This window comes from Streptopelia decaocto (genome assembly GCF_964273445.1).
Source record: "Streptopelia decaocto genome assembly, chromosome: 6".
In the NCBI taxonomy this organism is placed as follows: Eukaryota; Metazoa; Chordata; class Aves; order Columbiformes; family Columbidae; genus Streptopelia; species Streptopelia decaocto.
In genome coordinates this window covers 32,818,663-32,962,841 of record NC_138660.1, presented here as the reverse complement: position 1 = coordinate 32,962,841, position 144,179 = coordinate 32,818,663, and the positions used below count along the sequence as shown (strand labels likewise).

The following is a 144,179-nucleotide window of genomic DNA, read 5'->3' as shown; positions in this document are numbered from 1 at the left end:
CAACGTAACAATTACCTACATAAATACCTCTACAGCCAAACTGCAATTCATAACCCACGTGCCGTCAGATATTAAAACCCAGGCCTGCGAGTCCCTGCCCTGTGGTGCTGCCAATCTGCAGAAAAATAAGGGGATGAGAAAAATAAAGAGATGAGAAAAATGAAGAGGAGCGATGGGAAGCTGGATGTCGGCTCAGGAACCTCTGAGTGGAAACCAGAGCTGGTAGTCTGCAGGGATCCCAGTTTTTTATCTACTATCTGTTTCTTTAGATTTTATTCCTATTCTAGAAAAACTGTGAAGAAGTGTATCTGGAGTCAAATGAAACATTTTATTTTGCTAAAACAGAAAGATTTAATCTCTGTCTCAACATTACAATCATTTCCATTTCAAAAGCAGGCTGTGATTTTGAAATGAAAATTCAGACCATCCCATCCCCAAAGGCTGAAGTGGGATGTTTTGACAGACCTTTCCTATTTTTTACCTCTAGGGCCCTTTTGCCTGAGATCAATATACTCCTGCAGCAAGCTCTCCATTTGACAAGCAGCAGTTTTTCACCAGCTAAACATCCCCTTAAATCTTCATCAGTCGGGGGGTGAGCCGCAGAGAAGCTGCAGAGGTACAGCCTCCTTCTTGAGGTCCCGCTGCCCTTGGATACAGTTTACTCCAACCTTACTGCTTATTTCTCTAAGATGTTGTCTGGCAATCCACACACGTGCCTCTCATTAGCATTTAATGCATAGCGAGAGGAGATTATACCTCTTTCTCCCATCCAAAATAATCCTCTAATGTTTGAAAATAAATTGCAGTAATATGTACCAGCAGGTGTTACCTCTTCAATGTTGTCTTGTTTGTAGCCAGTCACAAGAAAACATTCTCATAACATCAGAGGTAAGCAGATGGCACTTATTAATTCACATAGCAAATAAATTCTAATATGTACATTGAAAAGCCAGTTCTGTGGGAGGCAGCTTTACCTGGCTCACAGAGTACATCACAGCCCAAACTCCTCACTTGAGATTAGAAACAGTGCTGTAAGAGCACTGTCCTACCAGCTTCATTCTTGCTGGGGAAAAAAAAAAAAAAAGAAATTATTATCCTAGCCCTAAAATAGGTCTCTTTTCGAATTACTATTTTTTCTAATTACCTCTTTGGGTGCAAACTGTGTAGCAGAAAAGCTGGTGAGATGGGTATATAGAGCAGGACACCGTGGCACAGAGCTGGGGGCTCAGAGCATTATTCCCCATGGAGTGTTTTTCTGGAAGAGCTCTCAGAAAGTGAGGGGAATTGGAAAACCAAGCCAGGATGCTGTGCTTTTTTTCTGCTAGAAGAGATGCTGTGCATTAAATGCACACCTCCTGTACACCCAGGTGATTTCCAGGTGCACCAAACCTGCTGTTGCCATGACCTCAGCATCCCTGAGACTGAAGTTAGAGATTTCATCCTTGGCAGTACTACTCACCCTCTACAAGATATATATATATCACTATAGCTCTATGCACACATATATACATGCATGTAGCTGCACACAGACAGATATCTTAGGCTCCCTCAAGCTTCCTAAGGTGATAAAGTGCAGCATGGTCCTGTCTCCTTCCACCTCCCTCCTCTGATTTCCCATGGCAGATTCGTGCTCCAGGAGCAACATGCCATTTTTGTATAGCGGCAGTAAAGGAGTTACACCAGAGGAACAAACGCATTTTCCACCCCCTTGGAGGCCCATTTCCACAGGTGTCAATCAGTGCCCCAGGAACCAAACTGGAGAAAATTACACCCAAAGTTATTAGAGGCAGCAAGACTCCAGGCAGCATGAACACAGCATATGTCCAAAAATAAACAGATTGCATGAAACTTTTCTAACATGCTGTGGGGCCATCAGTGCCAAAATCGCTGTTCCTGAGATGCGAAGCTGACTGTGAGGAAAGGAACGTGTGGTGGGAAGGAGCTGCTGGTGCTGTTTGTTCCGCCTCTTGCTGTGGAGCGGCATCTGCATCTGCAGCTCTGCTGGTGGCTCTGCCGAAGCACGTGCTGGCCCACCACGCTGCAAGCAGAGATGCATGGGCAGGCAGAGACTGAAGCTCTTGCAAAGCATCAAGGTATTTTCTTGGCCAGGCCACCCGCTCTAGTAATGACTGGGGCTGGATGGAGAATTATCAATGCAGATGGACTTAGACTAAAATAGTTCCATCCTAGCTCCCCTTCTCACCTGCCCCCCCCACCTCTATCTTCTGCAAAGCAACGCAGTTGAAAATTGTCAACTAGCTTTCTGAAAGAGGTACAAATAAATTGGCAGCAAAGGGAACTCAAGGTCATTAAGGAAATCAAAGAGGTGTAACTTTTGGTGAAAGTTGTCTCAGAGGTCCAGAGCTGGGGGAGCAGCAGCCAAGACTTCTTGGTATGGCCACAATGACTGCAGAACTCAGCCCAACTATGAAGACTGTGGCAAGGGAGAAGGACAGCCCAAAGACTGTGTGTCCAACACACAACCTGCCAGGAGCACCCAGCCTGTCTGGCAATCTCTCTCTGTGGTGCCTAGTGTAGGCATTCAACCCAAAATCCAGCTCCCACTCATCCTGTCTGAAGCCCTTGCCACTCAGGTCCATATCTGGCTTCAGCCTGCAGAGATGTGGGATCTAGTCCTCCACTAGACATCCCATGCTGCAGGTTGGCTTGCTGTCTTCTTGGCAGAACATCACAGCAGGACCCTGCCAGCCTGCGGACACTCATCACTGGAGGTGAACACCTCATACACCCCACTCCACCCCACTCCTGGACGCCCTTGACAACTCATGGGGCAGACATGGGCTCAGGGCTCTGCCATGTGGTCCACGTAGAAGTCCTGCCATAGGAAAGGAGAGTGTGCTGCAGGAAGGGCCCCTGGGGAGCTGTGAGCTGAACCCAGCAGGGAACAGCACAAGAAAATAGACACCTCTGTTCCAAAAATAGCTGGTGCTGTGGATGCTTTCCAAGGAGGAACCCAAATCTGGAGAGTACACAAGGCAGGCAGCAGCATGTTGGATGCCAGAGGAGCCGGACAGGCACATTTCAGAAAGCCAAACGAGCGCACTGACAGATCAGTAATGTAGCAGCCAGAGGCCTGAACGAGCAGGTGGTGAAACTGCACGTCTTGCTGAAAGACACATTGGGCTTGGAAACTGGTCGTGCAAGGCTGGCAGGGCAGCCTGCAGGCTGCCAGGGAGCCTGCCCGGTGCCCCGCTCCGTTGGAGAGCCCCAAACATGCTCCTTTCCCCCAGGGCAGGACAGACCAGCCAAGCACTGCAAGCCTGGTCCTGCCATGACCACCCTGGTGTGCTCCACTCCTCTCCCCACCATGCTTTGATGAGTTCCTGCAGACCTTCCAAAAGGGAGGGATGTGCAATGGTCCTGCTCCTGTGGCTGAACCTCTTATCGATTTCCCAGGCACTGGGCCAGGAGCAGTGTCAGATGGCAGGGTGGCCTCATACCTGGCAGGGCGTGGAGAGCTGCTGGAGCTGCTGCTTATCTTCCATGGGCTCAAGGACTGAAAATGCACAGGTCCTGTGTTTGAAACGGCATATTTCTCTTGATGCTGCAGAGCAATGCCAGGACTGGGACTGCAGCATGCCCTTAGCTTTTGGAGCAATCATTTCTTGCATCCCACGACACCAGGCTCAGTGGGAGGATGAAGGATTGATAGACCAGAAGTGCTCTACCTATATCCAGCTGCCTTACACTGCCACCGCGCTTTGAGAGGCTGCCTCTCCCCCTCCCAATAATGGCTCCCGTTCTTTCCATCTCCACCACATGGTGCTCACTGGGTGTTTGGCCACAACCTCCAGCTGTGACCCTGGGGACTTCCCAACAGTCATCCTGCTGAGTGCTGGTGCTGCCCAGCCAAAGCCAGGTAGGTCAGCATGGTGAAAGTATTGCTTCTGGCTTGTGTCGTCAGTGTCACCTGTGTTCAACAACTACAGTGAGCTCCAAGGAAAGCAAACAAACAAAACAAAACAACAACAAAAGGAAAACAAAACAAAACCCACAAAAACAAACAGCAAAAAAACATCAGGAGGCTGTGCTAAAAAGTACAAAAGGAAAACTTGAAAGATTCAGAAGTAAGATTTGGGTTCACGTGGATTTTGCTAGTGCCTTCTGCTGTTTCAGTCTGCATGGGTCCCAGCTGCATGGTCTGTCCTGCAAGCAGAGGAACAGAAGTGCTCTCACTTCCTCCTTTCTTTCAGAAAACAAAACAAAACAAAAACAAAAGCAAACAGCAACACCAACACCCCCACAGAACAACTGATGGAGGTGGCTCAACAAATATTGCCGCGTTTGGGGTGAACACGCAGTTTTCTGCAGCACAACATGCACAATGCATTCTGCCACAACACAGTTCAAGTGGGATCGTCTCCAGTGTTGATGCTGCTGGGTTGCTGTCAGAGAGACTGTGCAGATCTAGTTTCATTCTGAGTTCACAGGACAGATGCAGCCTCCTGCTGATGCAGATGCTCTGGTTTTTGTTGTTTTATTTTGTTTTGTTTTTTTACTGAAGCCATTCTCCAACAGATATTGTTAAAGCCTGTTCAAAATCCAGGTGCAAAATTGAAGTACTTGGGCATCGTGGCATAACATAATCCCTGCATGATTTTAAATCTGCATGCCATCAGATCTGAGCAAGGCAAACCCAAGACCTGGTGTGGCACCTGCCTGCTGTCCTCTGCCTGTCCCCCTCTCTGCTGCAGCCACCCTGGTGCCCATGGCAAGGGCAGGATCTGCAGGACCTGAGCAATGGGAGAACACCACACACCCCTGCAGAGTCTGCACTCAGGGGAAATTCACTCCAGCTGCCAGCCCTGGGTGATAAAACAATCTCCCTTCATCTCTTATTGCCGCTTGCTCCACCCCTTCATTCTTTTTACTTTTTTTCGGGTTGCACCCAAAAGCCTGCGCTCCCCAGGGTTTTTATCCTGCTCTGCATTCTCCCCGATTACACTGCGTCACATTGACGTCAGGGAGGCAGCGAGGGACACGCTCATGGGGCTTCTTTCATAACCTGCCAGCCCTGGGGGCACTCATTAATTGTTGGGGCTGCGTGATATGCAGGTAACGGCACCGGAGACTGATTGCAAGCTGTCCCGAGGGAACCCACACTCGTTTTTCCACACAGCCTCCCTGCCAGACCAGGAACAGAGCAAACAGGCTGAGAAGCGAGGCTGGAAAAGGGCAGATACCTGTCTTGGCTGGCGAGGCTTGGGGTGTGTGCACAAGGCAGTTCACAGCAGTGATTTCTTCATGCACTGCTGAGCTGGCAGCACCCATGCAGGGGAATCAATTCTAGAAAGCGAAAAAAAGATTGTTTAAAATTCAAGTTGTTGTGAACTTTGGAGCTGGGCATGGCCATTTTTGCAGGGTTGGGGGGTTTTTTTTGGTGTTGTCTTGATCAAGTGAGGTCACAGGAGATGACAGGTTCTGCAGCTCTGGTCAACAGATCACATTGTGGTCTGGGTTTCATTTGGATGGACTCAGGCAGAAATTCCCCACAAGAGGTTACAATCTGCTAGGAAGGGACGTGCGTAAAGCCAGAGGGAGGGGACGGGGCTCTCCATCCATTGTGGTAGGGCAGATCCCCACTCCCAGGCTCAGCAGGGCTGCTCCAGGTTCTGCACAGGACCCTCTGCATCCATCCTGTGACAAAAAGATCACGAGTCTGGCCACAAGCCTCCGACTTAGGCAGTAATTCTTATTTATCCACCCTGGTCTGCCAGCCCAGCACTCCGCTGTGGGTGTAAGCACCGAGCATCAGCCCTGTCAGGAGCACATCAGAGTTATCCCACGCTCTTGAGCTGGACACAGTCACATCGCAGTGAGGGGAAATGAGGCTTCAATTTTTCCATTTCCCTTTTGCTCAAGCATCTTCTGGAAAAAAAAAAAAAAAAAATCAATAAAAAAATCTTTAAGAGTTTCCCAGCCCTGCCTCCTCCTCCTTCATGCCTGCTCCTTGCTGGAAAACAAGGATTACCTCAGCTGCTGGATTCCTCTTGCTCAAGAAACGTTGTCTGCAATAACGGCTGGCATGGCTACATCTGAAATGCTGGCCCAGCCTGGGTTTCAAAGAGCCCAGGTTTTGGGAAGAGGGCATAAAATTAGGCTTAATCTTGGGCCACAACCCTAATTTTCAGACTTTGATCTCTCCTTCCTGCATAATGAAAATCCATTTCTTGTCTTTGGGGAGTCTATTGTAGGCAGAAGAGAGCAGCATGTTTTGCACATGGAGAAGAATTACTACGAGTTGCTTTTAAAAACAATTTTTATTGATGCGCTCCCGGTCTCCTGTTTGCTGGTGGGTAATTAAGTCAATTAACAAGCATCTGTTTATTTATTTCCCTCATTTATAGATGTAAGCAGTTCGGGTAGCAGTTTGTAACAAGGGCCTGCTGTAGCTTGCCTGCCGATACATGAATATTCAGGCAATCGCTTGCGTCTATCTCCGGGGACCTGCCTCCTCCGCCTTGGGGAACAAGCTCCATGGTGGGCAGTGAAGGGGAGACTGTGCCAGCATGGGGCTGGGATCCTGCCCTAGGATTTTCCCTGGGTGTAGGCACCCATAAAATAAATTCCCTCCTGATGTGCATTTTTGCAAAGCCCCTCAGACACTCCTGAAGCCCTGCTGGGATTTGATCCTGCAGATCAAGGCTTCAGCATCTTTTGAAAAAACAGGCTTTGGGTACCATGCTTGCAGGGAAACCTGCGGAGGTTGGAAACCAGCACTCACCTCCCCTCTGCTGTCATGGGGGAGTGATCTAGGGTTCTGCCTGTGGAAGGATGGCCTGATTTAACACATTACCCCAGCCATGGCACCCCTGTCCTCCCCAAACCTATGCACTTTGCTCATCCCTGATGGCCAGGAGAGTAAGCACCACCAGGGAAGCAGCAGCTCCCTGAGGATTCGACATCCCTAGGTTCATGTGGGACATTCAGCTGCATCTCTGTCAAGCCCACCAGCCCTCCTGGGCAGCTGGCTGGTCCTGACCTGGTGGAGGCTTCTCCCCAGAGCGCTTTCTGGTCACCAGAGCACCCCAGACTCTGCTCTCCCCAGCTCCCTCGCAAAACAAGCTCCGTGTGCCCAGAGCCAAAGGCAAGCGACATTCCCGTGTGGAAGAAATAACTTCTAGTGATGTCTTCAAAGAGTTATTTAATCACAGGGAGCACAATTAAGGAGGCCTAGGAGCAAGAGAAAAGGGATTAGCAGTATCTGGGAAGAGCATTCATCATGGCGAGCAGTTTGCAGGGGCACATATGCTGCTGACTCCTCTCTTCCAGATGCACCGGTTTTATTGCCATGTCAGCAGGACGAATGTTTACTCCCTTTTAAAGCCGTCAGGCAACTCAAATACCGAAACCGCGTAACGCTAAACATGCTTGTTTTCTAGAAGAGGGGAGGAAATGATGCTTAGAGAAAAGCGAATTGCCAGAGCAGATTAGACTGACCTCGCATCTTCTGCTCCTGACATGAGACACCATCAACAGCTCCAGAAGAGGCTGCAAGAAAGCCTGTGGCCAGCAGCTGTGGGGCTATCTACCCCTTCCACACATATGCCTGGGAGAAGGGAGGGCAAGAGTCCTAAAGACCCTTTCAGAACTCCTTGGGTTTGGTAATTTGTTTAAATGAACAATTAGAGCTCAGTTTCCTGTGTAACATCATCTAGGTGTTCCTGCTCCGGCAGGGGGATTGGACTGGATGATCTTCCGAGGTCTCTTCCAATCCCAAACATTCTGTGATTCTGTGAATTTAGCACTATCTCATTGGAGCATCCACTGGATGGCTGGACTTTCCCCCCTCCTGCTCTTCAAACAAAATGACAGAGTTTTGGCATCTTACAGTAAAAATAATCAGGGCTGTCAGTGCCAGACCAGGCATGTGATCAGGGACGGAGGCGTTGCATGTCGAGAAAATACAGGTGATGGAGGGTACATATGGGCATATAACTTCCAGGGTGCGGGGAGCATCACGGCACTGCAGGGCCAATGCTAGAGATGTGTATCTTGCTATTTGGCCAAAGTTCTTCGGGATGGCTGGGACCACACCTGCTGTGTGGTGCCAATGAACTGCTGCTACTGTTTGAAGGGCGGGCTGTTTTCTGCACCACCTACGGGAAGCACATGCAAGGAAGGGATGCAAATGGAAACAGAAGGTAAAAAACTCATGCAGAAGCAGCAGTGTGGCTGAATGCAGATAGCCAGAGCACCATTGTGGTTCCCAGGCCTTGATTTGGTGGATTTAGGGTGTCAGAGTACTAGCACAAACACACGGAGAACCTTCTCTCATGAGCAACATAGAGAGAGGGTCCCCAAAGAGGCAGAACACTCACTAACACTCATTTCAGAGCTCACAGAAATTTGCTATCCATTTTGAGACAACTCCACTAAAAAATTCAAACCAATCCATTCTCTATTTCAATGCAAAACAAGATGAGAAACAGCCAAGCAGAGCACCAGAAATGTTGATCTATGCATGCAGGCTGGTGCGGAGAAGGACTCAGACCTTCTTGCTGCTCAGCCGTCCTTCAGAACAAACCAGCCCCTGTCATCAAGCCATGGCACTGGCCAAGGCTTTGACGCATCAACCTGCAAACCCCTGGCTCGAGCAGCAGCATCTCTCCTTGCTCAGCTGCTCACGGTCTCTGCTCCTGCCCAGGGGGAACCTGCAGCCACCCATCATCACTCCAATCTCTTGCTGTCCCCGGACCGTGTTTGTTGGACTCCTCCGAGAACGCAGAAGAGGAGCATGGCAGTGCCAGGCTCACCTGGGCAGTGATTCACACCCACCCTGCTCCAACATGAGATCGAGAAAAAGCCTCCGATCTTATTTACAGCAGAAGCGGGAGGTATAATAATAATAATTCGACAAAAGTTTGCCGTAATGGATAGTGCACTGGCTGCAGCCCAAAGCTGCTTAATAGACCTGCTTCCCATGTGACAATTGAGTGAAAGCACCACAGAAATTCACACCAAATGGCTCTGGTTGATAACTAAAATATCAAAGAGATGGGACTTTGGGTGGCAGCCCCCTCACCACACAGCGGTTTTGGGGTCTGCCCGGAGGATGCGGGTGGTCCCATTGTGGGCAGTCCCTGCCAGCTCCCGTTTTATGGCTGGCCACACTCTGCCGGAGTGGCTGGTTTGCTGGCTGGTGGGAGCAGATGGTCTCTTTAAAATACAACCAAGGCTGCCAAGGCCTGCTGCTTTTATTAGCTGCCTCGGTGCGCGCAGGCTGCAAAGTGGCACCCATCCATCTCCTCCAGCACCCAGCCCTGCTGGTGTCCTCCTTCCCCCCTGCACCATGGACGCTGATGGGATCACCACTGACAGAAGAAAGCCTGCTGTTGAGTTTTGCTTCATTTTTCAGCAGGGGGAGAATAAAAAGTTTTCGTTTCTGTCTTAAATTAGCAGGGTGAGATCAGAGGCTGTAGCAATATTGCACAGCCTGGGCTCACCTGCTAATGAGAGCAAATCAAAGACTGTCGGGGAGTCCTGCCTTCCCCGTCTCCCTTTTTCCAGCATGGAGGTCTGGGGAGGTGGATCTGGGCTTTACACATGCCCCACAACCATGCTGGATGAAGGTTGCACTGATCATGTCGCATGGAGGTCCCACCAACCATGCTGGATGGAGACCCCACCAGCCAGCTGGAGCTGGGACACAGCATGACCTCCCAGCCAGTATCAGGCTCCCCAGGGTGCCTGGGACACAAGGGGAAAGTGACAGCAAAGTTGGCCCTCAGCACAGGGAATGCTGGGTTCAGCTTCTGCCCCTTGTTGGGACTGTCACTGTGGACCCACCGCCAAACATTGCCAGTTGCCAGCTGACACCACGTTTGGGGTGCGGGAACAGTTTTTGGTAGCAAAGCAAGATTAAGGTATTCTGCCCCCATGGACTGCATGGTTTTAAAAGTTAAGAATAAACTGCTCCTTGCCAGATTTGGGTATCTGGCCTATTCCAGTGTTTCATTCTGTATGTTCATTTTTTTGGGGGGGAGGTGTTGGTAAGGAGTGAACTGCAGTTCTAGGGGAAGTGTAAACCTATGGGACACAGGGGAGGAGGGAAATTTCTTCTACCTGCTTTGCCCCCAGAGAAACCACACTTATAATTGTGTAATTCTTTTTTAAAGTCTCTGGAAGGCACACATGAAGACTGTGTATTATTTTCCTGGGCAAATGCAATGATGTGCCTTCCCTCATGGAAACTATTTCTATTCTGCACCTTTCCTTAATCCCACACAATTTGAGAGAGGACTGATTTATAGATTTTTGGAGGCCCTTTTTTTCCTGCTACTGCCAGAAATGAAACAGATCGTGTATTAGTTTAGATCCCACACTAGATGAGGATGAGATTTTTTGGCTGCAGACTGCCTGGGTGTAGGGACAGGCTAGAAAGCAGCGCATTTGCTGAGCACTTCCCATCTACCTCATGGACCAGGCATGTAGGGACAATGATGGGAGAGGCTTTTAAACAGCTGCCCTGCTCCTGGGCTTCAAAGGACCTGAAAAATGCACCATACATGTGAGATCAGCTTTTTGGTAGTCAAGGTGAACTTCCTTGAAGGCAGCTTGGCACCAGGCAGCAGAGAAACCACACTCAGCATCTGTCCCGCCTGGGACACCTGGGATCAGTGGGGTTATCAGCAACAGATGCTGAAACCTTATAAAGAAGAGACTTTGGTGTCAGGGAAGCTGGAAATCTCCCCAGGCCCTAGGAGAGAAGAGAGGAGGGGTCTGTTTCCTCACTGCATGCATCCAAACAAGAGCCTTTAACAACGGTCTCCTTCGTGAGAGCTGAGCTACACATCTGTGCCACCACTTTGTGTGGCTTTTGGATCAGAGGACACAGTGAGCGGCATCGGAGGGCTCACAAAGGATTAAAAGAACTATTATTCCCCACCTTTCTCTTTACACATCACAAGGCAGAAGGAAGATACGGAGGAGGCGTATAATGACCACAGAAAGGGACACGATGCAAATTCCAGGAAAAAGAAAGGAAATATTTGAAGTGAAATGAGTTAAATAATTGGTGCACAGGAGGATGAAAGACAAAGCAGAGCAAGCAAAGAGGTTACATTGCAGGGGTGGTAGTTTCAGTCTTTATAATGCAGCCCAAGTAGGGTCCTTCACACAGTTGTTATTATTACCATTAATAATTACCTCTGCCTAATGCTTTCCTCTTCCAAGCCCTTCACAAGCAGATGGAGCCAACAAAGATGCAAAGAGCACTAGGGGTAGAATCCAGCAAAACTGAGCCCTCTGGAAACAGAGAGAGGGAGAGACACCCTGTCACCACATCCACGCCACACCTGCCTCCTTGAAGAGGCAGACCTGCATCATGGCATTCATTTGGGAAAAAAAAAGACAACCAAACAAAAAAGCCCACAACAAACAAACACCCAGCCAAACAACGAAACAACCGTTCTTTTGGTTTGAACATGGAAAGCTTTTTCTGCAGGGAAGGAGATGCAGTTATTCACGTAAGACGCTGTTTAGCTAAACTTCCTGACAGGCTGTCCTTGGGGTACCATCTACCTTTTACCAATTTTCTTGTTGTTTTTTGTGTCCAATGCACCCTGGGTTTATCATCCATTTTGGCACAGCTTCCTCCAGCGTTCCCCGTGACGAATAGCTCAGGAGTTGAAACCCCCCCTGTGGCCATTTCTACGGGACATCTTGTCCTTCCCAGAGTGTAAAACTCTCCAGGACTCACACGTGTTTGTGGCCCCTGCCCTGTGATGGTGTAACAGCCCCACACAGGAGGATTTCACTGACAAAGGGACTGTTCTGGGCTCCTGTTCAACAGGGAGATGAAATAATCGTAATGGCATCATTTCATTTGGCCTTTCTTTTGCTCCAGCTGTTCCTGCTTCTCCCCCAGAGATGCAGCTGCCTTTGAGAATTGCTGAATTGGAGGAGGAGAGGCTTTGGCATCTGTCACTCCAGTGCCCCCTGCACTTTCTGAGGTGGCAGGGCTGTTTTCCTGAGGAAACCTGTAACTCGAGCGAGACAAGCGCTGGCTGTCTTGTGTGGTCACGTCTGGATTTCAGGGCAGGCTTTCCTGTTTGGACAAACGCAAGGCTCAGGGCGAAATTCAAGAAGGTGAAAATCCGCATGCTACACATCCAAGAATATATCAAAGGGAACAAAGCTCCAGCAGCAATTTCCACACAACCCTGGACACGGCCACAGGCTTACCAGAAGATCCTCACCTTCACCTCATCTGTTCTAGCCTCCCATTTCTTGCAAGAGGGGCAGGGACCCTGTGGCTGCCAGGGGTGTAGCCCAGCCTGCAGGCGAGGGGCTGGGGAGATCACAGCAACAGGACAAAACACCGTTTTCCCAAATTTCCTCCTAGAAGTGACTGAACTAAGGCTTTGCTGAGGCCAAAACTGGGGGGAAATAAATAAAATCTAAATATGCTTGAGGCACCAGCAGAAGTGATTACTCCGTGCATGCTTGGGTTTTTAGGCTAGGTTAAAAGCAAACAGGAGTACAAGCCTGCGGCAAACTCAGCCTTCTGATACCTCACCCCCTGCCACAGCTTCGGTTCAGACACAAGTGCTACTCAAGCAGCTCACGTTCCTGTGGGGTGGGTAGAATCCTTGGCTGCTTTATAGTTTGTGGGCAAACCTGATCGAAACTCATCCCTCATCCTGCTCTTCAGGGAGGTCTCCTCCATGGGCGTTTGCACAAATTGGGAAGGGGAATGAAGCCAGTGACAAACAGGGGTCCCAAAGCAGCCAAGAGACTCTTGGTCTCACTCCCAGGCTGTGAGACTTACCTCTCCGAATCTCCTCCTTTGAAAGCTTCTTGCTCTTACTAAGGACTAACTGGAACTCCTGTAGTTCAAGTGAGGAACTTAAACTAAGCTCACCTGAGGCCATTACAGGCTACAGACACCTGCCAGTGCCAGAAATAGGTGAAAATGCTCTTGCTTACCAGCAGTAAGTCAGGAGGTACCACCTGGTGGCCACCTGGTCTCCCACTCTCAGCCAGAGTCAGCAGACACAGAGCCATGGGAGAAATCAGTATGGGGCAGGCCTGGGGAAGAAATGATGTGCAGGGCATGTTTGTGGGAGGCAGGTAGGCTGGGGATCATTTTGAGAAACAGAATCAGAGACTAAGCCATTTTCTCCTTTCTGTGCCTTTATCCTGCAGACTTGCTCCCCATTTTATCAGTGTGCAGAAACTTTCACACAGAAGCAATGGACTTTCCCTTAAATAAATGCTACCATTGAGACTCCCCTCTCAGAATTTCCCCAAATGGCACAAAAATATGCTACTGCTGGAGAGGCTGCTGAAGCTGGCCTGGCAAATACACCAAGTACTGATACAGTGCTGGGCTTGGAAAGGAGAGAGCAGAACTGTCTGCTTCCAGGAGGAAAACAAACAAACAAAAATTCATCTGACATTCATGTGTTCCCCAGGAAAAAAACAAACTGATGTGGAAAACACCCAAAGCACACACAGCCAGAATAGCCCACTCACCCCTCTTCCCTGGTAGGGAATCACAGACATCCTCCTGGCAGCTGCAACCTCTCACTAGAGCTTCAGACATGATGTCCACATGGACCACAGACCCAACAGTCCAAGGATGAGAAATGCAATAAATAACTCCTTCCTATATAAAAAGGCATTTGAGAAACTAAACATACAAAGGCTTGCAAGTGGTTCTGATAAAAGGCAGCAAACAGATCCCTGGACTCAAGAAGAATGTGGGGTACTTATATTTGAGAGGCATAGCTGAGAGCCCTGCCAATCTTCTGAACAGGTGAAAAGCACTTCATCCTTCACAGCAATCCTCATCACTGCTGGGGAAACTCCACTGCCTTTAAGAGCATCCTCACTTGGAAAAGCACAGCTTCCTCAATATTTGCTACCACGGGCGATGGTCTGCAGCTGAAACACACCACTGTCAGGGCCCTTCCTCACCCAAAATGCTGCAAAGGGCTGAAGATGGACCAACAAACACAGAGCAAAAGGAAAAAACACCCAGGACTGCTGCCTGCTCCATGCTGCCTGGAGCGGGGTGACACAATGGGGAGATTACAATAAGCCCATAAATCAGTGAGGGGAAAGCAGGGAGCATAAACACCAACGTGATCACTGAATACACAGGGAAGTGGACTTATAAGCAGAGGCAGAAGTTTTAATAAATATGCATTCCTGGGGAAACTCTGCCTCTGGCACCAGCAGAAGGTTTTTCTGCTGAGAGGGTGACTGGTGCCCCATGGGCAGGAGCAGCGGGGCACGTGCACCCACCAAGGGGACAGGATGGAGCCTGCGACCCTCACCCTGTCCCTGCAGCCCTGCCTAGCGGTGGGTACAGCTGAGACAGGACACTGGCTGCTGTGGGCAGCCCCACAGGATTAGCTGCTGGCCCGCAGCACAATATCTAACCCTGCAAGAAGTGTTGTGATGAGGAAGCAGCTCCAGGACTAGTCACAAGCCAAGGGCACCCCCTACACAGAGCCTATAAAACTGCAATGGGAAGATGCACTTTTATATGAAGTCCTGGGGCACTGACCTTGAGGAGAAGGGTGGTGAAAGGCCACAAAGCAGCTTTGTGCTCAGCCATTGGGTGGTCTTTGGTCTGACTGCCAGACAAGGCCACTCCAAAGTGCACCCTGAGGGACCTGACTTTCGCTTGAAGTCCTTCAGTTCCGACTGCTGGGTACAGGGGTTCACCAGAGCTGCCCAGCTTCACTGGAGGCTTGCCACCACCTTTAAAGATGTGCACATTCAGGGCTACAACTAAGCAGAGCCAGAATGGGGAGTGGGAATATCAAACGTACCATGTCCTGCCAGCTACGGCTGCTCAGGCAGGGAGGCTGCAAGGTGAGTATCGCAGCTGGGGGAGCCTGAAGATGCAGAGGCCACGCTTAGGGTGCATGTGCAATCACCTCTTTTTGTAACTGTGCTCGCTCTGCTGTCCTCCCTTCACCTCATGCTGAATTAAAACAAAAGCAGCATGTAAAATGATTGCCTCAAATCTCCGACCCAGCTGCAAGCTACATTTTCTGGGCCAGAAACATCTGACAACATATTCCCTGAAGGATGCAAAGAAGTCTCCAAATTCGATGTGGCAGCCTTTCCTTTTGTCCTTCCTTCATTACAGGCAGCACTTCCTTGGGAATGACCCCCACATTTATGCCCTCAGCTAAAGGAAGATGGTCTATCACATGTGGAAACAGGCTCCAGCTCTGCAGAGGGATCAGGATGGACTCCAGCAGGCAGTCGGTAGCATAGCCGGCATCTGACTCCATCCTACTGCCTCCTAAATCCCTGACTCCTCAAAATCCCCCACCCATCCAAATCCCCTTGCAGGGTTGGTTGAAGAACCAGACCACACACAGGGTTAAGCTCCTGGAGGGTGCAGGGAGGAGGCAGCAGGGCAAACCCAAGACCCCGTGGCCACAGAAGCAGCTCAGCAGTGTGTGAGAGGAGATCCCTTCCCCTGCAGTGTTCTGCTTGCATAAGCAATGTTTATGCTATTAAATTCAGAAAAGCAATAATATCCCCAGCAATAGATGCTGCTCATGATAGCTCAGGGAACAGATAAGAACCCCAGAGATATGTTATTCCTGTTCAAAGTCTTGGTCACAGTGACCTCCATGGACATTTTAAAATCAAGCTGGTTTAACTCTGGTTCTTTATTTGTTTGTTGTTGTGGCTGCTTTTTAAAGAAACTTTCAAAGACCCTAAACTCTGCTGTGTATCTTCTGTTCACTAAGTTTCCTTTTGCATTTAATGAGGCAAAGACCAGTTAATTAAAAACAAGATATCCATCTCCCAGCTGACATATTGCCCTTGGCCCAAGTGATAGTGCTCCCCACCCTGTGCACAGAGCTATTGCTGCAGTCACCCGGGCACAACGCAAACCGAAATGGAAACGCAAAGCAGAGGCTGTGCTGACAGAAACTCCTAAGCACCCCCCCGAGCTCATGGAATCTGGAAGCTCTCACCGAAACAGGAAAGCAAAGCGCCAACTGCAAAATGAACCCGGCAGAATGAGAACTCCCCACTTCTCCCTCCTCCCAGATGAAAAACAGCCCTTTGAGGGGATGTGTTTGCACCATATACCATCCAGTAAAGAAGTGACAGAGGCAAAGCGGAGCAGGAGTGAAACCCTTCACTGCTGCTTCCCCCCAGATCTAACAGATAAATTAAAAAGAAACAAACAAACAAAACCAGCAGAATCAGTTTATAACCCATCAAACACCGAAGCCTGGGCATGTTGCTGTTTGGGGTGCAGCATGGTTCTGTAGCACTCTCATGCTGCACCCCTGGACCAGCACTTCTTCCAGTGAGTTCTCCACCACCCAACAGGAGATGCAGCTCCCGACCCACACCCTGCAACACGGGCCTCTTCTTCAAGCTCTATAAGCATGGGTAGGAGGTAAAACTTGCTTTTCCCAAAACAGGCTCATTCCTTCCTTCCCGCAGGGATGCTCTCATGGCAATACCTATTTGCTACCCCCATATCTTTTCCTAGATGGGACAAGTCCTAGAGAGCACAGCCAAGACCAGCCTCTCTCCTGGAAGGATCAGAGACCAGAATGGGCAAAAGGTGGGCAGATTGGGCAGCCAGCAAGCAAGCATCCCAGCTGGCAAGAGAGAGGGGCTGGGTGGTCTCAAGGAGCCCATAGACCCCCCTGCAAAGCTTCACGTCCCTGTCCCCCCACCATTTCTAATGCAGAAGGGCTGTTTCTGCAGCAGCAGATATGCACGGCTTCGTTCAAAACCTCTTTGTGTAATTACAGATCCACGGTTTCTTCTGGGCTCCCACTTATTTAATCATCCTTTCTCATTTGCATTTAATACCCTGAGCTCTGTCAGAGGGCAAAAACACAGCCTTTACATCCAGAAGGACAAGAGTTCCCTGCAACAGCTGCTATATTTAACAAAAAATACACTGGGTTGTCATGGCAACCCTGGTTTCTAAAAATAGAAATGCCATATACAGCACAGTTGAGCACAGGCAGCGCTAACGGAAGCTGCTTTAATAGAGACCTGGGAAATGGAAGTAAACTTTCATTCTTCATGGGAACTGGTATCAAGCAAATCATGCAAAAATCACAGAACGCTTCACTAATTAAAGCCTTGATCCAGTGCAAAGGATCTCCATTTCTCTCGGCTCAAATACTGCTCCATGCTCTCTAGTGCCTCGGCTCAAAAGCGTGCTCCAGAGAGGATGGGGGGGCTGAAGCAAACTGGACCGGCTGAGCAGCGATGGAGCTGGCACACCAGCGCTGCATGTGGTGGCTTTTCCTCCTGGCACTGATACGCAAAGGCCCAGCGTGGCCAAACCACCATGGCTCCGGCGTCAGGGCAGGTTCCAGCTGCCCAGGAGGTTGGGGAGGTTGTCAGGTCACCCTCAGCCAGCAGATCTGTTCAGGTAAGGCTGAGTTTTGGTAACCTCAGTGCTCACAGCTGGTGCTCAGAGGAGCATCTGGCCCTGCCTTGCTTGCTTTAAATAACCTACAGAGCGGGTATCAGAGCCATGCCCAAGATACACAGATTTCCAAACAGCCTTTTCCCCCTCCACTGACACAACCAGGTCTCTGGGCATTAAATCAGGCTCCCTCAGGGGAGCCTTCTCCTTTCCCACTGAAATACAGACCCCACCCCGCCCAGCACAGCATTGTTAGCAAAACATGCAATGAGCACCCTACAGCATGAGCCAGCTGAGCATCTCCTGAAATCTGATTAGCAAGGCTGAGTAGTCACAGCCTGCTTACGAACAGCAGTTGCTTCCCATTGCAGTCTAAGTCTCCAGTCATCTCACTAATTCTCCTTGACATTTCTTGCTCCGAGTGGAAGGCACGCGTTGCCAGACTGCAAGCCCCCAGTGTTGTTTCCAAGCCCTGCTTCCCCGGATGGGAGGATCAGCTGCACGCTCGCTGTCGAGTCCCCTGTTTTAGCTCTCCCTGTGTAGCGCTGGCTTCTAGGAATCGTTGAGTGTTGCAGTTGAGTGCTGCATGCTTTCTGGATGATGCACAGCTCTGCTTGACTTCTGCACCATTCTTTAAAGGAAGGCATCGGATAGAGAGGAAGGGCTCTTGAAGACGAAAATACTTCACATTGTTGTAGCGGCGTGTGCGAGTGTTCATTTTTTTTCCCCCTTAAGGAAAACAGATTGCCAGACCTGATGCGAACCTAAGTCAATCCAGTGCAATATTTTCCATATTTCATGGCTGATACCAGCAGCCTTGGAGGAAACCAAGAAATCCTGAGTTGTGCATTTGTGGGATTAGCTGCAGTGGTTTGCAACACTTCCCCAGCACTTAATGTGCACTCTGCCTCAGTTTTCTGCTACTCTTGTGTTTCCTCAGTTCTTCCCATTGACTGTAATATTTGGAGTTTTCTCAGTACCTTTCAAAGCAGGACCTTGAAAAGGACACATTTAGGCATCTGTATAGAAAAAGGGGGCTTAAAGTACCTTGTGATCTCCAAGGACAAGTTTGCCTGTCCACGGATCAGAGGACTCCTGTGTTCTGAAACAAATACATAATTTTACTGTAGGTTGAAATGGCATTGAAGATGATGTCCTGTGGTTTAAAACCTGGGTTATTCTATAGCCCAAACCCTGAGCTGCTAGCTGAAATAATTCCGGGCAGCTCATGGTGCCTAGTGAGCCATGCATCTATCAATCTCATACTTTCACAAGTGTAAATATGGCTGTTGTTTCTGCAAGTGTAGCTTGCCATGCAGGGTTTAAGTGACTGGACCACATCACATGGACACATGAAACCTGAAGCTGAACCCCTGGGACAGCTAACCCTTGCTAAGACACAGTAGGACAATCCTAATGGGCCTCAGACCTTTTGAGCCTACCCTTCAGTCCTTGTGGTTGAAGATAATTGCTTCCCCTGAGAAAATGCAGTGTGATTAAACATTCATCAGGAGCATCACTTGCTCCGTTGGACAGCTTGCCAACGCCATGCCAAGCCCACAGCCTCTCTCTGTGGGCTTGCACACCAATTCATCATGCAGAACTAAACTCCTTCTCTCTGCACACTTAAGCACCAGACCTTGCCAAACATGTGAATCCACATTCCTTGCTGGGCATGCAGGGAGACCGAGGGGGTGAATATCAGCAAGGAGCGCAGGTTCTCTTGACTCATTGCATCTCCCACCCATGGTGGACACACTAACATTGCCTCTCTTTTGGCTTGTGGCGAGGGAACACCTCTCCCCTCCATCAGCTGTGCCTTTGTGTTTGCTAAATACACCAGCATGACACAACCAATGCATCAGCACGTTCTGTTACCCAGAACTAGACAAGATGAAAATGTTTATGTGGGTCATTAAACTGATAAGTGTCCAGAGCATGTTACTATGCAATAAATATGACTCTTTGCATAGGTACTCACCAAGTGGGGGCTTCAGTCACGTCCAGCTGGCAGAGGGTGGCCCTGGCTAGAGGGTGCTGCTGCCAAAAAGAGCACAAGAGCATCGGCATGGCCTTGGTGGGGGCCTTGCTCAAGGTCTTCAGGTTTTGTTTGCTTCATCCAGTTTCATCCTGACACAGTTCCTGGCCAATCCCAACTCGCCATGAGCTCACTGCAGAGAGCATATAAATAATGGATGTTTCTTTTAATCCCTCCACCACCTGTGTCGCCCCCATTACAATTTCTGCTCAGGATCTTTCTGTGGCGTCCCCGGATCTCTGGAAGCAGAATGCACTTGTCTTCATGTATTTTCTCTCAGTTTTGGCCCACGTTTACACCCAGCCCTGCATCCTTCTTCCCTGCAGTGACCAGTATTCAGAGGGGTGATGGTGTTTCTTAGCTTACAGCTACTGAAAACCACATGCCGATGGCTGCACCAGCATCACAGCAGCGCCTCCTTGCTATTGACAACAGCAGTAAACTTGTGGCACCTACAGTGCAAGAGTAAATCTGTGCTTTTGTAATGTGTGAAAGAACCTTAATGATGAATATTCTCCAAAACTGGCAAAATTGGAAAGGGCACAGATGAGATTTAAACTAAATGCCTGAGTGATGGCAGCTGGTCCAGCTCCTCGAGCTGGGCACAGCTGCTCAGCACTGAGATGGACCAAGTGGATGAAGTAGAGGATGCTTGCTGCTGGGAGCTGGTGCTTTTAGAGCAGGGCAGGGAGTTAAGTGCACAGATCCTGTTATTGCTAATGGTGTTTGTGTTTAGAGCTCCCCAGGTGTTGCTTTAGAAACTGCCATGTCCAGGCTGTTAACCCAGTCTCACCTGCTGTTTAGTTTTAGGTACTTAGATGCAAAATTGCATTCTGTTTGGATGTGCAGGGCATGTCCTGAAGTGCTTGCTGCAAGAGCCGCAATTTGCCTCCCACACTCTTGCCTTTCAGCTGCTCAAAACAAAAAGGAGGTTGAGCTACAGCATCTCAGGAAGGGTGGACAAGCAGGCAATAGCCCAGCCTACTCTCCTCACCCAAATCCCACTGATGTTATAAGAAAGGGGAAGCAGTGGCAGTGCTGAGAGGCCCGATGGGCGGAAATGAGAGCCCCTAAAGGGACTTCAGCTTGGCTCCAAACCCTTCATCCCTGCTCCAGTGACCTCCTCCAGCAGGTCACCTAAACAACTGGTCACAGCGAGTTGTCAGCACTGGGTACACATAGCACCCCAAGGACAGCAGCAGCAGAAGTACGATGGACAAAGCTTAGTTGCTTAAGGTCCTTCAGTGACCCACCTCATCAGTGGCCAGTGCACAGATGAACCATGCCTCCATGCTGGAAATAGAGGAAATTTCTTGTGCTGACTTCTGTTAAAGAAAAGAATCCCAGTCCCTGGTTCCCATTGCTGGACACTGCAGCATCACCTTCTGGGACCTTTCTCTCCTGGTTTCTTTCTCAAAAGAGATTAACTGGAGATAATGAAAGATTTCATGAGGACATCCTTCCCTCCCCAAGAAGACTTCTGTCACTTAGGGAGGCCAGACCACATGTATATGTAACAGCAACCTTCTGGACACTGCAGGTACAGACTCACCCAAGTGATGCTCACAGTCAGGTACGTGCTCTCTCACAGAAACACAGCTTCTGACGATACTGTCCCAGCCTCAACCTGCTGACATCAACCACAGGTATGCAGTAACAATCCTGCACAAGCCCATAAGGCTTCATCTACACAGACGGATAAAGCTGGACTCTGTGGCAGTTGTGCTCTGAGAGTCAAATACAAGAGAGGTCATAAGAAGTGCCCAAAATTTACAGGGATGAGGCAGAATAAGCACAATAACCTGCTTAATTTTGATGTGAATCCGGCCAGATTCACCTCATATGCTTACCTAGGACATTTAGAAGAAACTCTTTTGGAAGCACACTCCCAGCCTCAAAGAGACCGAGGAGACACATCCCAGCAGGGCCAGAGCACCAGCATATCCAGGCAATACCTCCAAACAGGAGGTTGACACAGCTCGCCACAGAAAGCTGCATCCCAGCATGTCCACGCATCACGAATCCTCACCTTCCTCATGATCTTGTGCCACTGAGCTGGCTCTGGTTTGTGCGCTGTCCTTGCAGAGCTCGGCCAGAGGCAAAGCTTTACTGCCCTCCTGGGGATCTGTGCAGCGTGGGTGTCAAAGGAGGAGAGCAACTGTAAATCAGAGCCATTTCCCATTTCTTTGGGCCTCCCCCATTCTCTTCCTTTTGGCTCTAAGTTTAGAGAAACTTTTGCTCTGGTTTACAGAAACAGCTCTACAAAGCCTCTGTAGGAAACACAGGGATGGTCACAGGCAACATAGTCTATGTTCTTGTAACACATCCAGCCTGCTCTGTACTTGCCAACATACCCTGTGTGATAAATGTGCCCTCTTCTGGCAGGCAAAAAGTGAGAAAAATCACAGCAGGACTTGTGCCTTGTTAGGAGTCCACAAGTGTGTCAAACTCATTTTCACCAAGGGACCATATCAGCCTCCTGGTTGCCTTCAAAGGGCCAAATATAATTTTAGGACCGTATAAATGTAGGAGTAGTTACATTAGGCCCTTTAAAGGCAACCTTGGTGAAAATGAGTTTGACACCCCTGCTCTAAAATAAAAGCAGACATTTGCTACACCTTGTCTCAATCTGTGTCATGTGCATTTGTATTTCTAAGATGCTTTTTCTTCAAAACACATTAATACTTCCTAAGTCAGAAGCAAGCAAGAGACACCACTCACTATGCTGGGGGCTTCCTAAGCATCTCAGTGCACAAGTCCAGTGTGTAAGTAGCGTGAGAGAATTTCATGCGCTGCAGGAGATCAATAAACCCTTGAAACAACAACCAGCTACAGCAAATCCCCTCCAGAGCAGCCAGCAAACAGATCACAGCTCACCCCATGAAAGGGGCACATGTTATGCAGGAGATGAACAGCAACCATGCACTGGTTTTAGCTGTGTTTTCATTAGAAAGAAATTAAAAGGGACAGTTTTCTAGTCTATTCAGGTTGAAAACTCTATGACCAGACCGGTCAACGGAGTAGAGCCCAACAAACACACCCCCAGCCTTCTCTTGGCCAAAACTAGGTATAACTATCATGAATTTTGCCTTGGGTTTCATTTCTTTGCTTTAAGTTCATCTGGGTCTGTCTCCAGGAGTCAGGAATTAAGTAGCATAGCTCTTCCAAAGTAAATTGCTCTACAATTGCTTTTCCATAACAAGACTGTTGTTTTCTTAGGGCAAACCACTTTTATTCTTCAGGAAAGTGTCAGCAGGAGGAAGAGCCAGAGAAAACCTGGCTATGCTGCTATTCCGGAGCTATTATCATCAGGTAAAAAAACAGTGAGGAAATCTCTGCAGTGTTTGTGACCAGGCCAAGCTGGCAAGCAGGAATGACCCGCTCTTTAATTTTAGTTGAGGATGTCAGAGCCGGGGCTCCCTATAAATACCCGTGGCTTGGGCTGGGAGTGTGGGGAGAACGCTGTCTCCAAAATGAAAGGGCAGAGAAAACATGGAGCTGCTCCAGCGAGGGAGAAACATCTATAATTAATGTAGTGGGAAAATTACACGTTTATATAGCCCCCCCAAACACAATAGCAGACATCCATTTCCTGCAGGGCTGTGGACACTTGCCAGCCTGCAAATAAATCACAAAAACACAAAGCCAACAAGGAGGAAAAGAAAGGCGAATTATCACATAGGATGCAGCAGCCTTTTGTACCAGGAAAATAATCAGTGTCTCCACCAGACATCTATTGTTTATCAATAATATCCTCTAACAATCCTGCCATTTGAGTCTCAACTGGGAAGTGATGTTCAAACTGAATGATGAAGGTCTCCTTGGATTTCGCAAGCTCCAAATGCACAGCGAAGTGGTAACTTGGGAGATGTACTGACATGCTCCAGAAGCATTTGTAGGACCAAAACCAAAAAAACACAGCAAACCTGATATTAAATAGACCTTTGCATGGATAAAAAAATGGAATAAAACCCAAACTCCCCACTGTGCTCCAGGCAGAGGGTGCCTGGTGTGCAGGGAGGGAGGCACTCAATGGTCTGGCAGCACCTCCAGAGGAACCATGGCCAGTGATGCTGGAAATGAAAACCAAGGGAATAAACACTTTTAGTGAGAACTAGCAGTCCTACTCCCTCCCTTCATCTTTCCCCATAGAGGTTTAATGACACAAGCTCCAACTTCACAGCACATTCAAGTCAATGAGAGCCTCTCCATTGACTTTCAACTGCCTTGGCTCAAGCACTGTGATCCTGACACCAGTTTTATGAGTTCCCCTGTGGCTTATGAAGTTGGGTTTTATCAGCAACAGTAGACTGGATGAGAAGGCCTATTAGTGAGTTTCAGAAGGGCAGTTCCTGTTTTCTTCTTAGCCTGGGGCTGTGTTGAATGAATTATGAGCATTTGCCATGATTTCCAGAATATATTTAGGCTACAGCAACACTGGTGTGTGAGCTCTCAAGTGTTTTGTTTATTTTTTTTTTCTTGCTTTTGTGCAAGATCCATGAGAGTGTCCCCAAAATGTTTTACCAAAGCAAGCTTTAAATTAAGTTCTTCAGGTGGCACCCACACTTCTCCTCTGCTGCTCACACAGATGGTTCTGCAGCACCTCTTTACACACTAGGGGAGCACTCAAATGTGATGTCTTGGGCTGAGGTTGGTTTATCTGACTGAGCACCTTATCTCAATGCATTGCCACCAGACCTCCAAAAGGACCAAAGGTCACCCATGATCTGGAACAGCTAAGATGCTCTCCCAATCCAGGCTCACCAAACCCAAGTCTTCACACTACCTGCACTTATCCTCCCATCCCTGGGAGGCAGGGGGGAAACACAGCTGACACTTAGCAATGTCAGGGGATCAAGTAAAATGCTTCACGACATCTCAGGCACTTAGTCTTCTACTTTCTTTCCTTGGATTGCTAAAAAAAGCCCCAAACACGTATATATTGACACACACTCAAAAGTGAAACACTTGTTTAGGAGAAAATAATGTTTCTCTTGCGATTATTGGCTGCCATTCAGGAGGTAGGGAGAACAGCAGCCATTAATGTCTGCCTGTTCCTCAGCAATTTGTGCTTTTGTGTTTTGAACGGCATACGTAATTCTGATAAAGGTATTAGTATATTTCTTGGACTGAATAATAAATTATTAAATGCAAAGCCCTCTATTTACATACTTTAATGCTAAGAACTTAAATGCAAAACACTAAAGACATTCAAACACTCAAGGTCCCCATAGCAGCTCTCTCCACACTGCACAAATTAAGCACCCAAACTGATTTGGCTGTATTTATGGGGTGCACATTTCAAGTACATGGGCAGGGCCTAGGGCAGGAATGGACGGTTCCTGTCTGTTTCTCTGCACTTTGCTCAAAGCTGTCTCAAACCCATCCTGCAGTGGCTCCTGCAGCAATATCCTCTGAACTGGGCACATAGCGAGCTCCCTCTTGAGCTCATTATGACTAAGTGGCACACAGGAACAGATAAGCACATTTGGGATAAACACATCTGGAAGCGGCTTGCCAGCTACAAAGAAATGCTTATTAACACACTTCTCGGGGTAAAAATGGAGCAAAACTAAAATATGGCAAGCACAGTTTAGAGCTTTCATGTGGGGAGGAGGGGAAGCCATCCTCAAACCAGAGCACTCAAAGCAGCTTTGACTTTTTACAAACAGCAGACTTTTTGTGTGTGTGTCTGTGTGTGTGTGTTTCCCTTTTCTTTTAACCAATACTACTCCTATTCTGGCTTTGGCTTGTTGAAAACCATCATTTCTGAACTAGAACTGAGATTTCCACAGCACCAAGCCCTCCCTTGCTCTTTCCCCTGCAATCAAGGTGGTTTCAGGGGGCTTGGCAGGACACGGCTCACTGCAGGCTACATCAACACTTGAGACCACCTATGTTATCTTTCAGAAAAGGTCCTGACTGCTGCCCAACTCAGCTCACACAGCAGATGTGCTGGGCCACAGCTGGAGGCGAGTGAGCCAACGTTGTGTCTTCTAGAGACAGTGTTCCTGCTTCTCAGCAGCCCTCGGCATCCACCCTACAATGAGAAGACCAGCAAAGGCACCCAGAGCCTCCTTTCTGCCCACAAACATGGCTTGGTCACCCCTAGTTGTGCATCTCCAACACCCCACACATGTCCCAGGTGGAACACGGCTGGGGAACCCACACCACCCCAGGGACAGGGTGGTCTTGGGGGGGCTTCAAATGTCTGCAAGGATTTCACCCCTCCTGCCCAGGCTGAGCCTGTGGAGCTCCAGCTTGGAAATCTGCAGCCTGGCATGCACACCTACAGAGTCAGACACAAAAAAAAAAGCATCTTTTAATCTTTTTCCCTTCACTTCTATAAACAGGAAGAGAAAAAGAACTACAAAAAAATTGGTTTAGGCTAATCCTAAAATGAAAGTTCATTTTCTTTAACTAGATTTCAAAAGCAAAGTCTCTGTTTGACCTGAAATGTTTAATTTGACCTAAAATCTTTTGCTTTGCTTTTGGTTTCTTGGATACTTTAAGGAAATGTGCCAATTTAAAAACCAAACAATAGTTTAACTTCTGGGAAATGAATGTGTCACCTTATGTAGTGAGAAGACCAGACCTGGGAGCTGAAGGGCTGTGCCACAGAGCAAGATGGGACACCTGCCTTTGGCTGGATCCCCCAACTTAAACCTCAGCTCAGGCTGTTTACTCAGTCTTTGACAAGAGAGCAGGTTTCTTAGTTTTAAGATCTGCCAGGGTAGAAACAATCATTTCCCATCATACCAAGTGCCCTTCAGTTGTAAAACAACTCCTTTTAACCTAATTTAAGAACAACAATACCAGCTGCACTCTGTCTTCCTTTGTTTTCCCAGTTTGTCCACTTGGAAATCAATTATGGCCTCATAAAAATGCATAAGGCTACTACTAACCTTTAATTGATACAGTTAAAAAATAGGTATGGGGTACGTAAGGAAAGTAGCTACTCTGCACGGGGCACTGAGTACTTTATAAACCTGAATAACTCTACCACACCATGCAAATATCTTTGCTTTTGCCACTACACAAAGCCAGGATCATATCACCAGAAAGCAAGACATACAAGGAGATGCATTCAAACCAGGGACACTTCACACTGCCATCCAGAAAACAACCCAACCTCTTATTTTTACATCCAACTAAGCACCCCGCTGAGGTGCTTTGTCCTCTGTCACACGGCATCCCAGCTGCCAAGACCGAAAACAGGGGAGTTAAAGATGTAAAAAGGAGGTCTGGAACCTCTAGCAGCTCAAAATGCAAAGCACAAGTGCAGGCAAGACTCATACTCACATGTTTCACCTGCTTGTGGGGCATTCCAAAGGCCCCTGGGTACCACCCAGCCATCTGCAAGCGGAGGCTGCGCATCCCCTGCAATGTCCTTTGAGCAACATACCAGTTCCATGCAAGCACATTAAAAAAGAAGCTTTTCACTCAGGGGATCTGCTACCTCATAAAACCTCACTCGCATCCACTCAGCCTGACCAAAAACATGTTTCTAGCTAGAGGTTCAGCCCAGTTAGGAGACCAAGTAGGATGCATCGTTTCACACCCCTCTGTGGGCTTTCCCGGGCTGGCAGTGCAAACTTGCTATGTGAGATGATTTTCTCTTGCTAACTGCTCCGAAACTCCCAGAAAGCACCGGCATCACCCTGTCATCACCAGCTCTAACTGTGCCCTTGTCCATGGTGGTGCACAGAAATAAAAATTGCTGATTTTCTTTTCCTTCCACACTTAGCTTTTCTTCAGTCCAGTCCCTTTGACCTCCAGGGACTTCTCTCCAAGGAGAAACTGCTTTTTGATTTTCATCAAGATATTAGACAGCAGGGAGCTGCAGGACACAAGGACAAGAAGAGAGCAGGCTACTTTTTCCATGTGTTTGGCGAGTAAACAGAGTGAAACACAAACAAGAGCTGGGACAGAACTAAGTCCTTTGCAGATATATATCAAATTGATTTAACTTGAAAGAAAAGCACTTAGGACAAATTAAAAGAGTCACAACATTGTGCTGTTTTCTAGATAAAAAGTCTTTGGTGATTTTAAGCTGTTCTTCCAGCAGTTTCTGTACCATTGCTGCCCACTTTGAATTTTCAACCCGTTCAGAAGGTAACCCAAGTCCCAGGATGGATTTGCAAGGCTGGCACCAGGCTCGTCTTCTCCTTTGAGCACATCATGAAGGAGTAAGCGACCTTGTGTCTTGTTGTGCTGCTGAGGAGGGCATTTTCAGATGACAGCCCTGTTAGGAAACCGCATTCCATGATGGGCAGAAGGTGAGCTAGCAAAAACCATTTGGAAATCAGGGGACTGCACAGCTCATTTAAAAAGAGCACTCACACGTCTGGGTTTGAGGCAGGTGACAATAAGAAGCAGTCATAAATGAACGTCGGTCTGCATTCACAGAAAATGTCTCATCTCGGCCATGTTCCAGGCACATTGCCAACAGGGATGCATTAGTTACCATTGTAAAAACTGCTCCATTTCACACACACAAAAAATTAAATATTCCCTTGGCCAAATGGAAAGAGTAGGTGATGCCTGGGTAGGAAATGGATGCAAGTGTCCCAGCCTGGACAACTGAAAGTGCCTCCAGCTTTCTAGATGTGAATAGGTCGTTTTCCATCTCTTGCTGCACCATTAAGTGATTGCCTGTGCTCTGCTGGGCTGTGGTTCCTACCAGGCACTCAGAGACGTAACATTTAGCAGCAGAAGCAATTATAATACAGCAGTGCTCTCTAGGAGAACGGAACCATGCAATCACAACAGTCCCGACCCACAGAGTAGAGGCAAGACTATTTTTTCGGGCTTGATTAACAGCAAATGGCACCTAACTCACACCGATCTTGCTGGCATCACCACCATCACCCACAGAGCAGAGACCCTCTCTGATAAAACTGCTGGGCAGTAATGGCATTTCTTAAGGGACAAGGCTAGTGGTAGGGATGTGGGACATTCCTGATGTGGGTGCATTTATCAGACACTGGGACACATAAGCATAAATGCTCTCTTCACTTGGTGCTTGCAGAAGTAAAAGCAAATGATTGCTGATGGCAAGATTCAAGGAGACACAGATGTAAATAAGAAAAGACTCCCACAATATCCTAGAGGACAAGGGCTTGACTTTAGCAGCTGCTGCTTGATCTGGAACAGCCTGGTGTCCACCAGCACTTATGATTTCACTTGCTAGAGGAGGCTTCCTGGAGAAGCCTGTGTGTTATCGTATCTACTTCATCTCCCACACTACATTTTCCTTTCAGCCCCTTCCAGCATCCCAGACATCAGCTCATCATTTTCTCACCATTAATTGACCACCATTATTACTAAGAAATAGCTGTATGACTGTATATATCCAGCTGTAGCTCCAGCTGACATGAGGAGTTTTAAACTGTTCTTAAACCCAAGCATAATAAAGGGCTTATAGCCCACCATACATCTACTTTCTTTTATTCTTCTGAAGACTGAAATTTCCATTCATTTGAGACTTCTCTAATTAGCCTTAATAAAAAATAGAACTTATTTATCCCCTTTAGGAGCTTGCTCATGTATTTTGCAGGCCTCCTGGTTGTAGCCTGTGCTCAGTGATAATGACTCAACACGAAGCTTCAGCATGTTATGAGAGCAGACTTTGGTCACTGGAATTTTTAGCCTGTGTCTGACACATGGCTTTTGGGGGCAGAGGATTTGTTTTGTCTGAGACCATCGCCCTAAATACTTCCTACTCCTCTCAGTTTTCCCAGACATTAAGTGATCCCGGAGGGCATTTCACATTCCCTCCAACTTAACTGCAGTAGAGTCTGAAACTTGCATTGCCTCTTCCAGCACCTAATAGAGTCTCATGAGAATAACAGCTTTTTGTGTGCGGTTACTTTCTGTATCTGAAGGATACTCCTGAACTTTAGCCTGACTTTTGCTTTTGGCTTCTCTCCTTAGGTCTTTGATCCAAGAAACCCTCTCAACATGTTCCACTTGCTCAGCTGGGGAATTCAGCACTGCAGTATCTTGCATTGCAGATTATTTTTAGGGATGATCAAATCAAGACAGATAAAATAAGAAACAAGCAGAATCTTTGCTAGAGCTGACTGCAGAATGCTGTGGCTTACCAGTGCTTGGTCTCAGGGCCAGAGTGGAACTCCTGATCCAAGAAAGAGGAAAACATATTCCTGGTGGACCTGATTCAGAGTGGGACCTTGAACTCAGCAGCCTGCGGGTCAAATTGGTCTCTTCCTGGTATCTTGCTTTGAGTACTTTCATGCTACGAGACACAATACTACCTACTGGAACACCAAGCTTTGACATGAGCAAGCCTCCTGTCATAAGCTTTCCATAAGCTTTCTTGGACAGCAAGAGTACACCTTCATGTCCAAGCAGCTGAACAGGCCAAGGATGCATCAACAGACTTTGAATGGCTCAGTTGTGCACCCAGTGAGCAGCACAGGTAGTTTTAAGACAAAAAGGAGAGATCACCACAGGTCAACACAGTTGTCTGCACGCCAAAATACCCAAATCAAATCCAAATTTTATTTCAAAGTCAAGGAAACATCATCCTTAGCTGTGAAGGACATCCTAAAAAATGGTGGCCAGCAAGACTGGTGACATGCTGCCAAATTTCACTTAAGCCCTTTAATAAATAATTATAAGATCTTTAATAAAGTCAGCTGGGCCATCTAACCACAGCACTCATCATCTAGCACTTTATTGGAAGGAAAAGAATAGCAGAAAACAGTGAGACATACCTCTCTCTGTCATGTGCCAAGACTTAAGAAAACTGTTTTGGGGGAAATTCCAGAGCACAGTGCAAAAACTGATTTTTTTTTTTTCACTGATGCGAGGAAACAGGATTTGCTCTTAACCAGTCAGTATTGCCTGGAGGGGAAAAAAAACCAACCAAACAAAAAAATAAATAGCATTGAAGGACAAAGCAGCTAGTCTAAACTAGTCCCTTAAAGGTATTTATTTTTCAGAGGAGAATTTTCCTGGGTTTGGGTTTTTTTTTTGGTTGACTATTGCCAACAGTATTTTAGCTTATGCTGTGCCTGCTGACCTACCACATTTAGCCTACTCACATTAATTAAACTTTAATTAAGTTTATTAGATGTCCATCAAATATCAAAAGTAAGTCAAAGGCTTTGCAAAGTGTTGGCTAAGGTTTTAGCATGACTAGGCAGTTTTGGTTTACATAATTTCATTTATAGATTTATATAAAAGGTATTTTAAAAGTGTAGGTCAGTTCTAACCTACTTATCATAACCTTTCCTAACGCCACTGATCTACAGTTTCATTTAGGACCAGTGTTATGAGGAGTGGCACTTCTCGGTTTGCTGTTACTCTTGGTGTAACGTAGACCTCAAGAGAGTCACTTGTGCTTTAGAATGCTCCCATGAGTTCCTCAGGTACATCAGGTTTCTCCTTCTAGGCTACAAGTCATGTCTTGTTGCATTTCTACTTCTTTAAAAAATTAGGGAAGGACTCTTCTTCAATTCCACCACGCCAGAGCAGAGTGAAGTCTCTGCTTTGTGCATAAGCACTTGTTTTCCAGTCGACGTTACACTTTGCTCTGACAACTCAAGCCAAGTTTCCTGACATGTCAGTCATTTTCCCATTTCCTCTCCTCTCTGCCTCATGTCCTGGGGAATGTGCTGCCACAAGTTTCTGAACTGAAGGAGACAGCATCAGAAGTTCCACGAGACACCTGGAACAAGTGTGTTGTGCTACACCTCACAAGTCACTGACGAATTAACTAATTAACTGAAAGATGCCATTAAAAAAAATCCTGGTTCCATCCTCAGTTAGTAGCATTTCTTTGCTTTAATTTGTGTAAGATTAGCTGGGAAAGTGAAAGTAAGCTGCGTGCACATACCTCAAAGATGCACAGTCTGTTGGTTAGCATCCGTAATTGTCCTTTTATACAGTTCGCTCCCTTTCCACCTTCAACAAAAATTGGTCAGCCTTTTATCCTGGGAAAGCCACTGATTTTAGAGCTGCTGCTCTAAAACTGCTTGGACAAAACTCCCAGGAGAGGCAGCCCAGTGCACGGGGGGAACACTGACCGAGCCCAGCACAGCCCATCTCCCCATCCCAGTTCCTCACAGCATCCTCAGAGCAGGGCACAGGGCACTGGCACAGCATCTGCCCCCCCAAGAAGGTTTTCAGCCCAAGGTCCTTGTTCTAGAAATCTTTTCCCTTCTCCCTGTTTGACTGCTCATTGTTAAAGCCAACCGGATTATTAGATGGGGCTGTTCAGGTTGGTGACTCCCTCTGGAGAAACGTTGTGACCACAGTGGACATCCCACAGGGGACACCGGCAGTGGCTGCTGGCTCAGGCATTGCTTTGGTGCTGTGTCTTTCTCTGTGAGACTGCAGATGGGGCTCCCAGGCAACCACAGAGCCAAATAAACCAAAATGCTCCAAAAACAGCCAAAGGGCAGGACCAGGCAAAACTCTGTCCCGTCACCCTGCCATCAATTAGTGAATCACTTGTCCTATTGTCAAAGCACACTGACCTTTGCCAGTAGATACGGAAAAACTTCCCCACCATAAAAATTATGCCTCGAATACGGCCAAAAATCATAAATATTTTGAAATAGAAGGAAATAGCTTTTAAAACAAGACACATTTTGATTTTGGATAAAGTTTTCCAGACATGCTATGATAAGCACAGCATAAGAAATCACAGAAATACTTTTCTGCATAAAAATGCGGGGGACAAAAAAAGCCTTTTTTTTAAAAAAAAAAACAAAACAAACAACAACCAAACAAAGAAACAAGCACCAACTTTAAAAAGGAAGTTTTGGAAAAATAATATTTTGGCAACAAACCTTTCAGCTTAGTGCTTGGCAGCCACCATATATTTAACTTTGAAAAATAAAAATTTGTTCAGAGCTTTAGATTTTGCTTTTTTTTCCTTTTTTAAATGAAAGAAAGTGCACATTGGCACTGTAAGTGAGCAGGGTGTGACAAAAATAAACACCACCGGTGCATTTTCGGGAACTTCTGGGTAAAAAGATACATAAATCTGAGGTGATGTGTAAATTCTCAGGGGGACCACCCATAGCAGGATGGGTTCATTTCCCCCTTAGTGACAGATACCTCCCATCTTGCATCAGAGGACGTTCGAACGGGTGTTAGAGACCCACAAAAGCAACATCTCATTGTTTTCCTCTTCCCTGAATGGCCACTTGGCTCGGCAGCAGCTCCTTCACCTCCTCCATCACCTTCCCCATGCCACAGTGCTGGTCCCAGTGCACGTTTCTCCTGAAACACTCCACAGCTCCTTGGAACGCCGCTGCCTTTGCAGCAGAGATGAATGAGTCAGGGTCTCTTTTGACTGCTCGCAGCTGGATGATTTGACAGAGAGAGAGAGAGACTCCAACTTTAAAAGCAAAAGTACAGCTTTGCAAACAAAACTGAGATGAGATTTATCACCAAGCAGGAACAGGGGAGGTGTTGTTCCAAACAATAATCATCTATTTATTTTATTTTTCGGTCTATCGGAAGAAAAATGCTCATGGTGAACATTCTGTGCACAAACATGATTGTCTAATGAGACGCTCTGTACGTCAGCTAAGCCAAGCAATGGAAACTCTGTGCAGGAACAAATGGGTGCATGTGTCTCCTCCAGCAGAAATAAAGATCTGGGAAACCAGGCACCCCTTGCACATATCATGGAGTCAGTCCTCCTGGTATTCTTTTTGGTCTGCAATGTATTGAACAGAATAACAATCTCTTTGGGCCTTTAAAAACACAATTCATAAAGCTATAATCTGTCCTGAGTATTAGATAAATCCACTCCTAGAATCAAGAAGGGGTCTCCAAATGGCCTGCTGCTAAACCTCAGATGTCATCTCATGGGAACATCCAACTCAGAAGTATCAGCTCACCACAAGCATCCCAGTCGGGTAGGACCCAAGTCACGGAGGTCTGGTTTTAGCCCTGGATGAGCCCCAGGCAGAAGGAACAAGCAAGCAGTGCAAATCAGAGGTGTACCAAGTTCATGCAGACTGATTTCCCCTGGTATGCTTTCTCCTGGTGGATCCACCGGGGAAGTCTATGCTGCAGGTCCCTATGGAGTGAGAGGGGAAATCTTGATCTCTTCCTGAGGTAAGCGCTCCCCCCTTGCTCGTTCTGTTCGTGCTGACATGGATTCGCAGCCTTTTGTGGAATTTACACTATAAATACATATGCTGGTTTCCAAAATAGCCTCGAAGGGTTAAACTGTAAACAGTGCTGCTCCCTGATTTTTCCTGCATCTATTTTAGTAGCTCTGCAGAACCTGCAGCAAGCCCCGTTTTCTGGGATTCTCTCTCCTAGAAACTCCTTGCTCTCAACACACGGAATGGCTTCGGTTCCAAACCCATTTGCTCGATGGCATGGGAAAAAGCAGAGAGGTAACTAGAGAACAGAACGTTTGGCAAATGTGCATTGAACTTCTCACAACAAACCCATTAGTTCATGCAGCCCATCTCTATGGCAACCAAACAGCACAAAAACAAGACATTAACACCTAAATTTATTAGCGTGCAAGTGCTTAGCTATTATCATTCCAGGGGTATATTCCCCTCCTCAGCCCCCCATCTCGTTTTGGTTCATAATGAATACAACTCAATTCTAGTTCAAATGCCAATGTAAACATAGACGCGCAATTTACAGACAGCAGAGCTGAAGCTTTCGTATTTTTAATCGCAGCTTGGAAAACAAAAAGAAAAACAAAACAGGAAAAGAGGCTGTGTGTAATGACTTACCCAATTTCCATTTTATTTTGCAAGATTGCTAAAGATTTACAAGTCATGGGGAGAAGATACTACACATCCTACCCTATGAAGATCTTAATTAGATAGAGAAATTGGGAGTATATACTGCTTCTCCCAACACAATTTCAAAGCACCTTCCCCTTTATACTACACGGACACTACAAGCAGTTGAGAAAAATGTAACACCATCTCCACTGTGCCTCAAGGCTTCAGGTCATGTCACAGGCACTGGGGTGTGTTACTATTTGGGTGTGTTGACTCCAGAAATAAGCAAAGGGAGGATTAAGATGCTGGGAAGCAGAGACTCTGCACAGCATCATGGGTTTTGGCATCCAAGCTAATGAATTCAGACATTTTTGAAGATCTAAGTGTGCCTGAGGGTCCGGAGTGAATTTCAGTGGCCTCAAGAGCAAAGATCATGCTAGGACAGCTTGTAGAAGACAACAAGGTGTTAGGTCTTCATCTTTGCAAGTCAAAGTAAAGCAGAAAAACGAAGGATATGTCTCAGCCCAAGGCACATTTGAAGCTGTGTTGGCCATTCACGGTGCTAACAACACTCTTTGCATTTAACTGTTTGCTAAGCTTTCCTTTTTGCTTCAGGATTTAAAATAACTTTCATTAGGAATAAGGACCTGCGTCTCTTGGGGTGGATAGTCTTAAAGAGTCACTGGTTGCTGTCAGACATAGGAAATGGGACCGGACAGACCGGCAGCCTAATCCTGTCCAGAGATCTCCATGTAGTCCAGATGTAAGACAGGCCTCATTGCCGGGACAGAACTGCCCTCCCAACAGCAGCAGTGCAGATAAGCTAGATACAGAAAAGCCTTCAGTGGCATATGGCAGTGAGCCCTGCCTGAGGATCAAACAGACTTTATAAATAAGTGGTTACCATTTCTGGAATCAGAGCAAAGCCTATATGTGGTTAGCGATAACACTCAAACACAAATGGATCTCATAAGTTGGTAAGCACTGCAGGCGATGGATCAGGCTCATCAGTGCTCCAAGTACGCTAATAAAGATTGATAATCTAGCGTTAAACTCTCCATCACTGCACAGGGGAGAGTAGAGAGAATAACAGCTCTGAAGGCCACCAGAACCATTCTGACATCAAGTAACAATTGCCCCAAACTCCAGCATAATACCTCAAGGTTGGTGTGTTGCAGGGAGTACCTAATGAACCACTTGGCTCCACACACCAGACTCAAGAGGTCCAGAAATCCTTTTCTAGATCATTTGGCATTTTCCCCCTTCCATCATGCACTGCTATTTCCAAGTAAAAGGCACCTTGTCTTGGGACTAATTCAGATTAAATCACTGTAGGGTTAATTCAGATGTAATCATTAAGCATTCTGTGTCTTTGCATGACAACAGCAAAGAAAATTCAGGCTAAACATTCAGAAAAAAAGTCTTTAGTGGGAAGGGCAACAACGCGTTGGGAGATGATGCCTTGGAAGAGCATGGAGTCTCCACAAAGACCTGTCAGGAATTACTAATGCAAAAATTGGTCCTGCCCAGGGACAAAAGGAGGAACCAGATGTCTGCCCAGGACACCAAAGACAGTCACTGCATCAATGGTGTTGAGTGCAGCGTGTTCACCTCTTGTGCAGTGCTACAACCACAGGTGACAAGTTCCACGAAAAGTAAGATTTGCCACTGTCACCAGCGTCATTTGCCACAGTATGGACTGGATTAGAAATGCTAGATCAGCCTGATCAAAGCCAGAGCAGTCAGGCCATGGATTTTCACAAGGTTTTTCAGCTCTTTAAGCGCAGGTGCTAGTGTGAAAAGGGACCGACTTCCCCCCAGAGGACCAAGTGCAGGCCCTATAACTCAACACTGCTTCTCAGCACTGACAGCAAATGGATTAAAGGGATGGGTTAAAAAAAAAAAAAGCATCAAACCAATCTTCTCCTCCAGCTTCCCTCAGGTGGTGTCAATAGAGCATTTCTGAACTTACATCCGTGGAACCAAGAGCCAGATTTAGCCCACCACTGTAGAGAAGGTCTAATGCCAAATTGCTTGTCACCTAATTTCAGACATGTGATCAGAAAATGTTTAACATAAGGGTTGCAATATATTAACCACACTCCCATTAGCAGTGGAACAATCCATTACTAATATCCCTCCATCCTCAGGCAGCACCTCCTCCTGAAAGCACACTGCCAAGATTTAAGCTGACCAGGGCCCCAATTTCCAGGCCCTTCAGGCAGGTTACAAGAAAGCAAATTAACAGGTTGAAACCCTGACAATCTGCTTCTGAAATAAGGTCACTGAGGATCCTGCAAGTCCCTAACTAGCTGGCTTGCTATCAGCTGAAAGACATTTCAAGAACATTAGCATTGGTGCCAAAAATATCTAGGCTCGTCCCTGCGGCAAAACAGCAGCAGGAGAAGGAGGCTGAGGATAAAATGTCAGTGCCTGAATAGGCAGAGCGAAGGGTGGACCTGAGTTGTTGAGATCTTGTTTATTGGGGTAACTCCATTGCCAGGCAGAATGAAACAGCCACCAGCTGGGAGGGGATGCGCTTCAACCACAGAGCACGGGCACACGCACCCTTGGGAACTCCCCATAGACCTGCAAGAACAGGTCAAAAAGGTCCAACGAGAGACGTGCAAAGTGGTTTTCCTGCTTTAGAAAGGAAAACGTTACCAGTCACACTCACCCCAAACCACTCTAGTGAGTCTCTTGCTTTCTACTAGCCAGAGCTAGTAGAAATGTTGCCACCACAATATTTCATCAGACCTCTGACAATACATCTAAGCACACAGCAGCAAAACTGGCTTGAAATAAACTTTCAGCATGTCCAGTCCCCTACAAAAGATGCAATTCCACCAAAACCTAACACTTGGCAACATCACGTCTACCTCACCAATGTTTTTTCTCTACAGGAAAAAAAGACTTTTCCCATCTCTAGTCTCTCATTTCAGTCTTTCAGAAGGAAAGACTTTCTTTTTCTCCAGTGTACTAACTGCTATATAACAAAATTAATACCCTCAAGCTTCAGTATAAACCCAGCCTAAGAAAAGCTTCAAGTTGATCTGGCGTAAGACATCTCATTTAAAAAAAAGAAAAAAAATAGTGAAAGAAGGTTTTTATTTGTTTTCTAAATTAAGTATCCTGAAACTTCCATGCCGAGTCTTGGTGCTTTTTCCCCCCAGAGTCCATCACCGGGGCGAGGCAGGCGCTCTGCTCCTGGTCCATGTGAACACAGACCAGCTCTGACTGCTCTCTTCCAACACAACAACATTTCTGACTCGAAAATTCAAGTCACCATGCCGCTGTCCTGAAGGAGAAAGGCACACTGGAATATATGCAGATCCTGGGTACTAGCTTCTGGTGATTAATACCCTCACTCCACATATTCATGCACATAGATGCAGATTGTGCAATAGCTTTGAAAAATCATCCAGGCCCTCCGGAGACAGTGCCATCTTGAATCCATTAGTTGTGTTATGAATAAATCAGTGAACAAAAGCCAATTTTATTTTTTTTTTTGACTATGTGGCAAAGACAGATGAGAGAGATACGTAACAGTAGAGAGGTGGAGCAAATGACACCGACATCCTGAGTGTGCCCTGTGATGCCGATTAGTCTTGGGGGAGCTACGCATGACCAAGAGGTGCCCAAGTCCAGACCTGGAGGCTGCCGCTGCCCGAGTGTGTTTATTTTAGTTCTGCATGCATGCATGCGTGTTCCCAGCAGGACGGGATGTAAACGGGCCCAGCCATCCCTGCCCAGCCCTCCATCCTCGGGCATCTGCCAAAACTGTTCTGCTCGCACTAGCACGAGGTCACATTTCTTGGCAGAGAGAGCTCAGCTCCTTCTCCCCTCTCCCTTCCCCCATGCTCCTGGTAAAATATGAAAACAGCCTGCCACCTGCCATTTGCCTGGCCTGTTTCTCTCTGTCTGCCAAAAATTAGCAACATGCCCCAAAATATAATTGGAAACACTGCACTGCACTGCAGGGGTCCCACTTCTGTTGCATAGAAGAGGCTTGAAAAAAAGCCAATTTAATTTCTAGATTCCCCAGGCTGCATATAGCTGCTAAGTGGGGAGGTAAAAAAAGTCACTTTTATCAGGCCAGTTCCTATTAGTAGATTCAGATCTTTTAACAAGCCATGCCGTAGGAATCAGTGAGCTGTCATTGCAAGCAGATTTAGGGCATTGTTTCTTGAAGTTAGAATTGTGTGGGAGGTCAAAAGTTAGAGGCCAACATTCCCAAACTTCAAGCCGAGGGCCCGGGTGCGCACAGCAGAGCTGGGGATGGCAGAGGATTTGGGAAGGCTGACATTAACCCCGGGAAGCAAACTGCCCCATTCCCCCTCCTTCCCAGCAGATCTTACACAAGTCCCCAGCACATCCGTGCAGGAGGCATCTGGAGATGAGTCCAGGGCTCTGTCGTGGCTTCGCTGCTATTGCAGCAGCCATGGCTTCAGCTCCTATTCCATCTCCTTATTGAAATAGCTTTGGGAAGTGCAGTCTGGCCAAGGGTGGGCTCCCATGTCTCCTGTGCTCAGGGCAGCTCTGCATGCAGAATATACTGACCACCGAAGCTCCCAGGTCTACAGACCATGGGCTGGCACTGCAAAGCTAGCAGCTATCTCTCTTTTGCAGAAGATGGTCGGAACAGAAGATCAAGAAAATACAGAGCACCTCATTCATGCCATGCTTTGGCAGAGAGCTCGGCCAGCAGGTTTCTGAAGCTGAAAAGCAACATTTCACCCCAAAGAGCTGTTTATGTTGTCAGGGCTGACTTGTCAGGCTTATGGAAGCACCGTGCCAGGTTGGCTTATTATGTTCCTCCCTCAAAATACACTGGGTCTGCTCCTTTCTTACAGGGTGTCTGCATCCACCGTGTAACAGAGCTGTGCTAAAAAACAGGTCTTGAGGAGACCAGCACACACAGACACAGGAAACTCTGCTGTTCTCTCAGCAATGAAAAGCCCTGCTGAAGGGTTTCAGCTCTCAATGAGGGACAACAGTTGAGAATATACAGCTAGGCAGTCAGCACGTCACCCACCTCCAGGAATTACCATAGGCCACCACAGTGTTTGCCCAACACAGAGAAGCAATCAGCACTTCCACTTTTTGCAGGACTAATTGAGATAATTCTCATAAATGAATTGCCAGCCCATCTTCAGCCTCACAGAGCACTAGCAACCACTGTGCGCACTGTGTGCTATAAAATTAATACTCACTGCCTTCCATCCCAAGCAGCAATAATACCTCCTTCTTGACAAATACCTCCAGCAGAACCAAGTGAAAAACCTCCTTGCCAGCCACCCTACAAAGAGCTGGAGCCCTACGTACTTCACCTGGACCCCTTAAATCCTGTTTTCTCCTTGACCTTATACCAAAGCTGTTTAGCACAATCTCTGAGGGTGTTATGGTCTGAAGAAGAACAATCTTGCCATTTTCTCTTAAGGAGAAGAGTGCCTAAACCTGAATCACAGCACTACTGCATAAATCACCCAAATCCCCTCTGGCCAGGTTCCTCAGAGAAGATGCACAGGGATGCCCAGATCAGACATCCTGTGAGCACTCGCATGTAACTAAGAGCCTTGCTGTGCAGCACACAAGGCAATAGGAAAATTGGATGTCCCTGGAGATAGAACTAGGACTTGGATACCTAAATCACTTTATAGATCTGATGTGTAGAACTGTGGGCTGCCTTAATTTCAGTCTCAGAAGGGAAGGGCAAGAGGGAGCCCTGAAGAAACCCCAAGATTCCTTCTCATCAGGCTGCTTTCTGAATGGACTTCAATAGATCAGGAAGTGAAAAATATGGTTGAATCTAACTACTTATAAATTCTTCAATATCAGAATTTTTTCTATAGCAAGAGTGCTATGAAATAATAGGATGACCCCATGTTTAAAAAAAAAAGTCATTGCAAAATCCACAGCTGCTCCACATTTGCAATAAACTGTTTAAAAAAAAAATAAACCAATATGTTTGCTCCAAGAAATATGCATTAGGCACTGGCAGCTTGCTTCCCTCATTCCTCTATCCCCAAGTACTTAAGCTGAAAGGAGGGGAAAACCTTGAAGTAATATATGCATGAAAAAGCCTCGAGAACAATAGCTACTCTCCAGTTGAATCCAAAGCTGTTATTAAACTTGAGGTTACCGTGCTAGCAGAGCGCAGCTTGAGCAGAAAACTCTGTATTCACCACCACCAGGCCCTGACAATGCAAGTGAGTCAGATTTCCACCTACAAATTCCTGGAAGTTCAGACCCTAAAGAGCAACATGCCAATATCTCGTATGAGCAGGCTCAACTGGATAGCATTATGGAAACCTCCCCTGCTAGAGTGAAATACCGACAGACTAATCCTCAGACCAGAATGGGCAGGCTCTTACTTGGAGCCAAATATCAACACTGTGTTTTTGAACTTTTCTAGCCGTCTTCAGAACAAGGTGCAGTCAATGTGAAGCAGCTAGAGTGTGTATGTTGTACAAACCCTGCCCAAACCCTCAACTCTAGATGAGGAAAAAGGTTGGGTCAAAAAACCAAGCATCCAGAAGCTGGCCAACGGTCTCTTTAGCCCATAATAATAATCGCTCCAAAACTATTCCACATTGTAGCAACAGCATACATCCCACCTGAATGTACCATCCAAAGCTGTTTCACTGAACCTCTCACCCAGTAAAGGGGAACACACCTCATCCTGCATGGGCTGGAAGGAGACAGATGGTTTGGTATTTCACTGGCAGCCCAGAAAGCAACAGACTCCTCCAATGAGCTATGAGAAAATGCAACATGGTGGGAAAAATAAACATCAAAAGCATCCAGGTGCATCACTGACCACAGGAAAAGTGATGCTAATGCAGGTACACAGGAAACTTTCAATTCAGCTGCTCTGTGTTCTCAAGGTTGCGCTCAGAATTGTGTTTGTACTGGTACAGTCTTCACTGCCAAACTGAGAAATGCATGCTTGGTATCTGCAAGTAATCTGTTTATAATGGGCAAGTGGAAGTATTTTAAATGTATAATAAGAATAAAACCATCCATCAACATTCCTGCACAATGACAAAGGGGAGGTCTCCCCTCCTCCCACTCCATGGGTGCTCTCAGAGCAAGAGATGCAGCCAGCTGTTTGGAAACAGGCTGTTGACAACACTGCAGAGTAAGATATAGGGTATTATGAGTCAATTAAAAATGTATTGAGAGAGAGTGAGCAGGAGGTACTGATCTTCTGTGCCCAGCTCTTTCACCCTTCTTGCAGGACAAGTAAACTGAAACTTTCAGATCTTCCATGGGGAGACCAGAAACAAAAAATCCAAACAAATGAGAAGACTTGGTACTTCAAAAACCACTTATTTTTGCCAGCTGTGCTCCAACACCCCACTCACATCACGTACTTGCACATGATACACTTCACTGTTAAATACACCCAGGAAAATAGGACCAGCACAGAAAAACTAATTGCAATCTGTATTCATTGTAAAGAGGTCATGAGAGACCTGAACTGTCTGAAGCCAAGGTATGGATAATAAAAATCAGCTACCAGGACCAGGCTGTAATTCACCTATAAGCTCTGATAGAGCTTAAACATGAAAGTTGAAGGTGCTACTCAGGTTGAATTAAAAAAAACCAAACATATATATAAAATATATATATATAAAGGGGGAAATGCAACATCTGAAGAGAGCTTCAGGAGAAATCCTCGGTGCTACAAGTAATTTATGCCAAGCCAGACAGAAGGAATAGCAAAAGTGCAGAGTGGAAGATGTTGGGAGAAGTGCAACACATTGTGCTATATTGTAAAAAAACTTTTGACAAGGTACCTCAAAAGCTTTTAAATTAACTAAATTAAGATCCTCACAAAAGGGAGAAGATGGTAGAAAACAAAGCGTGAAACTAATGTTTTTTTTTTTCAATAGGGATCAAGTACTACCAGGATGCTGTTCTTCAACATGCACAGGAAAAGTCTGAAGAAGGTACGAACAGAAAGGGCTCAAAGAACTAAAATGTATAGGACAGTCACAACCAAAAAAAATCATGAAAGGATACAAAAGCCAGTCATTATTCTGTACCATCCGAGGCCTAAGGGACCTGTATCAGCAGGATCGGGCAATGGGTTTGATACTGCAAAAGGAAACATCTTTTCCTCTCAGCATGCAGTTAAACAGCAGAACTCATTGCCACATGACTTTGTGGGAGTCAAGAATATAAAATGACTGAAAAAGAATCAGATTCCGTTGAAGAAAATAGACCCAACAATGCCTAAAAAACACTGGGATCTGATGGAAACTTCCAGGCCTGGACATTCCCCAAAATCCTGATGCTGGAATCTGAGCTGGGAGCTCAGGGATGCAGCAGCCTTAGGTATGTCTCTGCTCCTAGTACATTGAGCTTCAGATGCTGGCTTGAGTGACCTTGATATGGCTACACAGGGCAGTTACGTATCAGATTGATTATCTCTGCAGCAAAAAAGTCTTTCTCTTCAGTTTGTTCCCCCTTTTGAAACCATTTCTAAATGTGTCTTTATTATTAAGAGATACTGGGAGAAGCTCAAGATAAGCCAGTAAGATTCACCAAGGCCACCCTTCCTAGGGTATACTTATTAACAATGTGGAAAGGATATCAGTCTCCCTGTCAAGACCATAAGCAGCAGGGATTTGGTTTAGTCTCAGCTAAAAAGCCCAAAGGTTCTTCCCTGCTAGACTGTGGAAACAGCAGCTGGATGCTATCGCCCTCCTGTCCAGTCACCATTGCAGAGAAGAAGAGCTGTGAGTAGCAGCAGTAGCAGGACAGGATCAAGTATTATTGATTTAGGTGCTTTATGATTCAGAGTCCAGACAAGCATGCACTAGGTTTGCATGCAATCCACTTGTTACCATTGCTCTTGCTGTACACCAGCTGCTCTCACTCCTCCTTTATGTCCAGCTGAGCTCTAAAGTCAGAAGAAGACTCTGTATGTCTTCCCTGACCACTGTGCAGCACCTAGTAGAGCAAAGTCCTACCCAGAAGGACCTTCGGCTTGCAATTAGTCATATTTATTCAGGAGACACTAGAGCAGATCGATATTTCTACTGATGGAGAAGATGATGTGGAGAGGTTCAGAGCTGACTTTAGGTACCTCAGAGAGCAGTCCCCTTTGCCTACCCAGGCAGGCAGGAGCTCCAGGCACCTGTGCCTTGTCACCCCAGCCCCAGCTCGAAGGCTAAAATCCTGGGAGCTCTCCTTGCAGTAGGAGAAAGCAGAGCAATCTTTTCATCCAGCGTGTCAAGAAAGCTGTTTCGCAGGAAGCTCTGCCAGGCTTTCTACAATATTTCCTACAGCCAGGCCCATCCCCTTGCTTTTCCCACCAAGGAACATTTTGTTCGAAGACAGCTAGTGACCCATTTACATTTGCCTATAAAATGATATTGGGTTATTTCTCCCCCCCCTTTCCCACCCCTTGGCTGCCTCTGGTTTGCAGAGCTTGTCAGGGCTAATTGCATTGGCTTTTTCATTGAGGGAGTTTTTCCTCTTTGCATGTGTTTTCTGTTCTGAGCATAGCACAGTTTCAACAGGTTTTTGATGCTGTTGTTGTTGTTGTTCTTAACAAGAGCTGCTGTTATGAAATGCATCCTCATGGCCCTGCCAAGGTCCCGGCCAACTGAGAACCAGCTCTATTTGACGCAGAAGCAAATTGAGACCATTTGGTACTTGGGGCACTGGACATCTTATTCAATCTGCAAGGGAGCTGGGAACAGGGCTGAGTTTCTCCTCCCTCCCCTTCCCTTTCAATATACTCATTTGTTCCTGCAGAAACAGTCTGTTTCTTTTCCAGTCTTCCCTTTTCCTTAATTTTATCCATATGCAGTCCAAGATGGACATGGAAAATTACCTGCCCACTACTCTCAGCAGATGCCTGCCATCAGATAGGTCAACAAACTAGTCTTGGGGACGCAAGCTGTCCTTTGCACCCTTTTGCCAGGGGCAAAGCTACTCAGATGGCAGCAAAAGCAGAGCAGCCTGGGGCCAAGTCTCCGAGCCAACACAGGGTAGAGACCCGCAGCTGATCATGGAGCCAAACTCTGTGGGAGAGCACCTTCTCTTCCAGCACACTGGGGGATTTGAGGTCTAGGGGAGGAGACTGCAGATCCCCTACCAAGCGAGACCTTCTCCCCCACGGAGAGAGAGTGCCTCAGCCTTGAGGGGGCCCGCATCAAGATCACAGCTGTTGTGTGTGCAGTCTGGGCTATAGCTTCTCTTCCCCACTCTTTTCCCCTATGTAGCAGCTCATTTATCAGGGAAACACGCCAGCAAGCCGAGGTGGTGGGAGAGCTGCACCACAGCTGTGCTCCCAGCTGCCCACTGCTCGGATGGGACTTACCACACGCCATCCCAACACCAGCTTGGCTGGACGGAGGCTACATGGGACCATCCACTCTTGCATCCAGCACACGCCAGGCAGACAAGCCCAGAGATCTTTCACTCAGGTCAATGTTTCCTTCCTGCAAAAGATAAAAGGGATGTCCTAAGTGAAGAACAGTACCCGCTCAAGTGCAGTGAGAGGTAGACAACCACACACACCACCCCACAAGCTGCAGAAGGTGACAGGTCAGGCAAGGTAGCTTCCTTCCTACCCTGGCACAAGAGATGGAAGCAAAGCCTCCCCTCCATGGCCTGCCCAAGAGAACCATTTCAGGGCATTGGCTGCCCCAGAAGAGATGCTGTTCCCTGTCAGATTCTCCTGCAGCCAGCTGGGACCACAAGGACTTTGTCCAGGCTTCAGAGGCGTGGAGCACTGGGCTGCTCCATGAGGCTTGGACACCACAGACTGACTGTGGAGAGCCCTTGAACCCCATTAAGTGTCCAGGCGCTATTTTAACTAATGGAGATGACCTGTTTTACCACACACCCAGCCCTGCCAATCCCAAGAAAGGAAAATCAAAATATTTCAACAGGGAGTTGAACTATTTAATCCAAGCCTTTGACTCAGCAGATTGTCAAGCTGAAGAGCCCACGTTCATGCCCATGGAAACTGTGGGGATCAGACACAAAGCATGTCTCGGCAGCACCGCCATCACCCTGCTCTGGGAAGTCCCTCAACTTATAGTAGAGAGCAGTAATTATATTTTAAAACCTCCATTTCTAATAAAACCCACTTGCACGCATTCAGAAGACCTGAATACGGCTTGCAGTTCTTCGCAAGCCCTTAGATTATTTTCAACAACTACAAAATTGTTGGATAATTGCAATAAATTGCATGCGGGGGTTGTTTTGGTTTGGGATTTACTTTGACAGTCTCACAATTAATTATTTTTTTTAAATCGTGATGGTGGCAGCCACAACGAGGACTTGTGGGGCTATGGCTGACTTGCCACTCTGGGGACAGCGGCAGCGGGGTTGAGGTTACCTCACATGGCTGTGTGAGGGTGAGGTGACCCCACCACAGCCCCTCATCCCCCCACACTGAGCCCATGGCAACAGCCCATAAAGCGCCTTCCTCCTGTTGCTTTGCTAAATAATCCTTTAAATACTCTCTGTATCTTTTACCTGCAATAAATCAACGAGCGTTCACCGTAAAATGGAGATTCTGTGGTGTGGAGGGGATAATCACATCGCCCCTCATGCCACCTTGGCTTGCCTGGAGAAGATGCGAGCATAAAGGCTGGGGTGTAAATTGTTTTCACACACATTAATGCAACTATTTTTGCCAGGGAGACTGGGAAAATAAGGAAGTACATGTATGTTGTTCCCCACCCTTTTTTAACTTAAAGAAAAACTCTTGCCCCCTCTCTCCTCAAAACACATAGAGGTAGAAGGGTGCAGGCTCGTCCCATGTCTCAGCCAGCCTGACCTAAAAGACCTAAACCCCAGATCAGATCCTGTCTGCAAAAATATTCCATGGCTAGGACCCGATATTCTCCTTCTGACATTTTAAATGAGGCCTTCCTCCCAAAAAACATGGCAAATTCCTTCTGCAAACTCTAGTCCTAATCCAGTCTCTGTGACCCTCTTCAAAACCACCTATGAGTTTCATCAGGCTGCAGAAACTATGTCCCAAAGGAAAACAAACATCTCTGAGCTCCGGGTCCATTCGCTACCGACCCATACAAACATAACCACAGAAAAAATGTACAACCCATTGCTCCTCTCCTCACAGCAGCCCAGATCTAAAACATTCATTGTGTATCAGCAAAGGCTGTCCCACCAAAAAGAAAATAAACATGAGATTCCTCCAGAATAGAGCCTATGAATGTCCCGACTGGTTTATCTGTTACTGACTCCCTGTTGGGAAAGAGAAAACTGACTGTCTTTTAATGCAAGACGTTTTCTGGAGCACTGGTTGAATTTACTTCATGTATCCAAAACCCATTTAAAAAACTCCAGCAGAAAATCAGGGGAACCAAACAGAGGTATTTTTGGTTTGAGAAACAAAAACAAGAAATCCAAGTCAGCTTATTTGAAGACTGACAGTAAAAGCTTATATGTTTTGAGAGTTTGACAGGGGACGTGAAAAGAGTAGATGAAATTGTGGAAGAGAAAATTTAAGAGAGAAACCAATGACAAGTGTATCATTGCACACTGAGCACTGATAAATTACAATCATTGGAGACAGAATCACACCACCCTTCCTCTTCTGACTTGGGCTTGGCAAGGGGCATGGGTGACTGTACCACCAACCTACGCTGTATCTGGCTCAAATCCAAGGGACAATTTCAGTTCTTGTGTGATGGTGTTGCGTAAGGTGGTCAACACAAACCTCACCCCTTGGGTTTGCTGCTGGGGATGAATCTTTCCTCTTCCTTGCACTTGAAGCGCCTCAAAGGAACAGGCACAGGATGTAGCAAGTGAGTCAGAGCAGCCTGTGCTCCTGCAAGCTGCTGGGCTCCAGGAGACTTTCCTTTTCAGACTGGGTCTGAACCTGCCTGTCCCTGCCTCCTGCCGTGGATGGGACCAGGTCTCCCTGGACCAGTTTCTTAAGGGACATCAACTTGTGCAGCTGCCCTGCTCTCCTGCAGCTGGGAACCCAGCCCAGCTCATTTCAGTGGAAATCTCATTAAGGAGGAGGTAGAGTTAAGTGACAAAGAAATCAAGCTTATCAAGGTCCGACTAGGGATAGTCAGAGGAAATACAGCCAGAGTACATGTCAGTATTGTTAATGCCTTTTTTGTCTTTATCTTAGGGTTTATTTTGGCAGCTGAAAAGTGTGTTAAAAAAACAGAACAAAACAAAAAACCACACACACCCCACACAAACACATCCTTGTTGTATAGATTGCATAGGCCATTGGAGAGAGCCAAAGCTACTAGAATAAGGCAGCACAGGGATGCTCTCACAGCAGAGCTGAATCCTCACCTGGCCGAAGTCCACCTGGCTCCAGCTAATCTAACAGTGCTACGCCGCTTTACACCAACTAGGCATCCGGCCCCAATTCATCGTTTGTTCTGTTCATTGCTTGTTTTTCTGACATCTCCTTTGGGCCTCTCATGCTTAATCTGCAAAATGGTGGCTTTTTAGATGCCGCAGTCCTATGTGACTATTGTTATACTCAGCCGTGTTCTATAGTGGTTCAGCAAGTCATGATGGGCTCTTCAGGAGCCAAGTCATCCTCCTGCTGTTGGTATGGTTTTCTGAGCTATGATATCCCCAAGACTCAGAAGGGATCAGGCAGTTCAAACAGTCCTGAAAGCAAGCTTGGAAGTGAGAGCTCTCTGCTTGCCAATGACCACATGAGTTTACCCCTCTCCCAGCCCTTCTTCCACAAAAAGCATTGCTTAGGAGCGCTAAAACCCTGAACCGAGCAGGCCTGTCTGCTCGCTCCTGGCCAATGGATGTCAGTGACTTATTGATTAATCAATGATGTATTTGAGTAGCTAGCCAAATCTCAACCTTGCATACATCTCTTGCATGCTAGAGAAAGATTGCTCTGGATGCATGGAGTCCTCCCCAGTGCCCACAGCAGACTGGAGTCCATGAGCCGTCAGTGGTGGTGTCCTAGAGACAGTATCCTCACACAAGGTCTGTCCCTGCTGGAGAAGTCAAGATGGTGGCTATGGTATGGATGGGAAGCATGTGCTACAGATGCCACCCTGTCCCAGACCGGTCTGTTAGAAAGCTTGGTTTCTAGCTATTTTCATCCAGGAGGTAACCAGCTTATATCCCGGTAAGCTAACCAAAGGGACAACTGTCATGGTATCACAGAAAGACAGGCACCTTTGTGAGCCCATTGGAAAGTGGCTACAGGAACCTTCCCTCCAGGTGATCTGGGAATGGGTGGGAGTTTGGGGGTGATCTGCCATTGCCATGCTGTGGTTCATCGGTCCTGCTGCAGGTGGGAATCTCTGCTCACAAAACTCTTCCCTAGTAGGGCCAAACATGTCCCTGTCTTTGACTGCAGAAGGAATCATCAAGAGTGACCAAAAGCAGCTCCTTACAGCGTGCAAATAAAGCTTTAAAGAGAGCAAACTGTTGAGAAAACAAAAAGAAACAGCTAGGTCAGCAGTAAATCGGGCATCCTTGGCACGTGTCTCAAGCCACACACAGCTAGGACCATCTGGCAGCAGCGGGCAGGCTAACACATCCAAAAGCAGCTCACCCTGGCCAGCAGCATGTGACAAAAGCTCATGTCCCTGTAAGAAAGGGCCCTGCAGGTGACACTGATGAGAGTTAGCAGTACTGAAGATACCCTTTGGAAGCAGCTGTCCTAGCTCTCACTGCAAAATCATCTCTCTCCCACCTTAACATAACCAAGGACGTACATCGTGACTCCACCAACTGCAAGACCCACCTTGTGTCGTCACATTTGCTGCTGCCTGGTCCTTCCAATTCTCCTGACATCCTCTGATGAGCCTAACACAGACACTGCCTCATGTGCGTCCAAGGCCAGCATTGGCTCCATGGCAGATGACCGCAGAGGGCTAGCTACACCTTGACTATACAGACCAGCACCTATGATGGCTTTGCTGACATGTACACCTTTGCATTTTAGCTTTAGCATGGCTTTTTCAGCTCTGCAATTGCAAGGATCCCACCCAAGGCAATTCTCATGAGCTGGGATTCCCTCGACTGCATTTCCAGCACACACATCTAGGGCTTTCTTACTTGAGCCACGGAAGCAGCAAAAAAGCTGAAATTGTACTCGTTGTGTTGCTATTCGTCGCTTGATCTTCTCTCTCCCCACTCTTCCTCCTCCCGCCCCCACTTCATTCCACATTTTTCACATTTCTGGGGATTGTTTTTCACCACCCAATGCTTTCTGGAGCTTGCCCAATAGAAACAAATGCAGCTTGACCATTGCCGGTGGGACAGGAGGTTACCCTCGCGGTAAATTTAGCCTCTCACTGACAGATTTATCTCACTTAATCAGAACCAAGTGTAGTTAGTGAGGTTTGTTTTTGTAGACTGAACTTCCCCAAAGTCACTGCACACACACCTCCCCCTCCCTCCCCAATTACATAAATGCTTTTAGTTAAGAGCTAATTTCCTGGACCGTGTGCCAGTGCTCTCTCCAAGCAAACGAAACACAAGACAACATGTAAAAAACTGTGTTCTGCGTTGAGAAGGAACTTTGTCCTAATAAAAGTTCAAGAATGAGAAGGTGTCAAGGGTCTTTTGCCCATCTCTCCTCTTTCATTTGCACAAGTAAGGTAAGGCAGAGACAGGGAATGCCTTTCCAGCCTAAAAACACAGGTTGTCCTGGGAGACCTCAAAAAGGTTTGTATAGCAACAGGGAGAGGACCGTGTGCTGAGGGGTGCTGTGTTAACCAGCTCTTGCTGAAGTCATCTGGACTTCAAACAGACTTTGTCTCTGCCCAGCGTGACTCAGAAAGTCCCTTTTAGCAAGCCCAACCTCGGGACCTCACAACAGCTGGCCATAAAGGTACCGAGCCTTTTTGGATGCTGCAATTTGTCTATCCTGCTTTTGCAAAATGCCATTCCATCCAGTCAAAAGGGACTAAAGTTTTAGTCAAACTAAAGCATGCCTCACATAAGGCAGGCAAGCCTGGCAGATTGACCAGGAGAACAGCACACCTTCTCCATTTACATCAAGACTGTCCACTCTTGTCCTTTCCTCATCCTATATTCGTGTGTTGGCACCACCAAAGTGTCCCATCCTGCCACAGCTTGGATCAGTGTGGGGCTGGTCTAACTAGGTCTGGGCTCCACAGTCCTCTCCTGGGAACAATTTAGCAGCTGTGTGGTAGGAGAGACTTTGTGGACATATTCCTTCATCAGGTTTCTCCTCTACCTCTGTCCCTGATCTTGCTTCCTTTTGGTTTTCTCCCCATTGTGCTATTAATTAAAAGCATTTCTCACATGTGCTAGCCTGGAAAGGAATGTGCTGTAATGACCATTTTTCTTCTGTTTTGGTTTAAAGGATTGCTTTTATCGAGCTTCTAAAATGCAACCAAGCCCATAAGGGAACAGGTTTGAAGAGAAAAAACTTGAATTCAGACTCCAGTAAGGTCCAATAAACTTTCATTAGGTCTCAGACAGATGGACCACATGAAAGGTAACAGCAACTTCAGCATCTCTTCACTTCTCCCTGTTATGCACGACAAGCCTGACTAGTATAACAAGGTAATGTTTCTCCCCTGCTTTCTACAGGCCATTCTGGTTGCCAGTTGGAAGGAAAAGAAATGGGTAGCGAAGCCCAGGGTATCTCTGATCCCATTACGATGTCCACATAGTCAAACAGTTCTATCAGATGTGTCGGCACAGGCCAGCTCACAATGACCCATAAACAAGATGAGATACTGCAGGATGCAGCACCCAAAAGGACCAGATCTAATAAAGAACTCTTTTGGCATACACATCTACTAACTTTAATGGGATCCATCCAGACAGGGACCATAATTAGAGAAGCAGTTTGCTCAGACTTGGCCCATGGAAGCCATCAGAAAGGGCTGCTTTGCTGCTGTGCACTGTTAACATGTTCCCCTTTGGTTTGCTTTTCTATCTCTCTGGACACAGGAAATGAAGAGGATCTGGGAGGATAAGATAAGGCATGTAATAAATTGCCTTCTTATTAGTCTCTTGGTCTTACCACTGCTGCCTTGGTTTCTGCTGTTATGGGGTGCAGATGAGCTTCAATGCTTTGGTTTCTGCTGTTGATCAGCTCCAATGTCTGTGGCAAATCCCAGGCAGGTTCCTTTTTCCTTACACTTTTCCACGGCATTTCCCCATCCCGGTGCCTGAGGGCTGTAAGTTACCACTTAAAGTTACAGTCCCCAAGTTGAAGCACTGCTTCCCCAGCGAGTCTTTGCTCTCTGTACTTTTCACACGTCCTTATCTTATGCTATGTGGCACGTTGAGGCCAGTACTAATCCCCCAGCTTCAAAGCAAGTGATTAATTTCCACTGAACTGGTTTGCGGTGGGACACAAGTATCCATGAAGAAGTTGGAGGTATTTGCATCATACCCAGTATGCAAGAAGAGCCCTTCCACAGCTTGCATTGGGAAAACCCTGTGACTGAGGACACCCGGGGATCCCCACAACTCACCGCCCAGCCCCTCTGGGCCAAGGAGGATTGCTGCATAAGAAAAACATCTAGGAAACACCACACAGAAAAGCAAAATGCAACCCAGGAGTTCTGGCACAACCAGTCTGTGTGGATCTCAGGTGGGAACTCTGCCTGGATTATTCTTTTTAATGCCTTACTGCTGTCAGTACACAGACACGAGCCTTGCACAGGGTCACAACCCCGGCCTCTGATGTCCAGGCCTCCCTACGCAGCAGCGTCACATACAGATCTAGGTGGGGTTGTGTTTCCATTATAACACCATTAACATTTTCTTTTCCCCTTGGTGCAATTAAGGATGAATCCTTATGTTTCCTTTTGCGCACGAAAAAGTTAGGTCAGCCCAGAGGCATTGCTCAAGCGTAAGACAGCTTAGCTGGGCAGAAAGGAAGGTTACAGCAGCTAAGAGAAATTGCAAAAGAGGGAAGAAGCAACGCAGAAGGGAGAGGTGCATTACATATTTTATGAACTAGCACAGCCTGACATGGAGTCCCTACCCTGTGACATCTTTGATCCAGATTAGGCATCTTCCCATATGAAACTCCCAAGAAACCACCCCAGATTTTTGGCTTAATAGCGGCTTTTTTCCACCTTGCCCTATTTGGGTGAGCAATAACTCTGTCTGTATTCAGGACAGAGCAGCATTTGCTGGATTTCAAAGCTCAGCCTGCAGCTGTCTGAAGCTACAGAAGAACCTGAGCAAAACTGCACCTAAAGCTGGGCCTGTGAACTGCCTTTTGCAGTGGCCACAGCAGTGGGGGTGCCCTCGGGTGCACCGGGAGCACTGCAGGGGTGCCCAGTACAGCTCTTGTTGCCCATCACACAGAAGTGGTCACCTGGTTGTGCAGCCGATGCCAGGACCTGCCAGCCCCAACTCCAGCTGGGGGCCGCTCCCACAGAGCACAGCTCTCTGCCGTCAACATCAGGCCAGATGTGCTTCCCAGGGGTGTAGGTGCAGCTGGGGCAGCTCCCAACATGTCTCACTTCAGCTGACATTTCCCACTTCTGTCCATCTTCCAGGGGCTGAACCAGACCAAAGCGCTTCTCCACCCACAGACCGGCCATGGCTTCCACAGGGTGAGCTGGGAGGGAAAATTTCACTCTCATTTTTTGCTTAATGTCAAAACTCCCCTCACTTCCTATAGAAAGCAGGCACACGTGGGACTATTTTTACCCTGGTTTATTTTTACCTAGTCTTTTCCTACATTGCCTCTCACATGGCTGTAAAGAGAGCACCCCCACGCCACAGGCATACGAGAGACTGACAGCAGAGGAAGGGCTCTTTCTCCCTCTACAGCACAGCAGGGCTGGGGGCAAATGGACTGCCGTTAATTACAGCGCAGCATCATTAAATCAGTTACCACATGCAGCCTTGCTCCCTGGCCCACAGGCTGCAGCAAGGTTGCTCCTTGCCATCACCGCTGCCTGTACCAGCCCCATCCCTGGAGACATCTCCCAGCCAATCGTCTTCCCACCTCAGCAGTGCTGCCCTAAGGGACCTGATTCACGCTGTCTCCCTCTGACACCACAGAGCAGTTTGCCCCCAGGAAGGCAATAGGGTGCTGGAGCAAGACAAAAGCCCCCAGAGCTGCCTTCAGAGCTGAAGCCCAACCACAATCATCTGTGGGGCAAGAACCAGGGCTCTGTGTGGCCCCTCTGGGACAGGGTCTGTGCCTTCAGTCAACGCCTAGCAGACAGGCAGCTGAGAAAGGGGATGATCAGGAGATGCTGTGGCCAGGGACACAAAATGCTCTGGCCAGGATTAAGGCTGTGGACCAGTGGATTGTTTTGGTTTGGATGAGCAATGTGAGAAGGTCTGGGTTTCACTTCTTAGGGGAACTGAAACATAGCTCAAGCCTTGGTGCTTTTTTTCCCAAAGGGGAATCACTGCTTCCCACCAACATGACTAACCTCGCTAATTGTGGCCTTTGCGGTCGAGCAGCAGCTGGGTAGAGGTGTCCACGCTGTGAGGCTGGTCTGGAAGCAGCGCTGGGGCTGCGGCCGAGGCTTCAGCTCCCTGCAAGCACATCAGCATGAATGCAGAATAAAACAAGAGGGAGGTGGAGGAGGCCAGACTCTGCCCAAGGGACTGTGGTTTCCCAGAGCTGCCTCTCACCCTCCCAGAGCATCTTACCAAGGCTCCTGCCAGCTTCCCCAGGGAAAAATCACAGCCTCTCCATCCCACCAGCCCAGCTAACAGAGTGCCACGCTGCCCGCAGAGCCACGCTGCAGCATTTGCTGGCAGGTCCCCCGTTACCATGGCAATGCTGTCAAGGTTCAGATAATGTTTTCTTCCATCCCGATTTCTGCCGCTGCTTTATTTTTACCCCATTCGGTGCTTTGCTGGCCACGCCGGCGCAGCCCGCCTCGCGAGGCACCGGGGAAAGGGTGAGGATCTGCTCTGCTGCCAGGGCTGTGGTCACGTTGCATGAAGTCCTTGCTCAGGAATTACAGCATGTGATCTTCTGTCACAACAGAGGTAAAGCTGAAATCAGCAAGCAGATACTAATAAATCCTCCGCTGTCTCTTCACATTAGACTTAATCACAGGGAAGAACCCAAAAGGCCTGAAACATTTTTGCCAAGTGAAATAGATTCTTTTTTATTAAAAAGAAAATCTCACCAAGTGTCAGGGACAGCCATGGATACATGTCCTTGTCAGTGCTGATCTCTGGGTCGTTGGCAGCTCTCCTGCCTTCCCATCCTCTCTGTTCAGTCTTCCTGTCCACAACCCTCCTTTCCAAAGGGACAGCAAGGCAGGTGAGGCCCACCTGTGTCACACCTGTGTAAACAGCCCAGCCCAGTGTCCAGCACAAGCCAGTTGGGTGAGCAGGAAGCCCCCCTGGGGCCACAGTCCCTTTTCACCCAGGTGCTATTTCCTGGTGGTCTCCATCCAGCTTCTCCATAGCAACATCTAGACATTCAATAGAGATGCTGCCCCAAACAACCACAGCAAAAATGCTACCTCTCCCTACCAGAAAGGCATTTTCACAGAATATCACATTTCCCCCTTACCCATCTCTGAATGAAGAGAAAGGGAAAGCAACTAATCAGGAGTGGTATTGCATCGTCTGTATCCCCAGCTGTTAGCTCACTGATGAGCTGCAAAAATGATTTTTTTCTCCTTGCTGAAAGAGATTAACCTATGGCTTTAGGTGCAGAGGGACAATGCCTGCTCCCCAGGACAGTCAGGTGCCAGAGGCTCCACTACCAGAGGTTTCTCATGCCCAGGGAGGGATGCAGGGCTGGGGAGAGCCAGGAACCCTGGAGGTGGGGGGCTGCCAAAACTGGGTGCAGGCAGGCAGTGGTACCCACCTCACTGCCCTCGGAGGATGGACAAGGTGCATGAGAATGGCTGCTGCAGCAAACCTCAGCACAGAGGATAATGATCAAATAGCTTCCCGGGGAGTGTTAATCAGTTATTTCTTCTAGAAAAGGGAAGAGAAAAGACACCCTGCAAGGAGAAGACAGCTGGGACTACCAAGGAGGGCCAAGGACAGCCTGGCACCCAGCTCTCATTGCCAGGCAGCAGAGAAAATATGAGGCCTGAAAACTAAGAGCCACAGATGCAGGCTGGAGCCGCTGTGCTGGGCAGGATGCTAACAGAGCAGGTGCAGCATTAGCCCCCCACAGCCACAGCACCCATCATATCCTGAGGCTTCTGCAGAAAAATACCAGGGCTCTTCATTCACCTTTTCTGCTCCAGCCTGAGCATTGCTGAGAAAGCACAGTACATGGCCATGCTCTGCTCTCCTGCTTTGCGACCTCCCACGCCATCCCCAGTGATGCATCTCCAGCAAGTTCAGCAGCTCCCGATTCCTGCCAGTTTCACAAAAAGCAGACAGCGGGGGCGAGAAGAGAGACGTGGTTGACTTCCCGACTGAGGAAAGAGCAGAATCTTTATTAGACACTGCTGGTAGACCTGAGACATTACAGAAAAACCTGCTGTCACACCCATGAGGCACCTGGAGAAGTGTCCCAAGCCTCCTTGACCCCAGACCAGGGAGGCTGTTCATGCAATGAACAGCAGGGTCACCTTTAGCTGGGGTTTCCAGGATCTGTCCTACAAAGACATCACTACATGATCCTCGTGCACCTTGGCCCTTTCAGCCTGCGGTGAGGGACCTTTCTGCAGCGAGCAGAGGAGGCTGGAGCAGGCTGAAGGCACCACATACACACCTGGGCACTGCAATGATGCTTCAACTACACCAAAGCCTCTTGCAGAAAGCCCAGACCTCCTCACTGGCAGCACCATGTGGAAAACCTCTGAAACGCTAATGTGTTCCTCATGCAGCCTGCTCTGCAGCTGAGCCCAGCCTGTGCTCCCAGCACCAGGAATTCAGGAGACCAGGGACTTCTCAAACTAGAGTCTGTGCTCTGGTTTCTCACAGCCCTTGTGGGATTTTCCTACCACCAATCCAAACTCTTTTCTTGAAGCCATTAGCACCCAGGACACCCTGCAGCAAGTGCTTCTTAACAGCACTTTTTCTGTTACTAAAGACAGGGAGTTGCCTTTTCTGTATGTGATGGACAACTGCAACCAGGTATTGGTATTCCATCGCACAAAGCACAGTCTGACTCCTCCAGCTGGTCCCTAAGCCAGACCATCAGGCGATGCTACTGTTCAGTATGAATAAAGTAGAGTAGTGTGTGCAATTACAACTGGAACAGCCCTAAATTAAACAGAGAACTCAGACAAGCAGAGCGATCCCTTATCCGAACACTGAACCCCACGAAGATGGGGACATCAATGCTTGGGTTGCCATCCTGCCTCCAGGCAAGCCCCGCAGTGCTGGCGCTCAGGGATTTTCTCCTTGCCATCCCTGATTTACAAGAGTGGTACTTTGGCAATCAGGCTGAGGATGCTGATCAGCTGACGTTGGGACATCCTTCCAGGAAAGGCAATCCATTTATCAAAGTGCTTGCCACTCCCAGTTCAAGGCAGGTGAAGTACTAATAAATATCAAGTAAAGCAAGTGAATCAGACTCCAAAGTGGCTTAATAAATAAAAGGCTATTAAAAAAAAAAAAAAAGCATATGCTTGTGCCAATCTTTCTTCTCCAGCAGCAGCTCTGGGGGCCAGTACTTTGCATTCCCATTTCACAGGGACAGCTCACTGGAAGGAATTGCTTGTCTTTACCTTGTGAAATCCAAACTGCGGAAATCTCCAACAGAGTTTAAACTGCAGATCGTTGTTTTACTGGGCAAAAACCCACGCAAAGCCCCATCCAGGTCTGAGTCACAGCTAAGCATGCCCAGCTCTGTCCTCCCAGGCTGACATCCCAAAGGCTAAAGGTCCAACGCATAATGCAGGCTACATAGACATGGGCCAATTGAAAAGTAAGTGCTGTCTGGCAAAGAAACTAACTGCTAATTTATTGAAACACTCTGCATAATAATTGCATTTGGAACCCTTCAGCTGTCCTGGGTTTGTGCCTTCATGCAGGAGTGTGACTTCAAGAGATGGGACATAAAAGGGAGCGGAAAACCAAAGAGATCTTTGAAGCTGGGGCAACAGAGCACGCAATCAAACGGAGCAAAACTCCCAGCTCCCACCCCACACAGGCAAAGCCTCGCAGCTCCCGTGGACAAGCAATTAGGAAACAAATCAGCCCTCTTTGTTTTCACAGAGGTAAGAAACACCTCAAAACCTGGCAGCGATTTATTTCTGTTCCTTTCGACAACTTGCTCCATGGGGGTGGAGCGCTAGGAGGGAAGAGTGACCACTCCAGCCACTCTCCTCCTGGCATGTGGGGTGGATCACATGCCATGGAGAGGTCCTGCCCCACACATTTGTTATTTCAGGGCTGACCAGTTCCCACTGAGATACTCCCCAGTGGGTGCCTGCTCTCACCCATCCAGGGTTGGCATAGGGGGTTGCTTTGGGGAGGGTTGTGGAGATGCTGGTCAACTGCAACACATACCTGGTCTCTGACCTACGTTGGTCGGACCTATTTTGCCAGCATCCTTGTGACATGATCTATGGAGGAACAGGTTGCTTTTAGCTTTCCTCTACAGCTGTGAAAAGGAAGATGTGATTTCTACTGTGATTACTAAAGTGTTAGGGAGCTGCAAGATAAAAAAGAGAAATCAAGCAAGCAAAACAAATCCTCAAAGATCAAAAGTACTGAAGAGTTTTACATGGATGCTTCTAAGGAGAGAGGAAAAAAAAAAAAAAACAAACCACAAACAACTCATAAGCAGGTAACTACATAGACACAAAAAATCCACCTTCCTGGGCAAACTGAGACCTACACAGGCTCCCAGCACTCCGAGCACAACACTATTTGCCAGGGTTTACCCAGAATGATGAACTAGAGCCTGTCTTCTACCCAGCCTTCGCTTTTAAGAAGACACTTGGTTGGGTTTTCTTTGCCCCAGCTGTTTCAGTAAGAAGGGGAGATCAGCTACGTGACAGTCACTGAGGTATTTGCTCCTGCTGCTGGTACCGTAGCAGTGCAGCACATTGCCTGCTTCCTGCCCTCTGTGTTCTTTCTGCCCAGAGCCATGAGTTTCAACAAGTTTGAGTCCTGGAGCTCCAAGGACAGGAGAGCAGGGCTGGGACACAGCCAAAAACCAACAAAGGTGTCCAGCAGCATCGCCCCCCAGGCCAGCATCTCCAGCATGAGTCCTCTCCCAAGCTAAATCTCTCACCAGCACCTGCTCCTGCAAAAGCCACAGCCAGGCTGCCAGCGTGGCCCCAGCTCCTCAGGGCTTTCTGCCCAACTCTGCTGCAGCTCCAGGTGAGAAGCAGGCTCTGTAACCCAGTCACTGCAGCCGTGACCTCTGGTGACACTTATGAGACACTTTTCAGTTCCCATGTCTGGGTGGGTGACACTGACATGGCCACAGACTACCAGGAAGGATGGTGTCCTTGTGAAGCAAGTCCCAGCTGAGGAGCTGAGGGCATTGCTGATCTTGGGTGGCACTGCCAGGCCCTGGTTGGGGAAGCAGGTCTCCATGACAGTGTCCTGGTTTGTCCCCCAGCCTTCCTGCCGCTAACATGTGCCTCACAGCTGGGCTGGAGCATTTCTCCTGATGCCCAGGTGTCTAAGTCCAAGGGATGGAAAATTCATCGGCCATATGTTGCTCCTCTAATTAATAGTCTTTAGCTCCTGTTTTACCAGAAGGCATGTTTCCCTTCCTGCTCAGGTGAGTCAGCAATGGCTCTGGGAGGGATTTCCTCCTGGAAACCCTCTACTGAGCAGTTGTTACCTCCCCAGCACATCCCAACTTGTGCAGCCATCCCACAAATGACAGCACAGGGGGACACAGACCCCTCAGGTAATTACCACAGCCCTTGATGAGCACCCAGGGAGTGCTCAGCCTTCCAACTGCATGAATGGATAACAGCAAGATGGAAAGCAAAGGGGAGAGAAAAGCCTGGGAAAGGGCTGATGATTGAGCAAAAGTAACACCAGCCCCACCACCCCCAGCCCCTGCTCTGCCACGGGTTCTCAGGCACTTTAGCAGCACTTGCACTCATATGAAGGTAGAGCAAAAATGGGGTCATGTTTACATTAGTCCAGCAACACAAAGAAGGGTTCGGAGCTTTTCCTGCTTGATCTGGCTGCCTTCCCTCCCCCCTCCAACTGAGTCTTCTCTCTGCCTTTGTAACCATCTTCCTCTTGGGCCATCTCCTGGATCAAGGTTGCTGTACAAAACCAGAGTAATTGCCTTGAAGGGCTCTTCTGAAAATCAGCGCATTCAAGAAAATGCGTCTTTGAGGTCCTCTGGTGCCCAGCAGTTGGGGCCATCCCAATCCCAGGGACAGAGCTTGTATTCACACTCTGCGAACAACAGGGCATTCAGCAGAAATGAAGAGACAGTAAATTCAGAAGTGATTAAAAAAAAAAAAAAAAAGCATCTTTTCACACAATTCGCCTTGGGGAACTCAGTGTCATATGATGAGGCCAAGGGCAGGGACTTGTGGGATCAAACAACTGCTGAGCTGACGCTGGGTATTTCTGTTATTTCATACCAAAAAATAAACTACATACAAATGGAAAAAGCCTGCTGAGTGAACCACACACAAGCACCAAATACATCACTGGGGATATTTTGCCCATGAAACACCACACTGGAGAAGACTTCCCAAGCCATCTTTTCTAGCAACAGGTTCTGGGAACAGCCTAGATGTGGGTTGCAGGACTTAGTGCAGCTTTCCCTGAGGTTCCTGGTACCAGCTGATGCCACCCTGGCTGAATCAGAAAAAGATCCTTTGCTAGCGACAGTGGCAGCCAGCACTCCCACTGCAAGGATGGGTATCAGGACTCAATCCTTCCAGTTGCTCCTGGAAGATTTTCCTTGCACCCAGCCCAACCCCCCAAACCCACATAACCATTGCAGGGAAGATCTTGGCTCCCCTTCTCTGGATGGAGCTGCAGCCGGTGATTCAATCCAGGTGCTGAGCTCGGTTGTAAGGGCACCTGCAGCTCCAGCCCATGCCCCAACCTTTCTAGATGGCGCCATCAGGTGTGGCCCAAGGTCATGGACTGGTTTAGTCCTTCCCTTTAGTTCAGTTGATGCAATAAATGGGTTTACAGCAGTAGCGTGGTTCATTATCAAAAACAGCACTGAGGAGGTGTGAAAACATGCAGAGGTATGAATACACAGAGTCAGTCAGGTTAAAACTTGGGCTTGGAAAGACCAACCCTTCTTCCCAGTCCCATTTTATATCAAGGGTTTGATCTTTTGCTTGAGGTCTAATGATTTCTGAGATCCTAAGACGTGCCTAGGTTTTTAAATAAAAGTACAGCCAGCTAGAGGGACAGAGGCTTGCAGTGGGAACTTGTAATGAAACACGTTGTTTCCCTTCCGAACTGCAGAGGGAGAACACAGGGAAAGCTTTAGAGAAGGGGCTTGGCCCACAAATAGCTAGTGCAATAAAATGTTACCTGCAAAATATCATGTGCCAATAAAAGCCCCCCAAATACCTCCAGGTACTGCAGTTTCCCTATTAATACTTACGGTACGTTAACACCTCCCTCGGGTGCCAGCACAGCAGACTCTGGGTACCCAAGAGCGCAGCCCGGATGGGCTGAGAGATGCTGCTGGCCAGAGCTTCCCTTGCCGGGTCGAGCTGTCCCGCAGCGAGCGCTGTCCTGCGGTCCCAGGCCAAGGATCTTCCAGCTGCATCACCTTGGCAAAGCAAGTGCGCGGGGAGGTCGTGTCAACCAGCTCTGAATCACGGCAGGTTGCCTTTTGTTTTTTAAAAAAAGCTGGTCAGATAAATGTTTTGAGAAGACACATTAAAGCCGTGGCTGCTTTCTCCAGGGAACTATCAGGATGATTTTATTTGGCCAGAGCACGGTAAGAGGGTCAGGCTGTCAGCTTCTATTAAGATTTGGATGTGCGTCACTGAACGGAAAGCGCTTGGCTATATTGCTTCTCATTAAATTGCTTTATGATAAATCTAATCATTAACTTACTACGCTTGGCCGATTTGAAGGTTACGAGGCTGGTTCCTTGTAAGGCTGCCCCAGCCAGCTGCAAATCAAATGCCGTCCTCGGGAAGGGCAGCTTTGCCACGGCTGTGCTTCCCCCTTTTTTCAAGCCAGACCGAGCAGATCACTCTTGACCACGGATCAAGCTCCCTGTGACCCCTCCTACACCACACCCAGGTATTGAAACCCCGCTGCAGCTGGGACCCACAGTTCTGAACTGGGCTGCTGGGGGCCCAGGCTGGGACTGACCCATCCCAGCATCCTGGGCAAAACAAGCACTTGCTGCTGCATGGAAAAAGAGGAGGCGAGATCAGAGCACCGCAATCGGATCTGGGCTGGCAGCTTTCTCCCTGAGAATTTGGACCAAAGGTCTGTTGTGCAGAACAGGGACTCACATCCCCCACCTTCACCTACAGCAACAGCAGCTCTTAAAACTCCTCTGAACACCTCCTTGGTGTGCGTCTGGATGGACAGAGAGGTCCAGACCAGCCACAGACACAATTCCTCCATCCTCCTCTCTCAAGGGCAACCAAGAGGACAGCCAGCCTTCCCCAAGGCCACGGGAGCACGCTGCAAACCTCTGATCAGAGACGAGTGTGACTCAGCTCCCCCAGGGACTGGCAAGGGACCATGCCAGAGCCACATGGCAAATGTAGGGGACCCACACCGCAGCTCCCCAGCCCTCAGGTCCATGGTGGGGGAGAGGGATACAATGCACCCCCAGATAACCCTGCAGAGCTGAGAGGCTTGCCCTCCATCTCTTTTGAGTGAGTGTTTTTTTGGCTAAAGGGGGGCCCACCCTGTCTCTGCAGTTCCTCTGGATGCTGAGCTTAATCCACTCAGGCCAGTTCCAAGCGTGTCTGCCTTGCATCCCATCGGCTTAGCATGAGCACTTCCCATCTTCATTTGTTTTTATGATCTCATGAATTTATCAAAGACAATTAAGCCACCCCTAGTTGAGGCATCCCAGATGAGCTGCTGGAGTCCTCCTGCTCTTCCAGAGCAGCTTCTCCAGGATGGGGAGAACTCCTCTACACAGGGCTTGGCCCCACGAGCCCAGGCAGACTCTCTGCCTGGAAATCTGGCAGCAGCTCGGCTGCAAACCATCGTGTGTCACAGGAGCCTGGGCCACACTTTCGCAGCCTGGGCTGCACAGGACCCCAGGCTGCACCATCCTCACGGTCCCTGCTGGCAAGAGATAAAAAGATCCAAATGCAAAGTAAATGCAAACAAGGGCTAAGTGGATTCTGCAAGGTATTTAGGGACCTGCAGCAGGAGGGATCCTGCTGGGAAACACAGAGCTGTATTTTGAGCCATTCATCATCCCCATCTTCAAAGGGCATCAGTGGCTCCTGCAAACGACCAGATCACCAGGACTTTGCTGAGCCAGCCAGCCACCTTCTAACACACACAGCTGCTAGATAAGGCAGCTTAGCTGAATTTTCTCTCCCAACAAGCCAGGATGAAGTTTCACAGCCCTAGATCACTTGCACACAGCAACTCGGGAAGACCTGGGGACAGCAGCACCCGAAGCCTGCAAGGCGGTCACAGGGGCCCAGAGGTGACACATAGCGTGGGACACGCACCCCACTGGCTGTGGCAGACCGAGGAGCGAGTCACTCCAACCCGTGAGCCCAACCAGGGGGCACATCAGGATATATCTGAGCAGAGAAGACACCCAGGGCAGAACCAAAGGCTTCTCGTTGGATGCTGCGGTAGTTTCCCATGCCTTGGGCTCTCCCTTTTAGGGGTTAATTACAGTCACAGCTAACAATCTCTGTCTTTGTTTACACTGGAGGCCAGGCACCCACACTGGCACCCACACTAGCACACCCAGCTTCAGTGGGAAGCTGGTGGGCTGGCTTGGGCCATGCTATCACATCTACAACCACACACAGAGCTGCAGCCACAGACACAAGGAGCAGCCTCCCTGCTCTGGCTGGGCTGTTCCCCTCCCAGACAAAAGAGCTGGTAACGCAGTTCAAAGTTCTCCCCAGTACAAAAACTGTCTTTAAAGGTAATTTGTTTCAGCTTGAAAGCAGCTCAAGTTAATTACACAGCAATGAAATATCACACTTTAATAATACTTAACTCCCCGTGGCTGGGCTGCCCTGAAATACTGCTCTGTTGATCCAGACCCAAGTGCTTTCTGATCTCCAGATAAAGCGCTAGTTAAACAAGGGAGAAGCAGGTAGTGGGATGCACAACCCACTGGAGCCCAGAAGAAGAGTTGACAGAACACTGGGTTGCATGTGGGGACACCTGCCATGCACAGCCTGTGAGCTGGGTGGTGGCTGGGGCGTCCAGCACATCCCCAGCCCATGTCGGGTCTGACAGTCCCTTGTGTTTTCCCTGGGGGGACACAGGCAGCCTCCACCTCCATGCTTTGATCCCAGCTCCTGTTTGAAATTCAAGCATCTCCTTGCCACCAATGCGCAGGGCACTCACAGGTGATGCTCTACATTGTCCATGAGTAACGCTGCTGTCTGGCCCAGTGGCTGTCCTGGGAAGTCCCCTGGCCACGGTCCAGCGTGCCTGTCAGCGCTTGGCCAGATGAGCTGTTTACTCACCCGTTTCTTGGGCAAGAACTTCAGTGCCCTGGCCAAGGGCACTGCAGGTGCTCCCTCCATCCTCTGCCGGCCTGGGAAAGTCTGTTGAGGATGGAGAACAGAAGCCTTCTCCTGTATGAAGCTAAGCAGGGTCTGTAAGGCAGGAAAGTGTCTGTGGGCTGGCAGCTGGATGAACAAGGGTTGCCCCACTAGCTGGTCACCCCAGAGAAGATGCTCTGTGCCTCTGATGCCACTTGGGTACTTTCTCCTGTTACTGTGCTTGGAGACAAGGAGGAATAAGGCAACAGGGAACACCAGGCTTGTGGACACAGAGGCCAAAGCACTTGTGAAGGGAACCTGTGCAGCCCACGCAAGGGACAAGGCCAGCCCAAGGATGACCACAGCCACCAAGTGACACAGGGCACCTCGAAGAGGATGGGAAATCCCAGAGTTGTTCTGTCTGTTGGTAGCCAAAGCCAAATTAAAAGCCTGTAGTCCAAGTGCCCTTCCTACATGCTCAGAGCTTCGGCTGCCTCAGTCTACCCCACAGCAGCCTGCAGCCCTGCTCTGTACCTCAGTTTCCCCCATGCAGGCTGAAGCCTTGTGCTGGCTGTCATCATCCTTCAATGCTCCATCAAGGGAACAGGCTGCATTGCCACCTAATGGGATGCGCTGGGAAAGCCACGCGCATCCTACTGGAAACCAGCAAGACAGGTATACTGGAGGCTTTGCAGGAGGCAGAGATGCTTACCCAACTCCCCGGCATCGGTCAAGACTTCTGGTCATGACGTCCCTGGCGCTGTAATATAAAACTGTGCAGGGGGCACAAATCAAAGAGAAGGATGGGGAGGATGCAAACAGGTTTGTGTACTCAGAATTGTGCCAGGAAACACCATCATGAGGGAACTGCTTGTGACCCAGCAGTATCACAGCCCAGATCTGAGCACACAGGGAAAAGGTTTATTTGGTATCAAAGTAATTTTCCCTTTACTGCCTCCACGGCTTGTAAAAGCTTCTGCCAGCAGAGCATGCTTAATATTAAACTCTTTGAGGGAGCAGATACATTGTCCAGTTAAACATACCTCCTTGCCAAAATGCTGCATGCAGATAGGCACCAAGGGGAAAAACAGAGCCTCAGGGACTCCAGCAACGAATGTTGAGTCCATGGGGTGGCAATCAGCATGGCTGGGAAGAGAACAAGGGGCAGTTGTGCCACAAAGGCACGCGACCAGCTGGGCAGAGACTGATGCTCTACATCTGCTGCAGTCCCAGATTTGCCACGTGGCTCCAGGGAAGTCACTTCATCCACCTCTGTGTCCCCATGACCAAGAAAACCAGTCCCGCAGGAGGCTGGGAAGCAGCCCTCCCACTGAGCTCCTCGCTGGCAGATGCAGCAAGCCAGCCGTGTCTCAAAGCAAAGAGCTGCCAAAGCATTTTCTGGGAACAGCCCGCACCACCCGCCTTCAACAGCCTTACCGCATGAAAGGCCTTGTGAGAGGGAGCTTGCGGGATCAGAGCCTGTCCCCCCCGCCTGTCACTAGAGACCTATCCTGGAAACGGCAGCACTGTGCTTCACTCCACCTCACCAGCCCAAAGGGAACGAGAAGGTTACGTGGAAGCAGCCCCAAGACTCATCGACCTGCCTTTGCTTGGCACAGGAAAAACTCAGGGCGATCCATGGACTGGTGGCAGGGTCTGAAGCCACTGACTGGATTCGTGAGCTGCTCTTCTCAGAGACGGCAGTGGTACACGCAGGTCAGCAGAGATATGTCAGACATTCCAGCACATGTAAGGAAACAGCACCTACAACACCAAAACCCTTATCTCCTAGCCCACTGCTCTTCACCACCTGGAGAGCAACAGGGCACCCAACATCGCAATGACCTTTCATGGTCCTTCACGGGGAGCTGTTGCAAGCAGCAAGGATCCCATGTCTTGAATTAATACACTGGACAAAGTCACCTGAAAGCAATGCTTGAGCTGAATGCCCAGCCAGAAGGGTCTGCTCCTCCCCCTAGTCCTGCATGGGGACTGGTATTACTCACAACCTGGTACAACCCTGACCACCATCAGGAAGCAGCAATAAGAGCATCAGCTTTGATGCCTCCCTCCAGTTTGGTCCCTCACATCCCTCCTGGCAAACTGCCATATCCCTTTCTCTCTCGGGCTCAGAGTGAGCACCCGAGGGAGAAGTCAGTGAGGATTGGAGAGACCTCCAAGAGACTGTGGTGGCTTTGGCTTCTCATTCTCATTGTAGGCACAGCCCCTACCCACACCAGCCTGACTTCCAGGACCATCTCAGCTGGCAGGACAAGCCTGGCCCATCCACCTCACCTCGCAGAGAGCACCACACAGCAGAGGGAACAGCAAAGTGAATCAGGGCTGGAGCCAAGATTAAAGCTGTGCCTTGGTTTCGGCTGTGGTCTGCCACGCACAAAATGGGCCAGAAGTTCAAAACCCACTAAACCCTGCACCTCACTTCCAACCCAGTCCTGCTGTGGGTAGGCTGTAGGCAGCTCTTTCAGAACAGAAGATCAAAACCATGTCTAGGTATCAATGTTAATCCTCAAAAGAAAACAGACCAGCTGAATGGCTGCTGCGTTAAGCGTTGCAATCAGTACTTTATTCTGGGAATAAGAAACAGCTTATGCAGCAGCCAGGGCTTCTAGGAAGGCAAAGCCAGGACACACGCACTCCACACTCCTGTCTCAGCCACTGAGGACAACAGGAGCTTGGCTTTTATCTACATCCAACAAAGATAAAAGCAGCAATAGATTATGTCAAGTTCCTTCTTCCTTCAGAGGTTCAGGTGTCTCCCGTAAGCAGGCAGAAACCAGAACCCCAAAGCAGAAAATGCAATCTGTCATAATGGCAAATCCCACTCTGCTCAGTAGTGACTCCCATCAGTTTCTGAACACCATCACCTCTTCTGAGATGACAAAAATCAACCTTGTCTCCCAAAACACCCAGAGACAATGGCAGGCATCAGAAAATGGGCACGGCCTGGGGGTGTACACGAGCCACGCCAGGGCTGGACAGGCCATGCCTACTTTTTCTTAGCACTGTTTTGATCAATCTTTTGCATGCATCAACTCCATTTTCACAACAGAAACTCCGCATCGAATTTTGTACGTAAAAATCTGATTCCTAAGAAAGAAATAAGCTTCCACACAAATTAGCATCTGTTTGGACCAACCTTCTGATAAGCAAGAGGAGGAACCAGAAAGGAGCAAACCTGTTACATCAGTGGCTCAATAAATCACACTTACATTCCATTTCTTGAAATACAGAGTGGCACTGCCGTGCTATTCTGGCATCATAACGCAGCACAACCCTGTCTCCCCAAAGACTTGGTTCTCCACTTTCTGCCAGTACCCCACAAGCACTAAAAGGACACCTGTGGCAGCAATAAGGAACCCAGAGAAACCAAAACCCTCGCTCTGCTGGAACTTTGAGCCCATAGCTGGGAGAAACATGCTCCCATTTGGCATGTGTGTGATCCCACACCCAGGAGATCCACAGGTGATCCTTCCTTGGCCACACACTCACGTTTCTCCACCTCGCACCTGCGTGCAGAGCCCTAGCTGAGGGCTGGGAACACTCTCCCATAGGCGCAGCAGCCTGCACACAGCGTGACCGTCTGGGATTGTGTCTCCAGGCCATGCTCCGTGAACTGCTGATCCAGGAGCAGGTGGAGGAATGAGGTGTGGTGTCTGCTTCTCCCCAAGGGAACCACAGCAGCTGCCATGGATTTCAACGCACGGCTATCTTTGAAGACTAAGATAATTGAGATGAAGTTTTCTCAGGCACTTAAAATCTAGGTATCATTTGTACCTGTAGTTTTAGTTTGGGAGGGCGGAGAACACCAGCAGGAATCAAACAGTCAGGAGTGGTCCCATCAGATAGAAACAGCTAGGCTGGGCTCCAGCACCTGCAGAGGAATGAATTACAGAGCACAGGCAGGCAATACGCTTGTTTTGATCTTGCCGTGAATTTGTATTTGGCAAATAAAAGCTTAATGCTGGGAACCAGTGCAGAACCTGCAAGTTCCATGCCATCTTGCCACCCGTGATGCTCACAGGATGACGCTATCTGAGCGGCAGCTATGTAAAGAATGCTGCCCTCTTACCAGGGTTAAAAGGGTCAGAGCAAATTAAGTGCTTCTCACCAAGTGACTACAAGGGGAAATAGTTTCCCTTTCTCAGAAAGCTCTCTAGCATGAGCTCCTTTCTCTACCATGATAGATATTTCCAACCCACAACACCAAAACCGAAGAAAAGCCGTGTCCTGGGCGGCCAAGGCTTTGCGCACCACTGCAGCAAGACGGAGACGTGGCATCTTCTCACTGGTGCTACACAAAGACAAGCTGGGACTCAGAGCTGCACCTTTCTAGCAGGGAAACCTAGAGCCTACCTCCCTTCAGCCCTGAGGAAAGCATCAGAGAACACAACTTTGAATGCTTATTTCATCTTTCAAGTGGTGTTTTATAAAACACTCATTTTGCATATGAGCTAAGAAAGGTCATGGGAAGCAACATTGTCAGATGGGCTCAGTTTTGACTGACACAGATGGGAGCTCCCAGGGCCGTGCACCTCCAAGGAGCCTGCCCAAGATCACATGCAAGTCGACAGAAGGCCATGGACACAGAAAGCAAAGTCAATACTTGCCATTGATCTTTGGACCTCCTTTTCCTACAAGATCTCCTTGAAGGCTTTTGAGGTTTTCCATAAATGCTCAACTTACACTAAACTTGAACAGGCAGAGAGCAGCCTGTCAGGTTACCGTGTGCCATCCCACCTCCCCTCTGCTCTGGTTCCTTCCATTAACTTTTGCACAAATGAATCATTTTGCCCAGTCTTTTGTAAACAGCATTTAAAGCCAGCTGGAATTTATTGTGCACCTAAATTACACTTGCTCAGCAAGCTCTTCTACAGAAGGGATTAATTTCAATCTTTGCCTGTGGTGGGGGCACAGCAATGCACATCCTCTCCTTCACTGCAGCAGCAGAGGTTCTTTCCTTTCACAGAACTGAAGCAGCGTGGTTAATACCCAAACCTCACTGCTATTAAAACACAAAGGCTACACCTGGAAGGAGGAAGGGGAATAAGAAACTCATAGGATCTCTTAATTGTAGCCCTAGGCCAAATGTCCCTGGGGAAGAGCAAAAGGTAGGCAGGCACAGGTGAGAAGTCCACACCTCAGGCTTAAGAACAAAGCACAAAAAGGCTCAGACATGTGCAGGGATCTTCAGCAGGGACAGTGACCTTGTCACAGCCCAGTTTCAGCTGTCCCCCAGCTGACAAGGAAGCCATCAATGGACATATTGGGAAAGTACAAATATGCACCAGTCAACCACAGCAAAGGCCAGAGGAGGACGGCTAAGAGACCAAATTTGAAACGCGGTAAGCCAAGTTTTTAGAGTGGAACAGGTGTTGGCATGAAATCACAGGTTCCTAAGGCTGAGAGGTAAACTTCACAACCTCATCAGAAGCTACAGCATGTCAAGCCCTCATTTTGGTGGCAGAACCAATTCCTACCTCCTCTTTTCACCCCTCTTGTGCAATCAGAAAGTGAACCCAAGGAGGCATTAGTCTCTGGACTACTGGACTGACCAGCTGGAGCCATAGTGAAAACCAATGGTCCTACCCATATAACATGGTCAATATCTTTAAGTGAAATGCCACCATTCCCAGGGAATTTGACTTTGTAAAGCAGGCAGAATCAAGCACAGAATATGACATGCAAGACAAACTTTCCCATGCATTAACATAGGCAACTGGAGCTCAGGATAAGAGGACAGACTGCATCACATGCACACCTACACAAAAGCATGCAGAGGACTTGAGCCATTTTATCTTTTCCAATCTAATAAGGACCTGGAGACAGATTCATCCAACTGGCACAGCACAGCCTTCAAAAGCCAAAATCTTCACAGCTGCTTTGCTAGGAGATGTTTTTTTGAGGTGTTGGAGTGGGAAGGAGGGAAGAGAAAAACACAGCTAACGCTCCTTCCTACAGCAAGGGGAGGGAAAGTTATTTCCTTCACAGATTAAGTTTATAAACAGTTTTACTTTTAAAGCAGAGTTAAAGCCAGGATAAAAAAGTGTACTCAACATGCATTTTGCCATACAAGCCAATGCTGCTTCTCCTGACTAGAGTTAAACCCCTTTACATCCAAAGCTCAGCTCATCTCTCAGCCTGTGGCAGGAGCAGGCAGGGAGGGCTCTTTGGAATGCTCTGCACCCCCCTGTACCCCACTATGGCAAAGTTACACACCACAGCTTCACCAGCACAAAATGCCTTTCTAGGAGATCCAACATCAGGTTGTAAACACATTGCCAAGTGAATTACAGCACCTGGAGAATACAGCGATCCTGAGATGGAGGACACCTGTAAAAACAGATCTGGACTACTCCAAAGAGAACCTAAAGCCACAGCAGATGTTCTTTTCATCTCTGTGCTCATTACTCATTGCTGTGAGATGGTTCTCTGGACAGGTAAAGAAAAGCTACCACTAATTGCTCATGTTCTCACTGCACACAAGACAGCAACACCAGCAGGTCCTCAGACAGGAGAGCAGTGAGATACACCTTCATGGGGGAGACGTGGGATAAAGCAGCACATGGTTGAGGGTTGAGCTGCAACACGTGTAGGTCCAATATCTCTAAAATCAGCCTCTGGAAGGTGAAAACGCACAAGGATCTTGCAATGGTTAAAACAAACAAGCAAGCGCTGCCTCACAGGACTGACACCAGCAGTGCTGCTGCATTTCACCCCAGCCCAATGCACAGTGCTGACCTGGCACCCCAGCACTTTCTCCTCGCTCCGAAGCCACCAGCTGCATTAGTGTGGGGCAGCCCAGCAGCACCAAAGCAGAGTCGGTCCTTTCATGACTGGAGGTAAAACTCTATAAAGCCATAAAACGTGGAAACAAAGAGCTAAGAGATCAGTGAGAAGAGCGACATTTCTACCCCATTGCTCATTTGTTTCAGCATCTCACCAGGCCCCCAAGGCTCTTGTTGAAGGAGTCTGTTGATACTGGTTTTGATACAGGAAGGGGCATGGGCAAGACTTGGCTGCTTCATTCAAAGGCGCTGCCTGAACACTGGAATGCCCAGCAGCACTTTTACTCAGCGATTGAAGCAGTTAGCCCCTCGCTGGAAATGCAGAATTACTACAGACTAAATCTGGACAGTGTTGCTTGAACCAATGCCAAGGTGCCTCATTTCTATGACTAACTCATACCAAACGAATCATTTCTTTAAAAAGAACTCTGACTTGGACTTTCAAGGACTTGCAAAAATAATAATTACATTTGCCTTTTATACCCAAACATTTTGATCTATAGTGTCCATTCAAAGGAAGAACCTGTAAGTACAACTGCTAGCGATTATTTGGAATATTTTTTAAAATACTTTTAAGCACAGATATTTTGCTGTTTAAATTGAGATCCAAGACTTATTTCCTTCTCTCAATGAACTTTATGTTTGCCTGCTTTGAGGATGATGTCCAGTAAAAGGCTTTCAGAACATGACGCAAGCACTTTTTTCAACATGTGCACTCTTCTAATGAAACTAACAAAACACCATCCATGACAGAGCAAGAAATTAACTTTGTGACAGCCAGGAGAATACAGGTTTAATTTCTCTTGATTCAGCAAAGCAACAATAATCCTGTATAACAATATGCCACAGTCTTGGTGAAGAGAAAGTTCAGCATTGATCTTCAGTCTGCCCCTGTAACACCAGATCACACATGAACTATCAAACATCCAAAGAAAAAGCACCCTGAATTCATCAGAGAACAACAAACCAGAATAAAGTGATTTCCTTCTAGCAGTCTATTCTCTTTATGTTGTAGCTGGAAGATGATTTAACCAGCATTTCTTCGTGCTACACAATTGATGCAGGGCAGGAACACTGAACTCAGCCTCTGTGTCACTCAAGTCCTGTGGTCCATCACAGTTAGGGCTCCAAGGGGAGGCAGATTTCATTTCAGCCAGATCCACTTGTCACCAACATCAGCATTGTAGCCTTGCTTAAAGTTGCGACCAGGAAGCTGGAAAAAGCAGAAAGTTCAGTCAGAAACATTTATCTTTTCTTTGTTTATGGAAATTTTTAGATTCTTTATGATGTACCTCATGGTATCTGCAGAAGCGCAGCATGAAATATTTTCTTTACAACATAATGATTAGCACTTGTAGAAAAATCAGTCCCTCTGAAAATTTGAGCTGTGCAGCTGGAGGGAAGGCCCACAAAAACCACTATGCCATAGTACGTATAAAAACTAGGCCAATATGTCAACAGTGCAGGAGCATATTCCACCTGGATTCACCCAATTCTTCTCCCCTACACACCCCTGTGCCCAGTTTAGTAAGACATGACCCCTTTAATCATAACATGTAGTACAGGAATTGAATCAGTCAGTAGAATCTCACGCCAAAATAGGCACACATTGTTAAATACATGAAATATTTCATGCATGAAATACTGAGTTAATTACTACATTAAATTAAACCAAATGAAATTGAATATTTAGCCTTCAAGTGCTCAACTTAACTTTATTAAAGCAAAAGCAATATCTGCCTGTCTTCATAATCAAAGCCAGAAACCACTACTTGCCGGAAAAACTGAAGTTTCTCAAACCTCGTACCCAAACGTCACCAGTCGCCTGGGACCCAAGCAACAGCAGGTTAGCCTGACCGATCTTTCTGCGCTCGTGGCTCCCAAACCAGGGCTCGGAACCTCGGTGCTGCCACACACAGTCACTCGTCCATACAATTCATTACATATCGCTGTACATGAGATGGCAGAAAATTGGGGAACCCAGCGGGAAGCCTCTCCTTGTGACAGCTTCTCAAGAGCTTGGGCTGGTTTATAAGGTCACAAGAGGATCACACGAGGAGCGGTTTGAGTCTAGCAAACCAAGAAGTGCACCGCAGAGGGAGAGGCTGGATGGACCGGAGTGCTGGGAGGCGGACATACTAGAAAAATTAGAGGGGCTGCACCCTCACCGGAAAGGGGAAGCAAATTATCACACAGAGCAAATGGAAGTGAATAGCAGTAGCCTAAACAGTGTCTTGGCATTTGGGAGTTCAAGGAGTTGCATCTATACTTAGAGACAAGAATCTGTTACCTCCAAGTCTGTGAAAAGACACAGCAGACCGAAGCATACAACCTCACTCACTCCTGGTAGCCCATCTAGCCAGCCAGATGTCCCACAGCCACAGCCTTCCATGAGGGTTTAGGAGGAAGAGGATGCACACAGCTGTGCAGACCATGCACCGGGATAAAAAAGCCAAGCCTGGCCCTCTCAGCCTGCTGTTGCCTGCAGCCACATCACAAAACCACTCCGGCAGCATTACAGACACAGAAATTCAGCAGCCAAGCCATTCTACCTTCAGCTTTTAAGATTTGGGAAAAGAGGCTGTTTAAGTAGCAGCCATTTTAAGGGATTACAGCCACAGGACTACAAGAGAAAGCCTGCCAGTATGGTTAAATAGCAGACTCCCCTTATACAGCGTACGTGCTCTCTCTGCAGGCGAGGAAAGCGCTTCTCCAGGCCAAGCAGGCTGCATCAGGTCAGCAAAAGCATGCTTATGTGACAAAAGACTCACCACAAACGTGCAAACAACGCCGTCATCAACCCCATCTCCTAACAACTTGCTTTGCAAATGCAACACAAATTTTTAGTGCAGCTTCAGACTGAATAAACATAAACCAGGCTCTATACACACTAGGATAACTGAGCCACGGGAACAAACCCTGACAGAGACAGGATCAGTGCATAAAGTAGCTACTGCGTGATCCTGTGGAGGAAACAGATGTACATACATTCAACCTCTCAGGTGTTAAAGCAATTCCCTTCAGGAAGCACTGACCATGACCTGAAATGCTAGAGATAGGGACGTCCCAGACCGAAAGGTAACAAGTGTTGTCCCTCAGGGGTCTGTACTGGGTCCAGTCCTGTTTCATATCTTCATCAACAACACTGACAGTGGGATCAAGTGCACCCTCAGCAAGTTTGCAGATGACACTGCACTGAGTGGTGCAGTTGACACACCTGAGGGACAGGATGCCATCCAGAGGCACCTGGACAAGCTCAAGAAGTTGGCCCATGTGAACCTCATGAGGTTCAACATGGCCAAGTGCAAGGTCATGCACCTGGGTTGAGGTGCAAGTCCCAGTAACAATACAGGTGGAGAGATGAAGAGATTGAAGCAGCCTTGTGGAGAAGGACTTGGGGGTACTGGTGGATGGAAAGCCGGACATGAGCTGGCAATGTGTGCTTGCGGCCCAGAAGGGCAGTGGTATTTTGGGCTGCATCAAAAGGAGCATGGCCAGCAGGTGGAAGGAGGTGATTTTTTTCCCCTCTGCTCCGCTCTGGTTGAGACCCCACCCAGAGTCCTGTGTCCAGCTTTGGAGCCCTCAGCACAGGAAAGACATGGACCTGTTAGAGAGGGGCCAGATAAACCACCAAGATGATGAGAGGGATGGAACAGCTCTGCTGTGACAACAGGCTGAGAGAGTTGGGGTGTTCAGCCTAGAGAAGAGAAGGCTCCGAGAAGACCTTATTGTGACCTTTCAGTACTTAAAAGGGGCCTATAAGAATCATGGGGACTTTTTAGCAGGGCCTGTTAGGACAGAACAAGAGGTGATGGTTTTAAACTAGAAGAGGGGAGATTCAGGCTGGACATGAGGAGGAAGTTGCCCAGAGAGGTAGTAGATGCCCCATTTCTGGAGACATTCCAGGCCAGGCTGGACAGGGCCCCAAGCAACCTGATCTGGGTAAAGATGTCCCCACTCATTGCAGGGGGTTGGACCAGATGAGCTTTGAAGGTCTCTTCCCACCCAAACCATTCTATGATTTTATGAAAAGCAGAGTCTATCTCCAGAACCTTTCTTCCCATCTCCAGGAATGAAAGAGAGACTGAACATAGCATTCATCTCTAAGATATGATACTGGAATCAAGCAGCAAACCACCACGAAAAAGCAAATGTGTTTTTTGAGAAAGTCTGAAGCAAGCAAAGATGCTATAATAAAATTCTTCCTTTAAAAAAATAGCTATCTGCTAGCATCCTTTACAAATAATTAAGAGCAGATCATCTGCTCATCCCCACATAAACACTGGTTTTGTAGAAGACCCCGACTTGTCCTGATGGTTTTTCCTTTCAAAAAACTGTAAGAGTATCCTGTTTGAGAGAGCTGCCCCTGCAGAGAGAAGACCCAGTCTTGATGAAATCTATACTCAGACCACAAAAACAGCTATTTAATCCAGGATGAAGCCTGTTGTTTTGAGGAGGGGGGATTCTTTTTTCTTAATGTTTTCATTTTTTATTCAAAAGTCAGAAAATAAGACACCACTTTCCCTAAAACATCAAGCTAACAGAAGGCTTCTACCTCCTTCGTGAGACATTCCCTACCCTGCCTTGTCACAAGCCATTACAAGCCACTTGTGATCAGTTTTTCTATGGCTTTTCATTTAAATTTGTCTTTAATGTCTTGTCTAAATATCAGAAGAAAGCATGCAGTCCTGTTAAGAGTTACTCCTGCTGAGCAAAGAGGAGATGTGAGATGAAAATAAATGATTACTATCTCTGCCCTGCAAATTTACAGCGGTGAGCTAGGGAGGACAACAGACCTGCTGTGACCAGCCTGTATCTATTAATTCTAGAATAAAAACAGCTCTCCCCGGTCCTCTCCAGGCAGCACATAATTGGCCCTTTGATACTTGAAGAGATTCCCAGATAACTAGATTATTAAAGCAACAGGAGCTCTCTGGGAAAATACAAGAGTTTACAGTTTCATTTCTGGGTAAATCTGCCCTCTTTAAAAGATACAATATCAATCCCAACAGAATTCAAATTCATTGTCCAAAACAAATTCCCCATGTGTCTTTGGTTAAAGATGTGCAATACATCAAAGCAGATTTTATAATAAGTATTCATCCATACTCCATCGTTCGCAGTGGGCCTTGGCAAAAGCAGTCCAGTTTTGGGATGTGTCACAGCCAAGCTTTCAAAATAGACAAAAACATGGGAAGAGGAAGGCACAGTAAACAAATCCCTAATTACCTCGCAAGCAGAATGATGCGAATGTCTGTTCTGCACACTATCTGCTCCAGGTACAAGTAACACAGATGACTTCCCAGGAACGGGCTCTTCAAAGCTCACATTTTACAGCTGTGATCATAGCAAAAAAGCTGCACAATTCAGAACAATGCAGGTCTATCTCAGAGGGGAGGAAGCTGGTCATCTTTTAGCACTTATTGAGCATTTGGAAAAATACTGGAACGGGAGCCATTCCTGTTCTTGTGGTCCCCTGCCTGCCCTCCAGCTCCTTGCGTGCCCCTGTCCTGCCAGAACAAGCGTTTGCTCAATGTCACGAGGAGCCTCGATTAAAACAGCCAAATGAAAAGTGCTGCAGCGACGTTGCACGGTGTGGCTGAACGGACCGAACAGCACAATGCCAACAAGAAGAGAAGAGATGTCTTACAGCACACAGCCTCTCATTTCTCTGCTGCACAGTCCAAGCCAGCTCTGCAGCTTTGCTGGATCGTTCCACAAGCTCAATCAACCCCCTTGCTCAGCAAGAAGCTGTTTGTTCCTCCTGGTTGGGTTAGTTTTCAGTGATCCTGCAAGCTCGGTCAGTCAAACACATATCAGACCACTGCCAAGAAAAACGGCAGCAGCATGAGGGGAGATCTGGGGGTACGGGGCAAGTGGTAGGACGTGCTGCTTTTGGTGACAACAAATGGTTAAGTTAGTGCTCCCAAAGTCCAGTTCTCAGCCTGCTCTGCCCACAGCTGCTTAACCAGCACAAGGGCAGGGATGGGAACAAGCAGCCAGCCCTGAGGCGGCTGGTACTGCAGCCAGAACAGGGAGACTGCCCAGCCTAGAAGAGACATGATGGTAGGGAGATAGGACAAAGCTCTACAGAACGTGCCAGTAGCTGAGAGACCACAGTGACTGAATATTCACTGTCTCTCCCAGTACAAGATACAGGTGCCATCAAACAAAGCCAATGGCTTGAAGGACTCCTTCCTGAAGGATACTGCCAACACAAAATTTAGAGGGTCTTAACAGGAAACCAGGCAAGTGCTTGGAAGAGACTTGCATTTTCCACGAGACTTGTGCATTACCAGTGAGTTTCCCAGTTGGAATAATGAAAATCAGCAAGGCCACATCATCTGCAGGTGGCTGGCACATTCACAGGAACACTCCACATGTGTTACCTTCAAATCACACTTAAGTAAGACCAAGAAAAGGTGTGATTTAATGGCCACATTAAAAATAATAGTAGCACATCCTATTATGCATGATTAATTATTAACGACACATTTTCACAGGCAAGTAAAAGGAGTAGCATACAGGGTCAAATAAATCCCTTCAAACCCTCTCAGGTCCTTCACCATCATCAGCCCAAAGAGACCCATGGAGCCACCAACAGGTTTATCCAGCACCAAGCGGCAGAGAAGGCCGTTGACCATCACGCCAAAGCTGAACCTTCTTTCCCAGGAGTAAGGAAAGTCACGTCATTATCACAGCAGTCATCTAGACACACACTTTGCAACACAAGAATTAAGTCTCTGCCCTCAAGAGCTTACTGAACAAGCAAACTGGAACAGAGATTCCACCAGACAAGCCCAAGAGCTCTCACACATCCCTGTGGCAGGAGAAGAGTGAGCTCCTGCAAGGTTACTGCCAAGTAACAGATTTATCCACTCCGTGGAAATGGATGAGACAGAGAATCAAGTCTTGGTCTGCTGCATTACACTGTGCAGACTTAAAGTTGGCAGCAAGGATCACCTCAAGAAGTACGAGATAAAATCCACCGCGCAGAGCATGAAACTAATGGAATGAGCTGTACTCAAAGCTAGAGCCAGCTCAAAACAATGAAACCGCTCAACTTTAAATGAGCATCAGTAAAAAGATGAAAACAACATCGTCTCATCAGTTAAATTAAGAACTGTGCCACAGAAGTGTCTGTCAAAACTATAAACATGATGAAAAGCCCTATAAAGTGGTGTAGGCTGCAGAATAGCAACAAACAGCTTCAGCCAGCTGTTTGCTATACTCTGCGGCTGCATTTCATAGCTCCTAAAAACAGTTCTCGACCACACGTGTACAGGTAGAGCTCCGGCAAGTTCTGGCAATCCGAAAAGGTCTACATCTACATCCATCCATTTAGTCTGTTTTGTTTTCCAAGATTTCAGGAGCAAAAAGCATTACCATTTTTCCTTCTATTCCCGTGCTCTTTTCCACTAATGGCTGGGCTTCACAGCTAAAATAGATCTATAAATAGCACATTTTGAGCAGCGCTGATCAAAAGCACATAAAAACAGAGTCATTACTCTGCAAGCATAGGTTCATTCATCAATATCCAAACCTCTTTATTTAGCAGCTCTTTATAACAAGCATAATAACAGCACCTTCCAGTACTGCTGTTAGCAGAGACTACTGCTTTTTCCAGCAGAAATCCTGACTTCCAGAAGTTTATCACCAGCGTTTGCTGTTGGGACACAGTTAAATTTGATAAAACATGTAGCTTCATATATTGTCTGTATTCTGGAAGTGTTTGGTTCCCATGTCCCACAGCAACAGACAAAAAAAGGGGAGGAGGGCTTAATACCCCCCAACACATTCAAGGTGTATCTGGTTTGGTTTCTGAATGACTGGTATTAAATAGGTGCTTGTTTACAGCTTGACTCCCGCCACTTCTTAATACTGTTTTAACATTCATTATAGCCCAAGTAAGAGTACTCAAAAGATTTACTGAATTGAGGTTAAAACAATTCCAATTTGCTGAAGTTGTTCAATGAATGTGGTCCTACCCTTCATTCATTAAAGAAGACAGATGAGACAGCAGAAATCTTTTGTAAAGAACATTATCCACAGGGAGGACACAGCGTATTTGTTTAAAGCTGAAGTGGTTTTTTTATTTCAAACCAAACTGAGTTTAAGTAGGAATCTGATTTTGTAAAATTTAATGTGACTTGCAACTCGAACAAGTACAAACACCATAAAAAGAATGGTAATTTATATCTCTAGCCTTACTTTTGCAGGACAGCCAAGAATAAATAAACAACAGAATACAGCTAAATGTTTTCCACCGTGCCTACTTGCCCTAGCAACTATTCTCCATATTGGCAGAATAATATCTAGTTTGTTTTTTTCTCGGTGAATTTGTTAGAAATGCCAGTTATCTACCACAGGAAAAAGCCAAGTAACTATATCCAAGCCAGTTAAAGTGTTATACTAACTGCAGACTTGCTTTTCTAATTGGATAGGTAAAATGCAGAAAGCTTCTTACAATAGCTTGCCTTATGTTACATTACCCAAGGTCTTAGGAATGCCAGTTCTACATGAAAAAGTACAAAAGCACTTCTCAGCAGAAAAAAAGCTATCAGAAAACAAGAAAAATAACATACTAATGCCATCCCAACCAGAATGGTACCACTGCAGACATGTGGTTAAAGACCTCAGATTGACGTTATTTCAGTGTAAGACCCATGGAGATGGTACCCATGGGAAGCTGGAGCAAAGCAAGAAGGGTCAGAAACAGATCAAATAGCCTTCTTACAGATTTGTCAAAACCTTTTTCTCCTTCTAAAGCATGACTTTCGGTATAAGATGTCACAATGAAACTATCCTCTGAGGGCTGGATTTTTTTTAATTAAAGTTTCCTAGGAGATGCAGAAGAGTGGAGTGGGAACAGTTCACTTGTAACTTTTCTTCAGTTTGCTTCAACACTAACAACAGACTTTTTTTCTTTTCCAAGTTATTTTCCTTGGGTTTTTATTTGCTTCATTTAATAGGATCACATTTCTCCATAGGTATGGGATTGAGAGGGGGTTGAGAGAGGGAGGATGTGCTCACACAAAGTGTTTTCTTTCACACAGCTCAGTGGCAGAGTGACAAGTTGGAAAAGGATTCTTTAATGCCAGTGGGATTTTACCATCTTTGATTTACATTAGTACCCAGTGCCTGGGACAGCACGGTCCATCATCTAAAACAAAACAGATGCAACTACTAAGACCAAGATAGTCCTAAGATCTCTCAAATTCCTTCCCGCTGTATCTGGGATAGATATCCCCGCCAACTGTCCACAATATCTTTCAAGGGAAGCAGGGAAGAGAAGCCACATGTTTCTAAAGCAGAAGAGGGGCTGTTCTCATGCTCTCTCTATACATACACAATTGGTGAAAGCAGAGGAAGAGTGGGAAGAGGAGATCACATGCCTGTTCCCACCTCTTTCCAGGTACCCTTCAGAAACAAGTCCATTCCTATGTCTTAGTTATTCCTCAGGTTCTTCTGGGCTTACCAACATTTAGCCAGGCAACATCTGGTTAGTTTAGAAAGGGCTAAAAATATTTTTTGCAGAGATAAAGCAGAAAAAGAATTTAAATTCAGCTTTGCCTAATTTATTGTGTGCTTGTTTTCATTCCTTCCTGGATTCAAGAACAGACAGGGCTGGGAATTACGGCTTTCAAACACCTCCATTAAAATAAGAATTAGGAAGGGAGACTTTAATCTTTAAAAAAAAACCCAACAATCTCCAGTAAGCCAAGAAAAAGTGGCAGGAGAGAAAAAACAGAAGACCAAAGACAGCCACTATGGTAACAATCACAAACACAGAATACAGATATCCTAACATTCCTACTTCTGCAAAGGCAAGAGTACCATGGAAGACAATTCATGGCTTAGATGATGCTTATTGCAGCAGTTGCATTTTATACGTATGCATGGGTAATGTCCTCTGTGCCTGCAAGTAGAATTGGTCAAAGAGTTTTTTTTTCAGAAGCCTGTAACATTTCTTGTAACCCAAAATCTGCAGCAAAAGGCCATGATGTTGAGGACCCTGCCACACAGCATCACCACACTAAACCTCTATGTGTCCTTTTGACACAAACGGTCCATGTTGTTGATCCAGACTCCAAATTGCTGAAAGCTCAAGTATTTATTTTGTAGTTCAAGGTATTTTAAATGGAGATTTGTGTGTAAGCCAGGAAGGCTCTGCACTCTCAGAGAAGATGGCAAAGCTAAAGGACTTCCTAACACCCTCATTGGCCAGCAGCCTCTTGCAACCACAGCTGCCACGAGTCAGGGCTGCACTTCACACAGCCTGGGCCACATCAAACCTGGAGAAAACCTTCCCTTAATGTTCTCCTTTTTGGGCTATTTATGATCTTAACATTATAAATGTGTGTTCTCACAAAACCCTTGGGAGTTTTTTGTGTTGTGAGGCTGCATTGACTAATGTTGCAGACTCACCTTCCCATCACTCAAAAGCTCGCTGTGTTACAGTTGTTTTCCTGCAACTACCTACAAAAAATGAACTGGAGGCAAGGCAGACATCCCACACTTGAGGATCTCACTTCCCAGGGTTGCATCCTGATGAAAATGAGGGAAATAGAAAGCCTGGGGGAACAGTGTGGGACTCCCCACCCATCCAATCTCTTGCCTCTTCTCCACTTGCTGCTACAGAAGAGTCCAGGGGACCACCAGTTACACGCTCCCATTCGTAGGGCAGAAGGGAGGAAGATGAGGAGCAGGCTATGAAGATGCAGCTGAGTTGGTGCAGCTGCTGTGGAAAGGCAGCCACCCCACTCCAGCCAAACACTGCTGCTCCTTCCCCTCCACGGCTCTGGTATTCACCTAACCCCAGCAAACCGGTCAGTCAGGTAATCTAGTGTAAGATTAGTCCAGGAACTAAAAAAACCCCAACCCTGCTAGGTTAGCAAGCTGAAGGGACTTGCCCAAGACAGTTATGAGAGCTGGACTACACCTCCCAGCAGTAGACAGGTCTTTGACAAGAGCAAATTTCCCTCACCTCATGGTCAGCACCCCTGTATTCCAAAAGTAGTCTTCCACCAAGGGAAAAAGGGTGGGGAAAAAGGAAAACGAGAGCCTTCTCCTACCTTCCAGTGCCACACTTACTTGCTTTCTTGATGAGTTCAATACTGGGCAGAAAGATCTAAGCCATTCATTTTGTCTTCACTTAATATAGAGCTGTGCTGACAAGGTTGGACCAAGCAGAATCAATACTACTGCCAAATAAGCCTCTGCTTTCCTCGCATGGTGAATATGGCACACGTGCAAAGTCTATCTCACCACAGCAAACGACACAACACAATTAGATGGTTGAAAGGACAACGAGAATCACCAAGGAAAGGAGCCAGGATCAGCAAATAGCCGGTGCCTGGTGGGGAAAAGCAGTAAGAGGGTAACAAAAGGAAAGGAAGCATGTGCCTCACCGTTTCAGTGCAAGAGCAAAAAGATACTTCAGATTGAAAGATGACAACTAAAACTGGTCTTGCACACAGGCACATGCACTCACCGGAACTGGAAGTGGCATAGGAAGAGTCTTTGAAGTTCAAGAGCATGGAATAAACTCTTCAAAGAATTCATCACAAACTGTCTACTTCAAGGGTAAAGTATGCATCCCTGACTTCCTTTTTCTAATTGTGTAAGTTAGGTTAACAACTTCAGTTAACATTTTGACATGGAATTTGCCTTAGTGCAAAGGGAACTTGTAGGTGCCCATGCCTGGCTTGTCTGAAGAAGAATCTGTGCACCCAAGCACTTGCTCATTTTCTTTAATATACACACCAGCACAAACACTTAAGGAATCCCAGCAAGCTACAAAGAGGGTAGATACTCCTCCCACTACACAATCTTATACCCCTGGAGAAAACAAACAAACAAACATGAACACAAAACAAATCCTAGAGCCACATTTTTTTTTGCATCCCAGTGAAAACAGCCCTTTTCTCCTTCAGGATTTCTTAGACTTGTGTTAAAAGACATTGGGGCAAACACTGGACAAACAGAGGAGCTGGGTTACACAAACCAGGGCAAGTAGGCTGGCACAAATGCTTTTTACTTTTTTTAATGAGAAAGGGAACTGGGTTTTAACCATTTTGCTTTCACCTGCTCTAGTGAAGGAATTCACCACTCCAGTGCCTAAGTATAAACCAGTAAGCACTGGACTCCAGGCTCTGATACACCTTGTGATAAGCAAGCCCGCTATTTTTTTGTATCTTTAAGGAGAGAGTTTGTATAATGAAATACTGATCCCTTCATTATGATCTGCAGCGAAGGGAGAGCTTGCAAAGACTATTTTAAAGTTAGCCAGCTTTGTTTTCATAGGTAAAGATGTAGGTGATGGCTTGAATATCAATTTTAGACAGCTGCACTTTTATGTATACAGAAAAGAGCATGCACGTAAAAAAAGCCTTTTTTCACCACCCCTAGGAGATCGAGCAGGACTTGCCAACAGCATTCAGGAGTGTGAAGTACATAAGTACATTATTTAAGTACACTGACTCCATTAAACAGAACCATTTGTTTTCATCTTCTCTGCAAACACATCTGCCTAAGTGCTCCAGCTTCGCAGGGCGCACATGGAGTTTGGAGCATTATCCGCGGGGATTGTGCACGGTTGGAAGAAAGTGGAGAGATACAGCAGTTGTTAAGGAAAAAAAAAGAGTAGTCAAGTCTTTACTAGTCTGACAGTTCCTAAAATAATGTTGCTTCACTTTAAAATGAACACGCTTATCTCTGATCTACAGAACCTGACCAAAAGGTTACTTTTCCCTTGCCAGAAAAGCATCTTTAGAAGTTTATGAATGCCTGAACAGAACAGCTGAACCCTGCCAGATGACTCTATGGTAAGAGGAGGCAGAAAGCCACCTCCTCAACATGTGAAAAGAACACTTATAGAAGAAATTTAGAGGATATACATAAAAAAAGGTGAGTTTCTAGTATTCAGAGCTGTATGTGGCTACCTCATTATTTTGCAGAAAGGCACGCGTACTAAAATCCTGGACTCTGAAGAGTGTTTCCTCCTCCTTCTTGGTTGCTTCTGACTAATGAGTATTTTGAACAATAAACAGTTTCTGCCTGGGATATACGAATCCCTGAAAGCCACCATTATTAGGCAGCATGAATTGTGTGCATGCAACTCTGAAAAGCACAGCAGTTAGCTGCCTATTGGTATGATCAAGGATTTATGACTAGTTATAGGATTGCCGAGGAAAAAAAATCCCCTACGCAAATCATTGTATTTATGTGGTAAACATCATTACGCTAACTTTAAAAGCCATGTTTCCCACAAGGAAAAGTTAAAGTTCTGTAATTATACCATAATTAAGTCTCTACTTACAAGTCATGTGAGCCTAAAATCTTTACCTGTGTTCAAATGCAAAAGTGGTAGTGCAGCTGTAGCCATCCCTGCATAGACATGGTTTGCAGTTCCTTGTCCTTAGACCCAGCAACCTCGTAGCCAAGATATGTATTTCTGTAAGTTCACCTGCTTTTTCTGCCTGGTCTCATGCTGCATCAGCTCTTTCTCGCCTTACAAAGAAATTCACACCTTCATTTGCTAAACAAAGTTGGAGGGAAAAACACACATCTTCAAAGTTCCGACACAAAGAATTTAATTCTTTTGAACATAAAACAGCAGGTGGGGCTGGTTTTGTGCTTCCCTTTCCAGTAGCTATGGGGAAGTAAGAAAACTCAGCACCTTCTCCATTGTGCACCATCTCTATAGACCCCACTCATTCCTGGAGGATTACAAACGTCTAAGCATTCAGAAGAGAGAAGAAGAGTAGCTAGCACTGGCTGAATGTAACAGAACGCTTTATGAAATGCACAACTCCCCTTATTCCAAAGGATATTATCACTTTCCACAGTACTTTCCTGAATCAGGGCCTAAAAGCATGCCTGCAGAAGGGAGATCATATTTTGGCAGTGTTTCTTCTTCACTGACAGTGCTCAGCTTCTGCTGTCAACTAACTGGCATCGAGCAGAGCAATCCAAGAGCCCATCTTTCCTTCCCAGGTATTCATATTCCTACTCCTAAGCGTTCCTTTGCTACCGCTGCAAGGCAAGTCACATTTTTTCCTGGAAGCCAGATATTTGATGAGCCAGGGTATTCTCAGTTTCTTGGCTGCAAAAAGAGGAATGAGCTGTTCTACAGCTATAGAAAAAAAAAAGGCTTTCAGAAGTATTACCCCTGGTTCTCAGCACACAGCACTGAGGTCACATCTAGCTGTGTGTCAGGCAGCCTCAATAATTCCCAGCTCCACTGCAAAGTGACATTTTGGCCAAAAAGCCCCTATCATCTTTGGGAAGAAAGGCACCGTCAGTACAGATGGATGTTGCATGCTGGCGACAAGTCATACAGCAGATCCTTCTGAAATATGGGCTGCACACACACAGACGTCTCTTAGAGTGAAGGATTCCAAAAATCCTTAGTTTGAGCTTGAAGTTTTGGACTTCAAAATGCGAGACCAAGAAGCACAACATTCTGATAGCAATTTCTCAGGTGGACCAGGGAGTTTTCAAACCCATTAGACAACCTCAAGGAGCACTGAGATGCTTTCTGCTGTTTTAACCTTTAGCTTCAGCCCCTTTTACAAGCTGGAAAGGCTACACCTCAAATGGGGCAGAAGAGTTTGAACCCAGGAGCCTCTCCTCTGCATAGTGAAGTGAGGAGGAACAAGTTATGTTCAGTATTCATAAGCACTTCTGAACTGACTACTCCAGAAGAAAACTCTGGTGGTTCAAAGTTTCCAAGTAAGTCCACAAACCTGCACCTCACATTTTAATTTCAGTACGAGACTGTACACTAACAGAAAGAGAAAAATGATAGTGTTTTGACTACGCAAATCATGTTTTACAACAATTTATACAGATTTTCCTTTGTCTTTAGTGAATGCTTGGAAAAAAACCCACAAACCTCAGAGTGGCAGAGAAGTTTCGCAAGTCAACTTGAAAACATACCATCACCTGCAACTTCAGTTTGTCCAATCAGTATTAATTGTAATCAGCTCCACAATTTCTCTAATGAGAGTTTACAATACCTGGGTCTTAGGAAAACACCGCATGGTGCAAGAGGACCCCATGCCAGGTAAATAACTAGAAGCGATAGGGCAAAGCGCTAAGTCAACTGGAAGCCGTTGTCTCCAGAACCAGAAAGGCAAGCAGCTAATTAAAACATTGTGTGGGAGCCTGCATGAGGTGTAAGAGAGCGCTGGGCCACAACAGGCTTTGGATGTGTGCCCGCGTACAGAAACGCGCTATTTAAAGCAATAACAGTTTTGAGAAGCAATGTAACATCCATACCTCAGCCTACTCCAGAAAAAAAAACACCCTCCCTCCACGTTTTATAAGCGGTCTTCTTTATAGAAGTCGCCATGGGTTTCCAATTTTCTTGTTTGACTCAAGGGATTATTTTAGATTTCAGAGGTCAGAGACTAATCAGGGCAGGAGAAACAAAAACAAATGAAAAGCACTTATCCTTCAGTCCACATCTAAAGATCAAAAAAGAAAATCAGCTTACAAAACAAGCCATTTGCTTCATTATTCCTCTTGTGGGGAAGCTAGACTTCAAAAAAGGTGGGGATCTGGGCAGAATCCAGAATTTACTTTTAGAATGTGTATCCCTGTGCACGAGATTGACATCCAGGATGTGCACAGGGCGGTTGTAAACACATTTACACCTTGGCAGGGACAACTGCCTGGCTATCATACAACTACTCCCTTTTCCAGTATTACTTACCGATCGATACTCATAGTAGATTTTATCATATTCACTTCCTCCAATGGTGATCTCTGGAATGAAGCGAGGGATGGCTGCAGGATCCAGCACTCCCTCTTTATCCTGAACACTAGGGGGAAGAAAGAAGGAAAAGAAAGAAAAGGAGCAGTTAGTCCACATGCTGCCCCAAAGACAGCAACATCAATTCTGAGTTTGACGAAATATTAAAGAACTACTTTTCTGTTAAATCCTTCCACATGTTTTGGCTATTTTCCAGTTATGATGAATACATAGTTGTTTTTCTCACACAGTTCCTGCATTTTGGGGTTTTTTTACCCCCTTGCCTGCAGCTTGCTCCTACTCCAACTTCTCCCTGCTCCTCCATTCCCTCCTCCAGGTTTCTCCTCCCTGAAGATGCTCCATCATTCCTGGCAGCCTTCTCCATAAGCCGCCTCTAGCTTTTGCACTCCTATATAAGGCAAGGCAAAACCACTGGTTTTATTGAATCCCATGCACTGTCTTGCTATATCAACTTCATTTAATTGCATCTACCAAAAATCCACGCTGCACAGCACCAGTGCTTTCAAATACCCCAAATTTTAAATAAAATGTCTGAGAAACTGCTAGAAAGCCACCTTCTGCATACTGGTATTATATGTAGAGCAACAGTGCCATCTATATGCATTTGGGGAAAAATACATCCATTTGCAGTGGACAGTGACCAAATGCTAAATTCCACACCTGAAACTCCATAAATTGTGTTGTTGTCAGTAAATTGCATTTCTTTACAAATATTTACATACATATAAAGCATATGCCCTGCACAAAGCAAAGTTAATTCTGTTTAAGCAATTATTTTTCTCCCTAAATCACAGATTTTGGGACCTTCCCTCACTGAACAGTTCCAACAAGTAAACTAGTCTGCTAACATATCCCAACATGCACACTATAAGTTATCGCACTATAGAGAAATTAGTAAGGAAATACAATGATTTAATAAAAGTTGAGATGCAAGAGGGTAGAGATAAACGCCATTTCACAACACCACGATAGGACATTCCTATAAACAACTACTTTATCTATCTTCAAATGTATTAAATGTATATTACACAGGCTAGAAGCCAGGAAAACCAGCCCTCTACCTCATCACCAACACAGCAAGAGCTCCTTCTATGAGATGCTAACACCAGCCCCACTATGGGCCACTCCGGGACAGCTTGAAATAACTGAGTTGTGATGGAAGAGGTTACACAAACAGTGATCTGATAGCACAACTGGGTTTATTTGTAAATCCCAGCATACTTCAGAAAAAGCGCCTTTGCACCTGGTGAGTCTCCAGTCTTGGAGTTCTGCTGAGAAGAAATCAGCTTTAACACCCACTGTTAATTAACCTGGAACTAAAATAAACGGACTCCAGCAGAAAACAGCCCTTCAGATACCAGCTCTTTATTCCTTAAGCAGTCCGTCCTGCAACCACGCTTGTAATCAGCAGCGACACTATGAGCTTTAATCAGCATTTGCATTGTGCAGAGGTGAGCAGTGGTCAAGACAGCGAGCTAAGAGTTTTCATCCAAACATGTTTAAAGACCTTGCTGAGCTCAGACTTAACAGCACAGGCTGTGGAAGATCCGCTTATCTATCAGTGAATAAACATCTCCATCCCTTCTTCCTACAGAAATGAGAGAGTCAGCTCTCTGCCAAGTAGCAGCAGATGTTCTGGACCTTACAAGTCTGCAGGAGAAAGCAGATAAAATTTGTGCAGGCGTATGTGAAGTATAACTTGACAAACATACAAACTGAGTCCAGCAGTCAACCAGTCTGCAGCTAATCCATTCTTCCACAAACCTTAGCCAAATGGCAATTTTAGAGGACAATTCTCAGGCACAATTTATTTTAGTTACTGGCCAACATGGAAAACCTGTCGCTTTTAGAAATTCTTTGCTTTCACAACCACAGCCTCCAAAGAAACCACCGCACAACAAAAAAAAATGCAAACTTAATGCTACCTATGATGGCTTCTCCAACTTCAGCTCTGCTCTGTACCTTAAGAAGTAACTTTCAATGCTAATTAAAAGCTCCACCCAAAGACACCTGCCACAACAACGTCTGTAACCACAAAACCACATTTGCTTGCCAGAACTAATTCACTGCTCAGCAGGAAGCATTTAAAGGTACCTTTTATGTTTCCTTAGGTTTTTTTTTCTCCCCTCTTTCTCTCCCCCAGCACAAAATTATCACTATTTATTATTTTCTGGCATTTAACCATATTTTGTTGAAGCAGCTCTCATCATGCAGTAGCACAGCTTCCCATAGTGTGCTTTATCTACCCATGAGATTATGTGACATTTCAGACTTAACTGAGAGCATCTAAGTGACTGCGTGGTCCTAATACCGTAGGAACATTGGGTTTTCAGTTCACCATTGTTGCAAACATCCGTAATACTATCAGCTAGTGTACTTCACATTGCTACAAAGGAACTTGTAAATATACTACAGCAACTGGTAGCTCATCTCTTTTCCAAAAGTACCTATTACACACCCACTTCACACATTATGTCCAGCACGACATGCACGAGCAGGTACTGAGGAATCAGGACTAACACATTCCTGCTTCTTTTCCAAGGAGGAAGCCCTGTTGCCCTTACAGGCAGCTTACAACAAGGATGCACAAGTTTTTCAGGGAACCTGATGACACACAAGTAACCTCACTTTTTTCTTTCCCCACCTATGTTTAAAACAAAGTCTCAAGATTGCCTACAACAATGAACATTACAAAGTCTTATGAACGTATTTGCTAAAGGTGCAAGGCAAGGTAAAGGAAGTAGACTGTTTGGAAAAAAAAATAAAGCAGTCAACCAAACAAAAAACCTAGTTTGCATAGCCTGAGCCACGATTTCTCAACAACTGACGTTGGCATAGTCACAAAAACTGAAGTGACAATACATAGAATTAGAAAAACACACTTCCCACCTAAAAGCATTCACTGGTCTAAGAGGCACAAAAGCATATCAGGTTAAATTCTGCACTTAAACACAAAAGTAACTTGAGAAACAGCAGGTGGGTCCCACCAGGAAACAGAATGTTTTCTCACACACCTTGAAAACAGCTTCTCACCAGCTGGTTATTGTGTTCCAGGTCTGAAAGCGAGCAAGTAGGTGGCATTCATTCCTCTGCTATTCACACCCTTATTACCCTGGCCAGGGCTCCTCAACCCCTGCCGAGGTTGGTTTCCCTGCCCCTGTGAGTGAACCAGTGAGCCTGTGACATGCTGCAATTTTGCCCACACTTGCGAGAGCAGGGGAAAGGAAAAACACTCCTGACTCACACCATGGGTGCACAGAGCTGGATGGGAGAGATGGTTCCCACACCAGCTCTTGTGCTCACTCAGTGGGCACACAGGACAGCCACGGGCAGTGTGTCCCCCATGTGTTCTTCCTTGCCTGTCATTTCTTCCTGGCCCATTTTCTCCAGAGCTTAGACCTCCTTAGTACAGACCTTACTACCTCCTTAGTACAGATCTACTTCTGCCCAACGGACTCGGCTTCCGCTGTTTGGTTAAGCAGGACAAGAATGCCATGCCCAAGGTGAACCTTGGCCACTCCCTTGGTGAACAAACACCCACCATGAATGCCAAGAAAGAAAAAAGAGCTTTCCAAGAAAAACAGGTCTGCAAGAAAAGGTGGAGGTGCAAGAATAGCTCTTCAAATATAAAAAAAAAAGTCACTGCAAAGAGGAAACTACAAAGAACTGTTTTGGTTGAATCGAGAGGTGTTAAAGGAAAGTAGTTTTTAATAGTGCCAGGAGTTTTACAATGAATGGTTTGAGATATTTTGGAGTCTCTATGACAAAGAGCTTCAGAAACAAGCCCAGTACAGCTATTGCACTTCTAATCCCACTATTTGAAATCAGACAAGGCAGGCATTCAAACACAGACACTTCTTCCCTTTGCGAAGGACACTCTGTGGAACAGAGCTGAAGGGTCATTCTCCTTCATTCACTCTCAGGCTTCCTTCTTGCAACTTTTAATTTAACCAGAGCAAAATGTAAAGAAAGGAAACAGGAGCCAAGCTCTGGGGTCAGCAATAGCTCCAAGAAGCTAAACAAATGTTAAGAGAACTCAGAAATTACTAGTTACTGCACGTACGAGATCCTTCAGTAACAACCTCAAAAGGTTTGTTTGGTGTCCTGCCAAGTACAATGCAGGAGGATTTACTACACGGGGTTTGTGGCACACTAATAGTTATTAACGAACAAAATTGAACAGATGAGAGTGGCAAACTATTTCATGGCTAGATTGCTTCCAAATGGACACAGACTCCCTTTCCATCAAGATAAAACAAATGCCAATACCCATCTTTTTATAAATGAAATTACTGGCGGCTGAAAAAAAGCCAAAGATTTGTCCACACAAAGTATGTTCTGCCCGAGCAAATTCTGAAGGAGCTGTGAGGATATAACAGATTTGGCTGCAGATTCATCTGATAAAACAAGACGAATGCAATAAACTTCCCCCAACAGCTGGGAAAGCAACACAGGCAACATTACACAAGCTACAGATGATTTTGCAATACATGTAGAGACACACACAACTTCACTGGGAAGGGGACAGATAAAAACACGCTTGAGACGGTGCAGTGGCAACAAAGGGACTCCCCGAGATGTTTCAAAAAGCCAGCAGAATGGTTTCTGTTGGATTCAGCACTTGGAGAGGAAGGAAAGACCTGAAGAGCATCCTCTGGGAGATCCCTCCAGCTTGCATACACAAATATATACATTAACCTTTTACCAAGATATGCTTCAGCCCCACAACCACACTACTATTAAGGCAAGGGAAAGAGTACTCAAGGGCAAGACAGGGAGATAAAAGGTATCATTATGCAGCTGATTATATATGGGTGCGGCTCACTGCTTTGATTAACTTCTTTGCACTAACAGAGTGCGTTACAGAGGCCCTGCTGGGGTTTCTGTGCATTAGACCCTATATACATGCAATTAAAAAGTTACCCACGCCCCTGCCCATCGATTCCCTTTCCTCAGACATGCTGCTATGAGATGAAGGTGGAAGAGGTAGAACTGCCAACAGCCAGGGCAGGACTACAACCACAACACCCTGCCTTCTGCTGCAGTTCCCAGTCAGAGCGTGCTGCACCTCCCACAGCATCAGAATCTGCAAAATGCTGGCAGGTCAGCAAAGGAAGCAATTGCAAATGGAAAAAAGCAGATAAATACCTGCTACAGCCTTCCAGAAACACCCAGGAGAGGGCAGCATGCGCCAGCATACAGAACCTGGAACACACTAAAAGACTAGATGCTAAAATTTATGTGGACATGCAACACCTGCGAATCTGCAGGAGGCCGGGTACCACAAGCTCTTTTCTCCTTGGGCACTGGAAAAAGTGAGGAAAGCATCAGCTTTAACGTTCATGAACCAGCACCTGAGTTTGGTGTTTGATGCTCCAGGATGCAATTGCAACGCTGGAGAGATGCAGCAGAAAATGCAGCTGACGCCCTGCAACCTTTTGTTCGGTTCTTACGCCTTTGTCCTCTCTCCAGCACTGGGCCTGACATGTTTTCGTGAGTGAAGCTTGCGCAAGCTGCAACAGACTCACATCCATCCTGCACTCCTCTAGCTAATATGAGAAAAGATTATGTTCAAACTTAACACATTTTTTTATACAAAGTTTTAAAGGTGTTCTTCCCAGGCTACCCAGCATTTTGCCCACAAACTCCTCATTCAGCTGAGCAAGGAACAAGCACAAAACTGGCGCAGGATCTGCTGTTACACATTTGATCAACATCCTAATACCCCAGCACCCAATGAAGATTCAAAGCAAACACTGAGCACATTAATCAGATGTCCAAATACATTGCTGTCTCAGCAATGCTATTCCAAACACAAGGCGAAACAGCAAAACCCAAACCATAACAACACTTAAATTAGCAGTTTGTTGCACTGCAAGAACTTAAAACAGACACACACTGCCTATAGAAGAAATAATTTTGTAGTATCTACAATGGTAAGAGTGTTGTACAGGAGACCCTCTCAAGCTCCCTCACGGTTCAATGAAAAATTGAGTCCTTAACAATGCAATTCATTCCCTTCTACAGCTGCAAAGTAGAATTTTCATACAACCTCTTAATACACTGCTCTTCAATTTTATGCTTTCCCTTAACTCCTTAACTCTGCAATTAATAATCCTTTCTCAATACCTGTACCAGCGTGATGCTATAGGAAAACAAGCAACTTAACTGTATTTTCTCTTTTAAATTAAATCTGCTTTTGCTAGTTTTGCAGAGTCTAAGACACCAAATGCTATCCTTTAATAACTACACAAATACACCTCTTCTTATTTAAAGGACACCTGAATTACGACTGATTTCTCTTATACACCATACAACACTGCTTTTCTGAGATCTTCACCCCTTGATAGAAAGGCCATAGAAAAGGAACAATACCTCTAATTTTAGGAAGCATTTGAAATAATAGTACAAAAAAAACAAAAGCTAAAGAATATCAGAAGCCTGCAAAAAAGCTTAACTTACTACTCCAATGCCTGTCACAATAATGACTGCAAATCAGAGGCAGATATTCCATTTTAAAAATCCCTCTGTTTCTAATAAGCTGAGATAACAAAATATGAAAGTACAATTCTTAAATTTTCTTTTAGTAGTAACTATCCTGCAGTTGCAATTCCAGCAAAATGGGAAGCCTGCCCCACTTCAGTGCAAGGTTGTCTCTATTAATAGTCTTACAAGTGTAGATAGATATTTTTATATAAGGCTATCCAGAGAACATTTTGTTCATCAGCATGACTTCAGAGTGGGACTCCTGATGCCTCACCTGTACCATATGGATCAGAGTGTAGGTCTGATCTCACTTCTTCACACATGTCAATAATTGGGTTCAACATGTTTTGGAGGGCTCTCTTTTTCAGCATTGCTCTGGGGACTTGTGCAGCCCAACCAGTAGCACTCCACAGCTGAACTGTAGGACAGATAATCATGGAGTGCTTGCAAAGAATTATTTAATCAAATTTTATTCTATTTCAGCAAGGCATTTTCCACTATCTGAGTTTGATCTCTTCACATCCAACTAGACAGACAAAGATCTTTAACCAAAAAAAAAGAAGACAAAAAAATCCCCACCATTCAACTGCTACACTTTACAGTCCCTTGTTGTTATGGAAAATGAACAACAGAACTTCAATACTTTATTCTGTGAATGAGGATTAAAGCTTCTATTTAGGATTATTCACTGGGAGTCAGGGGAAAAGAAGAGGAAAAAAAATATTGAGCCGTCATCCAAGTTTGCTTTGTTCCTTTTCCCCCCCTTTACTCTGCTCAGCCGCCTTCTTGATGACTGGAAAGATACTTAAAAGCAGACAGCGAAAAAAATTAGTCTAGTTTTAGAAAAAAAAACACTATAAACACAGCTAATTTCAATAGCACCACATATAAATCTTACTACAAGGTTGCTCTGTCAACAGGCTTTGTGGAAGGACTTCATGCTCGCAGGGCAGCAGCAAAACCACCATGCCAGCAGCATAAATGCTCTGTTTCAAAATGAAATGCTTTTCTGTGATCACCCAGAAACAGAAGTGCTCACAAAAATATGTTCCCTACGGGCCACAGCACTTTGGAAATGCCTGGGGAGTTCTTGTGCCTCATTAATGGAATAGGATCCATTTGTCTGGAGTCTCTCGTTAATCAATTAGCAGCAGCAGGGTAACGTCACACCATATTACCGTGCCAAGCACCAGTACTACAAAAGCCTGCTATCACTGCTGATTTCTGACCAAAAAAAGAGTCAGAGGGCAAATATATAAACATTCCTTTAAAAACTCAAGGTTTTAACCATTTTCCCTGAGATTTGATGCTAAATAATGTTTAGCTACTAGAAGACATCATACTTACTAAAGTCTCAAATGATGGAAAGAAACATCATCCTGCTCCAGCCACGGCCCCTTGTCAAACTTCAGGTACTCAATGTCTTCAATTACCTGGGATCAGAAGGAAAAAAAAAAAAAAAAAATCACTGTAAGAGGTGGTCTACTCAGAACATCCAAAAATCAATGAACACACCCCCAAAAATCAATGAAATAATCAAAATAAAACAAGTCAACAAGCAAAAAGGCTTCATTGCTAAAGCTGTATTAGCAATGCAAACGTGTAGAGCTGACCTATCATCTCCCAGTCGTATTTCTGGAGGTCGTGGCCCTGCCGTCAGCACTGGGCAGACACAAGGGGGGCAGGTCCAGCTTTCAGCCTCGGTGAGCAGAGGATGGCAGGGAATAAATTCGCTGAGAGGTGCCTTATTTCTAAGTTTTCACCTGATCCAAGACACTCTTCCTCAACCTGCCATTAGGATTCAAAGGAAGCAAAGAAAGTACAACCCCAGCTCTTAGGTAGAATGAGGAAGAAATGGAAGTAAGTCTAAATTTAACTTCCTTTTGTTATAAACAAAAGCCATCACGCTACGTAGGAAGTCTGGTTTGGTTTTGTTTTTTCAAAAAAACCTCAAACACAGTTCAAGTAGCAGTACCGATGGAAGTCCAAAGGCTCACAATTTCATCAGTCATCAGGATCTACCCAGGCACGCACGGAAGGGAAAACTCACAGCTCAGCACCCAGAACCATCCACACAGGTTAACGCCAGCTCAGCAAATCATTCCTTCAGCATCCCCAAACTTATCAATCCCATATTTGAGCTTCATTTACAGCCTGGCTCCAACAGATCTTTGCTGGTCCACTGGGTAATTGTTTAACGTGAGCCTGAGGTTATCGCACACGACTGACTAGGTATGAAGGAAACCTGAACTAGGGTCAGGAGGATGCACTTCAGGTGCATGACGAGGTGGAGAGATGACTGAGAATCTTGGGAAGGAGTGGATTGTTAACAGCTCCAAACATCACTTTTCAGAGGCCTTTTCCAGAAGGAAAGGATAAAAAGCTATGAGGTCAGGACCAAAAATGTAATGACACACTGTCAATCCATTGACAACAAGTAAGCAGATGCCAGTAATAAAGTGATAGAAGAATAAATGAAAAATGCTTCTATTTGTTACTGTACATTAAATCCACTATAATTATTCCCTGTAATCACAGCAAACACTAAATCCCATCTATTACCACTTAAAAGGCAATAACAAAGTGCTATTACAAAGTAGCTTTGACTATAAAGGCCCACTCTATTACCAGTATTATGTTTCTATGGTAAGAAATAATAGCTTGAAGGTATGACTGCATTTTAATTTTCCATGAGGGATTTGTATTTCTTAAAGACTAATTTTGCTCATAAAGACCAAAAAAAATGGTTGACACGACAATACCAAGGCATATGTAAAACTTTAAGCAAGTTATGTGCTCTTTAACCATTTTTGATGTCTTACAAAGAGGCAAAGTTGGCAAGCCAAATACTGTAGCTGAGAGCACAGAAAACCTTCTTTTCATATAAAGAAAAAAAGCTGATGACAAATCTACCTGTTGATGGAAAAGTGTTTCCATCTTCAAAAAACGCTACAGAAAACCCAACCAGACATTCACAAGAGTTTTCAAATTTGTACTTAGAAACTTCTTCCTACCAAACTGCTCTAACAGAACTCTCCAAGATAAGCATTCAATGGTGGAAAGAGGAAGAGAGGTGCATGGTAAGTCAGTTCAAATATCCATTATTTATTTTAATGATTTAATTTAAAAGCTGAACTTCAACCATACTTCCCATCAGCTATGCAAAAGCAATTCTCTACTCCACAGCAAAGCTTTGGAAAACTCACCTCTATGCTTGACAACAGGACTAATAATAGATTTGCCAACAATAGAAATCAGAATATGTTGCAGAGAAAAAGAAATCTGTATCCAAATTAGTTTTGCACACTCTTTTTATCATATCAGAAGATATCTTGCTCAGCAGCTCATTAACAGTGGTATCAGCCTCTGAATAGGCTAGAAGAATAGCTTCTTAATCTATAAGGAATTCCTTGGCACCCCCTGGGAATTAGAAGCAAATGACTGACTGAAACCTGATTGCAGCACAACTTCTAATAATGATCTTTTTAAAACACATTTCAGAAGAAAAGTCCTTCTAAGTTTTGTCTGCTCTGAGCAACTCAAAAGCCATTAAACTATAAGATCATGAAAAAATAAGCTCCCAAATCACAGCAAATAATCTAGATGGAAGCTCACTAACAGATAAATATTGCTATATATCAACAGGATACACCTGTGTAAACAAACACCCTACCAGCCAAAGCCAAATCCCTCCTGCCAAGCCTTATTTCCAAATTTCAGCTCTTTCATTCCAATAGTAAACTGAGTCTGAACAGAAGGGAACAAAATAAAACAAAACCAACTTTATTCTTTGAAGGGGAAAGAGTACCAATCTCTATAGATACCATCTAACAATGACAATGATACCATCTTGTGCTTTGACATCCAAATAATAACCCTTCCTCTAATTGAGATTTGTCCAAGCAAATTCAGAACTCCAGTAGTGCATTCTGGAGACTCCATGTACAGCAATGACCCAAGACTGCTGAGCTTGGTAGACTCTCTAACTCAAGCAATAAGAGCTTTAGTCTGAGATTAAACCATGACTTAAATGATTAACATAAACTGTCTAGCAATGGGTTTTACTACAAAAACATGTAGGGAGGAAACAAACTGCTTTATTCTGACCACTTCAAGACATACACAGAAGGAAGGGGAGAAAACAAGCAAATATCTCCCCATCTTCTCATATTATTTCTTCTGCCAAACATCTGTGGCTACATTCTTGAAACACAATGGCTCTCACATCTTATCCTTTCTTTTGTGTTATCCAGAAAAAAAACCTAACTATAATTACTCAATATTCTCCTACCCACCCTGACCTCTGTTTTCTTCTTCATTTCATCTTCTTATTTTTGTCCCTTAAAAAAAAAAGATTAAAATCTAAAAATGTGACAGAGAACATGCTATTCTTGGGATGCTTCTTGCCACAGAGGATGCTTCTCACTGCAAAGCTGAATATTCCCTGTGGCTGCAGGTGTGTGGCCTGTGACAAGGAATGCTGAGTGCTCTGTGCCTCACCTACCACAGGAGCATGGACACCCCTACCCTGAGAGCACTAAAGCAATACTTTATTCTTTATGCACATGGGAACAATGAGGCTGCACTCTCAATTTTTCACAGGGGTACCCACAAGACCAAAACCTCAAAGATTCAAGAGCTATTTGGAAACAGTAATTTCAGGACTAACGTAAAATGTGAAGGTTTACACTCTTCAGTATTTATTTTCCCCTTCCTCGAAATGATACAGAATGATTCACGTATATTGTCAGCTGGTAAAGGTCACAGGCCTAGAAACACACAACAATGCAGTTAATGGGGGTTAAATTTTTAGGGCCAGGAAAGTCCTTATCAATATTTTCTGCTTCACAAAGCTTTTGCATGGGAACACCAGGATATTAAGTGCTGGCTACTGTCACGTGCAATGCCAATTAAAATTCACACTTCATTTCTCCAAAGTCAGGCTTAAGAGAGGAGAGTTTACTTCAGACTTCAGCTGAAACAGATTCATCATCAACTCCAACAGCAGGAACCAAGTTCAAAGATACAGGAGGTTATCCAGCCTCTTGATCCCAGTATTGCTCTCAGCAACGACTAGTTTGGAAAAAAAACTACCCCGGTTTTATTGCCAACCATGATGTTACATGGTGTGGAATATCCCTTTGGTCAGTCCTAGTCAGGGGTCCCAGCTGTGTCCCTTGCACATCACCACCCTAATTGCAAGGGGCAGAATGAGAAACAAACAGGCTTGATGCTGTGTGAGCACTGCTCAGCAACAGCTAAAGCACCGGTGCATTATCAACAGTGTTTTGGTCAGATGAAAAGAAAATTACAGAAAATTAATCAGACTTCAGGCAAATTGAGTCCATCAGTGTGTGAGCACAGCAGCAATAAACTGCCTCACGTGACGCTTACGTGTTCAAACATGCTTTTTTTTTTTTTAAAGCTTGTTATACTTTTCCAAACTTCTCCCCTTCACCGAACTAGCAAGTTTTCCATCTCAGAGCAGTCACCCTGCCACTTCTCTCTTCCCAGCTGATTTAGGAATTAATTGCATACTGCTGTGCAAAGATCTAGACCTATTTCCTGAACCAAAAAGCAACATAACCAGCCTCATATTTCTTCTCTCCTCCAACAGAGGAAAGGAGAGCATTAAGTGCACTCTGGGAGGATTATCAGAGCTTTCAAACAAGGAACACAGAGGACAGAAATATTAAAATCAGCAAGACATATCCAAAAAGATATTTGTAGTGCAGCTGAGATCCTTTTTGTTACTACAGAATTCAAGTAAGCATTGAGGGATTCACTGTGTAACTTTCATCCCTAGAACTGAAACGGGCCCACTACAGAACTGTCCGGAATTACAAAAACCTTGTTGCTCTTTCCCAACAGCGGACAGAAGCTACAGAGAGAAGTTAACCATGGGGAAGCAGAAGGTTTCTCTTACCATCCTAGTAACCCTACATGAGCAAAAATGTTTGCCAAAATAAGGCAAATTATTATACCGTCTCCAAAAAGATAACACAGTCGAGCAGGAGGATGCAGTGATCTTAATCCTGTCATATAACACATGGCTCATTTCTAGCAATAAGAAGGTAATTTATCTGACTTGGTTCTGGGCTAATGTGTCTGGCAAAACCCTTTGGAGAAAAAACTGCAGTTTGGATACCATGTGCTAGCTCATACAGGGCTACAAAGCTTATAACAGCTCTGGTTATCCAGCTCTTTGCTATAACAAAATAATGACTACCTCTTAGAAAACAACAGCCATTTTATCACATAGAAACCTGTGCACCAAACTGGATCACAGAAAGCTGCGCAACGACAAAAGACAGAGACAGACCTTACACTGGTACACAAAGTCTGAGCTGAATGCTGGAGCTGACCTACCTTTTGGTTAATGTTGTTAGCTCCCAAAATGAGCCTTGCCAATCCCACCAGGCACTTCAAACACAGATCCTGACCAAACAGCCAACCACCACTCAGCCCAGCAGGGACTCTGGAAATGTTGTTTCCACCCCCCTCACGGGATTTGCTTTAGAAAACAAACCAAGTCTGGAAACACCCAGCATATGTTACATGAGACAAACTATACTAAAAGAATCATGAGTGATAATCATGTGGTCTGCAGGCGGCTTTGCTTGCTCAGCCAGCCAGGTCTCTTGGCAAAAGGGCTGGGGGGTGAGATTTCCACTCTCCTGACAAAATGACACCCATTACAATATTCTACTACAGACCCATTCAGATCTTTGCCATAGCAACAAACACTAAATGCATTAACTAGTTAACAAAGTTTGTTATCTAGGACAATGCATTCTCTTTACATTCAGTGTTGGAAGTTAAAAAAAAAAAAATATATATATATATATATATATACACACACAGAGCAAACTCTTACCCTCTCCACATCCTCTGCCTCGTTTGCTGTGTACTGCAGAAGTTCACTGGTTTCACTGCAAAGAAGAAGAAAAAAAATATTAGTTTCCCTGACACAACTGCTCTCCCCATCCTTTCGCCCCTACTCCAAAACAAAGCAGAAATGAAGCTAAAAGGCACAAACACAGAACCAGAATCATCACAATTTTTCAAAATGCTCTCAGAGTTCTTGCAATAGAATTCCTATTACACCTGTAAGTTGCTTCTTCCCTGCTGGGAAATTGTTTGTAAAGGGTAAATGGCCTGTGGTACCTACATAGTTTGTACAAAAAAAAAAGAAAAACAAAAACAAAAAAACAAAACAAAACAACAACACAATCCCACCTAAGATTTTTCTTCCATTTGACTAATGTGAATACTTGCCCAAATTACCACTGCCCAATCTAATTTGAAGTCAAGTGAAATTTTCAACCAGTCTAACCCAAAACTTCAGTAGACCATCCTTTTTACAAGTACATTAATACCTGTGGGTAATTTTTAATAGAAGAACACATTCATTCAGCTAACTGAACCAATACAACACAGGCAGCAGGATCCATAATTATAAAAACATTTAAAATAGGTAACAGCAGGGCCACAACAGGAGTTCCTATATGAACGTGTTTCATTACTACACATGCACAGCCACACTCTGCAACAGTTGTTCTCAAACCTGGTCCAGCTGTCCTGGAAGATCTTTCCTTTAGCTAACAAAAACCTAAGAGAAAATACACAGTATAACAAACACACAGCAATGCTGAAGAGCATTGGGAAGGATTTGCAAACATTTTGTTTAGCACAACCAGTTCCAAGTTCAAGCAGGATTAAGGTTGGCAAGCTAAGTTGCCTTAAGAGGTCACATTAGCAAAATAGTTAAGACTGCTGCGGTTATAAGGTATTTCCTGCTCTGCCTTAACACTGGTCAGTCGAAACAGGTTTGGAAAAAGAATCCAGGAATAAAAGGCATTTTATTCCTCCAAACCCTCAAGCTCTTACAGGCAGCCATTCAACTGCTGCTCCTAGTAGGGGAACTACTTAAAGAGTTTGTTCTCAACTGGAGAACAAAGCTGAAAGCCTCAGAATGACTCTTCAGTCGCAGAAATAAAATAAATGGTCTCCTTTCAAAGGGAGCTGCTGTGACAGTGTAGCACCATACTCAAATCTTCAATATCAGCTGTTGGTAATTAAAAGAAGAGATCAGTCTTCACCGGGGTCTTATACCGGCAATTGCTTAACAATGAAGATCAAATCACCTGATACTCTGCAGATTATTAGGGCTTTCATTAAGAGAAAACAGCTGCTCAGTGGAAGCAGTATCAGATTTGAAAGAGAACATTAGCAATCTTAGGGCTTTGGTCCAGAAAACAAAACAAACAAAAAACCCCACACACAACCAAAAACCCAAAAGCTGTCTGTTCAAAATCACAAAGTAGTACCTGCCATGAACTTGTCAGACTATAAAGCGAGCACCAGTTTTAAGACAGCCAAATATCCACTAGAAAACACACCACTTCAAGCAGCAAATTGCTCCAATTAAATGGAACAAGATAACAGGAATTTTGCTAAGTAAGAAACTAGACTATTTTCCTGCTGCATTTCAAGAAAAGTAATAGAACAAGAAGGCATAAGTTTGAACACAGACAGTACACGGGAGTTTGTTCAGCAGTCTATAACAACTCTTTTTATCCTGTCTGAACCAGATTTTGGTGATCCTCAAGAGTTAGGGAATCAAATGCTTCTCAGTCTGCCTGGAGACTGACAGCCAGGCATTAATTTAGTTCACTGCATCCCTCTGCAAACCAGCAAACAAGCAGTTAAAGACAACTGAAGCTTGTGTATATTTATCCAATACACAAGCCACCAGTGAGGTCCAGAGATGCACAAGGCTGAAGTTTCATACATTCGCAACCCCCCCACATCAAGGGGACAGAGATGTCCTTCTTCAGACCTGAGCACAAAGATTGATCTGACAAGCCCATCACTGATGAGGATGCCAAGCAGAGGGTGTTTGCTTAACAAGTGTACTGACCATGCACAGACAAAGGGGAAAGAGTTGAAATCACAGCAGGACTGGGTCTAGGATTTAGACTCACTAAACACCACAGTACATTTCTGGGACTCTATTTGATCCAAAAAACAAGCAGCATTTTTCTCCTCGCCAGTAAATTTAATACAGTTTTGCCCCCAGGGCAATGACAGTTCCAGGCCTTCCCAGCCTCCCTCTCCATCCTTTGCTCCTCTTTGCTTCCAAGAGCCACGTGCTGCCGCTAACCTGTGAGGGACACACTGGGAGGCAGCCGACCACACATCACACCAACAACTTCTGCCCTGTCTGAATGACAAACTCAATACAAAGTTATTCAGTCCAATTGCTGACAGCGCAATTACACTGATTTAACCTGGGAGATGAAGCAGGGAAGCAAGGGGAAGATCTGAATATCTACTTTGACTGAAATGTAACTCAATCAGCTTCATGCACACACTGAACTTGCACGACTACAGATATTTTTGATGTGAAGCAGGCCTGGGTCTGCAACCTTTAAGAGTTTCTCTTCCAGAAAGCTCCTTATTTGTTTATGAGGGACCAAGACAGGTTACATATGCATGCTTCTAGATTTTTAGGACAGTTTGACTTCTGATAGAGCTCTTTTGTAAGAATTGGGACAGCTAGCAAACTAGAGTAGTCTCATCTCCAGTTCACAGTGCGCACATTCTTGCTTCCCAGCTAGAGAAATGGGAGCCCGAAAAAGAGCAGGTAGTAGTGCAGTCTTCATTTACCAGCACAAACAAGTCCATCAGACCCTTTCCAAATGCAGAAGGCTACCAGGTGTATGCCTCATGAGGTGGAGGAACAGAACAAGAAAAGGGAACAGTCCCTTACCAGAAAGCCTTTCTCCTCTCCCTCCCTCCTACTATAAAGAAACTAGTCCAAGCTATGACAACTAAAAGGAGTTTTTAGGAGAGAAAAATTCAAAACTCTCCAAAAAGGCCTGAGAAAAGCTTATATTGCATCACGCTCTCCTCAGGTTATGCAAACACGCAGCTATAGCTATGGCGTTTTGGACTTCACTCAAGAAAGCACTCCAGCCACTGTTACAAGCTAAGAGAGAAGCAAGGATATTGACACCAACCACATACAGAATACTACCAGAAAGGGAGACAGAACTTGTTTCTGCAGAGCAAACAGAGCAGATTCCTGGCTTTGCTCCTGAAGTGCTCTTTTAACTATAAAAAAGTTTATGCTTTCGTTTATCTGACTCCATGACAGCAAAGTTGCAATGCCCCAAGACAGCAGGATGAGAAAAACATACTGCAGACCAGGTCTCATTAGCTTTGCAACATATTAGGTCAGTCAGTTAATGAAATCCAATCAATTTACTGTTGCACAACACTTCACCCACTCTGAATCTGTTAAGAGTCAAAAGCCACTGCTTTATAAAGCTCACACCTCAAAATATTTAATTTTTAGTCCTCCAATATTCTAACACTGGCATTAGGCTTCTCAAATGCCAGAGGTAACTACACACAAGTATACACAGTTGTTATACCAAGAATGCAACACCCCATTATTAGGAGACAATATTGTGCCACATAGCAAAAGGAGGCTTTTCACATAATATGATTCTATTTGCTTACATTGACAAAGATTTGAGTAAAAAAATTGCGTGAATCCTGAATGACTTAACAGACAAAACATTTTGTTTTGCTAACCTGATCTCTGGTAAGAAGGTTTTCTTGTAAGCATCCTCAATGTTCTGGAGATACGAAGCAGACACCTTTTTCTCATACGGCTAAAAACAAACAGAAAACAGTGTTATGAGTTTTCTTTCTTCTCCCACCAGTGCAGTTCTAGCCTGAGCAGAAGGCCCTTACTACACCATCTGCCAAGAGCTCATTCTTGTATTGGCAGTCAAATGTCCAAGTCAACACACACATTAATGAAAGTTTCAAGAAATAAGACATTCGGACTGTTCTGAATTTCTTACGTGGCATTAAATACCTACAATACCCTAAGCAACAAGTTAGTCTGCATTAATTGCTGCTCTGCCCTGTACTATGATGTCCATGGTTTTAATGATTAGCCATATGAGTAAGATTCTTCCTATATGCTAGTGAATCTAGGAAGAAAGGGTAGGCTGATCAGAAGAATATAAAAAGCAAAAACACACCAAACCAAAACAAAAAAAAAAAATTAAACAAAAAAACCCTTCCCATTTATTTCAGTTTGTTACAGGAATCACCTCATTATCCCCAACTTCAAATAAACTAAGAGAACATCAACAGCCTCAAAAATATTAGCTTTCCAATCTGAGCAATCCTAGCTCCCTGCACATTCAATAAGTTACATACAATCATCCAGAAAATAGGAGAAGATGGTCTGAGTCTTCCTTTTCAACAAGAGCAGCAAGCGTGCATCAGTTTCCACAGTTTCAGGTAAGTGCACGGGCAACCATCCACTCCAAACACCAACTCTAAACACCTTTCTTTAAAATTTCATAGCTATCATACTTGCTATTCAACAGTTCATCTTCCATACAGTTCACTTTAATGCCACACTTAGAAAATACCAGGAATTTCTCTAATCTACCACGTGTTCCTTCGGTTCAATCCTGAAATTAAAATGACATTTCCTGCTTGAAATGTTCATCCAAGATGCTCATTATGTTGGCAGGATCTGTGTCTCTGCTCATTGGACCCACTGGAGGGCTTGTCTTTTTCCAGCGCTCTGCAACAATAGTGTGCTGAATACCAGTAAAACACTGCATTTGTTGAGAAGGCAAAATTCCCAAAAATACCATCCCCAAACCAGAACCAGTGTTCAGTAGAGTCACTGCCCCAAGGAAGTTACAAGTTGCACCAGCAGTTTCTACCAGGACTCAAAAATGCCACTGACCTTTATGCTCACAAGGGCAAAGAACCCACAGGTTCCCACGATACATTAAGAAGCTTCTAATTTTGTCACTGAAATTCATAAAAAAACTATGGTTTCCCTACACAAAAGTATCTTGTTCATTAAAGCACAGAGGCACACAGAGTCGTGGTCTAAACTGCTGGAGGCCAGAAGGGGAAAATTATTCAACCAGCAGACTAAGCAATTTGGGCCACGCAGGTCACCAAGCAGCAAGGGCAGCCTTCCATTTGCAGCTTTGAAGTCACCTCCCTTCGGCAATCATCAGGCTCCCTCTTAAATGAGCAGGAAACTGCCGAACACAATGCTACTGGCTCACCCCAGCACGCTGACATACGCACATGTGCTTCAGGAGAGGTAGGCATCAGCAAGCATTGAGAGACCTGAGAAATTTCAGTAATAAATCAAAGTTTCCTTTGAGCCTCTCAGGCTTTCCACAGCTAAATGCTTCACTTGACGACAATTTCCCTTGGTCTTTGAACAAAGGACAAGGTAAACATCAATTCTCAAAATGCATCTGAGAACAGTTACAAGCATGTGTCCAAATATCATAGAATGGGGAAGAAAAAACCCAAACCAAAAGCTTTACTCAGATTAATCATTATATACAAGTACCCAACAGCATTTCTGATCCAAGACTATTTCAATAACCCAGTAATCCAATATGCTGATATAAAGAGAGGTAATTTGAAGACAATAGTACAGAACTAAGTTAATTTTTGTTTCGTTTTAACAGTAGTCTCCATCCAATGCCATGACTTAGAAAGAGACATCTTGGAGAGAAACTGTGCCAGCATTAAAGGGGTTCTGTCCCAGTCAGAAAGTACCCTGGATTTTTTATGTCATAGAATACTTAAAATTAGTTTTAAGTTTAAAACTGGCGGTTTCACTGTGTTAACACAAGCATCGAGTTGTTTTCTTAAGTTCAGAAAGTTAACTGAACCTGTTGATCACCAGTCACTCACATTAACAACAACACGGGTCTGAAACAGCAGTAAGCTGGAGAAGGGGACAACCAGCAGGGGCTTGTGGCGCTCAGGAAGCAGAGATAATCTTAAATGGCACTGCAAGAATCATGTTACCTGGACACGACTCCTGAAACAGCAGATACAAAGGCTAGTTTTTAAGAGCAGATGATTTTTACAAAGCCCCTTATTACAGAAATGACAGCATACTGATGCAGTCAAAAAAGTTGATTTTTTTCATTGTTTTTGCTTGGTTGGGTTTTTTTTTAGAGCAAGCATACCAGAATACCCACACAGTCATCACCAACATGCAGTTCTTACACTTAAGAGGCTGAGAAGCTTTTGAAAAGCAGAATTCCGCAGCAAACCCCACAGGACTCACACATAAGGGCACAAATACAGACTGTAACAGGCAGTAATAGTGGCAAAAGATAAAAGTTACCTCGCCTTTCTCTTGAATCCTCTTCTGCACCTCTGGGACAGGTACATCTATATAAATGACCAAGTGAGGTGGCAGGAACTCACAAATGCTGATCTCTTTGATCTCGTTATAGTGATCAACACCTGTATAAAAACCAAAATGAATCAGGGTGGAGCTCAAGGCAGCCCAGCTGAACACACATACACATTGCAAATGAGGACAGGTGCACCAGGTTACAGTTTTAATGCTGTTCCTATCAGGTAATCAATGTACAATCATTTCTTGAGTGGTTTTTTACTGCACTCTATTTGCAAATAAATCACATCCCCCCACCTGTGTATTTGTAGTCCCCACTTCTTGACTGATACAGCAAGTTTAGGGTAGGCATTTCCTCAAATAGGATTCAGGAAGATTTTAGAATAGAAGTCTTTTCAGAAACAAAGTAAGATGCAAACTAAGTAACTACATGCACTGAGATATAAGAATCTGAGATATAACAACCAGACTCCACTTTGGAAGACAGGACTGGAGAACCTCACCGTCCTGTAAAGAAAAATGTGTGCAAGAGGAGTTGGTTGGGTCTGTGCAACTGTGTTCTTCTACCACTTCAATAACCTAAAGCATGTTTGGGGTAGCAGTTGGTGATTAGGAAGCCACACAGGTTCAGGGGAAACATTTATTCAAATTTAAGCGGCATGAATAGCACAGGCTCTATTAAACCCAGCTCAAGTGCAAGCTTTCCTCAACAAGGCTGCTGAGCTTAGCTTGAAACATAGTGCCAAGCTTTCAAATTCAGCCCTGAAAAATTTGAGGCTCACTGTGCTTGGCACCAAAGTAAGCAGCAGTGTTTGTTAAAGGATTTCAGTACAATTTGTTACTTGTTGCTGGAATTTTATATTAAATATATGTTGTGGGCTGCTGGGCTTGTTTGCCTCACCAACACAGAGCACTAAGATACAGTTCATTATAACCAGCCCTCAAATTCATTCAGCAGAAGTTGCAACTTACGGCAGGTCGTAAAAACCAAACATACACCTCCTAAATTTAAGTCAAATCAAACAAGACAGCAGAAATAGGAGGCAGACAGGGAAACAATTACCTTTACCTCAAGAGTAGCCAAAATGCCAGATTTGCTGAGAACAGGCAAAAAGAAGAATTCCAATAGCAATTTATTTAGGAGTCAGTTGCAGGCTGGGATTTACAGCTATTTTCTCCAGATATCCAAGCTCTTGTGTAGCTGTAAGTTTGCATGTTTTGGCTGCGGCTGGTCTCCTGTCACCTAACTGCTCCATTCCTGCCAAGGGATGGAGACTCCACACGTCTGCTCATGAGCATCAGCATAGTAACACTGCGCTGTTTAGGAGCTCAGTACCCATAACCCCATGCCACAGAATCACTCAGGTGGGAAGAAACAACCACAGGTCATCTGGTTCAACCACACTGCTTAGAGCAGGCAGCTCAGGACTGTGTCCCACAGTGTTCTAAGTATCTCCAGGTGAGAGATCCCACAGCCTCCCCAGGCAATCTGCTCCAGGGTTTTACTGTCCTCACAGCAGAAAATGTTTGGGTTGGTGTTGACTGTTTTGGTTTTGTTTGTTTTGGGGTTCTTGTGTTTGTTTTGTGGGTTTTTTTTTTCCTTCTTCCTCCTCAAAAATGAAACTTCTTTTATTTCAGTTGTTGCCCTTTTGCCTCTTGTCCTCTCACTAGGTGCCACTAAGAGAGGTTCCAACCAATACTATTCTCCATCAAGTATTTATACACATAAATACCACCACATATTTGTACACATCCTCCTGAGCCTCCTCTTCTCCAAGCCAAAAAAAATCCCAGCTCTATCAGCTTCTCATACATTGTATGCTGTAGTTTCTTAGTGACTTCATGGCACTTTGCTAGACTCACTCCGGTAAGTTCTTATCTTTCCTTAACTGGTAGCCCAGAACTGGGCACAATACTCCAAATTCAGTAGTCACCTCCCTTGACCTGCTGACAACACTCTTCATGCAGCACCCAGGATGCTGGTGGCATCCTTTGCCAGAAGGGCACATTGCTGGCTCACATTCAGCTTGGTGTCCATCAGGACCTCCCAGGTCCCCCTGCACAAAACCCTCTACACAGTTGTCTCCTGGTGTATCCCTGCCATTATTCCTTCCCAGGTACGGGACTTTGCAGTCCCTTTTGTTGAACTTCATGAGGTTACCATCCAACCATTTCTCCATCCTGCCCAGATTCCTCTCAATAGCACCAAAAACATGATGTGTCAACCATTCCCCTTCCAATTTTGCATCACCTGCAAATCTGCTGAGGCTGCACTCTGTCCTGTCATCCATGTTTTAAACCAAGTTTAAACCTGGTTTGGCCCCAGTATCCTCCGCTGGGATACACCACTAGTTATTGGCCTCTAGCTGGACTTTGCACCATGGATCATGACGCTTTGAGCCCAGCAGTTCTGCCACTTTTTAATCTCCTACCCACACATCTGACCCATACTTCATCAGTTTGTCCATGAGGAGGTTATCAGACAGCATTGAAAGCCTTGCTTAAGTTAAGCTAAACAATAACCATTGTTCTCTGCTCATCCACTGAGCAAGCCTTCCATGAGGAGCTGACTATCAGGTGTTTAGGTATGATTTCCTTTTCATAAAACTATGACAACTCTTCTCCATCACCTTCACATCTTCCCTATATTTGGAAACGGCTCCCAGGAGGATTTGCTCCATCAGCTTCCTGCAGATCAAGCTGAGGCTGACTGGCCTGTAGCTTCTTGGACCTTCCTCCTTGCCCTTCTTGTCAGCAAGGGCAACATCTGCATTCTTTGATATTCAAAGGAGGGGTGGCCATTTAAAGACAAGTAGGCCAGACTCTGCTGACCCATTATTTACATCCCGCCTAATGGTCCAAGATCAGGGGCTGCCTGAAGGCTCCATTAGCATGCTCACCCACACTTCCAGGGGCCTACAGGAGTCTCTGGCTGACAGGACACAAGCAACACACAGAATACGTGTTCTTTAACATGCAAGCAGAACCAAAGCCTTGAATTAAAACTCCAAGTCTCATGGCTTGAGGTTGGTCCTTGATGCATGGAATAGTAAGGTGGAAAGCACCTTATGAACAATTCTGAATATTTAAAGGAGTCCATCTTCCCAGCAGGCTTTTTTGTTTCTTTTTAAAAACTAACCTTCCACACTTCGGGTTGAGATTATGACAAAATAACACCCTTTGGCATGCAAGTAACTTACATCGCTTGTGAATATAGCCTTGTTTAAACATTGCATCCAGAAATACAAAGTCGCTGTAGGGAGAGCGTTCCATCACCACACCTTGTCCTGCAATTGAAAGAAGGTTCCAGTCAGCAAGGCTCCAAGAGGCTGCTGGCAGCAACATGTAAAATTAAAGACAGTGCTGCTCTTATGGTCAGTTTTCTGAACGCTCTTCTAGAAATTGTATTTAAAACAACAGAGCAAGTTTGCCTTACACAAACATACTAGATATGTATGCTGAACACACCTGTCTCACCCATATATTCTCCTACCATGCCTATCACTACAGTAGCTAAGCAACACTGTATTAAAAGAATACATTTACATTTGTGTCTGCTACTTTCTGGCATTCACATATTTTCATCTTTTTTGGAAAACATTTATTAATGTACAAGCAACAGGCAGATCAGTGTTGGCAGAGGAAATCTTTTATCACTAGAAAATACTCACATTGTGACAATACCACCACAAAACCAGTATTTCATTAAATCAAAAATACTGAACAAATGACACCATCAGGAAGGGTGGAGAGAGTTTCAAGAGGGCTGTACCATTCCCAGCTTAGTATGTTTCAAATGTCTTTTTGAAAATAATAATCAAGGATTGCCACATTAAAACTAATGAAATTGGTAACTGGTGCATATTTCCTTGACCAGAAATTATATACCATATATATATATATATTTTTTTCTCACAAAATATGCAGGCTATTTTTATAAATGGACTATCCACTTGTACGCACTGAGGGGGAAAATCTAAAAAGCTTAACAACATAACAACCTTTCATTCAAAAATGCAGATACTAGCAAAGCACTTCAGAACAGCTTACTTAAAACTTAGACTTGTAAGTTAATCTATACATGGAATTTATTCACTGTGGAATCTAACCTGTGGCCAGCAGATGCTCCAATGCATCAGCATACTGTAAAACACGGTTACCAAACAGCCAAGCTTGCAGTCGGTAAGAGTGTCCGTCAGAGCATTTTGGATCATTGTAGAATCTCTCTAGGTTACAGAAGCCATTAAATTTCTCAGGCAGCAACGTTCCATCTCCTGTGATTCTATCTAGGTAATGGATGTCTGCTTCTGGGAAATATTTCATTCCTGAAAAAAAAAAATACATAACAGAACACCAGTCATAACAGCAAGTTTTGTTTGATTACAGTGAACATCTATTCAGCTCATTTAACCATATAGCTCTACATTAAATAACATTTGAAAACAGCATATGAAATCCTTTGGTCAATGGCATCACAGAGGGTAGACAAACCCTAATTTGAAGTATTGCCACCTTTTACCTACACAGTAAGCTATGAGCTTTTGTTCTAAGCAGAATCTTTTTGTCACCAGCCCTCAAAACACCTTGACGTGCTGCGTACAGCCATGCAGAAAATCCTGCCCCTCAAGGTGCTCAGTGACTCTACCAGAGCTGGGGGCTCAGTGAGCAAACTGACTTCATTAGAAGTGAAATTTCATTCACAACAAATCATACTTACACAAGCATCCCACAAATCTGACAAGCATCCCATCACCATTTCAAACCTCACCAACAATTTAATCTCCCTGTATCCATAAGACCTGCACATTAGCTGCAGCATGGCTAACAATTTGCTGGTCAAGAATTGCTGGTTTGGTGAACTATCTTTATAAAATAATCACAATTGCACCGTCAAATTCTAGTAACTATTGCAGAAATAGGGAAAGATGTACCTAGTTTTTCTGCTATTTGTTTTGCAAGCTTGCCCTTCCCAGAAGATAAGTTTCCCTCCACTGTAAAGATTTTGCTGTATTCAGTGAATCTTTTTGTAGCTCTGTCTCCCAACATGTAAGCCAGCCAACCATATTGCAAATTCTGCTTGGAGCTGATATGAATTCTTGCCTGAAAGAAAATACAACAACAAAAGCGGCATATTTTAGTTTTCTTAGCCAAACTAGGCACGATCAACATTCAGCTTTTTCAGAACTTCTGCACATGCAGGGGGATATGCACTCACACATATAATAATCTTCATACAGTACAGTTAGCACTGTCAGTGCAGCTCAGCAACTGAATCAGCATTTAGGCTGAAAAGCCAGAAGCCATGAATTATTTTCAATGTATTAGAACAGGACTGCTCTGCCAGAACTCTGCTCTGAGCCCTCACGATGACTGAAATGTCCCAGACTTCCTAGAGGGCACAGACACATGATGTGCCCTGTCTTCCCAAGAAAGATATTACAGCAGGCTTTTGTTTGGTTGTTGTTGGATAGATATGAACATTAAACCCTCTCCCGGTCTCTCAGGAGAGTTACAGCTTCATTTCTGCACAAGACAGTTTGTGGACAAAGGTGGAAAGAAACACCCACCTCGCCTGTAAAGCTGAAGGCAACACCTTAGTGAGCCCTGCTCAGCAAAACCGTCCAGAGACCCTGGTAAAAACTGAACAGTCCTTATTTTGAGCAATGCAATGACCTCACTTACACACGAGGTTTTATTTTTATTTATTATTATTCTTCTTCCACCGCCAAATGTGACATTCCCATGCTGAAGATCAGTGCATCGTCACACTCTCGTCTCAGGTATTTACTCGCTCCTCTCCTTTAAACCTTGCCTCTCCGCAGCCCCTGCACTCGCCCACTGAATCACAGAATGTCAGGGACTGAAAGGGACCCCAAATGCTCATGGAGCAGGAACAGCCAGATGAGGTTACACAGGAAGGTGTCCAGGCGGGCTGGAATGTCTGCAGAGAAGGAGACTCCACAACCCCCCTGGGCAGCCTGGGCCAGGCTCTGCCACCCTCACTGAGAAGAAGTTTCTTCTCAGATTTAAGTGGAACCTCCTGTGTTCCAGGTTGAACCCATTAACCCTGGACGGTCCCTTGTAAGGAGCAGCCCAGCCCAGCCTCCCCACGCCCGTCCCAGCGCTCCCCCGGGACACGGCCCCTCCGAGCACCACAAGGCCGCTGTGAGCGAGGGGAGGCCGGCTCGGGGCCCAGCTGCGCTCCCAAGGAGCGGAGAGCGGGCGCCACCGGCACAGCCACCCCCGCGGGAGGCCGGAGCGGCCCGGGCACCCCAAGGTGAGCCCGCCCGGCCGCGCTGCGCAGCCAGGGCAACGGCAGCTGGGGAGCAGGGACCTCCCCCTTCCCCGGCCCCGCTCACCGCCGGCACGACAGCGCTTCCCAGGCGGCCCCGAGTGGCGGCGGCCGCGGCCGGGCCGAGCTTGGCCAGCGACAAGGACATCGCAGCGCCGAGGAAACGCCGCCGGCCCCGCCGCGACGGAAGAGGGCGGGCGCGGAGAGATGACGTCACCCGCCCCGCCCTCCTGGCGCACGCAGAATCACGGAATGTCAGGGAGTGGAAGGGACCCTGAGAGCTCATCCAGTGCAATCCCCCCGTGGAGCAGGAACACCCAGATGAGGTTACACAGGAAGGTGTCCAGGCGGGTTGGAATGTCTGCAGAGAAGGAGACTCCACAACCCCCCTGGGCAGCCTGGGCCAGGCTCTGCCACCCTCACTGAGAAGTTGTTTCTTCTCATATTTAAGTGGAACCTCTTGTGTTCCAGTTTGAACCCATTACCCCTTGTCCTACTGCTGGTTGTCACTAAGAAGAGCCTGGCTCCATCCTCATGACGCTCAGCCTTTACATATTGATAACCATTAATGAGGTCACCCCTCAGTCTCCTCTTCTCCAGCTCCAGAGCCCCCGCTCCCTCAGCCTTTCCTCACACGGGAGATGCTCCACTCCCTTCAGCATCTTTGTTGCCCTGCGCTGGACTCTCTCCAGCAGTTCCCTGTCCTGCTGGAACTGAGGGGCCACAACTGGACACAATATTCCAGGTGTGGTCTCACTAGGGCAGAGCAGAGGGGCAGGAGAACCTCTCTGACCTACTGACCACCCCCCTTCTAATCCACCCCAGGTACCATTGGCCTTCTTGGCCACAAGGGCCAAGTGCTGGCTCATGGTCATTCTGCTGTCCCCAGGACCCCCAGGTCCCTTTCCCCTATGCTGCTCTCCAACAGATCGTTCCCCAACTTATACTGGAACCTGGGGTTGTTCCTGCCCAGATGACAGACTCTACACTTGCCCTTGTTATATTTCATTCAATTTTTCCCTGCCCAACTCTCCAGCCTGTCCAGGTCTCTGGATGGCAGCACAGCCATTCTGGCATATCAGCCAGTCCTCCCACCTTGGTGTCAACAGCAAACTTGCTGATAGTACACTCTATTCCCTCATCCAAGCCACTGATGAACATGTAACCGCTCTGCTTTGGGAAACTTTTGGAGCAAATTTGCTTTGCATCTGAAAATATCCATCTGCCCAGCCAGCCTGACCTCCTGTGTTGGTCAGGGACCAGAAAAACTGCAGAGAAACCTCTGAATGAACCAGATACTCTGGCTTCCTAATGCTCAGCTCCTGACTGAACTTTGAGGACTTGGACATGCCTCGTTGAAACAATGGAGGGGAAGAAGGATCAAAGAGATGTCAGGGTGGAAAGGGGTGACTGTGCCCCATACCAAGTGTCTCCCATGCACCTAGGACCACGCTGCGCTTCCAGCCCTGTCCTGATCCCCATCCAGCAAAGGCTGTGGGGCTGTGTCCCATCAGCATGGGTCCAGCCTGTGGTGCGGTCCCCCTTGGCTTCCAGCTCATCACCTTGTTGCCTCCACCACAAGCCCTGGTCCTCAGGTGCTGCAGGGTCTTGCCTCTGTCTCCCCTGGATCTTGCCCCCCTTTGCTCCCCAAAACCCTGCCTGCCTGTGACCGCGAGATCCACAACTAACCCCAGCCCTGGGGATCCTCCCACCCTGTTCCCGCCCCAGCCTCTGCGGCATCTTCATGACTCCCCAGCTCTGTCTCAGCTCCAAGACCCGATGCCATTTCCCTGCCCTGGCTCTGTGCCACCCTGACATAGCCCCATGGTGACCCACAGCACTCGACCTGCAGTGCTGGCACTGGGACACCTTCCTCCCACAGCTTCCCTTGTCCACTTGGTGGAGACACTGGAGTGCAATTTCCAGGGCTGAGCCAGATCTCTGCCTGCCTTATTAAAAGTACGGCTAAATTGCTGGATCTCTACGCATGGTCTCAGAAGGCCATAAACAAAATGTATTAACACACTTCTCATCAAATTGACATCAGCTCTGCTGACTTGGGACATTTCTGATACCATTAGATGCTCCTGCTTTGCCCCTTGGCAAGAAGTGATCACATTTCATTTCAAGAATTTATGCCTGGAAATTGTGAATGGTTTAAAAAACAAAAACAAAAACAAAACAGAAAAAAATGTGTCTGGGTCTGGCTTTTTATCCTTAACAGCTCTGTCTACAACACGCTGGCATGTCAGGCGAGTATTTGCAGTGAGAGGGCAGGAAAAAATCTGCCATGGAGGCTGTAGGGCTGCCAGGATGCTGAAGGGGTGACCAGGGAATGGGATGGGCTGACTCTCTCGGACCATCATTCTGTGCTGCTCTGAACCCGCATGGGAATAAGAGAGCTGTGCCCACAGCACCAGGAGGTCAAGCTCTGCCCAATCTGTGCTGGAACCGCAGCCACCAAGCATGATGCATGGAGACCACAAACATGAGCCTGCTGGTGAATGTTGTCCTGCAGGCATCACAGCAGGACAGGAGCAAGGGAACTGGTCCAGAAGTGGTCATATTTTCATAGAATCATAGAATCATTTCAGTTGGAAAAGACCCTCAGGATCAAGTCCAGCCACAACCTAACCTAACTCTAGCACTAAACCATGTCCCTAAGAACCTTGTCTAAATGCCTTTTAAACACCTGCAGGGATGGTGACTCCACTGCTACCCTGGGCAGCCTGTTCCAACACCTGACAACCTTTTCCATTAAGAATTTTTTCCTAATATCCAAACTAAACCTCCCCTGGCACAACTTAAGGCCATTTACCTCTTGCCCTATCACTTGCTACTTGGGAGACCAACCCCCTCCATGCTACAACCTCCTTTCACGTAGTTGTAGACAGTGATAAGGTCTCCCCTCAGCTTCCTGTTCTCCAGGGTGAACAGCCCCAGTTCCCTCAGCTGCTCCTCATCACACTTGTGCTCCAGGACCCTCATGAGCTTTGTCACCCTCCTTTGCAGTAAAGTGGCCCATAGACACGGTGGCTCCCAGGACTTGGTGCCCTCCTGTGTGCAGTGGCTAAAAGGCACAGTGAGCTGCAAGCACGGTGACTTTTGGGTCAGTGACCCTCTGGGCATGGTGGCCTATGGGTACAGCAGCTCCTCGGCAGGGTGGCCCATGCGCACGGTGCTTCCCAGGTGACCCATAGGCACGGAGGCCCCTGTGCACAGCAGCTGCTGCACACGGGTGACCCACGTGCCGCGGACCCAACATCCCGGGTCGATGGGCCGGTTCGAAGTCCCGGGGGGGCGGGGAAGGGGCCGGGGGCGGCCCCCCCGACATCCTCCTTAAACCCCGCCCCGGGCACAGCCACCCGTTCTCCGCATCCCGGTGCTGCCGGCGGGATGTTCACCGGGATGTTCGCCAGGAGGAAGAGGAAGAAGCCGATGCCGAAGAGGTGGGGGGGATCGGGCTTGCTCCAAGGAGGTTTCTTTTCCTCCGGTCGATAGTTTGGCAGCAGCCGGGGAGGTGGTGCAAGCTGGGGCAGGTGTGCAGGAGCGGACAGGGCAGCAGAAAGTGGGTCTGTGAGAGCTCAACTGGGTGTAGGGAACTGTGTTAAGCTGCTCTGATGCAGGCACTGAAGAGGAAAAAGAGGTAGGGGGACAGCATGCTTGGGCTGCTCTGTTTTAATTAGGATTAATTGGAAGTAATGCTTTGCAGACTCTGGCATGCTGGGGGAAAAAAATAAAAATCCCCAGCACAGTTGTATTGCACCCCCAGTGCTCCTGTGGGGAAGCTCGTTGGGGCGTTTGAGTTGCAGGCTGCCTTATGTCTCATTGCCTGCATAAATCAAATGTACAACAGTTACTGTTTACCAAAAGGTAACTATTCCTTAATAATTAATGAGCATGCTGCTCAATAGCTGTTGCATAATGCTCCCCTGATGTGTTGTTGGAGTTTCCTGGCTTTGGGACCCCTATGCCCCCATCCCAGCTCTGAAGTCACATCAGCCTGCTTATTTCAGGTAATCAGGCATATTGAAAATAAAAGTGTATATGTATTTCTAGGGACAGTAGAGGCAGGTAGATGAGTGGAACCCAAGTCTGGGATGGAGGAGGGTTACAAATTTATGGTGGGAAGGTGAACCAGACCATGCCCTGGGTGTTCATTAGGGAGTTTTAAAGAAGTGTGAAAACACGAGGGTAGTTGCTCTGCCTCAAACCTTTCTCCTGTTTGCCTCAAAGCGACAATTCCAACCCTGTGGTAGGGCCGCTGTGGCCAGGCTGAGGGTTTGGGCTGGATTTGCCTTGTTCAAGGTGCAGGAGAAGGTGTGGTTTTGGAGCAGAAGGGACCTTGATACCTGTTGCTGCAAGGGCAACTTAGAGAATCAGAAGAGATAATTTTCTTTAGTGACTGGTCAGCTCTTGCAGCAGGGTCCTATTGGGAGAGGCTGGGCAGAGCAGGGCTGGGGACTATGGGATGCATGGCCAGCCTGGTGGGGATGAAAGAATGGGGTTAGGGATTTTTCTGGTCCCTTTACAGTTTGCTCAGGGATTTTTACTTATTTAAAAAAAAAAAAAAAAAGTAAAAATTAGGAGACAATGTATCAGCTCTGCTGTCATTAATAGTTAATATCCCTTGATACCTGCCAGCTTGCAAAAGTGGTGAGCTTCTTGCTGGGTTCCCTGTTCAAAGGGCAGCTGGAGAAAAACAGCACTGCATCAGTGGCACAGCCTTTGCCCCGCTGGGAGCAGAGTTTTCCCTGTGGCTCTGCTCCAGCCTGTCTACACTGGGGTTCAGAGGTTTTTTGGAGCAACTTCATTGTGAACTTTGTGGCATGGCCGCACTGTATCCATTTCATAAGCCTGTGCCATGTTAGAGCTCCTGCAGAGTGAATAGGGGCTTAGACCTCTTTAAAATGCCTTTTCCTTGCCTCTTACATAGGTCTTGAGCTGCTTTGTTGAACTCCAGGGTTGTGCTTGGGTAGCAGCGCTCCCTGGGACAGCCTTGCATGATGCCTGCAGAGACCCGGAGCTTTGCCCTGAAGTATGGATGGAGTCAGCCTGAAGGGCAGGGAATTTAAGGAGATTTTAAACATCTAGACCAAGCTTCCCTGCTTCAGTGAGTGGGGGAAATGTAGTTTCCTGTGGTGCTCACCTGCATTTTACTTTGTCATCCCTCCTCTTGAGGCTGGCTGTGAAGTACCCTGTGTGCTACAGCTGAGGACACGCAGGAACGGATGTTGGGGTGCCCTCCTTTAGCTTCCTGGTGTCCCACTGCTGGCTGTGTCACCGCATAGGTCTCAGCCAGAGCACTGTCAGTGCTTGGCCAGGCTATCCAAGAGACCCTGTTACCTCTGCATTGTACTCACTCCCATACAGACCAGCACTCCTTGCTCATCTTCAGTCTCAATTTCTCTTCTTTCTGACTGTTTGTGGGCTAGTTTTGGATAGCGAGTGGACAGAGGACATTTCTTTAAAAGCTGAGGAAACTCAGAATGATTTTCTTCACTTTTTTTTTTTCAGTGGGAGACCAAATCAAAGGAAAACTATTTCATTTTTTCCTTCCTGATGAGTGACTGTGATTTCAAAAGTGTTTAAGCCACTGGTTAATGGAGTACATAAAAGCACCAGTGCTAGTGTGTTTTGCCCAGCTTTTACAGACAGGCTTGGTGATGAGTTGTACCCAGCCTCTCTGGGAAGCAGGATATATCCCTCCTGATGCTTGCTACAAAACAGCTTTCTCAGAGAAATGCTGCAGTTTTCCATGTGTGCTTAGAAGACCCCACGGTAGCTCTCTGCAATGAAAATTCAACAGGCACCTCACTGCATTTCATTTAATACTAATTTCCTCCCTTGTCACACACATGAGGAGTCCTGCCAGATGAGATCTGAGAGTGGTAGTAGAGGGGAGAGCTTGAATTGTTGCTAAATACTGGCAGATTCTGTTACCCGAGGCTGCTTTATGAAGCAAGGATGCCTGCGGAGAGAGAGTTTGTGGTTAGACAAATTATATCAAAACAATATGAGTTGCATGTTAGGGGATGCAATCTAACCAAATACAGAGTGGGGGTCTGAAGGGTTTTTCTTCAAGCTAGAAAATTCAAATCTGTGTTCAAAACCAAAGGAGACAAGGTGACATCCCAGACTCATTAGTCATTAACCTCTTACTGCTGTGGCTGGGACTTCAGCTGTAGCTTGTAAAATACCTGCAGCTGATGGGGCTGGGTCCTCGTATGAGCTTAAGATAAACAAGAGCTGCTCTCATGGACCCTACTTGTTCTGCAGACTGAAGGTTGGTCCTAGAGTCTAATTTTGGCATCAGATGTTGTTTTAGGTTGGAAATATCCATCTGAAAGCAACAGGAATTTGGAAGAAAACAAATTTTTCTAAAAGCCACTTTTTTTTTAAACAAAATCTGTTTTCTAAATGCTATGCCCTAAATCACCCTATGTAGTATCTCTTTGTCCAAGTGCTGTCATTGACTTCCATGTGTGCTCCTCTTTGTAATATTAGGAAGTAAAGCAATGGATTCAGGCTCTGAGCAGTCAGGGGAAGCTTAGAAGAAGCTAACTGAAATAAATTCAATTTAAAAAAAAAAAAAAACAAAACAACATTTTGTACCTTCCCACTTTCCATTCTGCTGTTTGCTAGCGTGCACTTTGCTAAGGCGTGGCTGAGGGCTGCTTAGTCCTGGGCAGGCAGAACATCTGATATGAGTCATCTGAGCAACTCAAGGTAGGGCTTGCCATAGTCACCTGCGGTGAGCACGTGGAGCATGGCTGGGGAGAGACCTGCTGTATGGGATGGGGAAAAGGAGCAAGGGTGGACAGAGAACAGCGTGGGTAGAAGAGGCTAACCAGACCTCCAAGAAACGCTCTGATGGCTTGTAGGTCTCTGCCCTTGGTGTCCTATTCCCTGCCAAGGCTAGGAGGTGGGAGCAACACTGTGATCTTCAGCTGAGCTGTCTCTTCAAGGTGTCTGTCTGACAGTCACCCCAGCTGGAGGACATTATACCTGAGGCTGCACAAGGTGGCCAGCTGGGATGGCCATGTTTCCTCCAGCCATTACCTTGTGGGCATGTTGGGGCTTGTTCTTTCTGCCACGTGGCCTTACCTTGGCCACCTGATGTTTTACTGTTGTTGTGGCTGCAGTAAAGTCAACAATGGGTTTGGAAAGAGCCTGTTGGACAGGCCCAGTTTGATTAAACTCCTTTGCCTCTTCCAGCCACAAACCACCACCACCTGAAGGTGTGAAGTCCAACCCCTCCAAGCGGCACAGAGACAGGCTCAACCAGGAGCTGAACAAGCTGACTGGCATGCTGCCCTTCCCTGAAGATGTGCGCATCCAGCTTGATAAACTCTCTGTTCTCCGACTGGCTGTTGGGTACCTGAAGGTGAAGAGCTACTTGATGGGTGAGTGTCTGTGTTGGTGTTGTGGTGAAAAAGGTCCTGGGGTCAATCCCCACTGCACGGCTCATGTCCCACCCCAAGCCATGTTTGTCTTGGGATAGAGAGCTGGATCTCCTGAAGATAGGATGACAATGTGTTGTGGTATCAGACCCTTGTTTGTTAATGCATCAGTGTTGATCTTTACATGAGATAGTGGTCTAAAAATGCCATGGAAAACGAGGAAGGAAATTGCCATGTCTCCAGAAATGCAGACGAGTTGGCAATGGTTGCTGGGAGGTGCTGTGCCGAGGGACATCAATAATATTCCTCAGGCCTTTTGTCACCTTGCCGCAGGCTTTGTCTGTGTCCCCTTTGGAAGGAAATTCCTTCATTTTTGGATGCTGAACACTCAAATCTAATCCTTTTCAGTCAGTTATGGGTGGTTGGTGTCTCAGAAAAGCAACATCCTTGGGAAAGTGAGACCACCTTGTTTGGTCTATAAAACAGTTACAGAGATGGAGAGCAGGCGGGGGGGTGGGGGGGTGGGAGAGGCTGGGGGGCGGGGCCAGGAGCAGCACATGGAGCAGAGGACCTGTTCTCATCACTTGCAGAGGGGGTGTCTGACAGAAATGGCACTGTGGGTGGAGGGGAGCAGCTTGGGTGCCTGCCCAGCAGCTGAGACCTCCTGCAAAGCTCCTCGTTAGCTGCCATGCTGCCTCTCTTTTATGTCCAAAAACCCTCCTGTGTCCTACTCCCAGCAGCCCATGGTGAAGAAGGGAGCAATAGGTAAAACAGTGTGTCATCCTGAATAGCAACATTTTCCCTCACCTAATTGGAACTGCAGTTTATAATTAAATTAACTTGAAAATTGTCAGGATCTGTGGGCTGCTGTCTCTGCTGGGTTGGAGGTGTTGCATGGGGCTGCTCTGTTTGTTGAGGTTGGCAGGTTAAACAAAGCTGCTCCTAAGGCCCTTGTTTGGTTTGGCATCTCATTAGCTTGGTTTTTTTCCCCTTTCTTCCTTGGTGGGGGGGTCTCATACATTGGTGGTTTACTGCTGTGCTTGCCACCATGGCTCTGCTGGCCTCAGCTGTGGTGGGTCTATTATACTTCTCTAATGAGTGTTTCTATGAGATTGAGGGTGATGCCTCACACCCAGAGACCCCAGATCATCTTTGCAGGATGGAGGGTTGAGCTGATGTGCCTGGAAAACCAATTTCCTCGCGTTTACTTCTCTGCAGCCTTGCTGCTGTGGAGACCCTGGTACAGGGCAGCAGCTGTAGCAGAACAATTGTGGCTGGACATCACTGCTGGTTTTCTTCTGCTCTTGGCACCAGGGGCTTTCTGCTGTATTTTTCACTGATGTGCGCGTAGCCCCCTTCCTGCTGCTCACAGTTCCCAGTAGCAATTGCCCTCTGGATTTCCAGGAGTTGTTGATGTATCTGAGATAGCTACTGCTGATAAAAACATTTGTACTGGGTGCTCCAGGGTTTTTCTACAATCCTTTGTAGATGGTCCAGCTCCTGTTCCTGAAGCTGTAGCTCACACAAGGGGCTGCGGTGGTGGGATTTCTCCTGCAGAGCTGGTTTCCCAGGTGGGAACCAGAGCAGCTCCCTCCTGTTCGTCCAACTCCCTTTCATGGGGAGTGTTGAAGCATCGCAACAGTGTGTTATCTCTACAAAGGACCTGAGGCTGGCTGGCAGACCATCCGGTGTGGCTGTGAGCGTGGTGGGCCCTTCTCCTTGCCCTGGAGGTGCCAGCTACTTGGCCTCTGGCACTGGCCTGTTTCATGGTGTTAGCTGTTCCTCAGGCACCTCTGGCACATCTTCAGAAGCATTGGCCCACAAGCAGAACCCCAAAGGACATGATGGGGGCATGAAGAGGCATCTTGCTGTAGAGGGAGAATGTCTTGTGCTAGGTGCCTTTGTGCAAGAGGGATGATTGCTGCACGCACAGCATTGGATGTGCTTTGGATGCTGTTGGGCTCCTCAAAGGCAAGATTGGACTAAGAGCAAAACTTGTGGAGTGTGTCTTCCTCCATTGTCTGCTTTTTGGGAGACAAATCTGGGAAACAGGATGAGATGCAGGATGAGTATCTGGGTAGGCAGCCTGATACCATGGTGGCAAGATGTGTTGATTTGGGGATGCGGCGGGTCCTTCTGTCCAAGGCAGTGCTGGCACAACATTAACCTGCATTGCTGATGTTCAAAGAAAGGCAGCAGCCAGCCCTCCTCACTGGTAGAAATGGGCTCTGCAGCACCCAGCATGTGTCTGGTTTAAGAGGGAAAATAGGTGCAGAGCCTGGCTGGGGCATAGTCACCATGCTACCCTGCCTGCTTACAGCACATGAACTGCAGGCTGTGATGCAAATAAAGCCTGGAAGGCTGCTGGAATTGCTTTTATAACCTGCTTGCAAAAGCAGTTGCTGGGATGATCCCTGCAACTAGGGGAGGCAGGACTGGTGTGTGAGTGTGGTATTGTATGGAGGGGAGTCAAGACGCATGGACAGGGACATATGTCATTGCCAGTGCTTTGGACTTGAGGGAATGGGTGATGGACCCTGGTGAAGGCAGAGCATGTGGAAGGCAGGAAGCCATCAGCATCTTTCTGTACTTAGAGGCTCCTATCATGTTTTCTCCCTACCTAGAGTGAAGAAACTTGGCTCTCTTAGCTTTTTGCCTCACGCCCAGTCCCTCAGGACTCTCCTGGGGCCCTCTCCAGCTGGGGATGCTGGTCCCCAGGAGGAGACCCCTGTGCCTGGCTCCTCAGCTGGGACCCCTGCCTCTGAGCAGAACTGGTTCCCACTGGATGTGCTCACCATGTGCTTCCCAGCATGAGAACTGCTTTGGAAAAGCGATCATCACTGAATGGGTTCATCTTCAGTGGCAGCCTTGTCCCCGCTTTGGAGACCCATTCTGCCAGGCTAATTACTCCCATTTGGCCTCTGCGCCTGTGATTTCCCACTCCCTCCTCTTGCTTTGCCTGTGTCTGCCCTGAAGTTCATCTTGTTTGACTTCAGATCATCCCACTGATTCATCAAGGTCAACCTCACTTCGAGCCCTGCCTGATGAAGAGCCATGTCATCTGCAAGTCACAGCAGTCTGCTCATGGTGTATCACATCAGGCATTTCAGGGGGAGATGACCAAAGCCCTTGTGCTGTGCTATTTTTTTTTCTCCCAGTTTGCTGTTGTCGGCTTTCTGCTTTGTACAGGCTTCACTCCTGCAGCAGCAGAGCGTGGCATCGCCTGGTGAGCATCCCTGTCCTCTGCTGCCTTGGCCTCTTTTCTTTAGCAACCTGAGCCTGTTGCCTTGTCTCCAGGCAGCTTTAATTGGTGCCATATTGACAAAGAGTTATTCTTTTCCAGCATTTCTACTGAGTCTAGGTACTTACCCTTTCTCCTAGGCAAAGGGTTAATACATGGAGCCAAAGTATGTGGTTATAACCAATCTGGCAGGGAGACACATGCTGGCGAGTGACCCTGAACGTACACCTGCCCAGGCTGTGTCACAGGTTAAAAGTAAAAACTCCATTCCCCTGTCTATGGAGGAATGCAGGATGAATCCTCCCAGGCCTGTGCTTCCTGCCAGCAGCCCCAGTCATTCTCTATCCCTGCACTGGTGCAGTTAGGAAAGTTAGTTCCAAAATCCCCACCTGCCATCTGTGTTGGAGACTGCTCATGGTCCTGGGAAATCTGCTCTGGCTGACCCTGTTGAAGCAGGGGCTTGGCCTAGGACCTCTCACCAGGTCCCTTCCCACCTCTGCCACTGTGAAGCTCTGCTGCGAGGCAGCTGGCAGCAGGTTTCACCAGGTCATCTCACTGCAGTCAGCATTAAATTAGCTCTTTTATTCATCTACTTTGCTGTTATTGTGGGCCAGAGCTGCGGGAGTCTGGACCTGAATTAACTGATGCAGTGACAGGAGTCAAGCTTAAATCCCTCCCTGGGCAAGATCCTGCAGGAACACTCAGGAGTGATTGCAGCAGGAGGCTGGGAAAACCCTGGGTGACTTTTTCTGATAGATTTATAATCTGTGAGTTTGGCATTTGCCTTTTTACTCAGATGGCGTGAGCCTGCTCTGGTTGGCATGCTGCCTTTGTTAGACAGCTGAGGCAGAGGTTGGTGCTAATTTGACAGGGTTTGGGATCGGGTCCAAAAGGAAAACAGTTGCACATGGTGTGGTGTTGCTGGAAGAGCTGGTAGCTCCCAGTTTCTTGATGCAAGGCATCTCTGGAGACTGTTCAGAGAGAAATGCTTCCCATGGGTAAAGTCTGTTATCTCTTGTGGGTGTAACTCTGTCCATGAGAACAGAACTGATCCCAGGGGGCTTTTTGCTACTAATTATTTTTTTCAGTGACAAAACTATGCCAGAGGCAAGGGATGTGTTAGCCCCCATGGCTGTGCTGCTGTGTTTGTCTTCATCAATGTGATGAGCAAAAAGTGAAGAGATTAGATTGTTCCTTTTTCATTCTTTCTTTCTCATGCTTGAGGCATTTTTCTCTGCAGTGCAGAGCTTAGAAACCCCCTTGCAGAGGGGAAAACAAACAGACAGACCCCAACAACAATAAAAAAACCCAACACACAACAACAAAAAAAAAACAACCTGGCCAACCCAAAGGGATGCTCTTGCTCCTGGTCCTCCAAAACCAGAGACCCCTTTCCCTGCTTTTCGTCTGAGTCATTAATGCTGAAAACATTACTGTGCTGACACTGGAGAACATCTCCCCTGGCTTTTTAAATGGAAGCCTTCCAGTCTTTGGGCATCACTCTGGCAGCAGGCAGCCTCTGCTGGCTAGTGTAGGGGCTTGTGACAGAGGTGGATTTTCATCCCTTCTCTTAAACATCACATGCCAATAGCCTCTATCCCAGTACTTTGAAAATACAAATGATCACCAAGTTGCTTCAGCAAATGTCTGGAATTCCTTTCCAAGTCAAAAAGTGACTGGGAATAGCTTCTGTATCACAGGTGGTTACATAGACCTGGAGTCCTCTGTCTGGATGTGCTCAGGTGTCTCTTGGGATTGCTCCCTAGCCCTGTGGTTCTTGGCAATTTGAGCAAGGATGAGTTCAGACACCCTTTTGGAGGGGGAGAGCTACAGGGACACTTTGCTCCTGACTTCTTGGTTGAGAAGGATGCCCAGTCACGACATGTTTGAACGTGAAGAGGGTCACCACCTGAAAGTGGGTACTGGAGATGTCTAGATCATCTAGACCACTGAGGAGTGGCTGTGGCTTGTGAGAGCAGCCTCAGCCCTGCCTGTCTGCTGTCTGCTCACTCCACCACTGGCCATCCCAGCAGGGTGTCTGTCTTTTGAAGCAGAGAACTCCTCTGCAAGAACAAGAATGAGCCACAGGTGTTGAAGTGATAAGGAAAGTAAGGGGAGCTCATGTTGCACATTCCTGGGTTATTTGGGTGGAAGAACACGATGCATTGTGCCTCATTCGCTGGCCTCAGCGTTTCCTTGGCCTCTGGATTTTGAGGACTGCACTGGATGTGAACACCAGCTGCTCTTTACCACCAATACTTATGAGCACCGGTTACAATCCATACCCTGCAGTTCAGACCTTGCAACCCCAGTGCAGTGATGCTTGGTGGCAAGGCAATTGGCAGACACCATCTCTTTGGGTTTCTCACCTTCTCTTTGTGCTCCAGACCTTCTCCACAAGCCAGGTCATCACAGTGTGTCCCGTGGGAGATGGATTCTGCACAATTTTCTAGGTCAGCTGTGTAGAATGGACCACTCTGTGTTTGAGAATAGGGGAAGTGAGCATCTCTGGGAGATTAAAAGCCCCTTGCTAAGACTGGTGAGAGAGTTGCGAGAAATAACTTTGCTAGAAAGCACAAAATGTGCAAATAGGTGTTTTGTCTTGGATTCTGTAAGCCCACAGCAGCTCTCCCCAGCTCATTGCAGCTCTCCCTGAACATACTACTGGTGGACACTGGGAGAGAGCTGGGGACCATGTGCATCCTCTCAAAATGTTCTCTGCCCTTTTGGAGCTTTGTTTTGGAAGAACTTGGTTTCTTTTTGAATTTCCCTGCCAGCTTGCTTCATTTCAATGCATTAAAGAGGAGTCAGCCCTTCAAAAGATTTTAATTTTTTTTTTTTTTTAAAGAATTGATGTTTCATTTTGTAACTATTCTGATCTATTATGTGCAAATTGAAGCCATACACATGGTCCAGATGGGCTTTGGCTGTTATTCCTTGGGGAAAGAAGGGAGAAAAAATATGGGTGCTTTGATGACATCTCAGATGGTTTGGGAAGGTTTGCCACAGTGTTCTGTCAGCCCTGAAGGGCAGGAAAGCAGACATTGTGGCACTGGGGTGGCTTAAAGCCAATGCCAGCTCTAACAGGCCCTAACCTGAAAACTTCTCACTGTGTTGGGTGGTGTTTTTTGGCTTGGGCAGCCCAGCAGCACTCGCCTCTTCTCTGTCCTTTGCATCTCTGCCTCAGACCTTCACAGAAGTGAGGATTCCCAATAATGGGACCAAGCAGTAGAAATAATCTCTTGGATGAAGCATTGGGCAAGTTGGACATTGCTGTGTAAATGGGCTCTACTCCAGTTCCCACTGGTCTTGTCTTCCTCTGAGCTGGGTCCCTGTGCATTGGGCAGCATGGTGCAGCTGTGTGTGAGCAGCACTGGGGTGGGGAGGAAGAGGGAGAGGCTCCCAACTTGCCCCTTCCATGCTGATTTCTTGCCTTCTCACTCACAGCCACAGCTACGAACATTGGTGACCGCATGCTGGATCAGTCCAGGGCCCCAGGAGGAACCGGATGGATGGACCTGCAGGTTAACAGGGAGCTGTTTCCTGAGGGGGAACTGCTGCTTCAGGTATTGTGCCATAGCTCGGTTGTTTGGTGTCTTCCTTTGGCTCCTGCCATCGCTGGACACAACGGCTGGTCCCTGTCTGCCGAACTGTACAGCACCTATGGAGCATTGGGTCCCATCTGTGGGGCAAGAGGAGACCCTGCCTTGCTAGGAGCTGCTTTGCTGTGTTGCTGCAGGCACTGAGCACCTTGAGACAGGTCCTCGTTCCCAGTGTTCCTTCCCACATCTCGCTGTAGTTTACTGCTCCTTTGGTTACACTGCAGCAGCTCTAGATGGGCTGTATCATAAACTGCATCTGTGAGCAGAGCAGGGCTTGAGGTGGAGGGTTGTGTCCTTCTCCCAAAGGCATCAGGTGGTGTCTGCATCTGTAGCTGCAGGCAGTAGCTGTCACTGAGCCCAAACCTGGCATTTTTCCTTGGGACCTGCTACAGCTCATGGACCCAATGTGCACAAACTCATCCATCCCAACCAAGAGGTGCAGGGGTATCATACAGCAGTGTATGGATTGATTCTCTGGGGTGGTGGGTTCCTTGTGTTCTAGTAGATGCCAAGAGGGGAATAGTGATAGCTGCAGGATAGAAATCTGCTGGGAACTGTTTGCCCTACGTGGGCCATTGCATGAGCTCCCTAGTCTGAGTTCACAGACTGCCTGGATGGTGAAAGAAGCCTGGGTTCAATTTGAAGGTTGGGGGTGGGTGAGAAAGAAGGGAAAATGGATCTGGGAGACAGAGGTGGACAAAATCAGTGGGTGGTGGGAGCTTTGGTTTGTAGAAAGGCCAGTGTGTGTCTAATGAAATAGCTATCTGTGAACTTCAGAGAACAAGGAGCTGGTGAATCAATTGGTCAGGATGCTATTGCTTGGGCTGTAATTTATAAGTGTAAGCTGAAGGAGATAAGATTGAAAAGTCATATGGAAAGGCTGGCTGCTGAATAAACATCTGGGCATCTCAGCTTAAAATGTGCCAATCCTTGGGGCTGCAGGGCAAGTCTGTGCAAGACCTTTAATTGTTCCATGGCTGTCTTCCTGACATTGCATATGTCTGTGCTTTCTGGGACTTGAGTCCTCTTCTCCCTTCTTCCATCTCTCCAAACAAAAGCATATGGATACTCAGCCCTCCTTAAAGTCTGATATTGGTGCTTTACATGCACCATACATCTTGCACAGCTTTACATGAATGCCCACCGTTTCGTTCAGGCAGGCAGGTGTGAACACTGCTGTGAGGAGAGCCCCAGCATGAGCCCCTATGAGCGGTTTTGCTGAGGTGGTGACTCCTGGGAGCCCAGCATGACTTTTGGTGATGAAGCTTGGACCACATGAAGTCTCCCATGTGGGTTTCACTCCCAGGAGTGGTCTTGGCTGTCTTCAAGTGTGATAGTCATGGAGGAACAGCTGGAATAACATGATACCAAGGAGGGAGACTGCAGTTGCCCCAGTGTCACAACGGACCTGCTCCTGAGTGCTCTCTGGGGGTCTGAGTTGGAACATACGATAGCAATTTGTTGAGCCACCAGAGCATTGGCAGCTTTGGGTGACTGAAGGCATCTGGAGAGCTTGTGAGGTGTTAATGTGACAGAAATCCCCCAGCTGAGCTCCCCCATGTTTTTCCCCCCTCAAAGAGCATTTTAATCAGATACTGTAATTTGCAGAAAAGTCTGACTCAGGGCCCCTTGAGGGGTGGATGCAGTGCACAAAAGGAAAGGACCAGTCCTGCTGGGAGCTGGATCTGTGTGGTATCAAACAACATGCAGCCTCTCACCCAGGCAAGCCTGAGTGTTGCTGTAAATGGGCAAATGCACAAGCTGTGTCAGCAGATTGCTCCTGCTCCCTTTCTGCATAGGGGAAGAGGCTGAGCAGAGCCAAAGCAGCAGTGTGGGCAGCTGGACCCTTCTCTCCAGCCTTGTGAAGTGAAGCTGTTGGATGATGTGAGCATAAAGATATTTTTCAACTGAGGTTTGGGGTCTTTGTGTTTAAAGCCTTACCTTCTAGAACATCAGCAAGAGGAGGGTCATTTTCCCAGTATGGTGTCTCATAGTGGTGGTTCAATGTGAGGAGGTATTTGAGGAGCAATGGGTTTTGTTCCTGACAAACATCTCAAGAGCAATGTGTCCTCTTGAGATGTTCGTCAGGAACGAGAAGAAAATCAGTTGAGGAGAGGTTTTGGTCCTGTGTAATGGGAGATAGATGAAACAGGATGCTGTCTCCTTATCGATGATGTATCAAACAGTCAGCATGCTTATATGGACCAGGGAGTGCTGCATCAGACATCACAGATGCAATGTCAGGGCTTTCACAAATCTGGAATCTGAGTTTCCAGTTTTTTCCACCTCTTTTTCTTTCAAGATGGGTGTTGGTTTTAGCTGCATTCTCATATTTGATAGCAGTGACTGCAAATTTGGTCTTACTTCACGTATACTGTGATGCAATTGTCCGATGCACCTTTGGAGCTGAGAGCAGGAGGCCAAGGGACAGTGATGTCCCTGTAGTCCTCAGGTGCTAAGGACTGAAAGGCAGGTTTTCGGGGGTGATGCCCCGCAGTGAGAGGACAAGAATAGGTCTAGAAAAAGTTGTCAGTCCACCTTTGACTGTTGCTCATGCTAAGTGAGAAATCCCTCCCCAAGTAACCAGGGTTAAGGGTCTCATGTGGTCACAAGGTGCCTTGATTTATTTATTTTTTTGTGTGTGTGTGTATTCTGTGTTGATGAAGAAGGTCCCTTCCCATCAAGTCCATCTTTCAGCATTGGATTGAAACTCGGCAGAGTATCTCTAGGCTCAACTTATGCTTTCAGGCGCTCAATGGATTTGTCATTGCCGTGACTGGAGATGGCTACATCTTCTACATCTCTCCTACTGTGAAGGACTACCTGGGCTTTCATCAGGTGGGTACCACTTTTTTGCTGGCTGTAAGCAGATGGGTGCAGTCCAAGGCTGGGAAGGAGGTGCTGGTAGCCAGGGCTTTCTTTTCTTCTCCCTTCCCAGCTCCCTTGGGTCATTTTTGATGTGTGTTTTCCTATGAGTCATGTTCTTTGGGGACTGTGAAAGCCAACAAGCATGCTTGTGACTTGAGTAGGAACAGATGCAAGCTGAGCAATGGCAGGCTCTGTGTCCTCTTATCTTTGTGGGTGAGAGGGGTGTGAGATTTTTCTTGTGTCACACTGCTGGGCACATATGCTCTCACTTACCGAGGGCTGAGGTTATCATGATGGTGAGCAGTGCCGGTGCCCTGAAGTAGTGTGGGTTACATGGAATGCCGAGGAAAAACAGTGCTTTCCTCACATCCACTGTGTTACCTCGTGTTCCCCTGACATCCAGCTCCTTTGGCCAAAGGACTGAGTCAACAGGAGGACCATGAGGCTGTCAGATCTATTTGGTTGCACGGGTTCCTGGTGTGCCTGCAGAGACTGATATATTTTCTTCTTTGACCTCTCTTTGCACCCTTTCCCAGCTCCCTGGGATCCTCATGGGCTGATGCCCCAAGTCACAACAGCTGTCAGAGGCAGCGAGTGGGCTTCTCAAAGTACCTGGATGTCTGGTGAAGTAGGACACTCCGCTCTGGCATGTTTCTGAGGGCAGGGACATGGCAGTCGGTGGCCTGAGCTGCCTGTGGACTTGGCAGGGCCGTGCTGACCACCACAGCATGCAGGACTGGGATGGGAAAAGCTGTAGCAGGGGGCTGTGTTTGGAGGCAGGAGATGTGAGGACTTGCTGGTGTTTCTGCTGCATGGCCAACCTTACAGCCCAGCCCAGCATCACTGGTGGCCCACTGAAGGAAGATGGTTTGCATTGGGATACAGATTCCTGTGAGTTTGGAGTAAAAAGAATACCTACAAAACCTTTTTTTAAAACAGCAATTTCCCCCACATAGGTCTGGAAAAACAGTTTCGTTTGCTCAAAGTGTTTTGATCAACCTGAAATGGTATTTTACATTGATCCTGTGGAAGAACACAATTTATTTGCAGAGGGCTAAGCATGGCAATGTTAAGAGGGATCTTACATGATGTTGCAGACTGGCAATTTGTACCCCACAAACAAATTCTCCTCTGACAACCCACAGCCTTTCTGGCTCTGTCTGAATTTGGTCCTGAGAAGATACTAGAAGATAGAATTAAGACATGCCAGGAAAATGCTGCTGCTGCTGCAGCATTCACCCTTCAGATGGGAAGCAAAGCTTCCCTAAGGGCGGGGGCTCCTGTGGCAGAGGAAGAAACTGGAGCTTCAGCATTTCCAGTGGACTGTGGTTAAGGATGAGGAGCCAGAGCAGCGTGAAACATCTGTGGAAGGGCTGGGTAACACCAGGAGAACCTCAGCCTTGCCGGTGTGGGGAATGGGGTGGAAAACTTTGCTTAGCTGTGTCCAGGGGACACTGGGGAAGTGGGTGGTGTTGACAGCCCTGAGCAGCCGGGGTTACTTAGACATGGCCATTTCTATTGCTTCTAAAAACCTCAGAGCCATTCCCACAATTTCCCAAGGCAGACCCACTCTCTGCTCCCTTTTCTTCCTTCCTGAGCCACCCTTCCCAAGAGCAGCTGGTTCCCAGTCCCCTGTTCTCCATGCAGCACACAAAGCTGATTGTCTTTTCTAATTTCTTTACACTCAATCACTGCACTTTCTAGTACCCACGAAGGAAAGCCTCCTGCTGTGTCTTCCCCCAGACACCTCTGCCAGGCTGGGTAGGAGTTGACACCCCTCTCCCCTTGTGTCATTCCAGTCAGATCTCATCTACCAGAGTGTGTACGAGCTGATCCACGCAGATGACAGAGCCACCTTCCGCCAACAGCTGCACGGTGCCCCGGTGCCCAGCAGCACCCAGCACACTGCCCATGGTGAGTGCTGGGGCTGTCCCAAATGGTGATCCCCCGGGACTATCCAGCCACCCCTGTGAGGCCATCTGGTGCTGGAGAGCCCTCCTGGTGGCATTTATAGCCAGCAAGCGCAGCCCTGTGCTGAGGTGTATGCCATAGCCTCCCCCTGGGACTTGCATCTGTGCTGGGGCCTGGCATGGCCACTTGTCACTGAAAGCAGCCAACAGCAATGACATCCTGTCTTTTGTGATGCTGGAGGGATGGGGATGTTTTTTCCCAAGCCTTTCTGCTTTTCAGTGTTTGAAGTACTTTTAATTTCAGTGGAGGGCAGCTTGTTGCCTTGCTCTTGTCTGGGAAACAAGTGGGAACCAGAAGCTATCATGATCTGGTAATTTCCCATGGCAAAGTCTTATCCATCTTGGTGAAGATCATGGGTTCTCTTCAGCAGCAAAGTCTCCACCAGGAGCAGATCTGCAAGGCCATGAGTTCAAGGTGTGCAGCTTGGAAAACTTTATTTTCCCTTTGGTTTCCTAGGCCTTCCCGCCAACCAGCTGCTGCCAGCTGGATGCAGCACCATGTCCGGCCCCAAAAAATGCTCCTTTGTAGAGAGGAGCTTCACCTGCCGCTTCCGCTGCCTGCTGGATAAATCCTCAGGATTTCTGGTAAGGCAGCCCCGCACTGGGACACCCCTCTGCCCCCAGCATGTCCCACAGGGGTGCGAGCAACAGCCAGCTCCCATCACCCTGTTTGCTTCACACCCATATTTTCTAATCCCCTCTAAGGCCTTACATTTCCATGGGCGCTTGAAATTCCTCCTTGGGCAGCAGAAGGAGGCATTGGACAGGTCCCCGCTTGCCCTCTTTGCCATCGCAACTCCCCGCCAGCCGCTTTCCATCCTGGAGCTTCAGATCAAGACGCTGAGATTCCAGGCAAAGTTCAAGCTGGACTTCACTCCCACAGCCAATGATTTCTGGTAGGGCATCTCCTGCCTTTCCTGTGGGAAAACCCATGACTGCAGACACTGGACAGAAAACCAGAACCCCTGGGAGCAGTGCAGTTCTGATGCAACTCCCATGGCAAGGTGTCTGATGCTGTTGTCTGTACACAGCTGGGCATTTCTGCAGCCCCCTGCCCAGTAACATGGAGAGCAGATTAACTGGGCGCCAGCGCTTTCTTGGCTCCCATGTTTTAGCCCAGCAAACCCAGCATGGGGTTTTGTGGAAGAGGATGCAGTTCAGCCAGCCCCAGGATGGAGAGTTTCACCACTCAAAGTGGGAGGTTTTGGCTGGGTGCTGGCCAAGGGATCGTGTCTGGCTGGTGGCGTGCAACTGGGAGATCCATCCCTGGTATCACTGGCTTTCTGCCCTGTTTCCAGGGGGCAGGCTGTCCTGGGGTACACAGAAGCGGAGCTATGCAGCAGGGGGTCCGGGTACCAGTTTTTGCATGTGGGTGACTTGATGTACTGTGCGGAGAGCCATGTGAGAAGTGAGTACTGGGCGGCTATGGGGGTCAGTGCATTTGTGGGAACCCTTGCAGCTCCCTGCCACTGTTGCAGCTTTGCCCATGCCTATACTGTTGCTCCTTGCTGGGCCGAATATCCTGGGTCTGGAGTGGCTGTGATAAAGTCATAGAATAGAATCATAGAATGTCCTGAGTTGAAAGGGACCCATAAGGACCATCTAGTCCAACTCCTGCCCCTGCACAGGACAACCCCACAGTTCACACCATGTGTCCGAGGATGTTGTCCAGTCTCTTGAACACTGTCAGGCTTGGGGCTGTGACACCTCCCTGGGGAGCCTGTTCCAGTGCTTCAGCACCCTCTGGGTGAAGAACCTTTTCCTAATGTCCAACCTAAACCTCTCCTGGCACATCTTCCTGCCATTCCCTCGGGTTACATCATTGGTCACTAAAGAGAAGAGTTCAGGGCCTACCCTTCCTCCTCCCCTTGTGAGGAAGCTGTAACCACGATGAGGTCTCTCCCCTGCTGAGTGGTGCTTCCTTGGGGAGGAGACGGGGACAGCACAGCATTCAGCATCATGTGCTGGCTGTGTCCTGCCTCTTCTGCCTCCGCAGCAGGCACGAGGTGATGCTCAACATTGTGGCATCTTACCCATGCCATTTGCCTGCCCCCATGATGTGACCATATCGATGCCACCTCTCTTCTTTCCCTGCTGCAGTAATGAAGACGGGGGAGACTGGGGTGATGTGTTTCCGGCTGCTGACCAAGAAGGGCAACTGGGTGTGGGTCCAGGGCAATGCCTGGCTGGTGTACAAAGGAGGCAAGCCTGACTGCATCATTGCCCAGAATCGAGTCCTGTCGTGAGTATCACTGGGTCTCTGGCTGTGTTCCCTGGCTCTTGGTGTGGGTGGCGATGGGGCTGCTTGGGGCATGTGGAAGAAAGGGTGGTTGGGTTGCACAGTTGATACTTTGCAGCACATGCTCTCCTGTAGTGGGGGGCCATGAGTGAAACAGGTCTGAGAAGGTGGTTGTGGACACTCTCACTCCTGCCTGAGGTAAGCCTTGGACATGCAGCCCTTCTCTGAGCCATGCAGACCTCCCCATGGGCTCCCCAGAGCCCCAGCCCTCCACAAGCAGCATTGTACCCAGTCCAATCCAGCACCCTTTTCTTTACAAAGGGCAGGGCTGTGGGCTTCCATCTCACTGTTGGGAGCATGGATTTTCCTGGCCCAGATGAGGTGCTTATGCTGTTTCCATCTCTTTCTCCCTCTGCCCTGAAGGAATGAAGAAGGGGAGGAACATCTGCGAAAGAGGAACCTGCTGCTGCCTTTTGTCTTTGCTACGGGGGATGCAGTCATGTATGGGAATGACCTGGACCCCTTCCAGGATGAGTTGCAGACACAGGCAAACTCTCACTTGAAGCAGAGCTCGGTAGACCCCAATTCTCTTCTTGGGGCCATGATGAAGCAGGATGCATCCATATCCATCTCCCACAGTGATAACATGCCTCAGTTCTCCTTGCCAGATCTCACCACTGAGTCTGATGGACCAAGCCAGAATGAGGAAGTCAGTGATGCTAAGGACAGCGACTCCCTCCTGGTTATTGAAACCCAGTTTGAGAAGAGCAAGGTGGATGGAAATATCTGCCAGACCACCCAGAGCCTCAATGTGGACAATGCAGAGCTGCAGTGGTGGGAGGAGGTTCTGCTCATCTTGGGTGCAGAGGAGGAGCTGGCAGCTCAGGTGGTTGGTGAGAGGCTAGGCACTGAGGTGACCTCCTGTGCAGAGCAGATGCTCCTTGGGGAGGATGCTGGGAAGAGCATGGACTTCCCACACTGCTGTGCATCACCCTGCCATGAGGAAAACAGTGCTGTGGCTCCCTTCCAGCACTGCTGGGCAACTAATTCAGCGCTTCGAGAACAACCACAGGCCCAGGCACCTGGTGCACAAGACCAAGATGCTGGAGTCTCTCTAATCTCTGTTATGTCTGAGGTCAGCTATGCTCAACCAGAACTGCAGGTCCTGTTTAACCCAGCTGGGCTGGTGCAGGGGACTGTTCGGGATGTCTTGGGCTCCAGCAGCAAGCCCTCTATTGCACTTCAGCTGGCAGACCTTGAGCAAGCACTTCAAACAGAACTTGCCATGTCTGCTGCTGTAGATAACGTTATTCCTGATGATGAGAGCCAGCCCAGGTGCGAACTGATGGGCTCAAGCTGCCCACCTCCCTTGCACTCAAACGCGCTAGTGACTCAATGGCCTGATGTCCCAGTCCAGATAAACCCAGCCAATGCTTTGGGTCAGAGCACTTCCCCTGGAAGTTGCCCATCAGAGGCTTGGATGTCCACAGCTCCAAAACAGCTGGAAGCAGCAGGAACACACCTGAAGTCACAATATCTGCTGGCTGGCAGCTCTGAGAGCCCCTCAGGGGCTGGGCTGTGGTCACTGCCCTCCCAACCTGCTCCTTGCCCTGCACAAGGCTTGCATGAGTCCTTGTTCTCTGGGGCTGGGGACCTCTGCGATGAGGATGCTGCTCTCCCTGCACCAGCATCAGCACCTCTAGGAGTCAGCCAGCTGCCAGGGGATGGTGGCTTCCCCAAAGAGCCTCCGATACTCTCTCTGGAGCCCAGCTTTTCTTGGGAAGGGGAGCAGGGTGAGTGGTTCCTGCAGGCTGGGGCAGGTCCTCAGGGATGTGGTGAGGCAGGCCTGGTGCAACATGGTGGACTCCTGTTGGGGTCCAGCATGGATCCCAGCACCCAGGAGGTGGACCTTGTGTCTCTACCTGAGTGCCAGTACGGAAATAACCTTTTTGGAGACGAGTGTCTCTAAAACATCCCTTCCCCAGGAGCTGGGTGCTTTGCCTTTTGCCGGTGAGAGCCACCCTGGAGCAGCACATTCCTCACCAGGCTCGGTTTTGAGGTGCTCAGCAGCTGTCCCTGCAAAGGTGGGCACAGGAGTACACTTCTCTGAGCAGGACACTGGCTCCGCATCAGCATCCTTCATGGTGGGGCAGCTGCTCTGTGCCTGTGAGGTCCAGTTGAAGGTGAGATGTGAGGGCTGCAGGACCTGAGGGATGTACCAACTTGTGCAGACAGAGCAAGGGGCGGTGCTGGGGGATGCAGGCACAGCATCAGTTGTGGGCAGACTGTTTTAAAGCCTCACTGTGCACTAGGAGCCACATTTTGAAAAGCCACCAGCAATTATGGGCTCTTCTGGCCCTGAGTGTGGTGCCCCATGCTTTGTGATCACTCAGGATTTTGTCTTCCAGTGCCTGAAATGAGGTGCCCTAGCAGCCTAGGATGAACTGTGTTGTGTTTTTTCCATTGGAAGGTTTTCAGGGAGAGGCAGCCCTGCCAGAGGGGCGGTCTGTCAGAATCTTGCCAGTCTGTGCTTTCCTGACAATATCTTGCAGACAGAGCTGCTGGCCTTACAGGCACCACAGCAGTGAGTTGCTGTTTCTTGGTGCAGCATGGTCTCCTCATCACCTGTATGTGTGGACCATCCTCATAGTGTTACTGTTCAGTCCCCTGCATCATCTCCACCTGCCTGAGCCCCTCTGCTCCTTGCTCCCTCCCTCTTGTGCTCTCCATCTCCTCTCCTCCTGAGTCCCTGGTGACCCAGTTCCTTTAGATAAGAGGATGTTACCAAGCACTTTGAGAAGCTCAGCAGCATTTGAAGGGTCTCTGTGGGAGGTGGAGTTGCTGAGAGCATAGGCACGTTGGGATTTTGGGCTCCTCAGCAGCTTCCTCAGGGAGTGTGAGAGAAGCAGGTACTGGGTTGTGACCTTCCTTTACAGCAGGGTGGGGAAGGTCCAGCCAAACTCCCCTTTGGTTTGTCATTGTCTTGTCCTTGCCACCTTCTCCTGTGTTCAGCAGTGTAATCAGATGGAGGAACAAGGGCACTCACTCCTGCAGTTCCACAGAACTGTGTAGTTTTGCCAAAACAGTAAGAAAGAAAGGCAGGAAGGGATGCAGTGACTGCTGTCTGCCCCTCTGCTCCAGACCCATTTTCTGCCCTTCAAACTGTTGTCCTGGAGGCCAGCACCACTACTTTGTTGAATTCCCTTTCTTTTGTATTTTTAACCTAATAGGTGAATTATTTCTTTTTCCCACTGCTCTGCAAATCTGTCAGGGAAAACCCACCAAAAAAGCAATGATGGGGGGGGGATGGATCTTTGATTTGAGACCAGATGTGGCAAGCCAACTTGATCAGAGAGGTTGGGAGTGGTTGAGGACCTTCCCCCCCTTGCACCCATCACCCTGAGCACCACATCTGCCTCTTGCACCAGAATTAAGCATGTACTGCTTGCCAAGTGAGTAAAATCAGGTAATCAGCGCAGGGCTAGCCCAGCAGCAAGCCTGCAAGTGTCCTGGTATAGGGCAGCCTCATCTCTCTGGGTCTCTTCCTTCATGCCCTGCTTTGCCTCGCTGTGCTGGGGCTCCAGGGTGGGAGCAGAGCAATGTTGGAGGTGTGCTGGACCCCCCTGAAGTGGCCTGGGGGAGCACCTAGGACGGGGTAAGGAGCTGACTGGCCATGATACAGAGCCTTACAACTCAGCGGATCCAAAAAGCAGCAGAATGCGCTCTGCTTACCAGCCTTTCTTGTCCTGGCACTTGCAACATGATAGGAAACTGTCCTGCTCCAGCCAGGGTGTGCCAACAGGTGTGCCTTGAGTGGGGGCCCACCCCGGCCCAGTTCTGTTGGTTGGGGCTGAGATAGACCCCTGGTGCCCTGTTACTTGTGTCTTATACACATATGCAGTGTATAAAGAGATATAACATCTATTTGTGTGGCAGTGCCTCATTTTACGCTTCGTGACTTCTTTGTATTGCTGTTGGCAGATGGATGATGCCGAGGAGAAAAAGATGTCCTGAAACTCACCCCCTGCATTTGGTTACATATTAAAAGGCGATTTGCTTTGTATAGTGGTGATGGTTTGTTTTGACCTGAAACCGTGTTTATGCATTTCCCTCTTGACTGAGCAAATTTTCAAAAAAAGCCCCCTTTTTGGCTTAGCCCCAAGTCTAATTTCTCTGGGCTGTGGCTGAAGGAGGAGGATAATCCTGGCTCACCCCTTCCTCCTGCACCTGGGGAGATATGGGGCTGGGGTCACAGGTGGGGAAGGGCTGTATTTTTCCTTGTACAGGTTAATTTGGGGGAGGAATGCAGCTGTGTGGATGCTATTGACTGTTATGCATGATGGTTGCTGCTGTGTGGGTTTGCGCTCTGACCTTGCTCGGTGCCTGGCCCTGTTGCTGCATGAGTCTGAACATTTTGGAAGGACAGAGCTGGGGGGACCACGACTGTTGTGTGCACACACCCCCTGCCTCTGGGTGAGTGCGCAGCTGTGTGTGCCCAGCCCAGGTAAGTGTGTGACACACTTGGTTTCACTATCCCCAGCCGCTCTGGGCATGCACAGCAGCAGAGGTGTGACAGGGTCCCCACACTGCACCCCCTAAGTGCCCTGTGCAGCAGTGGAGCTCACAGGTGTGGTCACACTTGACACTGAGATGCACACACAGTGTCCTGGATGGTGCTGCCATGCACGTGTGTGCACAGACACACAGACTCACTCTTGTGCACACGGATGTGCACCCAGATGCAGACACGCATGCACGGTGACACGCGTGGGGTCCCGCCGACAGTCACCCTGGCATGCCAACACCACTGCAGTGCCACAAGGGCTCACCCTCCTCACCCATGTGGGCGGTGGGGCTCACGGTCCCTTTTTCTCCCCTTGTCAGCCCACTCCCCTTCATCCACTCCACATCACTCAACACCCCCCTTCACCTCTCAGTCCCCCTTCAGCGCCCCTCATCCCCGTCCACCCAATCATTCCCCCACATCCCCTCCCACCCTTACCACCAGTCATCAGCCCCACTCCCCCCCTTTCACCTCTCAATCCCCCCCCTCAGCCCCCACTTCCCCCCCAGCTCCTCCTCTCCCGGGGCGGGGCCGCTCCGGCTCGTCTGCCCGCGGGGAGGCTACGGCTGCTGCCCGGGGATGCGCTGGGCTCTGCCCGGCCATGTACGCGGGTCGCAAGCGGAGGAAGCCGGTGCCCCGGGCGTGAGTTGGGGGACAAGGGGACGGTTTCCTAGGGGGTGGGGACGTGGCCCGTCCGGTAACGCGGCTCTGCCCGGCAGGGTGCGGCCGGGGCCGGCCGAGGGTGGCACCTCCAACCCCTCCAAGCGGCACCGGGAGCGGCTGAACCGGGAGCTGGAGCGGCTGGCCGGGCTGCTGCCCTTCCCCGAGGAGGTGGTGGCCGGGCTGGACAAGCTGTCGGTTCTACGACTCAGTGCTGGTTACCTGCGCGCCAAGAGCTTCTTCAGTGGTAAGGCTCACCTTTTTTTTTATTTGTTTGGTTTGGGGATTTTTTTATTCCACACCCCCCCACACTTAAAAGTGCTTTTGTTTCCCTCCAACACTGTTTTTTCTTGCTTTGCAATCTCAAGCTGTACCGCTTCAGGGTGCATCGCGTCCGGGCGACAGCGCAGCTCCCGCTTGCTTGTAATTAGAGGGATCTGGACAGATGAAGTTGATTTTGTTTGTGGGTTCTGCTGGAGTAGAAAATTGAGGTTCAGTCTGGAGGGTTTGTGCGTGATCCCGAGCTCAGGCTTTGGCAGGCACAGCTTACGAGGGCAGCGGTGTATTGTGCAGCCCGGTTGGAAAGTTTCATGATGCAAGTAGCTTTTTTTTTTCCCTTGTTGTGATAGACTGGAGAAATACACGGTGTGCTGATAATGATCAATAATTACCTGTGATGTGGTTGCAGTCTATCTGGGAACCTTTTAAAATAGACAGTGTTAAAGGCATATCTGCATTCTACTGGGCTGTAATTGTTGTAATTAATAGGAGCCCAGAGGAGGATATTTAGGCAGCCCTGGATTTTCGTGGTGAAATAGCAGTGGCTTGAGAATACTGCATATGACCTCAGAAACCACAGTTTCTCTTTTCAACTCCAAATCACGGAATGTATTGAATGCCTTTTTTTTTTTTTATTTTAAATTTTCCCTTTCTATTCTCTCTTAAACGCTGCTGGTAGGATTGGCAAGTGGGTGAAATGGAAAATAAATGGCTTCGGAGTGGAGTTATTTGCCTTGCAGCATCAGGTCAATTTTTTTTTCTACTATATCGACTGTGTTTTCTGTGGTGTTTTTGCCCTGGTGGGGAGCTCTGCTGCGTCAACCGTTGCAACGCTGAGCGTGTTGCCCTATGCGATGATGCTCTGAAGCAGAGGAGGACAAGCATGGTGCTGGTCTTTCTGAAACACACTTGTTCTTGCGCAGGGTGGAATTCCATGGCACAACACGGGCCTCTCTCTTCCTCTGACACATTAATAACGTAAAGTTTGGTGCTTGAAGAATTTATAAAACGAAGGGGTGGTGGCGATTCCTTAAAATGGGGGTTTTGGAATCGCTGGTCTTGTAAAGCCTCACACCAGGAGTTGCTTTGGGGCTTTCCAGGGTGATTGTGCCGGGATGTCACGCAAGCTCGGCTGGGGAACAGTGAGCACAGGATGACTTCAGGGGGGTGGGCACGACACCGTTTCCCCTGCCCCATGAGCATCTTGCTAGGGCTGTGCATCCTGGGGTTTGACATTCCTGCATCCTTGGCTCTGTGGGTTACTTTTTTTTTTTTGCATTGAGAGAAACTGGGAAATCCCATTCTGAGATTCTCTCTCGTTTGTTTGTTTTCTGTTATTCCATCTGGTTTGATTTCATGGTGTCAGCTTCCCAACCACTGAGTAAATCAGTGTGTCTGAAGCTGTGGGATGGTACCTGCCGCTGCCTGGTTTAAAGCAGGTCATGGTAATTCAGGTGTGGGAAGGAAGGAAGGAAGAAAGCTTCATCCTTTTAGATGCACTTACTGATTGTAGACCTCCTTAAGTCTCTTCTGCAGCTTAAATATATATATGTATTTAAAAGGAGGTCTGGGCAAGCCCATCTACAAAATGAAATTATTTTAAGTTAATTTAGTCCCTTTCGGTGTGAATGCAGGAGTGATGTTGCTCTCTGACAAGCTGTGCTGGAGCAGAGATGTTCTCTCACTCAGCATCCTCAGATTTGTGAAACATGATCCTGAGGAAGCTGTTTTAGCTGCTGAACGCTGACAAGTCCTGTGTGAGATCAGAAAACACCAGGGGTTTGGGGTGGTTTTTTGGTTTATTGGGGGCAGCCAGCCCACCCCAGAGCTGTCCCAAGTGTGTCCCTGCTTGAGCACCCCCTGAAAGAAGACCAAGGAAAGGCAAGGGCAGAAACTGGGCTGTGCTGCTGTGCTTAGTGAGGGGAAACATCTTTGCAGCGTGTCCTCCTGGAGCAGGTCTCAGGTGGTGCCAATGATCACTGATGGCAATTCAGCCAAAAGGTTTACACCAGCTGCCGTGTCTCCAGCCCCCATCTTAAATATTTCCTTGGGTGATAGAAACGTCTCCTTCTCCTGGCTGATTGAAAATGAACTAGTTTTTAATTTTATTTCACTATATTGATTTATGCATGGCTGATGTATAGGGAAGTTTGTATGGGCTTAAGTGATTGAAAAGCAGGTCTTGGTGGCTGGTAGAATCTCTGGGAGCTTCTCTTGTTTTGGGTTCGTGATCACCTTCTGGGCATATGATAAATTCTTCAAAATGCAGAGAAGGCTTCACAGCTCTTATTAAACATGTACCTGCATTTGTATTGCAGTGGCTGATCTGCCCAGGTTGGGGTGGATTGACTGAGCTGTGGGGTGGAAGCAAACCTGCTGTTTAGCTACCGAGGTGGCTGAAATACTGTGCAAGAAGCATCTGCGTGTGCTTTTATCTCAACAGCGGAATTTTGAACATCAGTCTGGGGATATACTGCCACGAGGTCTTTGATTTCTAAGACGACATGTTTTCCATTTGTGCATGAGGATTTTTACACTTTATATGGCCTAAAGTGAAACTATCCCTGTTCCCTTTCTGCCTGTCTGGGGTCATGCCTAAAGGTCTGCAGTTAGGTGAGAGAAATCAGAGGATTTAAGGCTGTTCAATGTTTTGTTGTTTAATCTTTGGAGTGGTTTAGAGATAATCAAGTGTTGTCTTTGTTAAGCAGGGTTATTTACACAAGCATTTCTTCAGGCTGGGTTGGGTGTCTCTGCTGTGAAACCCCTGATGCCAAGTGGTGGTCTTCTGCAGGTCTTTGGAAGTCTAAAGGACACTGGTGTGTGTGTTTGTCTACCAACTCTGTTCCTTTTTTGCGGTCTGGCAAATCCTTCCAGTCTAACAAAGTGGGCAGCAGTTCAGTGCCAGGTGTTTGCCACCTGTGTTCAGCATCTCTGGGGAAGGAGGGTTCTTGGCCGTGGTCACCTCCTGGAAGGAGGCACTGCTTTTTGCCTTGTACAGTACTAATGACACTGTTTAGGCGAACGTTTGGCTGAGTTAGGTGTCCTAAAGTCAGACAGCATGTTCTCTCTGATTTTGACCATCTGAAGGACCCTCTGGCCCCTAGGACACAAAGCAGCAAGATGCCTTGGGATTACCCCAGTTCAGCAGATTTTCCCGTGGCACAGCGCAGGGCTGATGAGGATGGTTGGCAAGCACAGCCCACCATGCCAGGTCTGATCTGTGGTGGGGTGTAAGAGACTTTTCTTGTGCTGGAGCAGCACCGCTGTCCTCTGTAAGATGCTCAGGCACATTCCTTTTGCCCCGCTGCTGGACTTTGAGCCCAAACTGTATACAAATGCTTTCTGCCAGCGGGAATGCTGCTTACCATAATAGAGGTGAACTTAGGGGGGGGAGCAAGGCCATGGGAGGGCTGGAGACATTGGGAGACTTATTCCACCAGGGAGGTGAACTCGTAAGGCCAGTGGCCCAGCCCAGCCCTGGACTAGGAGGACTTAAAGGAGCTGAAGTTGGCTTCCAAATCAAGGTTCCTATCCAAATCTCAGTGCAAGCTGACTTAAGGGCTTCTTTCTGCTCCCTTCCTATCCAGGTCTTTTCCTCTGTAAGTCCCCGCAAATGTCTTATTTCTTTATTCCCCCTTGGTGAGACAAATTGTTTTAATTCTCATTCACCATCTTAACCTTCCTCTCTGCTCTGTAGGAGGCTCTTTCAGCACGTGTGGCTCGGTAGAGGTGGCAGCGTGCTGCAGGGCTGCCAGAGCCAAAGAACCAGCTGCAGCGATCTGCATCTCCCCCGAGTTTGGGAACCCTTTCCTCTCCCCCTGATGCTGAGGACTGTCCTTGAATGGTGCAGCAAGTCTAAGCCACCGAGCAACCTCTCTCCTGCCACCTTTCCCTCTTGTGCCCCGTGTCCTGCTGTTGGGCAGCCGGTGCTGCCGCGGTGGTGTCTGCACGGCACGTCGTACCAGCTGAGCACCAGCAGCTTAGCCCGGCGGTGCCTGGCGGCTGCTCCCCTCTAATCCCTCCCCGTTCCTCCCCTTGATGCTAGAGCTTGGCAAAAGCTGCTGGTTTATGTGTGTGGGGGGTGGGAAATCGCTGTTTTTTTCTCCCTTGCCTGCTCGGAAGGGGGAGAGAAAAAGGGAAGATGCTCCAGGGGAAGGTTTGTCGCTGGGTCTCACCTGGCATGGTGATTTGTTAGCGAAAAGGGAAGATGCCTCAAAGGCGCCTTGTTGTGTGGCTGTTGGGTAACAACTGTGTTGCTCAGTCCACTTAAACGCCTGGTGAGAAGTCAATTGGCAGACCTCAAAATGGGCAAAGGTTCAGTTCATAGAAGTATCTCTCACAGTTTGTTCCAGCAGCGTGCTGGGAAGGTTGTTCAAGCTGTGCTTCTCATCCTGCAGCGAGCCTGGCCCTTCTGGGGAGTGAGAGCTACCCCCCTGAGCACTCACTCGCCCTTGGGGGCCAGCTCAGGGTCCCCAGGTGGTCCTGTTCCTGTCACAGACCTGTGCCCGTGTGGCTCATTGCCAGGTGCCTACACACAGGGGCTTTGCCAGGACTCTGCAGTCACTTGAATGGAACTGAGTTGGGCTTTCATGGGGATTGTGCTGTTTGGGAGAGCTACAAAGCATCACGGCTTTTCCAAGCTGTTCCCCAAACCAAAACTGGGGAGGGAGTAGCACAGGACACCTGCAGGATCCATGTGCAGCCAGTTAGGCTGAGCCTAACCCTTTAAGCTGTGGTACAAATCCAGACAGTTATTGCTAGAGTGTAATGGCCCAAAAAGTGCCTAAGCTGCTCCCTGGCCATTGAATCAGGCTGGAAAAGTGCTTTAAATTCTGTAGGCTATTATAGACCATACAACTGTGCTTCTGGAACCCCTGCTTAGGGGTGAGGGTACATTTATTGATGTGTGGTGTTTTTGATACCAAAAAATCAGCAAAAAGATTCCTTAACATTGTTTTAAAAGTGTGAAAAAGCAGAAAGCAGGCTTTTTTATTACAGCACGCTAGATGCTAGGAGGATCATTCCTCTAATCAAGCATGTGCATGATTTGCACTTCTTGGCATTTATTAC

General features: G+C 47.2%; 3 protein-coding genes across 3 annotated transcripts in view; 2 read left to right on the top strand and 1 right to left on the bottom strand.

The window, feature by feature from the left end:
- Positions 1-71,275: 71,275 nt before the first annotated feature.
- NDUFA10 (NADH:ubiquinone oxidoreductase subunit A10) lies at positions 71,276-112,475 on the bottom strand. Its single transcript, XM_082057227.1, has 10 exons — positions 112,351-112,475; positions 110,923-111,091; positions 110,101-110,316; positions 109,192-109,278; positions 105,977-106,098; positions 103,372-103,451; positions 99,644-99,698; positions 94,114-94,199; positions 86,221-86,329; positions 71,276-71,712 (listed from the first exon to the last, which is right to left on the bottom strand). The coding sequence occupies exons 1-10, from the start codon at positions 112,429-112,431 to the stop codon at positions 71,644-71,646; spliced, it is 1,074 nt and encodes a 357-aa protein (XP_081913353.1). The 5' UTR covers positions 112,432-112,475; the 3' UTR covers positions 71,276-71,643.
- A 3,216-nt stretch (positions 112,476-115,691) lies between these two features.
- Positions 115,692-135,816, top strand: LOC309441049 (uncharacterized protein; the record flags this gene model as incomplete). The annotated part of the gene is given in 11 exon segments (XM_082055440.1): positions 115,692-115,732; positions 119,502-119,689; positions 126,375-126,493; positions 129,278-129,367; positions 131,197-131,311; positions 131,825-131,952; positions 132,073-132,263; positions 132,666-132,775; positions 133,468-133,609; positions 134,030-135,559; positions 135,561-135,816. Coding segments are annotated over 11 exon segments (2,910 nt in total).
- A 2,955-nt stretch (positions 135,817-138,771) lies between these two features.
- Positions 138,772-144,179, top strand: part of LOC309441048 (aryl hydrocarbon receptor-like) — a gene marked incomplete at both ends in the record, with an annotated part of 23,112 nt that continues 17,704 nt past the window's right edge. Inside the window, 2 exons of the mRNA XM_082055439.1 lie at positions 138,772-138,812; positions 138,890-139,077. Of these exons, the coding sequence (XP_081911565.1) occupies positions 138,772-138,812; positions 138,890-139,077 (229 nt within the window). The remainder of the gene's footprint in view (positions 138,813-138,889; positions 139,078-144,179) is intronic.

Bases quoted from the DNA above. Each gene is read 5' to 3' on its own strand.
- NDUFA10 (XM_082057227.1), bottom strand. From the start codon at position 112,431: ATGTCCTTGTCGCTGGCCAAGCTCGGCCCGGCCGCGGCCGCCGCCACT. The intron at 99,699-103,371 runs GTTAGCAAAACA...TCTTCTTTGCAG, and splicing joins ACCTTCTTACCAGAGATCAG to TGAAACCAGTGAACTTCTGC. The intron at 71,713-86,220 runs GTAAGTAATACT...TGCTTTTTCCAG, and splicing joins TCTACTATGAGTATCGATCG to CTTCCTGGTCGCAACTTTAA.